Below are 144,179 nucleotides of genomic sequence, written 5' to 3'. Positions count from 1 at the left end.
GAAGGCACTGATGAGAAAGACCAACATGTTGATTGGTTTGTAGGTCAGCATATGCCAGATGAAGCATTGCTCAAAATTTGACACTGAGGATGTGGAGTTGACCTTGGGGAAAAGAAAGTTCGTTAGGATGTAGTGGGCCATCTTCTGATTCAGACCCATGAAAGTGCTAGCTATTTCCCCTACATGACCGGCGGGCTTGCAAAACTCAGTGGGATATTCGATTTTAGTGTGGTCATTGGTGGTTCTGAGTTTGGCTCCGCTAGTGGTCAGCTTGAGAAATTTGGCGAGATAGGGAGGATTGACAAAAATATCTTTCCCTTGGACCTTTATGAACATGTAGTCCCTGTCATCATCAGCGGCTCTCAGATTGGCATAGAATTCCTTTACCATTTCTGGGTAGGTGGCTTCTCGGATAGAAAATAGCTCGGTCCAGCCATTTTTAGAGATCCATTCGCAAAACGGTTTCTCGGCGTCTACAAATCCCTTAGAAAACCATCGGGAGTGATCAACCTTGTATCCTCTGACACTGTTGTAGACTAGAGAGTAAGTTCTTTCCATCGGTTTCTTCCCTTTATCCTTTTTCTGTTTCTTTTTCGACGAAGTTGCAAGGTCAGCATGGGGGTTCTTTCTCGGAGTTTGGTCATGCTGACCGTGTTCTTGAGACTTGGTGGGAGTCTCACTGTATTCATGCTGAGCAGGAGATTTAGGGTTTTGATCAGAGCGGTTGTCGTCGTAACCGGCACCGGAGATATTTTATGAATCGTTAGACATGATTCTTGAAGATTTTTGAGAGGTTTGGGATTTTAGATAGAGAGAGATTGATTTCCAGAAATCTCAGGTGTAAAGAGGTAGAAGTGGGAATTCATCCACTATTTATAGGGGTATCGAATTGATCTGGGTCGTTGAGGTGGCGGTTTGACCTCGAGATAATCAACCGATAATGATTATGGCATTTATGACACAATCGGCGCATGTGTCTTCTAATTATTATGATTATGTCACCCTAGGTTGCTATTTAATAGGCGTGCCAGCATTAATTGTGCAACGGATCTTTTACTCAGCGTTAAGAATTTTAAACGTTTGGAATTTTGAGTAGTCAGTTTTACGTAGGAGAATTATTCGTGTGCTTAGTAACTTAGCTTAAGACAATCACTCAGTATGTAAGTCTACTCAGTATGAAGTGATTTTATATTATGTTTAACTCAGCATGCAATAGTTACTAATTTGGTACAAATCACTCAGCATGGTAATCACTCAACTTTCAATTTAAACATAGAATTTTATTGAAGAGGATTAGACATACCGATTTCTTCCCTTAGTATGTTGAATTGCTCACGAGCCAAAGGCTTAGTAAAGATATCCGCAAGCTGTTCATCTGTTGGTACGTAGGTCAGCTTGATCTCACCCTTGAGTACATGATCTCTGATGAAGTGATGCCTTATACTGACATGCTTCATCCTGCTGTGTTGGATTGGATTCTTAGATAGGTCAATAGCGCTTTTGTTATCGCATTTGACTTCAATTGTTTCTGTTTAACTCCGTAATCCTCAAGCTGTTGCTTAATCCACATGACTTGGGCCACACAGCTTCCAGCAGCAATGTACTCAGCTTCAGTAGTAGACAGGGCCACTGACAATTGCTTCTTACTGAACCAAGATACTAGACAGCTTCCTAGGAAGTGACATCCTCCTGAAGTGCTTTTACGTTCTAGCTTACTCGTCCATAGTCAGCGTCAGTGAATCCAATGAGTGTGAAGTCATTTGTATTTAGATACCACAAACATGCATTAACTGAGCTCTACAAATATCTGAAAATTCTTTTTACAGCTATAAGATGAGATTCTCTGGGGTCAGCTTGATATCTTGCGCAATAACATACTGAGTACTGAATGTCAGGTCTACTAGCAGTAAGATAAAGTAGAGAGCCTATCATACCTCGATATAACTTGCTATCTACTGACTTACCTTTCTCGTCAGTGCAAAAGACAGTGTCAGTACCCATTGGGGTTGATATGGGCTTACATTCTTCCATATCAAATTTCTTTAACATTTCTTTGGCGTACTTGGACTGACTAATGAAGATGTCGTTCTTCCCTTGATTGAATTGTAAACCAAGGAAGAAGTTGAGTTCCCCCATCATGGACATCTCGAACTCAGTTTGCATCTGTTTACTAAATTCTTTGCACATAGATTCGTCAGTAGCACCAAAGATTATATCATCTACGTAAATTTGTGCCAGCAGGGTATTTTTATCCTTTTTCTTAATGAACAAGGTTGTTTCAGCTTTGCCTCTGACATAATTCCTGGTCAGCAGGAATTTGGTCAACCTCTCATACCAAGCTCTTGGAGCTTGTTTCAGCCCATATAGGGCCTTCTTGAGTTTATAGACGTGGTTTGGAAGTTTTGGATCTTCAAACCCTGGAGGCTGACTAACATAGACCTCTTCGTTTATAAATCCATTAAGAAAAGCACTTTTGACATCCATTTGATATAGTTTAAAGTTCATATAACTAGCATATGCACACAATATTCGTATAGCCTCTAACCTAGCAACGGGAGCAAAGGTCTCACCGTAGTCAATGCCTTCTTGCTGACTATAGCCTTGGGCTACAAGTCGGGCTTTGTTCCTGACCACATTGCCTTGCTCATCTAGTTTATTTCTAAAGACCCACTTAGTTCTTATGGTCTTTTGATTCCTAGGTTTTGGTACTAGATCTCATACCTCATTTCTTTTGAATAGATCAAGCTCCTCTTGCATAGCATTGATCCAATGTTCGTCATGCTCAGCTTCTGAGAAGTTCTTTGGCTCATGTACTGAGACGAATGCAACATTGCCGAGATACTTTCTAAGTTGATCTCTTATCATCAGCTTGTTGTCAGCGGCATCAAGAACGGACTTCTCCGAATGTCCTCTTGGAATTTTTATTTCTTTGGGTAATGTTGAGTTGTCTGGAATAGGTGTTTCTACAATATTTGCAGGAGTAGATTGGTCAGCATAGGTAATTTCGGTTTCGTTTTTACCTTTGGTCAGTCTTTGTACTGATGACTCAGCGGCTCCTATTTGGTCAGCGGAAGCTGAGCTTTGTTCATCTTTGGCGGACTGAGTTGTCTTTCCTGCAGGGTCAGTTTCATCGAACTCTATATGGACAGACTCTTCTACAACTTGAGTTCGTTTATTATACACCCTATATGCTTTACTGTTAGTTGAGTACCCCAAAAAGATCGCTTCGTCAGCTTTAGCATCAAATTTTGCAAGGTTATCTTTTGTATTGAGTATAAAACATTTACACCCAAAAGCACGAAAGTAGCCAATGTTGGGCTTTCATCCTTTCCAAAGTTCATATGGGGTTTTCTTGAGTATAGGTCTAACTAAGGAGATTGACTCAATGGTGGGGTTACCTCCGATAGTACCTGATCCTACTATCTTACCCTTCGTATTGTCTCCAAAGCTTTCGTTTCCACCTCGTTTAAGCTCAAGTGTGATGAACTGAGTTTCATCACCAGTCATGTGCCTTGATCATGCGCTATCAATATACCATAGTTTCGATTTTTCCACGCATCTCAGGCTCACCTGCATTTTAAATCATTCATCTTTAGGTACCCAATTCTTTTTGGGTCCTCGTGGGTTAGCATAGACAGGTGCAAAGTCATGTTTTAATTTGTGACGGCATACTTTGTAACATCCCTGGGTTACATACTTTTATGGAGTGGCCTTGTTTACCACAGAAGTCACAATGAGTTACCCTTTTAGGGTGACTTTGTTTCTGGTCAGCACCATTGTGCTGAGCATGCCAACATACCTTAGTGGTATGCCCTTTCGTTCTGCAAAAGCCACATTGGACAATCCGCTTGTTATACCAACATACATCTGTTGTGTGTCCCATTTTCCCACAACAGTCACACTGAGTGAACTGTCTACGCTGACCAGTACCTGAGTACTCAGCATGGGATTTGTTTGAACCTTTTATTTGGTTCTGTAGGTTTGTGACGTCCTTTCTCAGTTTCTTAGAATCTGATTGGACTTCCGAGACAAACTTGTGCATAATTTCCATATTGCTATGCAAAGTTGAGTTGTCTTGGAGAAGATATCGAAGGTCACTAAGTTTGACCTCTTCAATCTCGTCACAACGCCTGTTGAGTGCCCTTATTTTCTTATTACACTTTTTAGTCAGTGTATATAGATCACTCAGAGCGTTAACCATTTCATTTCTAAGCAAGTGTAAGGATGTTACCTCATTTGAGTATCCCTCCTGTTCAGATTCTTCAGAGAGGTCAGCTTGCTCAGATTGAGTGAGGTCAGCAGCATCATCGGCTATGAAGCATATGTTTGCTGACTCGTTTGCATCAGCTTCAGATGATGTTGACTCATCGTTGTCACTCCATGTGGCCACTATTGCCTTTTTGCTTCCCTTTTTTTCTTTCTTTAAGTTGGGACAGCTTGACTTAATGTGCCCAGTTTGATGACACTTGAAGCATGTGACAGGCTTGGAGCTGTCCTTTTTGTATTTATCACTGGACTCAACTTTGTACCTATTGCCTCTTCTGAATGGCCTCTTGCTGTTCTTTTCATTCTTTCTGAACAACTTCTTCATCTTTCTTGTGAACATGGCCATTTCCTCATCATCTGATGAGTCAGCTTCGGTTGAGTCAGCTTTCATGACAAGTGATTTTTGTTTATTGTCTTCTGACTTTTCTTTTGCTTCGAAGTTTTTCATAGAGATCTCATGAGTTAGCAGAGATCCGATCATCTCGTCATATTTGTATGTGGTCAAGTATTGAGCTTCCTCCACGGCCATTTTCTTAGCTTGCTAGCTCTTGGGTAAGCTTCTCAAGATTTTCTTCACCTGCTCTTCTTCAGTGAAGTTCTTGCTGAGTCTCTTTAGCTCATTTATGATGTTGGTGAATCTAGCATTCATTCCAGAGATGTCCTCATTGTCGTTCATCTCGAACAGCTCGTATAATCTCATATGTTGGTTTACCTTTGATTCCTTGACCTTGCTTGTACCTTCGTAGGTTACTTCAAGCTTTTTCCAAATCTCCTGTGCTGACTCGCAACCTGAAATCTTATTGTATTCTGCAGCGTCTAGCGCACAGTGAAGCATATTAATAGCCGAAGCATTATTTTGTAGTTTCTTAAGGTCATCTTCTGACCACTCAGTTTCACTCTTGACAATTTTCTCATTGTCAACAGTTTTATAAGGCACATATGGGCCTTGAAATAGTGCAAGCCATGCACTCATGTTTTTGGCTTGAATAAAGTTCTTCATCCTATTCTTCCAGAACGTATAATTAGATCCAAAGAATAGGGGAGGCTGACTAATTGATAATCCCTCAGGGAGTATCTGTGTTGCTTGGTTCCCTAGAAGGAAACAAGTGCTGTTCTCAGCCATTTATCGGGATCAGCTCAAGATAGTTATATCTTTGAGTAGTGAGCTATTAGGCTCGGATACCACTTGTTGGTCCCGTGTGATTAGTTCCAAGGGGGGGGGGGGGTTAGGAACTAATATAACTTTTTCGTTTTAATTACGCTGACTTACTTGAATTGTTTGAGTTTCACAACTCAACTTTGGTCAGCGCGGCCGAGTGAGGCGTAAGACGGTTTTAGTTAGGTACTGACTAAAACTGTTTTACTTGTGAGTTGAGAAATGACACTTTTGTGGTCAGCTTCCAACTCAGCACTCTGATTTACATAGTGCCAGTTCAAACAATTTATATACTGAGTAAATATAGCAGGCAACACATACAGATATATATTGAAAGAGAGTTAGAGATTACTCAGCACGACTTATCCTGGTTCGGCCTCTCCGCCTACGTCCAGTCCCCAGAATCCCTCCGGGCTTTTTAAATCCAATACTGAGCTCTTTAAAGGTAAAGCACAAACCGTTTACAAGGCAGTTGAATATGCAAGAGTACCGTCCTCTATTCGTCTACTCAACTCTTACTAAGTGCTATGACCGAACACCTAGATTTCTCTACCAGTGAGTACTTAAAACCGAGTACTCAGCACAACTCTCTCAATTCTACAATTGATACGAGATTGTTCCTTTTCAGACAAAGAACACTTTAGATGATTACAAAAATCACTCTAGCATTTACACAGAAATAGAAGTTTGGTGTAAGATCTTTCTCTTGTTTTGAAGTGCTTTGTATTTGTATTTTTCTCTTTGTAATTCGGCAATCGGCAAAAACTCCAAGAAGTATACTTGTCCTTTTATAGTTGTATTCTGAAGACTTGTTCATTTGAATTCTGGATTTGTCCGTTGAATCCAAACGGCTCCTTTTTGCGACAAGACTCTGGTCAGCTTCAGATTTGCAGGCCAATCCTGTCGTCTGAATTCCGCAGGCGTCAGGTTTGTCTTCTTCTCGCAGGTTTCGTCTTTTTGTGCCAGTTTTTCTTTGAGCAAAAGAACAGTTGACCCATGCATCTTGAAATTGGCTTTTGCGTAATTCCAAGGTTTCCATTATTGGTGCAGCATTTGTCGGATCTTGTCTTTTAGCAAACGGATCATTCGCGCTATCCTGAAGATCACTCAGCTTGTCTTTGATAGGCGTTGTCTTCGATTGTTGCTAATACAAATACTGAGTTCTCTTTTACTCAGCTTCCATGGTCAGCTTCGTTCTTCAAGACATAGTTCTCAAGAGGACTTCTCTACTTTTGATACTGAGTTGCGTTCCACTCAGCTTCGTTGATTAGCTTGATCTTCAAGCTTTTGTTCTGAAGATGACTTATCTTCTATCACGCTGAGTTATACTCCACTCAGCTTGTGCTGTGTTCTCATGCTGGCTTTGTCCTGTCTTACTTTTTGTTTCCATTTCCATTTATATTTATACTCAACATTGAACAAACATATTAGTACAATTAAATCAAAGCACTTAAATTTAATTGTTTCTTAATCATGGATTAACTTAAATAAATTTGTCAAATCAAAATCATGTGGAAAGCTGTTTCAACAAACTCCCCCATTTTGATGTTGGCAAAATATTTAGTTGATGGAACTCAGTATTGAGATTCCCCATGATTGAAATTCTTTTTATGCTTCTGAAATTACTCCCCGTAAGGGATGCATCTATTGACTTAAATTAACTCTAAACCTTCTAAGATTTAATCGAGTGAAATTAAGACATGCCTATACTGACTTAGTTCAATTCTTAGACCTTCCAAGATCTAATTCATATGCGCCTAGGTCAGCTTTCAGAAGATTTCAGTACATGTTTTACTTGGTTTTGATACATGGTCAGTTCAGTATCAGAGTTATGGGAAAACATTATCAGAGCAGATGTATCAAGTCTAATGTGTGTTGAGTATATTCCTTTTTGTTTGTTTGTTCAATTAAGACATATTAGCACAATACATAAGTAAGCATCACATAAGATTAGTCAATTTGAATAAGAGATGCAAGAGTTTATAGATAGTCAGCAAGACAAAATACACCAGAGAAAAAAAATTACAAGTCAAGAATAAAAACTAGCAAATCTAGCCAAATTATTTCTTCCTATTGACTTGGGCAGAATTAACTTTGCCTTTTCCCTTTTGTTGCTGTTGACTACCAGATGCTCCTCCTGTTTCCCTTGAGTGGTGCGGAGTTCCATCAGCTTGTTCTTTCTCCTCCGTTTTGCCAGCATCGGGCGGAGGAGGAACGAAGGTGTCATTGAGAGCAACACGAGTTAACCTCACGGAATATTCCTTAAGCCTTTTCGTGCTTTCGTTTAGACCATCAAAAATAGGAACACCATCGTCCAAGACAGAACCGCGAATTCTGATAGAGGCACTGAGCATACTCAAAATATATTCTTGGGATTTGCCTACCCAGGTGATAGTGTCAGTCAGCATGGCATAAGCTTGATGATACATCTTAAGCAAAGCCGAATCATAGAACTGGCATTGAGCATTCGTGTGACGCACATGTTTGAAGGATTGCAAAAGTTCGTTCGTCTTGAGTTGGTCAGTTTCCATTTCTTCCTTACTCAAGTTGAGTAGGCGGACTGCCTCACTTATTTGCTCAATGGAACACTGGGACGAAGAGGAGATTAACTCATGAGCTCTGGTTTGCTCAGCGTTTAGCTGGGTAAAGAGTTGATGAACCTCAACTGAGGTTGCATACATTAAGTTCACAGCTGATGAGTTGTTGAGTTGACCCTAGAGGGAGTTCATATGGTTTACCATTGTCAGCTGGAGTTTAGCCAACTTCACGATAGATTCCTGCTTGGGTTGTTGAGATTGGAGAGATGTCATACACTTAGAAGATCCTTGAGACCTTTGATTTCAGTCAAGAGCTGAGTGACAGAGGAAAGTTGAGTTCGCTCAACATGAATAGACCCAGTGGCTTCGGCATTGGATTGATGGATATCCTGAAGTAGGGCTTGAGCTGAGTCGATGATTCGGCGTCCAGACTCAGTAGGATGCAAGTATGCATAGGGTTCATCATTTGTGGCCCAGATGCCGGAATATGAGTAGCACCGGATGGAGGAGGTATTTGGTGCTGTTCAGAAGCAGATGTGCCAGCGAGGTCAGCGGCTGGACTTTTATTCAGATTACCATCAAGAACTGACTGTCTAGCTTTTGCGTTGAAGGATTTGGAAGAGAAGGATCGGCAAAGTTATTGACTGGCTCAGTGTCAACTGGAATTGGAGTTGAAGATTGAGGAATTTCAAAGTTGACGTGAGCATACTTTTCTTGCGCTGACTCAGTGGTTTGACCAGCAGGAACTTCAAGCACTTGCTTGGTAAAGATTGGATTTTCTGGAGTCTTGGGATCCGCTTGTTCCTCAGCTTGAGAAAAAGAGGCTTGCTTTTTCTGGAGTTTCCTTGGAGAAGACTTAGTGACATTGGAGAAGAATTTGAACTGCATTGTAGTGAGGTCAGTGATGGGATCCCGGAGAGGAGAATCACCCAGAAGGTCAATGACTGGAGATTTGTGAGCCTTTTTCTTGAGTCGTCTGAATTTCTTAGCCTTTGGAGGAGAGGGGTCAACTTGAATAGAGTCAAGAGATTCAGAAGATGAGTTTACTCCTAGGTCAGCGTGATCCTTCGCTGTTGGCTCAGTTTGTTCTTCAACCTGCTCAGTGTTAGTTGTCTATTCATGCTCAGCAGCCATTGTCTCCTCAACATTAAACTGACCTCCTAGATCACCCAACACTTCTTCATCTCGGTCAGTGGGGGTTTTCTCGAGATCAATCTCTTGGCTTCTCACAAAGTGTGAGTCTTCAGATATTACAGAGCCAATAGGGGGTGCATTTATAGGGTTCAACCCAGATGAAATATTCTTCTTCTTTCGTAGAGGCTGCTCGGGAGTGTCTTCTTTCTCTTCTTCCTCAGGCTCAATTTGCCTCTTTTGTTTTTCTGCTGACTTAGGTTCCTTCTGACCTTGCTCAGCATCAGCTTTCTTTCCTCTTGATACAATCCGAAGCTTTTTTGGGACAGCGTCAATGTCTTTGGAAGAGGTTTGAATAGCTTTCCTCTTTCTATCAGTACGAGCTTGCTTTATTTTCTTCCCTTCTCTGGTCAGCATGCCCTTTGTTTCCTTAACCGCGGCCCCCTTTCCTTTCTTGGGCACGATGGGCTGGTCGAAGGCCAAACCGAACAGTATTCCGGCTGTAATCTCCGTACCCCAGACGTTAATTTCCTCTACTAAGCTCACTTGGTAGTCTTTTAGGATTTTGGTAATTAGTGAGCCTAACCTGAGGGTTCCAGTACTCCGTTGGAAGGCACCGATGAGAAAGACCGGCATGTTGATTGGTTTGTAGGTCAGCATATGCCAGATGAAGCATTGCTCAAAATTTGACGATGAGGATGTGGAGTTGACCTTGGGGAAAAGAAAGTTCGTTAGGATGTAGTGGGCCATCTTCTGATTCTGACCCATGGAAGTGCTAGCTATTTCCCCTACATGACCGGCGGGCTTGCAAAACTCAGTGGGATATTCGATTTTAGTGTGGTCGTTGGTGGTTCTGAGTTTGGCTCCGCTATTGGTCAGCTTGAGAAATTTGGCGAGATAGGGAGGATTGACAAAAATATCTTTCCCTTGGACCTTTGTGACCATGTAGTCCCTGTCATCATCAGCGGCTCTCAGATTGGCATAGAATTCCTTTACTATTTCTGGGTAGGTGGCTTCTCGGATAGAAAATAGCTTGGTCCACCCATTTTTAGAGATCCATTCGCAGAACGGTTTCTCGGCGTCTACAAATCCCTTAGAAAACCATCGGGAGTGATCAACCTTGTATCCCCGGACACTGTTGTAGACTAGAGAGTAAGTTCTTTCCATCGGTTTCTTCCCTTTATCCTTTTTCTGTTTCTTTTTCGATGAAGTTGCAAGGTCAACGTGGGGGTTCTTTCTCGGAGTTTGGTCATGCTGACCGTGTTCTTGAGACTTGGTGGGAGTCTCGCTGTATTCCTGCTGAGCAGGAGATTTAGGGTTTTCATCGGAGCGGTTGTCGTCGTAACCGGCACCAGAGATATTTTGTGAATCATTAGACATGATTCTTGAAGATTTTTGAGAGGTTTGGGATTTTAGATAGAGAGAGATTGATTTCCAGAAATCTCAGGTGTAAAGAGGTAGAAGTAGGAATTCATCCACTATTTATAGGGGTATCGAATTGATCTGGGTCGTTGAGGTGGCGGTTTGACCTCGAGATAATCAACCGATAATGATTATGGCATTTATGACACAATCGGCGCATGTGTCTTCTAATTATTATGATTACGTCATCCTAGGTAGCTATTTAATACGCGTGCTAGCATTAATTGTGCAACGGATCTTTTACTCAGCGTTAAGAATTTTAAACGTTTGGAATTTTGAGTAGTCAGTTTTACGTAGGAGAATTATTCGTGTGCTTAGTAACTTAGCTTAAGACAATCACTCAGTATGTAAGTCTACTCAGTATGAAGTGATTTTATATTATGTTTGACTCAGCATGTAATAGTTACTAATTTGGCACAAATCACTCAGCATGGTAATCACTCAACTTTCAATTTAAACATAGAATTTTATTGAAGAGGATTACACATACCGATTTCTTCCCTTAGTATGTTGAATTGCTCACGAGCCAAAGGCTTAGTGAAGATATCCGCAAGCTGTTCATCTGTTGGTACATAGGTCAGCTTGATCTCACCCTTGAGTACATGATCTCTGATGAAGTGATGCCTTATGCTGACATGCTTCATCCTGTTGTGTTGGATTGGATTCTTAGATAGGTCAATAGCGCTTTTGTTATCGCATTTGACTTCAATTGTTTCTGTTTTAACTCTATAATCCTCAAGGTGTTGCTTAATCCACATGACTTGGGCCACACAACTTCCAGCAGCAATGTACTTAGCTTCAGTAGTAGACAGGGCCACTGACGATTGCTTCTTACTGAACCAAGATACTAGACAGCTTCCTAGGAAGTGACATCCTCCTGAAGTGCTTTTACGTTCTAGCTTATCTCATCCATAGTCAGCGTCAGTGAATCCAATGAGTGTGAAGTCATTTGTATTTAGATACCATAAACCTGCATTAACTGATCTCTGCAAATATCTGAAAATTCTTTTTACAGCTATAAGATGAGATTCTCTGGGGTCAGCTTGATATCTTGCGCAATAACATATTGAGTACTGAATGCCAGGTCTACTAGCAGTAAGATAAAGTAGAGAGCCTATCATACCTCGATATAGCTTGCTATCTACTGACTTACCTTTCTCGTCAGTGCAAAGGATAGTGTCAGTATCCATTGGGGTTGATATGGGCTTATATTCTTCCATATCAAATTTCTTTAACATTTCTTTGGCGTACTTGGATTGACTAATGAAGATGCCATTCTTCCCTTGCTTGATTTGTAAACCAAGGAAGAAGTTGAGTTCCCCCCATCATGGACATCTCGAACTCAGTTTGCATCTGTTTACTAAATTCTTTGCACATAGATTCGTCAGTAGCACCAAAGATTATATCATCTACGTAAATTTGTGCCACCAGGGTATTTTTACCCTTTTTCTTAATGAATAAGGTTGTGTCAGCTTTGCCTCTGACATAATTCCTGGTCAGCAGGAATTTGGTCGACCTCTCATACCAAGCTCTTGGAGCTTGTTTCAGCCCATATAGGGCCTTCTTGAGTTTATAGACGTGGTTTGAAAGTTTTGGATCTTCAAACCCTGGAGGCTGACTAACATAGACCTCTTCGTTTATAAATCCATTAAGAAAAGCACTTTTGACATCCATTTGATATAGTTTAAAGTTCATATAGCTAGCATATGCACACAATATTCGTATAGCCTCTAACCTAGCAACAGGAGCAAAGGTTTCACCGTAGTCAATACCTTCTTGCTGACTATAGCCTTGGGCTACAAGTCGGGCTTTGTTCCTGACCACATTGCCTTGCTCATCTAGTTTATTTCTAAAGACCCACTTAGTTCCTATGGTCTTTTGATTCCTAGGTTTTGGTACTAGATCCCATACCTCATTTCTTTTGAATTGATCAAGCTCCTCTTGCATAGCATTGATCCAATGTTCATCATGCTCAGCTTCTGAGAAGTTCTTTGGCTCATGTACTAAGACGAATGCAACATTGTCGAGATACTTTCTAAGCTGATCTCTTATCATCAGCTTGTTGTCAGCGGCATCAAGAATGGACTTCTCCGAATGTCCTGTTGGAATTTTTATTTCTTTGGGTAATGTTGAGTTGTCTGGAATAGGTGTTTCTACAATATCTGCAGGAGTAGATTGGTCAGCAAAGGTAATTTCGGTTTCGTTTTTACCTTTGGTCAGTCCTTGTACTGATGACTCAACGGCTCCTGTTTGGTCAGCGGAAGCTGAGCTCTGTTCATCTTTGGCGGACTGAGTTGTCTTTCCTGCAGGGTCAGTTTCATCGAACTCTATATGGACAGACTCTTCTACAACTTGAGTTCGTTTATTATACACCCTATATGCTTTACTGTTAGTTGAGTACCCCAAAAAGATCGCTTCGTCAGATTTAGCATCAAATTTTGCAAGGTTATCTTTTGTATTGAGTATAAAACATTTACACCCAAAAGCACGAAAGTAGCCAATGTTGGGCTTTCATCATTTCTAAAGTTCATATGGGGTTTTTCCTGAGTATAGGTCTAACTAAAGCCTTATTCAGTATGTAACATGCTGTGTGGACATCTTCACCCCAGAAATACTTTGGAAGCCTATTTTCGCTAAGCATTGTCCTGACAATTTCAACTATTGTTCTGTTCTTCCTTTTAACAACCCCATTTTGTTGAGGTGTCCTAGGAGCAAAAAAGTTATGGTCAATGCCACTGACTTCACAGAATTCATCAAACTGTTGGTTTTTGAATTCTCCACCATTGTCACTTCTAATATGAGCTACTCTTAGGTCTTTGTCATTTTCAAGCTTTTTAATCAACGTTGTGAACATCTCAAATGTTTCATCCTTGCTACTCAGCAATATGATCCAAGTATACCAAGCGAAATCATCTACAATAAGTAAGGAGAATTTCTTACCGCCCAAGCTGAGTGGCTGGACAGGTCCGAAAAGGTCCAAATGTAGTAATTCCAATGGTCTCTTGGTTGAGACAATGTTTTTACTTTGAAAAGACTTTTTCGTTTGTTTACCTTGCTGACAAGCATTACATAATTGATCTTTTTCAAATTTCAATTTGGGCAGTCCCTCAACTAGTTGCTTTCTAGCTAATTTGGCAAGGAGGTCCATGCTTACATGACCAAGTCTCCTATACCATAGCCAAGAGTTATCCTTTTTAGATACTAAGCATATATTTTTGGAAAACTGTTTTTCTAAACTCAACATATATACATTGTCAACACGAGGGGCAGTTAAAATCAAATTATTTGTTTTTCCCTCGAGTATCCGACACAGAGTAGCATCAAATATAACCTGTCTACCGCTATCACAAAGCTGAGCTACGCTCAACAGGTTATATTTGAGACCCTTAACTAAGGAGACTGACTCAATGGTGGGGTTACCTCCGATAGTACCTGATCCTACTATCTTACCCTTCGTATTGTCTCCAAAGCTTACGTTTCCACCTCGTTTAAGCTCAAGTGTGATGAACTGAGTTTCATCACCAGTCATGTTCCTTGAGCATGCGCTATCAATATACCATAGTTTCGATTTTTCCACGCATCTCAGGCTCACCTGCATTTTAAATCATTCATCTTTAGGTACCCAATTCTTTTTGGGTCCTCGTGGGTTAGCATAGACAGGTGCAAAGTCATGTTTTAATTTGTGACGGCATACTTTGTAACATCCCTGGGTTACATACTTTTATGGAGTGGCCTTGTTTACCACAGAAGTCACAATGAGTTACCCTTTTAAGGTGACTTTGTTTCTGGTCAGCACCATTGTGCTGAGCATGCCAACATACCTTAATGGTATGCCCTTTCTTTTCGCAAAAGTCACATTGGACAATCCGCTTGTTATACCAACATACATCTGTTGTGTGTCCCCTTTTCCCATAACAGTCACACTGAGTGAACTGTCTACGCTGACCAGTACCTGAGTACTCAGCATGGGATTTGTTTGAACCTTTTATTTGGTTCTGTAGGTTTGTGACGTCCTTTCTCAGTTTCTTAGAATCTGATTGGACTTCCGAGACAAACTTGTGCATAATTTCCATGTTGCTATGCAAAGTTGAGTTGTCTTGGAGAAGATATCGAAGGTCACTAAGTTTGACCTCTTCAATCTCGTCACAGCGCCTGCTGAGTGCCTTTATTTTCTTATTACACTTTTTAGTCAGTGTATATAGATCACCCAGAGCGTTAACCATTTCATTTCTAAGCAAGTGTAAGGATGTTACCTCATTTGAGTATCCCTCCTGTTCAGATTCTTCAGAGAGGTCAGCTTGCTCAGATTGAGTGAGGTCAGCAGCATCATCGGCTATGAAGCATATGTTTGCTGACTCGTTTGCATCAGCTTCAGATGATGTTGACTCATCGCTGTCACTGCATGTGGCCACCATTGCCTTTTTGCTTCCCTTCTTTTCTTTCTTTAAGATGGGATAGCTTGACTTAATGTGCCCAGTTTGGTGGCACTCGAAGCATGTGACAGGCTTGGAGCTGTCCTTTTTGTATTTATCACTGGACTCAGCTTTGTACCTATCGCCTCTTCTGAATGGCCTCTTGCTGTTCTTTTCATTCTTTCTGAACAACTTCTTCATCTTCTTTGTGAACATGGCCATTTCCTCATCATCTGATGAGTCAGAGTCGGTTGAGTCAGCCTTCATGACAAGTGATTTTTGTTTCGTGTCTTCTGACTTTTCTTTTGCTTTGAAGTTTTTCATAGAGATCTCATGAGTCAGCAGAGATCCGATCAGCTCGTCATATTTGTATGTGGTCAAGTCTTGAGCTTCCTCCACAACCGTTTTCTTAGCTTGCCAGCTCTTGGGTAAGCTTCTCAAGATTTTCTTCACCTGCTCTTCTTCAGTGAAGTTCTTACCGAGTCTCTTTAGCTCATTTATGATGTTGGTGAATCTAGCATTCATTCCAGAGATGTCCTCATTGTCGTTCATCTCGAACAGCTCGTATAATCTCATATGTTGGTTCACCTTTGATTCCTTGACCTTGCTTGTACATTCGTAGGTTACTTCAAGCTTTTTCCAAATCTCCTGTGCTGACTCGCAACCTGAAATCTTATTGTATTCTGCAGCGTCTAGCGCACAGTGAAGCATATTGATAGCCGAAGCATTATTTTGTAGTTTCTTAAGGTCATCTTCTGACCACTCAGTTTCACTCTTGACAATTTTCTCATTGTCAACAGCTTTATAAGGCACATATGGGCCTTGAACTATTGCAAGCCATGCACTCATGTTTGTGGCTTGAATAAAGTTCTTCATCCTATTCTTCCAGAACGTATAATTAGATCCAAAGAATAGGGGAGACCGACTAATTGATAATCCCTCAGGGAGTATCTGTGTTGTTTGGTTCCCTGGAAGGAAACGAGTGCTGTTCTCAGCCATTTATCGGGATCAGCTTAAGATAGTTATATTTTTGAGTAGTGAGCTATTAGGCTCTGATACCACTTGTTGGTCCCGTGTGATTAGTTCCAAGGGGGGGGGGGGGGTTAGGAACTAATATAACTTTTTCGTTTTAATTAGGCTGACTTAATTGAATTCTTTGAGTTTCACAACTCAACTTTGGTCAGCGCGGCCGAGTGAGGCGTAAGACGGTTTTAGTTAGGTACTGACTAAAACTGTTTTACTTGTGAGTTGAGAAATGACACTTTTGTGGTCAGCTTCCAACTCAGCACTCTGATTTACTCAGTGTCAGTTCAAACAATTTATATACTGAGTAAATATAGCAGGCAACACATACAGATATATATTGAAAGAGAGTTAGAGATTACTCAGCACGACTTATCCTGGTTCGGCCTCTCCGCATACGTCCAGTCCCCAGAATCTCTCCGGGCTTTTTAAATCCAATACTGAGCTCTTTAAAGGTAGAGCACAAACCATTTACAAGGCAGTTGAATATGCAAGAGTACCGTCCTCTATTCGTCTACTCAACTCCTACTAAGTGCTATGACCGAACACCTAGATTTCTCTACCACTGAGTACTTAAAACGGAGTACTCAGCACAACTTTCTCAATTCTACAATTGATACAAGATTGTTCCTTTTCAGACAAAGAACACTTTAGATGATTACAAAAATCACTCTAACATTTACACAGAAATAGAAGTTTGGTGTAAGATCTTTCTCTTGTTTTGAAGTGCTTTGTATTTGTATTTTTCTCTTTGTAATTCGGCAATCGGCAAAAACTCCAAGAAGTATACTTGTCCTTTTATAGTTGTATTCTGAAGACTTGTTCATTTGAATTCTGGATTTGTCCGTTGAATCCAAACGGCTCCTTTTTGCGACAAGACTCTGGCCAGCTTCAGATTTGCAGGCCAATCATGTCGTCTGAATTCCGCAGGCATCAGGTTTGTCTTCTTCTCGCAGGTTTCGTCTTTTTGTGCCAGTTTGTCTTTTAGCAAAAGAACAGTTGACCCATGCATCTTGAAATTGGATTTTGGGTAATTCCAAGGTTTCTATTATTGGTGCAGACATTTGTCGGATCTTGTCTTTTAGCAAACGGATCATTCACGTTGTCCTGAAGATCACTCAACTTGTCTTTGATCTCCGTTGTCTTCGATTGTTGCTAATATAAATACTGAGTTCTATTTTACTCAGCTTCCATGGTCAGCTTCGTTCTGCAAGACATAGTTCTCAAGAGGACTTCTCTACTTTTGATACTGAGTTGCGTTCCACTAAGCTTCATTGATTAGCTTGATCTTCAAGCTTTTGTTCTGAAGATGACTTATCTTCTATCACGCTGAGTTATACTCCACTCAGCTTGTGCTGTGTTCTCATGCTGGCTTCGTCCTGTCTTACATTTTATTTCCATTTCCATTTATATTTATACTCAACATTGAACAAACATATTAGTACAATTAAATCAAAGCACTTAAATTTAATTGTTCCTTAATCATGGATTAACTTAAATAAATTTGTCAAATCAAAATCATTTGGAAAGGTGTAACACTTTATCCTAGATTCCACATCACATTCATTATAATAACATTGATCTCTACCGTTCTTTTGTTTTTCACAAATATACGCATGTGCATAAGTGTTTGGACAGTGAAATATATAAATTCTTAAGATGTGAACTTAATGGATATCTTTCCCTTTTGTTTTATCGTTTCCATCATAGTCTAACTCGGTTATCCAGTCAGATTCTTTTTGGTTGGAATTATCAAATCAACCTAAAGATGATCTTTCCAAGATAGCCATACTAAATTATATTTCTAGAATAAGCTAAAGGTCTTTAAAGATAAGGAATGTTGAGAAATCTGATTTCACGATGTAAGCCTCACACTAGGAAAGGGCAAGATCATCTTCATATTCACGAATCAAAATAGAAAAAACACGAGATTTGTGGCTCTAATACCAATGAAGGGATTAATCCTAACAAATAATCCTAATACAAATACGGATTTAAGGCTTATCTCTTGTAAAGCAGGAACCATTGAGAAGATAAACAGCGGAAGAATAGAATTAACCACCATCTCATATCATCAGTCACGTATCACCCACGTAGTCACGAGGTGAGAATAGTGGATCCACAAACTAAATTGACGTTAAAGATAGAAAAAGAGGGTGACGCAGGAGGAGGAGGGGTCACATGAGAATTGTGTATTCTCTAGTATCAACTCTAATTACCCTTGTGATTAGGGTTATGTGATTATCTATTTATAGCCTAAGTTTAGCTTATAAAATCCTAACCCTAATCCTCCATCTTTTTGTATGGGATTGGTCTGATTCCATTTCGGGTGGGTTATTTATTCGGCCCATAACCCGAATAAATCCTAAAAAAAATACAATTAAAATTAAACATATTACATTAAAAATCAACACACTAAATTAAACATATTAAAAAAACTTTAATAATATTTGTTTTTTTAATCCTTTTACATGCTATATTTTCTTAATATAATTAAAAGTCAACTTAACCTATTTAAATTCAAATTCAACTAAGTACAAAAAGCATTATCATCCTCATTACATTTCACTTCATTGCAATGTAGCTAAAATTCCATAATCTCATTATCAAATTCTTCTATCTCCATTTATTCTTCTTCCATAACTGAAAAACAAACAAAAATTTATCAATAACTAATTAAAATATTATATCTCCATAAACAAAAGAGTTTTAAAAAAAATCACACCTTAAACTTCACGGGAAGCATAAAGCCAATCTTTAGAACATATCAGTGTCTCTACAATATCATGTTTTAATGCACTTCTAAATTGGTCGAGAACTCTTTCTCAGTTGCTAAATGCACACTCAGATGCTATAATTGTAATTGCAATAGTTAGAACATCACGGGCCAAACCTGCAATTTGAGGATATCTATATTGATTTTCTTTCCAATAAGATAATATGTCTAAGTTCATCTTTCTATCCATGATTGGCTCATCAAAATATAAATCCAATCCAGACTTTTGGTATGTAAGTTCATCGGTATCCAAATAATCAAATTCATACTTTTGTCACCTTTGGAATCTTTTGGCTGATAAACCGAACTTAGTCTTTCTTTGAGCAAAGGGTTCAGTTTGTGACTATCCCATTTGACGAAGTCTCTAGCTCTACGTATCAGATCTGGGAAGCTCTTCGGGTAGTTAATTATTTAGAAAAATCTTTGCTTCAGCAACTGCTTGCCATAACTTCCACTGCCCCATACATATTCAAATGTTTAATCTGAATGAATGATCTTTGAAAATTTTCAACCCATTCTTGTAGGGATCCACTAGGCTCTTGCACCAAATAGGCGAGATCTTGCATCATCTTGCTTTTGGGAATGGAAGTAATGAAATGATCTGCAAACTCCTTAGACATTTGTTTAAAAGATCTAATGGAACCTGGTAGAAGTTGATCGTACCAATAAGCAGTTGAATCTTTTAGTGTTGTTGAAAAAAAATGACATATGAGTGCATCCATTATTGTAGTGGTCTGAAGAGCTCGAAGAAAGTTCTTCACATGAAGAGTTACGTCTGTCATGCCATTATAGTCCTTAAGAAGAGGATATTTGAATCCCCTTGGCATTGGTTGGCTCATTATCTCCACACTCAAAGAAGTTTCAACATCAGTGGTTTCTGGCATCCTAGATTCCAAGCCTTCATCTTTCATCACATGTCAAAGATCGCTCTTGATAAGGTTATAAACTTCCTCATTGGGAGAAGACTCATTTTCCTTCGGCTTCAGCCGTTGACTTCGATCACAATAATAAGGAGATTTACAAACCTCCAATTTATTATTGTGAGCTTCATAGCGATGAATCAGGGATTCGATGGAATCATGACGAATGCCTCTACTCCGCTTCGGGGACCTGGACCCTTGTGGCTTTGGAAACGACTTGACAAACGAAGGTGACCGATGGCGCCTTCGGTACGAAGGGCTTACAGGCCTTTCCTTTGATCTCCCCCTAATTATTTCTGGTTCAGATTCTTCAGAAAACCCTCACTTCCTAGGACATGTTTGAACTATATGATGTCCAGTAGAACAAGCGACTAACCCCCTTCATTCTCCATACCTGCCAGCATCCATTGCCTCCTTCAATTCTAAACACATAACTTCTATCCGTGAAGCATGCTCAGCCCGAAGGATGTTCATAGATTCTTGAACAATCTAATATTGTAAATTAACTGCTTTGTTAAACTATCCATAAAAGTCTGGTACTTAGGATCCAATGAGTCTAAGCAAGCATCAATTCTTTGGTACAAAGATGGCGTAACAAACAATGGTGATATCAGATGATTACTAGAATCAACCAAGCCACGATTAGGTGCAGTTGATGTACTTGGCCTATCTTCAGCTCTTTGGTTGGGATGAATCACAGGTTGAACTGGAGACTAAATTATAGGTTGAATCATAGCTTGAACTACAAGATGAATGACTGAACTCTGAACATGAACCATTTTCTATAAAACGCGTCCACCTTCATTCGACCAAATGATGTTTCCTTTTTGAAATCCGCTCTCTAACCGTCTCCTATGACCTAAAATGATAGCAATAGTCAGAAAAGGGGCTCGAAGTTCCGGCAAACCCTATCCGATGCCTAAGTTAGATATGTACTAGAGGAAGTACGAAGTTAACTTGAAAGCATTTGAGTAAGAGAGAGAATATTAAGAATTGCGTACCTATAGCTCTTATTCCCAAGCTATTTACATGCAATCTACTTACATAAAGTTTGTCTATCTTGACACGTGACGACTTCTGATTGGGTTTCAGACCCTATCTTTCTGTTCCATGCTAAATGAGAGTTGGGGAGCGTGCCTTTAGGATTTGGGATGACTATTGGTCCACGTGTCCACTTAGGCAGCTCCCAAAGAGACTTTCTTTATCATTAAGTATCCGAATAAGCAAATATTCACGGGCTTGGGGAGCTTAGGCACAAATGTTGAAGTCAGGCTTAACCAATGCTTGAGCATTCAGGGCCCATTTATTTGTCACTATATTACCTATTATCCAAACAACTTAATCCACTAGTTAAAACAAAATTCCTCAACCCCAACCTCCACCTTCAGATCACCAACTTCAATACAGACAACATATCCTCTTGATAAACCTACCTTATCACAAAATAATGAATCAATTGATTATGATACACAAAATCATATACTAAACAAACTTACCAAAAACAACTCTTCTTGAACAAACTCAATCTCTCTTTAGTCAATCTTGCTTTTTATATAGGCCAAAACACCATTATCACTATCAATATTTATATTAAAATTTTAATATCTTGGGATTTGTGATCCCTAGTTTGATTAGTTCGGGATCATGGGATCCTTTTTTTTATCAGTGGCGGAGCGATCCAATCCAGTCTTTTACGATAAAGTGATAGATGGAACTGCCATTAAACAACTTATTAGCAAATTATAGATCATTTTGAAATGACGTATACATCACATATCCTGGATCAAGTAAAGACTCTAGATTTCTACTAAGCCACTACTACATCCATTTAATCAGAGACTTGACAAAAAAAATATACATCCCCAATCTGACAAAACAAACAACACAAAATAACAATTATGTTAAAATAGAATAACTTAAATAAACAAATTAAGCTATAAACAAAATGAATGAAACTCATTAAAATTCCATCATATAAAAAAGCAAATAATATATATCATGTGAAACATTAAATGTTTAATATATATATATATATCTATATATATATATCACTTCTAAACGAATTTCGCACAATTTCAACAAAATTTAAACTAATTTAAAAAAAATTCATATAATTTAATTTGACTTTATTATATTGAATTACATCTCATTTATTTTCTTTCAATTGCATTAAATTTCACCCGATTTCAACTCTTTCAAAATATGTAGAAATTCAATATAACACATAAAAACGCTTACTAATATGTAAAAACAAATTATTAAATTGACTAAATTCAAAATAAAACAAAAAGTTAACATACCTCCAATTCATATATTACATCAATTTCTTTCCTCTCGGATTTAATAGAAGACTTCACAAACTTCTTTGTTGATTTCTTTACTAACCTATTCACTCGCCTTTTGTCATCTATCTCGTAACATTCTTATCCTTCTCCATCTCCACAACATACTCAATAATCTTACCCACATTTTTTTTGAGAAAGATCTCTTCTCATCATCATGCAACTTCTTCACCAATTATTTGATCTAATTCTTAACAGAACCTTGCTCTTTAGAAGATTTTTTCTCTTATTACTAACACTACTAAAAGATCTAGAAATATCTAAATTGGCAATCATTTGTTACAAAAAAAATTATATTCAGAATCTTCAAAACTAGAAGTAATAGAAGTTTTTTCATCAATAAAAGAAAAGTCTAAACCCATATTGTTATTACCTTAACCATTGCGAAATCCCACAACAATAATACAAAAACAACCACAATAAAAAAAAACTGAGAACTAACACAGAAGAAACAATCAAATAAAAATACAAACCAAACAAGAATCAAATGGAAAGCAAGAAAAAGAGAGAACGACCTAGCGATACCCGTCTCCTTCGCATGATCGAAACCACGATCCCCCAGTCCGCCGGTGCCGCTGCCGAGGGCGACGACCTCGACTCTGCTATGGATACTTCGGAGAACCGCTCCTATCGTGATACTATCATTGGTTCAGAGAAGCCGGAACCCCAACACAAGCTACGTGACTTCCTTGCAGCAGGATGGTCACCGTCGACCAGGCCAATCCTTTGATACCGAAATTCACCATTGCACCTCAGTTACTCGATGATTGGGCAGCCAGATGGAGGGACGCCCTGATAGTTAAAATTCTAGGGAAGAACGTGGGCTATATCGCCCTTCAGAAGTGAGCTTTGGAGCTCTAGAAGCCTAAAGGCCAAGTAGATATCATGGACATTGGGTATGGATTTCATCTTGTCCAGTTCCGGGACTCAGCTGACAGAGAAAGAGTTATTAGCGACGGGCCTTGGATCATCCAGGGACATTATGTTACTGTTAGACAATGGTCTCCAGACTTTGTAGCAGCTTTGGCTACGATCTCTTCCACGCTCGTATGGGTACGCCTCCCAGACTTACCAATTCAGATGTATGATGCTGATTTCATCATGACAATAGCCAATCATATTGGGAAAGCTGTGAAAGTGGATGTGAACACCTTAAAAGCAACACGAGGCATATTTGCATGCGTCTGTGTGGAGATAGATTTATCAAAACCTCTTATTGCAGAGTTTGAGGTTAATGGTCACTCTTATCATCTGGAATATGAAGGTTTACATGTGGCTTACATGAAGTGCGGGAAGTATGGTCATTCTAAGAATTCATGTAACAATTCGAGCATATTGAGACCTGCTGAGGGACAGAAAACGTCGGATGTGGATATGAATAAAACAATGGATAAACCAACAGATAATGAGAACATTCAAAGGAATCAGGAAACTACTGTTCTGGAGGAAGGGGACTATGGACCTTGGATGTTGGTGCCAAAACGAACCTATACGCCCCGAGGAAAACCGCAAGGTACAACTGAAAAGCTGAATGTTGCAGATAGCTCTTTCTTGAATAATGCTGATAGGCCTCCGCTGATGCAAATACCTCAAGCTAGTATTGGCCTTCATGCCGGGGTCCCAACGTTTGCTTCTACGAGTAAATTATAGGGAACCACAAATAGACGGAACAAAGGTAAAAGTGCAATCTCCTCCCGAAAAGCTGTTGATACTGTCCAACCGCTCCGGGAGCTGGTATGTCACAATAACTTTGGAAGCTTGCAGGCGGAGACAACTGATCCTGAATACTCAGAGATAGGGGTAACTTTAAAAAGTGGATGTGCCAAACGTCTTCGTGCGGAACGATCAAAGGAAAATACTCCCCCTACTGTGATGAAATTTGGGGAAAATAGGAGCTACCATTCAGGAGAAAATGCCTCGGCAGATATGATCAAGTTTGGGATTGCAGGAATAACACAGCCGCCCGTTCCGCGTACCCTAGAAGCCACCACCTGGTCTGTAGGATAGAACTCCAATGAGAGCAAGAAAACAGGGCATCATCTGATGGCCCAATGAGAGTGCATCTAGATTTTGAGTCTCGTCTGTTTGATTATTTATTCTTTATGAAGATTATATCCTGGAACTGCTGTGGTGCAGGTAGCACTGGGTTTTACCGCGCTCTTCGGCACATGCTCTCTATTCATAATCCCGATATTCTGGTCCTGTTAGAACCGAAGCTTCTAGGATCCAGGGCTAGAGATCTTTGCACGAAACTCAACTTCAAAAAAGTTAGAATTGTGGAAGCCGATGGCTTTAGTGGAGGCATCTGGCTCTTTTGGAATGAATCCAAAGTTCTGGTCTCCGTTTGCTCTCAAGACCCTCAATTCATTCACACTCAAGTCTCGCTAGTAGGGGGCATCTGAATGGTACGTCCTTCTTGGTAACTTTTGCTTATGTTCGTCCTCATCAAAATTTCAAGCGTCAGTTTATGGATAAGCTGTTGAACCTGAGGACTCAAATTTCAAGGCCGTGGCTGGTGATTGGCGATTTCAACTGCATTAAATCTTTATCTGAAAAACAGGGAGGCTCTATGAATATTCTGAACATGTGTTCTTCTTTTGAAAATTGGATCGATTCGATGGGATTTGTTGACCTGGGATTCCAGGGTCCGGCTTATACTTGGTTCCGTGGGGTTACATCTATCAGACATCTGCCACGGAACAAATCAGATCATGTTCCCCTTCTCCTCAATCTTTTCGAGCCAATAGCTGGACCGAATCTGCGCCCTTTCCGGTTCCAAGCTGTTTGGATCCGCCACCCTCAGTTCAGCTCATTCATAGCTGAAAATTGGAATTTAAACTCGAATATCAAGGAGAGTATTACATCTATCACACCTCGGCTCAAGAGTTGGAATAGTAATGTGTTTGGGAATCTGAACTACAGAAAACAGCAAATTTTAAAGCGGCTCGAGGGAGTTCAAAAAGCTCTTTCAGTGCAGGTCCATAATGGGCTGTTGCGTCTCGAGTGGAAGTTACGAGAGGAGCTGAATGAAATCCTTTATCAGGAAGAGGTTTTTTGGTTCCAAAAGTCTCGCATCAATTGGTTACAATTTGGGGACCAGAATACTAATTTCTTCCATCTGACCACCCTTATTAGAAGAAGGAAAAATAAAGTAACTCGCCTCCGGGATGAAACTGGAATCTGGTGTTGGAAGACTAATCAGCTGAAGAATATGGTGGTAAATTTTTTTGGGAAGCTTTACTGTGAGGAAGTAGTGAATCAGATTCAGCTCAAGTCTTTCCACGGGTTCCCTGCTTTGTCCGACCAAGCATACAAAGCCTGACCAAGCCCTTTGATGATTCTGAAGTAAAGAAGGCTCTTTTTGGAATGGCTCCTTACAAGGCTCCTGGGCCTGATGGTTTTCAAGCAGTCTTCTTTCAAGCTCAATGGTCCGTACTGGGGAAACAAGTCTGCAATTATGTGATTGAAGCTCTGAACTCGGGCTGCATTGACAAGGATATTAATTCAACCCTGTTACCTTGAGTATCTAACACAGTTCAGGCCAATCAGCCTTTGTAACATCCTCTATAAAGTGATCACCAAGTGTATTGTCAATCGACTAAAGCCGATTCTTAATGACTCAATTGGACCCACACAAAGCAACTTTATTCCGGGTCGTCAGATCTCCGATAACGTTATCCTTGTACAAGAAGCTATTCATTCTCTAAAGCAGAGGAAAGGAGGGAAAGGAGGGATGGTTATCAAACTTGATATGGAAAAGGCGTATGACCGAATGAGTTGGCAATTTCTTCGAGAGACGCTCCAATTCTTCGGGCTCGATTCACATTGGGTTAATCTGATCATGAGCTGTGTAGCGGCATCTTCGATGCAGGTACTGTGGAAAGGTGAGAAGCTACCTGGTTTCGTCCCGTCCCGCGATCTTCGTCAAGGGGATCCCCTATCTCCGTATTTGTTTGTTCTTTGTCTCGAGCGGCTTAGCCATTTAATAGAAGATTCAGTTCAGGATGGGTCTTGGAAACCGATAGCCTGCTCCAGGGGAGGCCCAAAGATCTCGCATGCCTTTTTTTTGCAGATGACATTACTCTTATGGCAGAGGCAAGAGTTGATCAAGCTAATAATATTCGTCATATCCTAAATAATTTTTGCGAGTGCTCGGGCCAGCGAGTTAGCCTAACAAAATCAAGGCTGTTTTGCTCCCCAAATGTTTCAGAAATAACCAGTAGGGGTATATGTGATATTCTGGGAATTCAGAGGACACAAGATTTAGGAGTTTATCTGGGACTTCCCTTGTTTCACCAAAGGGCAAGCAAAGAACAATTCAATTTCTTATTTGACAGAGTCACTCAGCGCATGACGGGCTGGAAAGCAAAATGCCTCTCGTTCGCGGGACGTGCTACCCTGATCCGGCCAGTCACGACGGCCACTCCTACATATGTGATGCAATTCGTGAGACTCCCGACAAGCATTTGCAAAAAATTGGATACTTTAAAAAGAAATTTCCTTTGGGGGACGACAGAGGAGAAAAGGCGAATTCATCTCTTAAATTGGGAAAAAGTCTGCAAACCGAGGGAACATGGAGGGCTAGGCATTCGTGAAGCAGGGAAGTCAAATTTGGCCCTGTTGACAAAACTCAGCTGGAAGGTTCTGAATAATCACACTTCGACTTGGGTGGAAGTCTTACGCGCAAAGTATTGTGGAGTTAACATCGGGTTAGAGAGTTTTAAAAGGAAAAATCCAAGCTCGTTCATATGGAGGAGTATTGTTTATGGTGCGGATCTGTTAAAAGTGGGGCTAAGCTGGACAGTTTATACAGGAAATGATACTTCTTTTTGGAATGATGTTTGGTGCGGTGACCAAGCTCTGAACGAGAAAGTTGCTAGCCCCATCCCTGAAAATTGGAAGAATCTCCTGGTTAGCGACTTTTGGATATCAGGGAAAGGTTGGGATTGGCAACTTCTTAGTCCTCTCCTCCCGACTAATACCCTGTTCCAGCTTGCCTCTTTTGCTTTGAACCTAGTGGAACATCAATCGGATACATGGGCTTGGCGAGACTCAAAAACGGGTTCCTATACTGCTGCCTCGGGTTACTGTCGGCTGATGCGTGTAAACTACAGCAATCCGCATGACAAGATGTGGTCTCTTATTTGGAAAATTCCGGTTCCAGAAAGAGTCCGGGCTTTCATCTGGATGGCTAGACAGAACGTAATCCTAAGCAACGCGAATAGACACCATCGACATATTGCAGCAAGTCCGAACTGCTTTATCTGCGGCTCGGTTGAAACCTCCCTCCATGCGCTACGGGACTGCGATCAGGTTCAATGTGCGTGGAAGCAAGTTGTCCCGCGAGATTCCCAGGTTTCTTTCTTCCAACTCGATTGGTTAGAATGGATTGATTCAAACTTAAACAGTACTGATAAAAATGGAGGTGTGAGATGGTCTGTCACTTTTGCTATGGGTCTGTGGTGGTTTTGGAAATGGAGAAATCTCTGGATTTTCGAGAAGAAGAGACCGCCGACCAGGAGAAGCGAATTTATTCTGTATAAAGCTAAGGAGGCCCAAAATGCAATTGCCAGGGGAAATCTGAGCGAGGATCGGACAGAAATTGAGAGATGGATTTGTTGGAGAATGCCCGAGGAAGATTGGATTAAAGTTAATATTGACGGAGCAAGCAAAGGAAATCCTGGGTTTGCTTCAGCTGGAGGGATTGCCCGGGATCGGATGGGTAATTGGCTGGGAGGTTTTTGGATTAATTTGGGAATATGTACGGCTTTCCTTGCTGAACTATGGGGAATTTACTTCAGGCTCGACTTGGCTTGGAATAAAGGTTTTAAAAAAGTAATTATCGAAGCTGATTCATCCTCGGCTTTAGTGGTTCTTAATTCGAGGCTGGATGCTCATCACCCCCATGCCTGGTTAATCCTCAAATGCCAGGAGCTGAGGGATAGGAATTGGGAAGTCCGTTTTACACACACCTATCGGGATGGAAATAAAGCTGCTGATTGGATGGCGAATTTCGCAGGCGCTCTTAGTTTGGAACATCACGAGTGTGGTGCGCCTCCTGCAGGCCTCCAAGAATTAATCGAGAAGGATAGGATGGGCTTTGCTACGCTACGGATGGCACATTTCCTACCCCCTAATTTTAGTGTCTACTGGTTTGATCTGTTAGAGTAGGGTTTTTGTTTCCTGCTGTTTTCTTTTGTGCCTGGGCTCTTGCCTTCATATTCTACCAAAAAAAATCAAATGGAAAGCAAATAAAAATGACAGAAATCAAAAGAGAAAGAAAGTGATAGGAATATTTAAATAACAAACGATGAAAAACAACATGAAAAAAATACAAAAAGATATGATAAAAATGAAAATATAAAAAATGGTATTTATGAAATAAAAAATTTAAAATAAAGTCACGTGTATATAGTAGTAACATACCAGAATATAACCACGAAAAGTGGAATTTCACATAAATCCATCCACCCATGTATTACCTGAAATGGACGACAAACGTCTCTTAGTTGGGCCTAGATGCTTAGGATTCGGGATGTTTTAATTGGCCCAAGAATGCTAAAACGGGACGGGATGGATACCCATTCACCCATCGGAACACTTCTCCAGCTAAGCAACACTTCAGATCCATATCCAGTTATCCACTAACTTCCAAAGCAAACTCCCATAACCAATCACCTCTTCCCACGTCGCCCAACTAGTATCCTATTTTCCAACTCTACCCTTACCTGACTCTCTCGGATGACCAAAAAAAACCACACCATCTCTCTCCATTGTAAACGTTTATAATCATTTTTGTTCCACTCTCCACTCCAATCCCTTCTCACTCAGACCTCCGTAAACCAATTACAATGGCGTCAATCTCATCAATCCTCCGGAGAAAAATCCGCCCCAAGCCCTTCCTCATACAACTAAGACTATTTGCAGCGGAATCTCCTTCTTACACCACCGAAACGACACAGCGAATAGAGAAAATATTGGTAGCCAACAGAGGTGAAATTGCTTGCCGCATCATGAGGACCGCCAAGCGCCTAGGAATTAGAACCGTTGCTGTTTACAGCGATGCCGATAGAGATTCGCTTCATGTTAAATCAGCTGATGAAGCGATTCATATTGGTCCATCTCTGGCTCGTTTGAGTTATTTGAATGCTTCGTCCATTGTTGATGCTGCTATTCGTACCGGTGCTCAGGTGAGTAGTGTAACACTCTGTTAACTTCCGTGATAGTTTAAAATGAAAGAAAAACGGAGACTTATTTTTATTAGAATTTAGCTAAGATCGGAACTATGATCGAGTACTGTGGTCATTTCCTTTTACAAATCATTTGAAGTTCTGCTCAATAGATGGTCTTAAAGTTCCATAAGGTGTTTAATCGGTCATTATGCTCTAATGCCAGTACCCTATTACTAGTTGCGAATACATGTTTGATAGCATGGGCGTAGACGGGGGCCTGGGGCCGATTTTGCCACTGATTGATAGGTTGGGCCGATTTTGCGTGTTATAAACATAGGAATCCTAAACTTAATTCGCAATGCAGTATCACTCTGAAACTAGTAGGATTGCTTCATGTGTTCATTATTCTTGATTCTGTTAATAGCGTCACTCACTAGTAATTTCAGTTTTTTTGTGGTATTATTTTTGTTGTATTTGCAAGTACTGCATTTTGCCATTTAATCTTATAGATCTTTAATGCCTGCTGGGCATTAAGTTTTAAATAAATGATGCATGGTTTGTTATAATTGTGATCTAGCTTGCAAACATATGGTTTTCAGCACGGGTATCTTCTTTTGAATATTAGGCTATCCACCCAGGTTATGGTTTCCTTTCGGAGAGTTCTGAGTTTGCTAAACTTTGTGAAGATAAGGGTCTTACATTTATTGGCCCTCCTGCCTCAGCTATTCGGGACATGGGGGATAAAAGGTAAAATTTAATAGACTATATTTTTTCCCCTACTTACAAATTTTTACAACTCTGGTTAAATGCTTTTTATCCAGCCTGTTCCTGTTCCTTTGCAGTGTGCTCTTTCTTTTCTTTTGCTATACAAGGCAGAATTTTGAATGCAGGAGCATATATCACTATTCATTGTATTAATCATATGGCTATTGTGTCATTTATGCCTTATCTTATTATCATTTTCACAGTATTGTTATTTTGGTTAAATTTAATACTGTTGATGAAGACCCATCTCGTTTTTGTGAAGTTTAAAGACACAATAAAATAGTAATATAAGCATAAACCAGATTTTCCAGTAGCTATTATTGCAGGCTATTTAACCAAAATCAACCTTTTTGGTTGACCTTTTTTTTAATCTATTTGTTCTTTCTCCCTTTATATTTTCCACGGCCTAGGTTAGTAAGCTACATTTTTTTTCACGGATTATTTGGAGAACTGTTTAACAGTTGTTTTTGTGTGTGTGTTGATGTTTATTATATATCTGGTAGTGCATCCAAGAGGATAATGGGAGCTGCAGGGGTGCCACTAGTACCAGGATATCATGGAAGTGTGCAAGATATTGAACTCATGAAGTCAGAAGCCAATAAAATTGGATACCCTATCTTGATAAAGCCAACCCATGGAGGTGGAGGAAAGGTACATTATTTTCCTGTAACATTTATACTGTTATTATACCATTGGGAAGTGATGATATCATGTAAGATGTTTGATAACGTGCATCAGGCAACTACAACATCAATATGAATGATATCCTTTTGTGTTTTGGAATACTTTGATGGATTATCAAGTCTTTTATGACAAAATTTGTAGATCTGTTTGAAGAGACGAGAGACATGTATTTGACTTTTATTTTTGTGAAGTTAAATGATTGATTTCTTTTAGATGAAATTCTCACTCTGCAGCTTCTTGTTAGGGTATGAGGATAGTACAAAGTCCCAGTGAATTTGCTGACTCTTTCTTGGGAGCACAACGTGAGGCTGCTGCTTCTTTTGGCATAAATACAATTTTGCTTGAGAAATATATTACACAACCAAGACACATAGAAGTCCAGGTAAGATTATCTGGTTGTATGGATCTATGATTCAGTCTCAGATTATTGTTATCATATTTCACAATATCAATTCACATTCTTTCTTCTTGAACTTTTTGACATTTATGGTTCAACTTTAACCTGTGATGCATGCCCATTTTGTGAGTTGATTGTCTGTTTTTTCCATGTTAATCTCTAAATTCTGTGCTTATTTTATAGGTATTTGGAGACAAATTTGGAAATGTATTACATTTGTATGAAAGGGACTGTAGCATACAGAGAAGACATCAAAAGATAATTGAAGAAGCTCCAGCTGTAATGTTTGGTTCCTATAGCTTCACTTCAGGTTTATCACTGCATATCTACAATATTTGTAACTGGAACTTCCATTGATGCAGCCACATGTTGTGAATGACTTCCGTTCTCAGCTGGGTCAAGCTGCTGTATCTGCAGCCAAGGTAATGGTCATCTAATTAAACTTTAATCCAGTCATTTTACAAATTAATACTCTTAAGTTTGGAAAAGGAGGTCAAAGGAGGAGCTACGTAATGTAACTAGAATTGTTCCATTTCAAGTCCTTCTGACACGAGATTAAGTGTCTGTGAGAGATTAGGTGTAAAGGGATTTGATTAGCTGAAATTTTTATGATTAGCTGAATGTCTTTGAAAGTTGAACTACACAGATTCAAGCTTGTGCGTTTTACTATGATTAACAGCCAACTGTTCATGTAGTAGTTAGTCTGAAATTATAAATTGATCATAACAGCGATTATTTGTGATTGTTTAAGCTTTCTGGTGCCAGTGATTTATTGATATTCCAATCGCACTATATTCATCTTTTGTTATGAACACAGGTTTGGGATCTTGTTATGGGACCTTGTACCGTAAAATCCTCTACGAAAGAATGCTTAAAAGTCTTCCTTCCCTTACCTATCTTGTTGAAACGGTTAGGAGCTCGTTAAGAGAGAACCCCACGATCTCAGAATTGATAGGAGCTCGTTAAGAGAGAACTCCGCGATCTCTTTAAGGTTTTAATTGGATTTTCAACTGATGCCCTTTTATTAATAATCTCCTCTTTATATAGAAGAGACATAATTACAAATAGGAATAACGCTAGCTAGGCTGCATAGGCAGAAATTGATTAGGAATAGGAAACAAAAACTAATTAGGAATAGAGAATAACCACTAATTGCGGAAATCAAGACCAATCCTATATGGTAACTAACTATTGTGGAAATCAAATTAATGCATGAATCCTAAATAGACATAAACTACTCTAACTGAAACAAATCCTAGATGGAAACTAACTAATGCATGATTCCTAATTTAAATATTCCTAATAATACAAATAAAACTATTAAAGGAATAATTTAAAATAATAGACTATTAATTAGGACTAAAACATAATATTAGTTAGGACTCTAAAACAGCAACAGCTCGTTCATGACATGTTTCTTTAAGGTGCCTAAGAAATGGCGACCACTTTCTACTGAAGATGCCTTATCCAGCAAAATAGTTTTTACCATATTCTGCTCCATTTGATAATTTAAGCATTTTACCAAGTAATGCAGTTGCTCAAGGATTCATAACAAATTCGAAAATGTTTATACTTTTAGCTGTATTCGAGCAGAAACTTCATTCTACTTCTAATTGATATGATGATTATTAACTCTCATTGACTTATCTTTCTAGGCCCATTAATTTGTGATTACTTTACATTTAGAAGATAAAAGTCATGAGATCAAAGTAGAGTGCAGGAAAAGTTTTTTCATTAGCTCACTTGCAATTAGAGTGTTACCTGATATTGTGATGTTGACCAATTAGTAGTGCTATTTTCTCTTATATAACTCATCATATTTCAGAAGTTTAACATGATTTTTGTTCGAAGATTTGAACTTCATTAATAATATGTACTAATTTTTAGTCTCTCATGCCTATCAAAAGGCAGTTGGTTACTATAATGCTGGAACTGTGGAATTCATAGTTGACAGAGTCTCAGGCCAATTTTATTTCATGGAGATGAATACACGCCTTCAGGTGCTTTCTATGCTCTTGTTCTGTAATATGAATTTTTAACAATATATTAATGGGGAGTAACTTTTTTTTCTGTTTGTTTTTCTTTTCTTTTTTTAAATTTTTTTTCTCTTTCGGAGGTTGAGCATCCTGTGACAGAGATGATTGTTGATCAAGATCTTGTAGAATGGCAAATCCGTGTTGCAAATGGAGAACCCCTTCCAATTAGTCAGTCACAGGTGCCATTGTTGGGTAGGCCTGCTTCTGAATTATGAGCTTGGAAACATACTTATTTCAATTGTAGCCATTGGGTTTTTCCTGTCTTCCACACATGCAAAGCAGGCATGGTAAAAAGACTGTCGAATAAGGAAGGGATCAAACTAGCCTAAGAAATGATGTGACACAAACAATCGTGTAACCTTGTTAAACATATAGAAAAAGCATAATGATTTGTATGAGTTCATTGTTCTTTCCATTTTATTTGAATTCTCATGTTTAAAGATTTAGTAAAAGAAGTGGGCTAAGCTGATATAATAAGGCCAGTAAATTAGTGCTATTTTTCTTTTTTAGGCTCCATTTGGTACCTTTCCTTTTGCTAGTTTTAGAGGGAAAGAGCTAAAACAATAATGGAAAGAGAAAAATCATGTAAAAGCAAAAGGAAATTTTTTTTTATGGAAAACAATAGGTGTTTTTTTTTTTTTTTTAAATTCTTATCATTTTCCCTATTTGATTATGGAATTATTTACCAACTATACTTACTTTTTGCATTTGCTTTATGGAAATATCATTTGTAGTGTGCCAAGGTTGAAATGCAATGTTGGTTAGTCAAATGAATATGAAATCATCCCTTTTGTTTTTCATCTAAACTTGAATATCAATATAATCTATTTATCATGTTGAGCCACACTGCTCTTTTTTTTTTTTTTTTTTTGATAGGTCATGCATTTGAAGCACGGATATATGCTGAAAATGTTCCGAAGGGATTTCTTCCTGCAACTGGAACTCTTCATCATTATTGTCCTGTTCCAGTCTCTTCAACAGGTGTAATCTCCATGCAAAAATCCCATTACTTTCCATAATAAGAGTCGTTCATTCTGAGGAATTGTAGTTGCTGCACAACTGTTGGACATTTTAGTATTTTATATTTTGGAACTTTTTCTAGCCAAATTATTTCATGCTCATAACTTTCTTCAATCACATTTCCTGGCTTAATGAGCCAGCAATTTTTAGCTTAATAGAATGTGTTTGCCTGTGTCATAGCTAGTTGCCAAGTATACCATCTGTTTACAAGTGAACTAGCTTCACTTTAGTTTAATGACTTCGGTAATTGGTATGGTATATTTTTGGCTGATTTGAATTTTTAATCTGCAGTTCGGGTTGAGACTGGAGTAGAAGCTGGGGATGTTGTTAGCATGCACTATGATCCTATGATTGCAAAACTTGTAGTCTGGGGAGAAAACCGTGCTGCAGCATTAGTCAAACTGAAGCATTGCTTATCACAATTTCAGGTACACTGATTTTTATTATGTCAATTCAGCTGCTCATTATTACTATGGAACCTTCATTGAGATTGGTCTTTCACTAGATAGTTTCACTGCATAGGGGTGTAAATGAGTTGATGCTATTGGTCACCTCTAGTGAAACTTCCGTAGTACTTGAATTTGACTTGAAAAAATCGAGCTGAGTCGCATTTGAATAATGAATTGAGATAACTCTAGCATTAAAATGGTTGACTTGAGTAACTTCCGGATTTATTGGACTATCGGTTTTTATATTTAGGCAATACATTTAACATTATTCATTGCCTTTACATTTTACAAGTAAAATATGAATTTATTTTCATTCTACACGTATATGATAAAAATATAGATTTGAAGGTTGAACTTAAACTCGCTTGAGCTTATTCAAGTTTTGGAGATTAATATTTATTTGAACTAACATAATTACCAAGTTATCTTGTACTTGAGTATAACAAAAACTGGATTATCAAGTTCACTTGAAGGCTTATATAAAACTCAGATCCAATCAAGTTGAGTTTAGAATCTTTAACTTCTGACTCGAGTAAAGTTTGAACTTGGAACTGTGTTGATTTGACTTGGTTACACATCTAACTATGCATAAGTTTGAATTTAAATTGGTTCTACAAGCTTGTAGCACCTTGTTTGAAAGTTAATTGATGGTATCTTAACATGGCATGGATGGGTTCATATAATTTATTTAGGATAAGGAGACTCCTGAAATAGCGCTTTTACCTTATCCTGGTCCCAATAAGTGGGATCTTACAGACTGATAATTTAAAGCTAGTTGCTCTCCAGCATCTCTTTTGCATAATGTGGCTAGTCATGATACTTGCTCCCTTCATCTTGGTGATGGTAAATAAAGAACTCACCATTGCCCAAGGCATGGCTTGATATGAAACAATTATTTTAGGTGAAAGCTTCTGCTGTTACAGGTTAAAAATTTCAATAAACATTTACAGCCAAGTTGTCAAGTTAGATTTCTACTTCCATCTTTAAGGACTCATACTATCAATTTGTAACCAATTAATATGTACTGGTTTTGCAGGTAGCAGGAGTGCCGACCAATATCAACTTTCTCCAAAAACTTGCAAACAACAGGTTCTTCGAAGATGGTGATGTGGAAACACACTTTATTGATAACCATAAAGATGACCTCTTTATAGATCCCGACAATTCAATCTTAGCCATGGAAACTTATGAAAGTGCAAAATTCAGTGCAACCCTGGTAGCAGCATGCCTTTGTGAGGAAGGAAATTCTTCTTTGAAGGATAGACCCCATGGTAAGGTTTTGAAGCTCACTACTGTGCAATGTAAGTTCTTGTTTCAGTCTTCTTGATGTCAACATCCAAAATGTATCCAGGGGGCAGCAGCTTACATTCCATATGGTATTCTCATCCCCCTTTCAGAGTTCATCATCTTGCTAGTCGAACTATGGTATTTGAGTGGGAAAATGAATATGATAGCAATGGCTCAAAGCCTTTGACACTTTCCATTACTTACCAGTCAGATGGGAATTATATGATTGAGGTATGTATTATTAATGAAAGTGAATTGTTTGAATGAACATTTCCTGTATTTAAGGTGACAATCTTTCAACATACATATTGTATGGGCTCAGATGGGAGAAATTGGCTCCCGTGGTATAGAAGTCAAAGCAAAGCATTTGCATGGCCATGAGTTTATGGTTGAGGCTGATGGTGTAAGCATGAATGTTAGTCTGGTTGCTTATTCAAAGGTAATTGAATTCCTCTAAATTAATCTTTAAAGCAAGAGGAAAATAACTTATGCTCATTGTTAAATGCTTGAATGGAGGTTCAGAGTCTTCATGATTTCTCTATTTGGTGTTAATCTTAATTTTGGCCAGATTATTTTTAGTTGCCATGAAATTACCTTTTACCAGTGTTATTCATTCCATTTCTAGCACATGGTCTTGTCTGTTATGCTGATGGTATTGTCCACGGCGGAAGCATTAGGTGTCATTTTGTGTGGCATGGTTTTTTTCAACTTTTCAATGTGTAAATCATCCTACCAAGTTTTGAAACTACAGTCTAGCATTACACAGGGCCAGCATGACTAGGGCTTTTGTTGCACAATAGCACAAATAATATTGAATGAAGAAAAAACAGTTTGACTGAAGACTGGTGCTCAGATTAGAATTCATGCCCAGAGATCAGTGACAAAAGTCAAACAAAGAAAAACAGAGAAAATTTCTGCAAATTCTCAGAGGACTAACATCCCTTTCCCAGCTAAGGCCCATAATCAAAACTCTGCAAAAGCTACCTTTACCAGCTGAAAATATCAACAAATGACTACCCGATCTCTCTCTCCATCCCAATACATAACTAGCCCTATTCCTTGGCTTCATATGGGTCCCCTTGGTTCCATGGGAAAGCTGATCTAAAACTTGGCCCTTTGATTCATGATGTTTTCTATCAGTTGGTCCTATTCTTTTTTTTTTTTGGTATAATTATTTTTCTTGATCTTGTTACTTCTGCTCTTGGTGGAATGAGTTTTTTAGTTAATTAAAACTAGCATAGAACTTTAGTAAGTATACATATTCAAGCATGGATTTTTGCATGTATGTGTGGATGCATGCATGTTTGTCTACTTACATATGATATGCTTTGAGGTGGCAGCATGGTACAAAGCACATTCATATATGGCATGGGCCAAACCATCATCATTTTAGGCAAAAACTGGGGCTTGATTTATCTGATGATGATGAAACTCAACACAAGAGCAATTTTCAGACATCATCTTGCATGCCAGGAACTGTGGTAGCTCCCATGGCTGGTTTAGTGGTTAAGGTTCTTGTCAAAGATGGTTCTAAGGTGGATGACGGGCAGCCTGTGTTAGTGTTAGAAGCAATGAAGATGGAGGTTTGTTGTACTAACCGCTAAGTTCAAATTCAATTTTTTTCTTTGGAAATCATTAATGTTATTTTTCTACTTAAATAGCATATTGTGAAGGCTCCATCTGCTGGCTATGTTCATGGACTCCGAGTCACAGCTGGCCAACAGGTTTCAGATAGCAGTGTTCTCTTCAGCATCAAGGTTAGTTAATGTTATTTGTATGCACAGGTTAAGATTTTGAGTTAGTATAGTGCTATCTAGTATAAAATGTTAGCTGCATCAATTAATGTATGTGGTTCAACTGCAATGAGTAATCTGACCCATATTATTATGATTTGCATTTCAGCTTTAGTTTTTATTTCCATGACATATTAATTTTGTGTTTATATTTTTGTTAAATGGATTATTAACTAATACACTTGGCCAAGTTTGAATTTCTGGATACTAGATGAAATGCGTTCTATTAGAGCTAGAATGGATGTCGAAAGAATTTTAATTTTTCCAGTACCTAATAAACTTGGAGATAAGAAAAGCATCGGTTCATAATTTCATAGGATTTTTTCACATGTGAAAATCAGTTTTCTGTTGACAGTTGGCACTATTTCATTTCACTACTACTGCTTCTTATACAATACTGGCATTTTCTTAGTAAAGAGTGACAAGATGAGTTTTTTTTTTCCTATAACTTTGTGTTTTTTTCTTTATGCATAAATTTCTAGTTTTGGGCATCAGGCATTAGATTTACGTGCTTGACTAGAGGTTTCTCATTGTTAGTACATGAAAACATTAACATGCATTAACAATCATGGTTTGTTAAATTAAATGTAACAATGGTATGAAGATCACCATGTCAGTGTGGAAGTTCATATGGAATACATAGGCTTTATCTGTTCAGTGTTGCATACATTTAATTTGTTAAATCTAAAGTTATAAATTCATGAAGGAAATTTAAGTTTGCAACTTGCTTTACACTGAAGCATATAATTCCCTTTTTGGCCAGGCTGAATAGGTTCGACTCTGAAGGTCTTTTTTCTTACTGCTTCAGCAAAAGACAATTGCTTAAACAGAGTAGTTGAATTGCTCATAAAATTTCATGGTAAGAAAATCTGTACATTTATATCTAAGCTTCACCATATAGTGAGGCGTGTAACAGCTGAAAACTCTTGTAACCTACATGTTGGGTTGAGTAAATAGAATAACAAATTTCCTCATATTGCCTCTTCATTAAGTCATATATTACAATTGGTAATTCTATGTTTAGTTCTATTGCTCTCCCATTCTTTCTCTAGCACGCATAAACTTCTTGTAGAGGAAGCGTATTTGTCGTGTAACTACAGTCTACAGGCAAAGGAGAGGTCACGGCCGATTTCAGTTGTTGGGACCAGTAACTCATCAATTTAAACGAAAGGATTAGTCATTCCATCTTGCTCAAATTCTATTATCATGTGCCATGTTGCAAGAGTTAAAAAACAATGCAAACTCATGAGAAGTACTTCCATAAGATCCTCAGAAGTTCTGCTTTGACATAGGTAATTCTCTGATCAATGTTATTAATCTGATAGTGTTATCTAGAATAAAATTGTAAGTAATTAAAAGTAATACGGTGGCAGGTTGATATGGAATTTGCATTCTATGTTATCTCAAGTTCTTGATGTCCTGAAGAGATTTTTCAATATCTGTATTGTCAACTATCAATGAAGAGTATAGTTTCAGTAAATATGCCTTCGCCTAGACTAGACACTTGTATAATACAATTGGTAGATCAAACCCACATGTATAAGCATCCCATGGCATATCCATGAACAGCCATCGGTTGTGGCCGCGTTATAGCTAAAAAATATGCTTTATGTTTTTGAGTTAAAAAATGGTGCGTGGAGATAGAAGTCAAAGTTATTGTCTTCTGTCTGATGCTTAAAGTTATTGTTTGGTTAACTTTTTCGATTCGCTTATTTTCCAATTTCTCATACGAGATTCTGATTTCTGATGTCACGCTGCAGGTTTCACAAGCACAACACAACACAACAGAACACGCACCCTGAATTTTGTGGAGTAATACTAATATTTGGATGTTGGTATATTCTCTCTTCCTATTTGCAAGCTACAAATGCATTTTCTGGTATCATAAATAGAATTTCGTTTTTCTCCAAGATTCTTGATTAAGATAGAAACTAGGAATGGGCTTAAGATATGAATTGTTTTTAGCCATTTCCGGGAAAGGAATATGCCATGATCATATCAATACTTAGGAAGCATCGAAGAACCTGCCATGGCTTAATTCTACAAGGATAAGTTTAGGAAGCTGTTGCTTTCCGATTTTCATCTTTGCCTTTTTTATCGAACCAAAAGTCCTTTCCAATAAGTCAAAAACGAACTTAACAAAGCATGACATAAACAGCTAAGTACAGTTTTAGGTGCCTGATATTCTCTCGAAGAACTGCTCTCTCCAAGAACAACCACCGCCTCCTCCTCCTCTCTTTCTTCTTTTTTCTTCCAATTTTTGTCAAAGTCTTTTGTGGATCTATTGTTGAGGAGGAACAAGGAAGTTCCACTGTATTTTTCTTTGTTATATTTTCTTCTTAGTTGGTGTTATATATTTTATTGGATCTCTTTATCCGTTTGAATTGTACATGCTCTTTATTATTTTGTTGTTTATACTTTTTTCGGATTTAGCAAGACGATTTATTTTGTTTGTGGATTAATAGATCTACGTGGTTGCGACAAAAGAAAAGGCACAGATCCGAAAGTTCCAAAAGACCTAAATGATAGAAGAAGCAGGCAGAAGCGAAGGAAAAAAAACTTGCATGATAAAATGAAGGCTCTCTTTCAGTTTTCCACAGCAAAAGCATTGGATAGTAGAAGGGAAGGGAAAGTGAATTGCAGCAAGAGTTGAACACATATTTAGCTTTTTTTCATTCCTAAATTTTCTCATGAAACGAAATAGAGAAAGAATCAAAATTATAATTTATCCCTATAAGACATGCCGGAACACACATTTCGATTAGTCAATCATGAAAACTACTGAGCATGATAAGTTCATGGAGTGAGAAAACAGAAATTATAACCCTTTAAAAGAATCTGTTAGTGATGTCTAAAATTGGTCTAAGTTGTTGACCTTGCACTCTTAATTGTGCCGTTTTTAACGGCATCTTAATTAAAAACACAATAAAACTGATAATTATAACAAAAAATAAGAAAGAAAACAAAATTGAAAATTGCCAAACAAATATTTACAAAAGAGTTTAGAGAACGAAGGAAAAGTGAAACAACAGAAGGAAATAGTGAGCAAATGTAGGGTCGAACAACAAAACTCAATTGAAAAAAATTCCACTTACAAACCTTGAAAAATAGCTCAAGCCAACTTGGATTTTTCAATGTTTGCAGATTTAACTTGGAAAAAAAATCTGCAGTATTAAGAAACACAAAAAGTAGGTTATTAAAAATAATGAATAAAGAACACAAAGCATTAATAAAATCAAAAGTCACCAATATATTTTTAGAAAGAAAAAAATCAATCCAGGGAAAAGATAGTGAAGTCATGGTAGATCCAATGCATTGAGAACAAAGAAGAACCAATTCTATAGAGAAAAAGGAAAATAAAAAAATCCATAAGGACTGAAATAGCTTAGGGAGATTGTAATGGAAAAATTGTAGAAAACTGAACCCGTACAAATGCAAATATATACCTTTGAAACCATGGTAGATTGAACCCATTGCAGAAGGGATACATCAAACCCATGAAAGTTCCACTAATCTGAAAAATAGAGAATGCATATTCAAACCAAGATCGAACAAAAAATGAAAGCATACTGAGGAAATCTATGAATACTGCAATTTCAAAGTGCAGGTAAGCCAAACAGAAGTTGAGAAAGTACAGAATGTTGATTGAGAAATAGTTACTTCAGAAAATAGGAGATGGCAGAAACCATAATTTCAGAAATGCAAATTGGAAAGAGAAATGAAAAAGATGTGGATGAACGGCATAGTCCCATGGCGGAAGAAACAGTAACATGAACGGAAAGAACAAAGGAGTTGAAATAGGATTATGGAAAGTAGATTGTGGGATGAAACTGAAACCACGATTAGTCATCAAACGTGTGAAAACTAAGAGTGAAAAAAATCAATAAAAAATCAGAAAATGAAATTCAATAAAAGAAATTGTCAAAAAAATTCACAAAATGTCACATCAGCTAGATGTAAGCTGCTTTAAATATATTTATAGATTGATACGAGTATAAAAACTCAATCAATAAAACACAAAATGGATTTAGCTCGTATAAAATCCAAATCTGTGAAGGTGAACGTTTAAGAATAGGACAATAATACAGCGGATTGCTCCATGTCCGAGGCTTTCTTAAAGAAATAGGCATCAAATACTAGGTTGTTGAAGATTGCAAAACGCTGATTCATGTCAATTATACCTATAGATAGCAACTAGTTGTATACCTGTGCATATGCGGGTAAATTAAGTTCCTATCACTTTTTAGAATATATTTTTTATATATATAATATAGGATTAAAATTAAAAAAAAAAGAAATTTAAATTATAATAGTGATGAAAATAAAATGTTATAAAATTATATTTTAGTTTCATGTATTTTTAATTTTATATAATTTATATTGAAAGATGAAAGATGGAAAAAAAATGTCAAAATGAAAGTCAATAATATTTATAATACATTCTATAAATAATTTTATTGGTAGAATAGTGAACACTTCATTTTATCAATTTTTTCATTTTTTACATGTAAAATGCTATTGACTTTATATAAGATAAATTGAGGCATTCTTTGATAACCAAAAAAATCACTTAAAAATAAATATTTTCAATACTTATTAAATTTAAATGTGTTTGATAACGTATTCTGGTAAATTAAAATATATAATTTAAAATTTTAAGTTACAATGCTAATTATAAGAACTTAAAATCATAAATAAAGTACTTTATTTTTAAGATTTATCTTACAACATTTACTATTAGTTTCATCGTATTGAGAATATTTGCAATACCAAGAAGAAAAATATATCATTTCATGTTATAAGTCTTCCGATTACAAGTAGAAATTATAATTTACAAAATCCAAGCAATATTATATGCACATAAAAAAGTGGAAGCATCAAACTGTATAAATTGTAATTTTGTGCCACAAAAATTTCAATATTATCTTTCAGCATCCATTACTCCTCTGCTGTTTGACGTTGCTGATGATTTTTTCTCTCGTTGGCTTACTAAAATGGTAAGGGAGGGTACTTATTCTCATATGTATTATTCTGGTGGAAATTCCTTTCTCTCTCATCTTCTTTTTGCTGATGACATGCTCATTTTTGGAGTGGCATCTTTGAGCAATGTGCATGCTCTCAAGGATTTTTTCCTACTCTATGGACAGTTATCCGGTCAACAGGTTAGTTGGGATAAATCTGTTATCTTTTTTGGTTCTCAGGTGAGTCCTCCGAGGAGGGTTCGACTTGCTAACTGTCTTGGCATCCGTTTGGAGTCTCTCCCCTTCAGTTATTTAGGAGTCCCTCTATTTAAAGGTGCTCCTAGGGCCCGTCACCTCAGCTGCCTTACAGACAAATTTCTATCTCAATTTAGCAAATGGAAAGGTAGTTCTCTCTCCTTTGCAGGACGTTTAACTCTAATTAAGTCTGCTATTACTGGCTCTCTGGTTCATTCATTCTTGATCTATAAGTGGCCAATGAGTTTGTTGAAAAAGCTCAATAGAAGTGTTAGGAATTTCCTTTGGACGGGTTGTATTGATCAGAGGAAGTTAATCACGGTTCCCTAGCAAACTTGTTGTAAAAGTTTGGAGGGTGGTGGATTGAGCATTAAGGATTTCAAGATCTTTAACCAGGCTCTCTTGGGTAAGATGTGTTGGGATTTAATTCAAGGCAACAGTCTTGCTATTTCTCTGATGAAGTCTAGATTTATGGCTGTCTCTGGTTTGCCTAAAGCTACCATTGCTCCTTCCTCGATTTGGTCTTCCTGCAAGTTTGTTTATTCATCCATTTGGGACCAGACCTTTTGGTGGATTGGCCAGTCTTCAACGCTCAATTTCTGGACTGATAGGTGGATCATTCCATCGGTGGCGGACAGATTGGGTCTTAATCATCAGGATAAGCGTTCTCGCTTTAATTCTGTTGATGACTTTTTGGTCAATCCGGAATGGCTTGGCTTAGGCACTCTGTCTTCGGTTGTTCAAGACAGTATTCGATCTATTCACAGGGGTAGAGATGATTTTGATTTTTGCGCTTGGCAGCCCTCTATGAAGGGTATTTTCTCTGCCAAAGAGTACTATTCGATTATCAGCCCTCATTCCTACTCGATGGATTTGTATAAATTTGTTTGGAATGCTCACACTCCCCCTTCTCGCTCCTTCACATCCTGGAGAGTTTTGCATGGAAAGGTTCCGACTCATGGCCTCCTGCAGCATCTAGGCTTCTCTTTTGCCTCTCGTTGCGTTCTTTGTGGTAGGGATGCTGAGTCCATTAACCACTTATTCATTAGCTGTTCTTTTGCAGATTCTCTGTGGAGGGCCCTTGAGATCCATTTTGATTGCACTTTACCTCGTCATTCCCAATTCATCCACTTCTTCAGCACTCTTCGTAGAATTCATTTTGGCTCACAAGTGTCGATGATCTGGCGTGTTGCCGCGGTATCTTGCATCTGGTTAATCTGGCATTGCAGGAATGAAGCAACCTTTAAGGAGGTTTTTCCTTCTATTCAAAACTCAAAGATCACCCTATTTCGAATGATTCGGGAGTCCTTTGCCTCTTCTAAAGGTTTTTGCTCTTTGAGGAAAGATGCTGATATCTTATCCCATCTTCTGGAATCTCCAAGGCCACCTCCGGCTCCCAATATTATTCCGGTCCATTGGCTTAAACCTCCTCCGGGTTGGGTTAAAGTCAATGTGGATGGCTCTGCTTTTGGTAATCCTAGCGAGGCGGGAGCGGGCGGTATCTTTCGTAACTATCGCGGCTTTCCCAAAGGTTGTTTTGCTTTTTCTACCCCTCCTTGTTTTGCTTATCTAGCTGAATTGAGAGCCGCTATTTTCGCAATTGAACTTGCTTGGGAGAAAAATTGGCATCATCTTTGGGTTGAGTCAGACTCCATGTACGTAGTTAATCTGCTTCGACTTCGTTCCATGGATGTTCCTTGGAGTATTCGACAAGAGTGGTTGCACTGTCTCGACATTTGCTCTAGGATGAACATTATTTTTACTCACATCTTTAGGAAAGGAAATCGCGTTGCTGATGCTTTGGCAAAGTTTGGGGTCTCTTTCTCAGTGATCAATTGGTGGCATTCAGCTCCTGCTTTTTTATCAGAGGTTTATCAATGATGACATCTGTAATATTTTTCATTTGCGTTTTTCTTAACCTTTCCTATACTTTTCTCTTTCCCCCTTTTTCTTGTTTGTTCTCCTTCCTCTTCTCTTGTTCAAACACTCACCTTTTCTTTTATTAATATATGGCGAGTTTGACAGTTCTTGAGCCATGGGTGCTCTCCCTGCTCAAGATCTGTCTCGTCCCAATTTCTATCAAAAAAAAAAAAATCCATTAATTTTTGTCCCAATTTCTTCTAATCTTACTCTTATTCACACTTTTTTACAATTATGTCCCATCTAATACAATCCATTCATTTTCAATTTTACCCCTGTTTTCCTATCCATAACGATCAAGTAAAAAATAAAAGATCGAAAAAACAAACAGAACCTTATTAGAACCATAAATCTTTTTTTTTGTTACTTGTATAAAGAATTGCAACATTAAGAATACAATAATTAATTGAACTACAAAACTACAATCACTTAAATTTACTTAACTATAAAAAAATTAAGGCTATAATGTGACACTACTCTTTTTCTTTCGCTTTGTAAGTAATGGAGACGTGGGATTTCTAGGGTTGCTTTCTTGTCGAGTACTTCTCATGTGCTGTGATCGGTCTCTAGAAACACTCTGACGTCCAAAATAGTTGTGTAAACGGAAAAGAATGTAACTAGAGAGAGTGAGAGAGTATGTGAGAGAAGATCATGCCTTTTACTTGTGGAGTTACTTGCCTTATATATATGCCTTTGAGTGTGGGTCGGGTTTAGGCCGAACCTTTACTATGGATGTTGGGTTGTGCCTCATGTTTGGTGGGTTAGGTCTATATGCCTCATCAATTAGTCCCCTCCCTTTTGGTCGGGTGTTCCGAACCATTATACGTGAGGTTGGCTGATTGTAGACTGGGTGGGTTACTTGCGAAGTGATGAAGTAAAATTAAAGTGGTGACTCGGGAGACGTTTGTTGGTGGATGCCAGTTGTTTGGAAGTTGAGGGGTTATGTCTCGAGTTTTGAGCATAATGATCACCTAACCGACGTTTATTACGTTTGTGGGCTATGGCGGTTGTGCTGGAGACAAAGGTCGATCTAATGATCACTTTGTATTTTGGTTGCTTATAAATATGTTCTATTGATGAAGTTGTAGGAACTTTTGGAAAGATTAGTGGTTATTGTCAATGTGTCTTATTCTTTCTTTGTTGTCAAAGTCTATCGGTCTACTATCTTTCGTATTGGAGTCGAGGGCACTATTCGGGAACTGGAGGATATGGTGGTTATCATGTGGAAAGAGTGTGAGTGCAGAGGCTAGTCTTTCTACTGCTTGTGCTTAAATTTGTAGAGGTTTTAGTTTTCTTTTACTTTCTTTTGCTTGAGGCCTTCTTTCGGGGGAGAGAGAGACAGACGCCCTATAACTGAGTATGTCCGGAGAGTCAAGTCACCAGAAGGTAGCAAGTCTTATTCAGGTAAACTTCTGGGACTCGACGTTCGTGGATACGAGCCCTTTGAGGTAGAGAAAACATAAGGAAGTTGAGGGCAAAGTTGGTGGAGAGGAAGGGGTTCCAAGTGTTAGGAAACCGTGTGTGCGCCAGACACCAACGGTGAAATATGAACCATCTGCCAGTCATCCGGTCATGGGTGTGAGGCCAGGCATCATTGAAGTGTAGTGAAGGTGCCTTCCTACCTATTGAGCGACAGTTTGACCCTCGTAGATCTGTACAAGAGAATGCAGAAGAAGGTGTGGCCATATGGGGCAGGAGCGTATGGATCAGATGGTGTGAGATTTGATTTGGTCGAACTATGTAAAGCACCGAGGTCAAAATGTCTAAAAGAAGCTTGGACGATAATCGTCTATGAAGACTTGGGCGAGATATCAACGACTTACAAGATTGGGCAGCCGAATGAGCTATTAGTGTTATCGGGGGAGGTGAGGGCGAATGATCAGATATCGTCGAAAGAAATGATAGTGTATAAGGAGCAGTTTGAGGTGGGGATAAGGCTGCCGCTACTCCTATTTTTTGTCGAAGTATTACGGGAGTTTAACCTCTGCCCTAGGAAGATACAATCTAGCGACTGATGAATAATGGTGGGGTTCTACTCATTGTGTCGCACAACTAATCTCATGTTCCAGAAATTCTTCAAGTCATCAAAAGGATCAAAATCTCAACATGTAAGCTTTACTCACTCGAAGTTTAATGTCATCGGGGGCCTGTCAAACAAACTACTAGAGTGGAGGCACCATTTTTTCAAAGTGCATTGTGTGACCGTAAGTTCCCTTACAAGGTAAACTAGAATGTGGAGATCATGGATTCTGTTAACTGTCTCATGGAGCGAGCGATAATGCCAAAGGATTTGAATTTTATGAGTTAATTTGAGGCTCTACCTTTGGAGCCGAAACATGACATCGAGCGATCAATGGATCGAGAATTTTATGGTGTGCAAATGGCATATCTGGAATCAGTGGAGACTAGCGCACTTGGATGGACGCCTCAAACTTTTCAAAAGCGGATGGGGTCCCATGAGTTTACCATGAGAGACATGATTGAGCTTCAGTCCATAATAGTAGAACTGGCTATCCATGTTGAGTGTTTTTCAAAAGGGGGTCTTGCTGTGTTCTTTATGCGTTATTTTCATTTATCTTTCACTATTTATATTTTATTAATTTTGAGCTTTGATTTTACAGTGGCTATGAGTATGAAGTGCGATATGGATTGTGATAATCTCGAATTTGGTTATGATCTACAACCGTCAGAGCAAACTTATATCGCAACTTTTATGTCCCTTCCTTCGCTTGATTCCTTTGACGATGAAAATCAAGTTGTGCAGTATATTGTAGGGATATCGACCTCAATTGTGGAGATTACGGGAGCCAATATTGTGCCGGAAGGCATCCCAATGGTATTTTGAAGGGTCTTTATCCCTGGATGAAAGATCTAGAATGTATAGTCACTAGTCCCTACCACCGCCCAGCACAACCGCCTAGCGGATGTTTTACAATATACACTAGCTATATAGATAGCGGGTTTCAATATCTTGTGTCCAAAGTAATTGGAGATATTTTGCATGCATTTGAGATCACAATGGGCCAGGTTCATCCTAACAGTTGGAAGGATCTTCTTTGTGACTCTTATCTAGTGGGTAACCTGGGGATTCATTTAGGACCTAGGGTCTTTAGGGCATTACATTCTCTGACCCGTCGGAAGTGAAAGATCATGTTACCTTCCAGAAGAAAAAGGGATATGGCCCTTTCCACTCTAAGACTTCCAATATCCACAACTGGATGAAGGCTAACATTTCCCAAGTCCTGGAACTGGAATCCTAAGAACAATCAGCTTCTATCTCATATGCCCAATCCTAAACAGGCAAAAGCAATAAAGCTTCTCAAGTCAATTGAAAAGGAATTTTGGTCGTTTGATGAAGCACTAGAATTTATTAGGGCAGACGTGCCCTTAGTGGAGGTGCATGAAGAGATCCCGCACTATCGTAACTACCATATGTTGCTTGAAGGTAATCAATTTTCTTCTTTCTTCTAATATAATATTTTTTTATCCCCTGACATGTAGTTACTCTCTTTGTAGAGCGGAAGAAGGGAAAGTTGGCAAGAAGGCTCAGGAAAAACAAAAGAGTAAGTGTATCGCTCTAGAGGAGGAGGAGGAGGAGGCGTATGAGGCAGATCTCGTAAATAGGCCTAGGTCCAATACTTTGACCCTATGTGGCCAAGCGCCTGGCTGATCTGTTCCTTCCACTAGGTCCTTGGGTTCAGTTGGCGAAACTCACCATCCCACTCTTCCTCCTATACTCACGCCTTTGCCTGTTACGCTGGTGAGTATATTCATTCTCGTCCTTATTTTCCTTTTTTGATCCGCATTCCTTTGAACTTTGTTTATTTGCGCATCTGGTGAAGCCATCGCTTTGTGAGTACTAGCGAACAATGTATGGCCCAGACTGTGCACTGCTTAGTAATCTTGTTATGGAGGATATCGACCAGGCTATCAAAAAATCCAGAACACGAACGGATAATGATCCCCTTAATCTCCCATTCACTGAAGCTGGATATGTCAGCTCCCCACACGCAGATGCTCCAATTATAGTCATAACCATTGAGGGTCAGGACACAAAACGAGTAATGATCGACACTGGCAGCTCTTGTAATATGATCACCAGAGGAGCATTCGCCAAGTTGAAAATTGATCAGATTCGAGTAGAGATGACCTTCATGGATATATTGGCGTAACTTGACATACGATCCAAACCAAAGGTCAAGTCATACTGGAATATAATATAGAAGAAAGTGACCAAACATAGAGAAGTAACTTTGAATTCTCCATCATGGATGGATAATTGGCATATAACATCATCCCGGGAAGACCTTTCCTCTTAGAAGCAGCATCTTTAATCTCCATTCGACACTTGGCGATTTACATTCCCACAAATAAGGGCAGAGTTATGATCAAGGGGAACCAGAAAGTAGCTCAAGAAACGTACTCCGCCACATTAGCAATACAACCTCAAAAAAAAAGGATGAACCAATCATTACCGCTCTTAGAGAGATAGAACTGCTCCTGATAGCCATTGGGAAGAGAGTCAAAATCGTCAAAGGATTAAAACTCGAGATAAAAGAGGCAATCATTAAAGTCCTCACCGAATGTGAGGGTGTTTTTGAGTGGGAGAACGAGATTCTAACTGGAGTAAGTCCGGATGTCATAACTCACAAAGTTGAACATGGCCGAAGATGCAACACCGGTTAGATAAAAGAGGCGGAACCATGGACCTAAAAGACAGAAAGCCATCGAAGAAGAGATAATAAAGTTAAAAAACACGGATACCATTGTGGAGGTAATATGCACCCAATGGTTAGCTAATGTCGTCCTCATAAAGAAGGTAGTGTTGGGGTTTAGTGTCCTATAGACAATTGTTGCAGGATACAAACTTAATGTAAATGAATTGTTCTTTATATCATTTGTTTTAATGAGATATATGTTTTATAACTATATAAAGGCAATCCCTTTTAAGCACTAAATAAAGTCTAATAAAAGGAAATCCGTAAGTTTGTTTAAAGTGATTATAAAGTGTTCATACAAGCATGAAGTGAGACAAAACTTTATAATAAACTAATAAACTTAAAACCACCCCAAGTCAAGTGATATGTTTAGGATTGATATATCACTGTTGAGACTTGTATGTAACAATGTCTTCTGTCCGACAGAAAACTGATCTCACAAGCTTCATATATACAGATATCTGGACAGTTACATAGATCCGATGAAACGTCATTCATTAGGATTGGGGATCCGATTTGAGATAACAGGATGGGTAGATTCATCCTTGTCACCTGTTCATCTCATTGGTATTAATAGGTATAAGTAATCCTCAGACTCAAAGGAATGTTAATTGGTCATCCTGAATTACTGAATGTGAGACTTTGATCCTGTGGTCCCACGATCCTTAACAGAGATGACTCTGGGGTGTGAACTGCAAAGGTTGGGTGTCACAGGAAGTAATGTCAGGGTAGTTATACATTGGATTGAGCATTTGTCACTCCCGATTAATGGGAGATATATCCAAGGATCGCTTGTGGAAGACTCGACTCTAAATCCTTGCAAGGTGATAACTTAAGACTTGAAATACAGATTTCACTTAACCTATCTATTTGAGTTGACTTGGCCTGAACAAGTAAAATGAACGTCTCGCTATATGTGACTTGACATCACCCATAGTCATAAGATTCAGTTCAAGGATATAGTTGATAAAGGATCGAATTATACTGTAACTAATACGGAAGGGTTAACGACAGAATCAACCTATCTTCTTAACGGACTCTGGGGGAATGATTACAGACTTGCCAATAACATACTCAGTACATCATTCCGTTATGCAAGGATTAAATACAATTCTTGAAGAAATTAATTTGATAGTTGCATACGGCCAGAAGTAGTAAGAACCTAATGGATCACACATAAGACTTGGAACCAAAAGAGAGATGAATGTCATTAATAGATGGAAGCCCAAATGAGCCCAGTAAAGCCCATTTAATTAGGGGGGCCGAAATTTGTATATAATAAGTTAGGAATTATTTTAATTCCTTTAATCCTAATTTGATTAGGTTTGTGAATTAAATTAATTAAGAGAGATAATTAAATTAGGAGTTTTAATTAGATTAATATACTCCTATTATTATCCAATTAGGTTATTTATTATTATCCCAAATATATTAGATATATTATAAGATAATAATTAAGAATCATATTCCGAATTGAATTCCTATTAAGTAACCTATTCCTATCTAACTAGGGTTTAGATACAAGTTATTATATATACCCCCCTAATGTGTGAATTTCGACTAAGCCATACTACTCCCCTCTATGTGATTTTCGAAACCTACATTAAGAGAGAGAAAGTGAATTCGCATCCCCAAGTTCGTGGACAAGAATTCATACGGCTTTCGTCAATTGATTAATTTCATTCATCTCCTTTTCTCTTTGATCTTGTGTTGGTTAATTAGAGGCAATCTATTTTGGTTGCATCTCATAAGGGTTGATTCCATCTTAACCTCACCGTGTTATACTTCGTGGTTGGAATCTCGGAGAAGAATTGTGGGCGCTTCTTTAACAACGGTAGATTGTTCATCAAAAGGTATTCCTTCTTATCCCTCTTTATATGAAATAACGATTAACGGATCCTATGGTTAAAAGGAAGTAGGCTAAAATTTTTATATTTCCGCTGCTATACCTTAGCCTAATTTCCAACAGTGGTATCAGAGCCATCGTTAAATCCGTTATTTCATATATGAAAATTTAGAAGTTTTTCAATAGGATTTAATAAATATTTATGGTTAGGATTAATTAACAAATTGTTTGATTAATTAATTCTAAAGATAAATAAATTTTAGTTAATTGTTAATTAAAATTGATTATGCGTATGTTTCTAATTATTTCGGTTGATAATCATTGTAACAAAATCTATTTGTTTTATAGTTAGGTTAATAAAATTAGTTTTATTAATTCTAAAAGATAAAACGGAAATCTATTGTAGTTTTTCCTATTTCTGAAAATCGTTTTTAAAATCGTTTTAAATCTGATATATATATATATATATATATATTTATATTTAAAAAAATAAAATAAAATACGACAGCGTTTCGGATCGCGCCTCACGGCGCGACCAGCCGCTGTCGCGCGGCTGCTGCCTCACGGCAGCAGCCCAGTTTCGGGCCCCGGCCCGAATCCCACATGATTTTAATTGTTAAAATCAGCTTGTAAATAATTTATATATATATATATATATATATATATATATATATATATATATATGTTTCGGAAATCAATAGTTTCTGTTTTGATTATCGAATGAAAAATTCGTTTAAAAGTTTGTTTTTACCAAGTTGTAAATCAAAATGTTAAATGAATTGAAATCAAAATAATTGGAACATGCATAATCGACGTTTTATATGGTTATATTAATCTAAGGATTAATATAAAGATACGAAACGATAAGATGTAAAATTGGATGAAAGTTAATTTGACGAGTTAATGTGATTAACCTAAATATTACATAAAACGGTTATGTAATCAACCAATTAAATTTATTTAATTGAGTCTTTGCATGTTTGGAGTTATGGACATATTTGGACCCTCTTTTAGTCTTTTGGTATTTTTGATAGGGCCTGCGCGTCCTGTCTTTCTACAATCTATTGTAATTTCTCCTCTCATCTAATTCCCTTCAATTCAGTTGAAGTTTTCTTATAGTAGTATAGAAATTAATATGTAATTTCAAGGCGCCGTGGAGAAGACGGAGGACCTAAAGAGAAATATGTAATAGTTAGTATTTCCTTAGGTTTGGCCTTTTATTCCGTCTCTGGCTCGACGGAATAATTTAGATGATATGTCCATAACGCCAATGTATGTATGTATGTGTGTCTGATGTATGCTAAAGCAAATCAAGACTAAGTTAGATTATGAGACTTAAATAAAAATCCCTCATTAAAAAGTTAAGTAAATAAGCAAGTTATTAAAATCGGTTGCCCCTCGCTAATATTATAATTCAGCCGGCAGTACTGGGAGCCTTTGGGTTGTTGGGTAAACTCAAGCTCGGGGTCTTATGGTAACACCTGGATTATCGAAAATCGTTCTTTCATGAATATGGGGTAATACTTAAATTAGAGTATGATAATTGGATGGGCAAACTCATGTTGTCATAAACAAATGGGCAAGATGGTTGGGATTAATATGAATGACATATTAGTTACTAATGTGGTTAGTAACCCAATAACCTAGGAATCACATTCGAGATGTGATTGATTGCATGAATCTACCTAACAAATGGGACTAGCTTGTTGGCTAAAGTCAAGGCGAAATCTCAGGAGTTAGGATCCTAGCTCACTAAAGGATTTGTGAAATTCTTCGAATTAATATGGAGGGTTATTAATTTGGCAAAATAGTGGGAGCAATCTGAAATAAATTAAAAGGCCTATAATTTTAGATTGTTATACTTTAAAGCAAATGAATGACATAAGTTTACTCTTTCTCACTCTCAGGTTTAAATAAACGCACTCTTAAAATCATGACTAACACCAATCTGCGTTACATCCTTACCGATAACAAATTGAATGGTTCAAACTTCACCGACTGGTTTCGTAACCTCAAAATTGTTTTGAAGTTCGAAAGGAAATGGTATGTACTTGATACACCGATACCCCCTTACCCAATGGATGATGCTCCCTACCAAGAGGTTTATGCTTACTTGAAGCATAAAGCTGATGACGATCAAGTAGGGGACATCATACTTGCATCATTGACACCGGAGGTTAAAAGGCAACTACATTCAGATATGGATGCCTCTTCCATGGTCAAGCACCTTAAAGAGCTATTTGTGATAGAAACTTGGTGCGAGCGCTTCGAAATAACCAAGGAGTTATATAAAAGCAAGATGCAGGAGGGCACATCTGTGATGGTACATTGTGCCAAGATGATCAGCCTCATGACCAAGTTTTCTAGTATTGGAGATGCGATGGACCATGAACTAAGTGAAAACTTACTTCTACAGTCCCTCCCTGAGAGCTACTCACAGTTCATCATGAACTATCAGATGAGTGGCTTGCAAATCTCTCTTGTAGAGCTTGCACATATGCTCGAGTCAGTCGAGCCCATTATAAAAGAAAACGAGGAAATGTTGGCCCTTGCTATTGAAGGATCGAGAAAAAGGAAAGGGGTCGCTCCCAATCCAAACCATCTTGATAAATTCAAGGGGTTTGTGCTCACCGAAACGAAAGGAAAGGAACCAAAGAAGCCCAAAGGAAAGTGCTACTATTGTGGTGACTTAGGGCATTGGAAGAGGGATTGCATGGAGTACCTAATCTTCCACGAGAAGGAAAATAACGGTGCTTCAGCATCTGGTATGTTTTATATTGAAATAAATACAGTTTCACTGTCTGAATCTTGGGTACTTGATACCGGATGTGGATCTCATATTTGTACAAATATGCAGGAGCTAAAACAGACTAAGGAACTTAAGAAAGGAAGCATAAACTTGCGAGTTGGAAATGGAGCAAGAGTTGCCGCCCTCGCAATTGGAGATTATGTTTTACCTTTGCCCTCTGGGCTTGTAATAGAATTAAGGAATTGTTTATACGTTCCTGAGATGTCTCGTAATATTATTTCTATTAGCCGTCTTGTTGACGACGGTTTTCATATTTCAATAAAGAACAATAGTTGCAATTTTTATAAAGATTCGATCTTTTATTTTTCAGGAATATCACAAAATGGGATTTATGTGTTAGATGATAAAACTCCTGTTTTTGCAATTGATACCAAAAGACATAAGATAGATAATTCAACTTACTTGTGGCATTGTCGTTTAGGCCATATAAACAAGAGACGCATGCTAAAGCTACATTCAGATGGGCTTATAGATCCAATTGATTCCGAATCATTGGAAACATGCGAATCATGTTTAAAAGGTAAAATGACAAAGACACCCTTTAGCAATAAAGGTGAGCATGTATCAGACACTCTAGGACTCATTCATTCAGATGTATGTGGTCCTATGTCAGTCCAAGCAAGAGGAGGATTCAGATACTTCATTAGCTTCATAGATGATCATACTCGCTATGGTTATATCTACTTGATGAGGCACAAATCAGAAGCCTTTGACAAGTTCAAATGCTTCAAGAATGAAGTGGAAAATCAATTAGGAAAGAAAATAAAGACGCTTCGATCCGATCAAGGTGGCGAATATCTTTCAGATGATTTTCTGAATTATCTAACTGAATGTGGGATATACTCACAATGGACACCTCCCTATACACCACAACACAATGGTGTATCCGAGAGGAGAAACCGTACCCTATTAGATATGGTACGATCTATGATGAGCATGGCCTTACTTCTAAAGACGTTCTGAGGCTATGCCTTAGAAACTGCCCTCTTCACCCTGAACCGAGTACCAACTAAATCCGCTGTTTTCACACCATATGAATTGTTCGTTGGTAAGAAACCCGTGTTCTCATTCATGAGAGTATGGGGTTATTCAGCATATGTCAAACGCGTTGCGTCCGACAAATTAGATTCTAAATCTGATAAATGTTTCTTCATTGGATATCCCAGGGAAACCATAGGGTATTACTTCTATCATCCAGATGATCAGAAAGTAATAGTATCCAAACACGCAACCTTCTTAGAGAAAGAGTTTCTCGAAGAAACACAAAAGGGAAGCGTGATTGAACTCGACGAAGTTCAAGAGGAAGAAACAACGACTGAAACAATAGAAGCGGTTGAGGTACCCGAAGAAGTCCCATTAGATGAGACTCCAGTGGCACCTATTCGTAGATCACGAAGAGTTCGTGAACTCCCAGTTAGATATGGTTTTCTAGTGGGAGATGATGACGAGGTTCCCGTGTTAGACGACGAACCCAAAAACTACGAAGAGGCTCTTACTAGTCCAGATTCTAAAGCATGGCTTGAGGCCATAGATTCTGAAATGGATTCCATGTATACTAACCAAGTTTGGACTTTGGTTGATCCACCCGAAGGGATAAAACCCATTCGGTGCAGGTGGATCTTCAAAAAGAAGACTGACATGGATGGAAAGGTTAGCACCTACAAGGCTAGGTTAGTAGCGAAGGGATATCGTCAGAAACAAGGTGTTGATTATAACGAAACCTTCTCTCTTGTTGCTATGTCCAAATCAATCAGAATCATGCTTGCAATTGCCGCTCATTTTGATTATGAGATTTGGCAAATGGATGTGAAAACAGCTTTCCTAAATGGAAATCTGCTTGAGGATGTATACATGATGCAGCCTGAAGGTTTCATATCAAAGGATGCAAATAAAGTTTGCAAACTTCAGAGATCCATTTATGGACTCAAGCAAGCATCTAGAAGCTGGAACAAGCGTTTTGATGAAACCATAAAACAATTTGGTTTCGAACAAAATTGCGAAGAAGCTTGCATTTACAAGAAAGCAAGTGGGAGCTCTATAACATTTCTCATACTATATGTGGACGATATACTGTTAATGGGAAATGACATTGCTCTATTACAATCGGTGAAAGTTTGGTTATCTGGTAACTTCTCAATGAAAGACCTTGGTGAAGCAGCCTATATACTTGGTATAAAGATCTACAGAGATAGATCGCGTAGACTGTTTGGTCTTTCACAGGCTACATACATTGAAAAGGTGCTAAATCGGTTTAGCATGCTTGAATCAAAACGAGGTAACTTACCCATGGTACATGGAGTAAAGTTAAACAATCATCAATGTCCTAAAACTGATGATGACAAACGACGCATGGCTGTAGTCCCGTACGCCAGTGCGATCGGTTCGATTATGTATGCTATGCTATGCACTAGACCTGACGTAGCGTTCGCGTTATCTGTAACGAGTCGTTACCAAGGGAATTCGGGAGACGAGCATTGGATTGCCATCAAGAACATTCTTAAGTACTTGAGAAGGACTAAAGATATGTTCCTAGTGTACGGAAAAGGAGATCTGAAAATACAAGGATTTTCAAACGCTAGTCATCTCACAGATGAGAATGATTTTAAATCCCAATCAGGATACCTGTTTATCCTAAATGGGGGCGCGGTCAGTTGGAAAAGTTCCAAGCAGGGAAGCGTAGCTTTCTCTACGACCGAGTCAGAGTACATCGCTGCTGCGGAAGCGGCAAAGGAAGCAGTTTGGATTAGAAAGTTCATTATAGAACTAGGTGTGGTGCCTGACATTGTCAATCCCATTACTCTATACTGTGATAACAATGGAGCCATTGCGCAAGCAAAGGAACCACGGTCTCATAATGCATCCAAGCACTACCTAAACGATACCACATCATAAGAGAGATTGTGGCTAGAGGAGATGTGAGAATAGAAAGAGTACCTACAGAGGACAACGTTGTAGATCCGTTGACAAAGCCTTTAACCCAGAAAGTACATGATCGTCATTTAACTTCTACTGGGATAAGTTTTAGAAACAATTGGCTTTAGTCCAAGTGGGAGTATGTTGGGGTTTAGTGTCCTATAGACAATTATTGCAGGATACAAACTTAATGTAAATGAATTGTTCTTTATATCATTTGTTTTAATGAGATATATGTTTTATAACTATATAAAGGCAATCCCTTTTAAGCACTAAATAAAGTCTAATAAAAGGAAATCCGTAAGTTTGTTTAAAGTGATTATAAAGTGTTCATACAAGCATGAAGTGAGACAAAACTTTATAATAAACTAATAAACTTAAAACCACCCCAAGTCAAGTGATATGTTTAGGATTGATATATCACTGTTGAGACTTGTATGTAACAATGTCTTCTGTCCGACAGAAAGCTGATCTCACAAGCTTCATATATATAGATATCTGGACAGTTACATAGATCCGATGAAACGTCGTTCATTAGGATTGGGGATCCGATTTGAGATAACAGGATGGGTAGATTCATCCTTGTCACCTGTTCATGTCATTGGTATTAATAGGTATAAGTAATCCTCAGACTCAAAGGAATGTTAATTGGTCATCCTGAATTACTAAATGTGAGACTTTGATCCTGTGGTCCCACGATCCTTAACAGAGATGACTCTGGGGTGTGAACTACAAAGGTTGGGTGTCACAGGAAATAATGTCAGGGTAGTTATACATTGGATTGAGCATTTGTCACTCCCGATTAATGGGAGATATATCCAAGGATCGCTTGTGGAAGACTCGACTCTAAATCCTTGCAAGGTGATAGCTTAAGACTTGAAATACAGATTTCACTTAACCTATCTATTTGAGTTGACTCGGCCTGAACAAGTAAAAGGAACGTCTCGCTATATGTGACTTGACATCACCCATAGTCATAAGATTCAGTTCAAGGATATAGTTGATAAAGGATCGAATTATACTGTAACTAATACGGAAGGGTTAACGACAGAATCAACCTGTCTTCTTAACGGACTCTGGGGGAATGATTACAGACTTGCCAATAACATACTCAGTACATCATTCCGTTATGCAAGGATTAAATATAATTCTTGAAGAAATTAATTTGATAGTTGCATACGGCCAGAAGTAGTAAGAACCTAATGGATCACACATAAGACTTGGAACCAAAAGAGAGATGGATGTCATTAATAGATGGAAGCCCAAATGAGCCCAGTAAAGCCCATTTAATTAGGGAGGCCGAAATTTGTATATAATAAGTTAGGAATTATTTTAATTCCCTTAATCCTAATTTGATTAGGTTTGTGAATTAAATTAATTAAGAGAGATAATTAAATTAGGAGTTTTAATTAGATTAATATACTCCTATTATTATCCAATTAGGTTATTTATTATTATCCCAAATATATTAGATATATTATAAGATAATAATTAGGAATCCTATTCCGAATTGAATTCCTATTAAGTAACCTATTCCTATCTAACTAGGGTTTAGATACAAGTTATTATATATACCCCCCTAATGTGTGAATTTCGACTAAGCCATACTACTCCCCTCTATGTGATTTTCGAAACCTACATTAAGAGAGAGAAAGTGAATTCGCATCCCCAAGTTCGTGGACAAGAATTCATACGGCTTCCGTCAATTGATTAATTTCATTCATCTCCTTTTCTCTTTGATCTTGTGTTGGTTAATTAGAGGCAATCTATTTTGGTTGCATCTCATAAGGGTTGATTCCATCTTAACCTCACCGTGTTATACTTCGTGGTTGGAATCTCGGAGAAGAATTGTGGGCGCTTCTTTAACAACGGTAGATTGTTCATCAAAAGGTATTCCTTCTTATCCCTCTTTATATGAAATAACGATTAACGGATCCTATGGTTAAAAGGAAGTAGGCTAAAATTTTTATATTTCTGCTGCTATACCTTAGCCTAATTTCCAACAGGTAGGTGGTTCATATCGAATTAATGTGCGTCGATTTCACCGATCTCAATAAAGCCTGCCCAAAAGATAACTATCTGTTGTCCTATATTGACATATTGTAGATAGAACCGCTAGATATGAAGTGTATTAAACTCCAGCTACCACTAGATAAGGATGGAGCCAAAAGATCATATCAAAACTTCCTTTGTCACTGATCAGGCCACATACTGTTTTAAAGTCATGCCTTTTGGATTAAAAAATGCAGGAGCGACGTATTAATGAATGATGAACAAAATCTTCGAAAGGAAGAAATGAGACAATTTCTCATTATATGTTGATGGCATGATCATTAAAAGCCCTTTTATGGAATGACACGCCAAAGATATTAAAGAGATCCTCTAGGTTCTTCAACAATACAATGTAAAGCTTAATCCTGAGAAATACACGTTTAGAGCCACCTCAGGGAAGTTCCTACATCATTAGCTAGAAAGGGGTGGGCCCAAATCCTGATAAAATAAAAAGGTAGTGTTATAGACAAAAGCTCCACAGAATGTCAGAGAAGTACAAAGGCTGAATGAGCGGATCATTTCCCTAGGGTGGTTCATATCATGTTTGGCCAGAAGATGTTTACCTTTCTATGAGATAATCAAGAAGTAGAAAACATTCGAGTGGACACCAGATTGTCAACAAGCTTTTAAGGGCATAAAACAATTCTTGGCTGAAGCCCCCTTAATGAGCAGACCTGTATTGGGAGAAGATTTATATCTATACATCTCTGTCACGGATAAAGCCATCTGCACAGTGGTTATCTGAGAAGAAGAAGGCTAATGATTCCCCATTTATTATATCAGCAAAGTGTTAAAAGATGCTGAGACCCGATATTCAAAGATGGACAAGATGACTCTTACAGTCGTAACTACCTCCATCCGTCTCTGACCTTATTTTCGGTCTCATACTATGATCATACAAACTGGCATCCTAATGCAAAAAATATTACAGACCCGGAAACATCAGGTAGATTGATTGAGTGGTCCATACGACTAGACGAGTTCGACATTCGATATGAGGGTAGATCCTCCCTCAAAAGTCAGGTATTAGCAGATTTCATCAATGAATTTACAGAGGAAATTCAATATTCGCCCAAAGCAAAAGAAGATGAGTGGACAATGTACATGGATGACACATCATATGTTGAAGGGGCGGGAATTCGTGTGGCTATCAAAGGACCATAATACATCAAAATTCATTACGCGGCAAAGCTCGCTTTCCTCGCCACCAACAATGCGGAAGAATATGAAGCAATGATACTAGGTATACATTTGCTAAAAAAATAACTCCAGAATGGATCATATAATTTATAGTGATTCACAGTTAATGGTAAATCAAATCACTAAAAATTAGGCAGTCAAAGATGAAACCCTACATCGGTATGTTAGAGAGGTTTGTCGTCTTATTTTCATTATAGAAGAAAAGGAAATGAAATAGGAAATGGTGCATGTACATCTCGGATCCAACACAGAGGCGGATCATTTGGCCAAAGCAGCCTCCACTTTAGATTAATGGAAGACCCTCACATGTCCATTCGAGGTAAGAAGGTAATAACACCCACAATGGAAGATTGGTTAACCTCCCTCCTCTAATATTTAGAAAAGGAGTCTTACTCGAAGACAAAGAAGAAGCAAGGAGACTAGTTGAGAAGGAAGTCCATTATGATGTTATAAATGAGTAATTGCACCGAAAATCATTCAGGCAACCTTGGTTGAAATGTATAACAATGGAAGAAGTTCATTACATGTTATATGAATTACATGAGGGCGTATGTGGAGTCCATGAAGCATCCGCCACCATCTTCAGAAAGGTCACACTATTGGGATATTATTGGCCAAATACGGAACACGATGCTTGAAAGATTATCGAAATCTGTTATAACTGCCAAATTCACGCTAATGACAGCCATAGACCTAAAGCCCTTCAACGGCCCATCCTAAAGGGATGGCCATTTTCAACCTGGGCGATTGATATAGTAGGGCCATTCCCAATAACCACAAAACACCGGAAGTTCGTGGTTGTTGATATAGATCATTTTACAAAATGGGTTGAAGCAGAAGTCGTATCTACTACTACTGCCCAGCAGATCATTGATTTCGTAATGGCGAGTATTATATCGCGATTTGGGATTCCGCACACTATCATCACTAACAATGGTACCCATTTTGATTGTGCTGAGTTCAAGAACTTCTGCGAAGGATGTGGCATTAAAAATAAATTGACATCTGTCTATTACCCCTAATCTAATGGGATGGCAAAAGTTACCAATCGGACCATAATTAAGGGAATAAAAAAGAGACTGGGTGATCAAAAGATAAATTGGGCGGACCAATTCAGCCATATCTTATGGGCCTATTTAACCTCCTCTAGAACTGCGACAGGAGAAACACCATTCGCCCTAAGCTGTCATCCATGTAGAGATCGGAGCACCCAATGATCGGATCTTGTACTACTATGAGGAACAAAATGAAACAAACCTATGACATAGGTTGGATAACTTGGAAGAAAGAAGAGAATGGCCCTACGTTCGCATGGCCGCATATAAGCAGCGGATCACCGCATATCATGATAAACCCGCCAAACAAATGGATCTAAATGAAGGAGATATGGTGTTGCAGAAAGTTGACAAAATATAGTTACCATAGGGAAAAGGCAAGCTAGGGGTCACGTGGGTAGACTCTTATTATATCCACCTGAAGATTGGACCCGCCACTTTTAAATTAGTTGAATTGGAGGGAAATAAGGTACCTCATACCGGGAACATTTAGAATCTCTGTAAATAGTGTCAGAAATAAAAATGTAAGAAGCCTGGAGCACTCTTTTTCCTTGGATAGGGTTTTTCCCACTAAGGTTTTAATAAGACTCCCGTGGAACATCTTCAATGTATCTGGATAATTATGTTGAATAAAGATTTCTTATGTTCTTTTATCAAAGTCATTGATTGTCAAAATATGAATATTTTGAACCTCTTTTAAAGGGGGAACTCCACTACTATTATCCGCGCAGTGGCCAATGGATTTCTCCCTCAAAGATAGGAAAAAATAAAAAAGCCTTAGATGGAGAATGAATGTTCTCCTCCAAGATAGGAAGAAATAAAAAGGCTTGAATGGCGAATGAACGTTTTCCTCAAAGATAGGAAAATTAAAAGCCTTGAATTGTGAATGAACGTTTTCCTCAAAGATAGGAAAACTAAAAGCCTGTTAAGGCAAACATTCTCAAAAGCATATTCAATAATGGGGATATAAGGCTGGCCACCTAAAACATATATCTCTCTATAAAAAAGCATACATTCGAAAAAGGAAAATGCAAAGTTAAAATTAAAAATATACATTCAACTTGAACAAAAATTGTTTACAAATATAACAAATTGTTCACAAGGGAAAAAGAAAACACTCCTATTCAGCAGGAGGAATTATGGTTGGTCTTCGACATGCACCAAATCGTACAATCGTCTATATGCCACTATTAGAGGAATGCATCCAACGAACTTTGCACATACATGGGTTAATTGTTACCATTCGTCAATCGATCCTAGAGAAATGGACTGGAACCAATCAAATGTTGGCCCTTTGAGAGTTGTTGAGAAGATTCTACATATGATTCATTCTTTGGTGTCACAAAAATCTATTAATTCTTTATATTGACGCGCATAGGCCTCTAGATTGCCCTCTCCTTTATATTGAGGTAGAGTATGGGCTTTGAATCATCGGCCTCTTTCATAACTTAAGACCTGTAGTGTGAAGGGTGAATCCCTATGCGAATGAGCTTGATTATTTTATGAGTACCCATATCTTGCCAAAGTGTCCAACACTCGCCTATCTACTTCCTTCTACATTCCTCTCATGGTAGCTGGCTGTGGATTAAAATAGTCGGATGTCCTATTCTCAAACCCACCAATAGGTTGTGTTCTAATTGTAAGGTTGTGTGATGGCGGATCCCTATTCTTGGATAATCGCAGTCTTGTGATTGGATCGAATTGCCATAACTCTCTTGGGTTCCCAAGAGTTCCCTTCAAAGGGGCCTTTCAGCAATCCTGGACTGATTAATCATTGATTCAACATTTTGAGATAATAAAGTATTCTCTATTCCTGGTGGCATAAACGAAGAAAAGTATGTTAGAGGATCCGAGAATCGCCCCCCTTTGAAGGATGGTAGGAGCACTGATGGTGAGATCCAAGGAACACATCTCCAAGTTGCATCGTTGTCGAAGGACGATTGTGTGTTGGGGCGGGTGCTATAACCCTTGCAACTAGATCCCCAAGGATGGCGATTATACAATCCCCCGATTCCTAGCTCATATGAGTCGCTACGACTGTTCCAACTTTGTGCATGAATGTACGCAGAGAGGCATCATGTAAGTTCTCTATCATGATGGGATCAGTAGCGTGAAATGGGGAAGGCATCCTATTTTGGGTAGTTGATACGATGGAACTCCCAGTGATGGGGATGGTTGAGATCCCAGTAGTAAGGATGGTTGAGGTTCCTCTAGTGATTGTATCAGTAATCCTAGTAGTAGGAAGAATTGGAAATCCATAAGATGTCACTTTTGTTCGTGGTGAAACTCTATAAAATTTAGAGCTCCACGCTCACCATACCAGCTGATACTTATGGAAGATAGCCTCGACCAGAGTTTGCCCTATGAGGTTCCATTAGGATCGGTATAAGAAACTCCGATGCCAAAATCAGTAATTTAGTTGGAGAATAATAAGAATGATAATAAGGATTCTTATAAGAGTAAGTGAACATACCTAGAATACCTCAGGATGGGGTATTTATATAGATTTTAGTAACCTTTTAAGCATTGATGAAGTAGTATTCGAACAGTCATGTCATTAATACTTCTTAATAGGAGGCGAGCCTTGGCGCAACGGTAAACGTTGTTGTCGTGTGACCAAGAGGTCACGGGTTCGAGTCTTAGGAGCGGCCTCTTGCCAAATAAATTGGCAGGGGAAGGCTTGCCCCTAGTACACCCTTGTGGTGGGACCCCTCCCCGGACCCTCGCTCAGCGGGGACGCGTACTCTTTAGCCGACTCTATATGGTGTCCTTGCACAACAATGAAAAACACACTCCATCCAGAATCGATTTTATATTTTTTTTTTTCTGAGAAATGACTTCATGATTTTTCAAATTTTTTTTTTGAAATATTCATGATCTTTCAATTAGCAAGATCTATATGACGATAGACAAAATTCTTCTGTTTTCCATAAAAGAAAATATGATACCACTCATGTAGGGAGATAAACCACAACTACTTATAAAGAAAGAAATAACAATAAACTAAAAATAAAGAAGAAACTACGAAATCTATTATAGTAAATAAATCAAAAAAAAATTTATTGAACTAACAAAAAAAATGAACTTATATTCTAACTAAAAACCGAAAGAAAACCAAAAAACGGATAGATTGAGCACATCATCCAATGTTACTATGTTAGCAACTAATATTATTAGTGAAAGGGATTCCATAGTGGCAATTAATAATTTTATACGTTGTATAGATCCTTGTATTGAAATTAACTTCAAATTCTTGAGATTATTAGTAAAAATTTGACTTGATCGATATGTGTTGACATTGAAAACTCCATTTTAAAGCATTTTAATGAGATTCGGAAAACCGAATACATGCGATATGATTGGAAGAAAAACAATGCAGAACACAGGGAAAGAAAACAGAAAAAAGACCGGTAAGTCCGTTAGAAGGTACAGCTATGAAACAGCGTGCGTGTTGAAACTTGTTTCATTTTGAAACAGTCACGTACCTATTATAGGCCACATTCCTCTCTCTCTCTTTTTCTTTTAATTCTTCAATCTAATCCTTCATTTCTTTTTTTCCCCTTTTCTTTTTCAATCTAAACCCTACCTTCTATATTCCTCTCTTTCTTCTTCTCTTCGGCCTTGGGGTTTTGATATTTCTTTTGTTACCCCTAGAGATAACTGATTAAAAAGCATAACTTTTTCTGGTTTCAACTTCTAAATCCTGTAAGTTGTTAAGTTTTGAAAAAAAACTAAGAAAATGGAATCAAGCAATGGTAAGGAAGCTGAAGGGGGTCTGGAAGCTACAGAAGGCAGTATCCATGAAGTAAGTTCAATCTCTGATGCCAAAGAAAAGAACTCGATTTCAAAGTTGAAGGAAGGAGGTAGTAATAGCAGTAGACAAATATATTTTAGAGCAGATATGGTTGATTTCAAAAGTTGGGATATCCAGCTAGAGAAACACTTGAGCCGTGCTTGGTCAAGGGACAGAGATGTACAGACAAGAAGAGAAGAATGGGAGATTGATTTGAGCAAACTAGATTTAAGATATCTGATAGCTCAGGGTACTTATGGGACTGTGTATAGAGGCAATTATGATAGCCAAGACGTTGCTGGTATGCATTTCTTTTAAATTATTTGCTCAACTCAATGTGTGAAATTGCAAATTCTTCTGTTGTTCAATCTATTTCATTTATGCATATTTAAAAGGATGCCCTTGAAGAGATACTTCAAGGGCTTTTATGGTGTTACTGTGGAGGAATTTAATGGAGTAATTAAAGAGTCATGTTTAAAAATCCTTTGAATCTGTGTACACATGTGCAAAAGCTTGTTCAGATACTTTACCATCTATTCTGTTGTAATCCCCCAAAAGCTTGTACAGATACTTTACCATCTATTCTGTTGTAATCCCCAAAAAACATCATATTGCTGGGTAGTACTGAATAATAGTTATTCTTCTTGATGATTCCTCAGTTCATATTGTTTTTTTTTAACATTTTAGTGAAGATATTTAACTGGGGAGAAGATGGTATTGCCACTGCTGCTGAAATTGTTTCTGTGCGGGCTTCGTTTCAACAAGAGGTTGCTGTTTGGCATAAGCTTGCCCATCCCAATGTTACCAAGGTACTGCTTCATCTATGCTTTATGCAGTTATTGACGATCATTCATGATTTATCTTCAACCTATTATTTATCAGACTTTAAGTTACAAGCTTTGTCAGCATATTTCAATGATATCTTAATATGTGGATAGTAATTGAAATCGTCTATTACAGTTCGTTGGAGCTTCAATGGGAACTTCCAATCTTAAAATGCCTTCGGACACTACAAAGGAAAATTATGATTCTCATCCTTCCAAGGCGTGCTGTGTTGTTCTTGAGTACCTTCCAGGTGGCACCCTAAAGAAATTTCTAATCAGAAATAGGAGAAAGAAAGTTGCCTTAAAGACTGTGATTCAACTTGCTTTGGACCTTGCAAGGGGGTATGTACAGATTTTCAGTTAACATATAGGTTCTGTGAATCTATCTTTATTAATAGTTTTTGTTTTGTTTGAATCACTTTTGCAGTTTGAGCTACCTTCATTCTAAAAAGATTGTACATCGTGATGTTAAGACAGAAAATATGTTGTTAGATGCTAATAGAACTTTGAAAATAGCTGATTTTGGAGTCGCTCGAGTTGAGGCTCAGAATCCAAGAGACATGACAGGGGAAACTGGTACTCTTGGATACATGGCCCCGGAGGTATCCCTTTGTTATTCTCCCTTTTTAGCTACAATTTCTCTGTTTGTCCAAATGATGGATAATAAAATTAACTGAATAACTTTTGTAGGTCCTTAATGGAAAGCCTTACAATAGGAAATGTGATGTGTACAGCTTTGGTATATGCTTATGGGAAATTTATTGCTGTGACATGCCTTATCCTGATCTTAGTTTTGCTGAAGTTTCATCTCAAGTTGTTCGACAGGTTTGTCTTTCCATATATTTGATCTCCATTATCCATTGCTTGTTTTACTGTGTGTACAATTTGAAACAATCTACATTGTAGTTCTTATTTTGTTTCTTGAGTCTTATATTGGGGTAGTCTTGAACTAAATTGAACCATTCTACAACGGCTCTTTAAGGTTGCAACAATTTGCTGCATATATTCTAGAGCCAAGGATTTGAAATGGTTAAAACCAAAGACTAAAAATCAAAATGGTGTCTTTAGGAAGTGAAGTTTGTTTCGCTTTAATGTTTTTGACATGTTTTTTCACAGAACCAGTGGCCGGGCGGGTACTAGTGTTTACATGGTTTGTGCAGGATTTAATCTATATACTGTAATCAAAGAACTTTTCTTTATCTTTGAAATTGCATTCTTCAATTATAGTTTCATTACTTGGCATCATTCCTATATTCCACAGGACATGCTTATCCATGTCCAGCCCTAACATAGTGGTATGTTGCCGATGAGAATCATATGAAAATGAGCATGTATTTTGACAGAATTTGCGGCCTGAAATTCCTAGATGTTGCCCGAATGCATTGGCGAACATCATGCGGAAATGTTGGGATGCAAATCCCGAAAAACGCCCTGAGATGGATGAGGTGGTGAGGCTGCTAGAAGCAATAGATACAAGCAAAGGAGGTGGCATGATACCTGAAGGCCAATCAACTGGCTGCTTCTGTTTCAGTTCAGTCCGTGGTCCTTAATGCTTTTAACTCTACTAAAGCAGTTCATTGCTAGAATTCAGTAGAGTAGATCATGATCACAGAACTGTGGCGCGTGCTGACTGACGAAGAAGATAATTTGGTTGCCGCGCCATTACTCTGAAATTGGAAAATTGCAGCATCCGTAGTTAATGATATAACATTGCTTGAGATTGTTTCAGCTCAATTTAGTAGCTGGTATTTGTAGAAAACAAAGTAAATTCAATTTGAGTATAAAGAGTGGAATGTATAATAGATGTATACTCACAATGGTTTTTCTGTTCTTTTTGAAAACCTCTGCAGAAGAGGGTGTGAATGTATAATAGATGTATACTCACAATGGTTTTTCTGTTCTTTTTGAAAACCTCTGCAGAAGAGGGTGTATATAAATTACAATATATTTATATGGTTTTGGGTTGTAACTTGGAAGAGTTGGGTTGTAACTTGGAAGAGTTGCTGTTACTTTGTCAAAGTGCAATTTCAAACTCAAATGTCACAAAATGTCAAAATGGTTTAAGGTGCAACATTATAAATACTGAACATATTAGGTGAAAATAAGTAATGAAATTAAAAAATTAGTTGATAATCTTAAAAAAATTTAAGTAAATATTATCAAATACATTTAAATTAAATAAATGCATAATATATGAATTTAAGTGATCTTTTTGTTATCACCTTATGTTTTTCCTAATGCCTATATTTTTTCACCAAATTCCAAATTTTAAATCATTTGACACCATTCACCGAGATCGGTTCGGTCCAATTTGAAAATCTGAAAATATTCAGAATTGTATCTAATGAGATTCAACAGTACAATTCGGTTCGATTCTAAAAAGAAAAGTCAAAAGTTTAATCCGCTTTTGGAATTTTTTATTCGGGTATTCAGCAAAGTTTAAGAATCTCCAATATATTTACTCAGTAACAGTGGAAATTTGAAAATTTAAGTCAACAGTATAATTCGGTTTGATCCTAAAGAAAAAGCTAACCGTTCAACTCAATTTTTGATATTTTTATTCGAATATTCAACCCTACCATTAGTACCAAATAATGACTAATTAAACTCAATCGGTACCGAATGAACTGTACCCTGGTTTTCTCATTAGAGATTACAGGGTGAATGTATCACAGTGAGTCATGGAGCACTATGCGAACTGTTTGATCTCAGCCTATCTGAGACTCTTACAATTCAGAAAGCCCTTTACTGGTTGAAGAATTCCTTTAGAGAACCTATGGAGATTCAATCTAACTTATTAAATCACCATGTGCATATTTTTTTGAGGTCATTTTGTTTTGTGTTAGTATCTTAAAAGAGCCGGACAATTGTTCAGTCTCTTATGTAAAACGTTCAGTGAATTCGACACCTCATCTCTTAATTAAGGCGGTCAATTCTCAGTCTATTCGTGGTGTTTGGGCATGTCCATCACCATATCTCAATGTTGTTCTTTCTTCTAATTCTAATAATTAAGAAGTGTTATATTAAAAAAAAATCAGTTGGTACCCACAACTTTCTTTTTAGTAGATAACGAATTATTTTTGGATTGAATTAAAGTTGATTTGCTAACTTAAAATGACAAAAAAAAAATTTAAAATTATTATAATATTCTCTTATACATTTCAACTTAATTAATAAAATTACAATTATTAATCTCTCATATTTTTATATGATAAAAACTTTTCTTTGGTTACAATGGAGGGGCTAACCCCAAGAAAACACCAAAAACAGACCGATCCTTAAAGACGGGTCATTCTGGGAAGCCCAGACCCATAAAAATCTCAAAAAAGAATGTCCTGGATGCTTACAGGAGGCACATCACACTCGTGAAGACCTAAACTCAAACTCCATGCGTAGTTTGCCATCCAATCAGCTATCATCTTTCCCTTCCCGTAGGATATGAACGAGCCGCACCTCCCAATCTCTGTCATATAGATCACGACACGCCATAATAAGTCAAGAAAAACGATGTCGTTGAACCACCTTATGACTAACAAGCCGAATTACTACCAAAAAGTCCATTTCGAATATTACCTTGCGGTAATGCCTAGCCCATACGTACTTGAAGTCAAAATACAAACTCCATAGTTCCAAGTGCTGCAGTGCAAAAACCAAAATTCACCGCCACACCTCCTAACCACTGACCATGCTCATGATTAATCCCTTGATTCAAAAATGATTTAACAATTATTTTGTTTTGAAAAAAAAAAATTGAACTAAATTGGATAAAACATCAGATAATTATCATGAAGTTGACTTTTATCTAAATTAGATTTTGGAAAATTCTGATTCAGGCAATCCAACTCTCATCAATCTCAACTCATGTCTCACCTATAAGTGTGACTTTTAATATTTTGAGAGGAAAAGGATTGAATTATTTAATCATATTTTAGGTCACTACTGCTATTTCCCGAAAGTTATAGGGTCAATCTTTAATTTCCATAATCTTTGTCCTGCTATAAATCGCAGTGTCCTTGTGATCTTGCCTGCTGCAGAAAACTGTAGATGTTGCAGTGCGATCCCACTGCGCTTATCCGCCGGCACTGAACTACCAAACAAATTATATACACTAAAATTAACTACACCAAATCAACTTCCAAATGGGACATTACGAAGCCGATAAGTCCACATTGATGACTGATTTCCTCAGTCACTCCGGCGGTGTTGCCATCATCGACGGTGGTCTAGCTACGGAGCTCGAACGACACGGCGCTGACCTTAACGATCCGCTTTGGAGTGCCAAGTGTCTCCTCATTTCTCCTCACCTCATCCGTACGGTACTACCTCTCTTTCTACTCGCCCATTTATGTGTATTATTGCATATTTGATTCTTTATTTGTGCTAATTTATTAGGTTTTCGCCGTAAATTGTTTTAGAAAGCGTGTGTTTAGACTTTGGATCTTCTTTTTTTTTTTTTTTTTTTTTTTGTTTGTTTGAAGATCAACATGTTAAAAAATGGTCAATGGAATATTATATTTGGAATATTAGATTGTTTTAGATTTTTTAACACTTAATATTGAGAGATATGATGAGCGATAGATGGTAAGGTAGAGAGCTCTTCTGATCATTTTTAGAAGAAACTCAGTTTCATCCAAAAGAATTGAGCAGGGTGACTTACGATCGTGCCGATATGGACCACCATGTCATTCAATATTGTGGTCCTGCCTTTTGCACGGGCATGGGGTTTGTGTATTTTGAATAACTTGTAAATATTTGTTTGCATTATGATGTCATACACTTAAGATAATACCAATATAATAACATAACTCCAGTAAAAGTCAAATGAATAGGATTCTCCCCATATCCTTGTGGATAGGAGTTTTTTTTTTATAGTGATTATGCTTGCATTTCTTGAATCAAGAATTATGTTCTTGAGTTAATAAGCGATTTCCATAGATGACATCTGAGTTCGTATTAATTCATTTTGTGCACATGGAATATTTAATTAATGGTTTATGGAGGGTATTTTAGGTAATCCCTCCTTTCCCCTATATATGCCTTTCCCTTTTTCTCATTTTCCTTTTATTTGCATTCCTTTTATTAATTGGAGCATAGATGATTTCAAACTCTATGCTAAGCCCTAGCCTTTATGTGTAGGTATATAGGCCCATGCATAAAACGTAGGTTGTTTCAATTATTTAATACATATAGTTTCATCACTATACCGAAAGAGATGTATCAAAATATTGAATAAATCAAAGCATAAATCGAAGCATGTTAATTTTGGCAGTGATTATAGAAGCATTTCAAAATTGAACTTGGACAAACTTGCAATTCTTATTGTTGGTGTAGAAATATTACATAAGGAATCATATCTAGGTTCTTTTTCCTGTCCTCGTTGGAGGGGATGAGATAGCACATCAATGTAATCAGTGAATATAATATACTGAGCTCGCACCAATTCACACATTTGTATTGAGTATGTTCCTCAAGTTGTTGGATGATTATATTATTTAGTATTAATATTGTAAATCAGGTTCAATAATTATATTTGTTCTTTCAGTAAGAGTTCTTGTTAGCTGAGTTACATAATTTCACAGGTTCACCTTGACTATCTAGAAGCTGGTGCTGATGTTATTATCACAGCATCTTATCAGGTACTAACAATGATCTTGCTCTCTTTCTATATATATGTGTGTGTGAAACCGACACCCAGCTTACCTGAATTTGGACAGGCCACCATTCAGGGGTTTGAGGCAAAGGGATTCTCTAGCAAAGAAAGTGAGGCGCTGCTTAAAAAAAGTGTCGAAATTGCCTGTGAAGCTAGGGATATTTATTATGGAAGATGTCAAACAGGAGCTTGTGATGATGATAGTGATGGTAGGGTTCTCAAATCCCGCAAAATTTTGGTTGCAGCTTCTGTTGGTAGCTATGGGGCTTATTTGGCTGATGGATCTGAGTACAGGTGAGTTAACCTGTAGCCCGTGACATTGTATAAGCCGCACTGTTATTTATATAACTAGAATGAACCACCATTTAAGTGTCATGCAGTTATATGCAGATATTTTATTCTACACGTTCTTTGGTTGATATATAATTGTTGCCCTTTATGTTCCTTACAAATCGATGGCATATTATTGCCAGGAAATTTTGTTTCTTTGCTTACTGTGTTGGCATTTTAACTGAGTTATGTACCATGATCTGAGGAGACAGCCTGAGTTAAGCTTGATTGTGGCAGACTGCTTGTTGGATATACCCTAGACATCTGTACTTATGGAATTTATATCTTTTTTTTTTCTTTTTTTCTTCTCAGTGGGGTCTATGGTGATGAAATTACCCTGGAAACCTTGAAAGATTTCCATCGCCGAAGGGTTCAAGTATTGGCAGAATCTGGTGCTGATCTTATAGCATTTGAAACTATTCCGAATAAGGTTGAAGCTCAGGTATTATTTCACTCCTTTTGATATTATATTGACTTATGTTGGACAGTCCTGCATTGTTTGGGTGAAAACTGAGAATTATAGGTGAAAGAAAGGGAAGGGAGAACAAACATGGGGACAAAAACTATGAAAAAAATGTGTTTCCTTATTCTTGTTTAGATAAGGTGAAAATGGGAGGAAGAGAAGGTGAGGAGAGCATAACTTTCTCTTAATTGACCCAATTGGAGTTGGTAGGTAAAAGAAAAATAAATTGTAGAAAAATAAAAGCTGCACTGTTTTTGGTGTATATAGAAACAACTAATATGACTCAGATTAGCATTTTGTAGGAATAATGTGTGTGGATATCTCCAGGAGAGTAAATTTTTTGGTTCTTAGGCTTAATGAAAGGACCTATTCATAACAAGCAAAATCATTTTGGTACAATATGCTGAAAGCAAGATGATTTTTTTCCTTCTATTCTCCCTCATTAGAGAGATTGGGTTTCATCGCCTGACCAGGATCACATCTATGTACTGCATTTTGTTCCATATTCGATATTGTCATAGCGCAAGGATCTTCATACCTTTAACCAATAATGGAAATCCATCATCATGGTTTGTACTTCACAAAAAATTAATTTTCCTCTCATTTTCACTCCTTCCCAGATGCCCCCTTCCAGGCTTCACTAACACTGGTTTGACTTATATTCACTTGGTACATTATCTTATGCACAGCCTGAAATCATCCAACATAGAAGGAAAAAGCATCTTGAGGCCCCTGATCGTTCTGGTTTTGGTGGATTGGGCCATATTTCAATACATCATATCCCTGATCATTTATTTTTTGTCACATTAAGCCCATGCTTGCCAGTTAGTTGTCAGTTAAAAATACTCATTTCATGGTTTCTGAAATTGTAATTCTATGAAGCACCGATACTTCTAAGAGGTTAACATACACGTATCGGATACTCCGGGGATATGGATACGCCAGGGATATGCGGGGATACGGCAAAACAAGTATCCCCTTTTTCTTTTTTCTTTTAATTATGGGGATACGTAGGGATACTTCGTGGATACGTTTCAGAATTAATTAGGTAAAATTTAGGTTTTTTTTTTTTTAAATAACTTACAAAAATACGGGTTAATATAAAAAAAAAATATCAAACCAGCCCGAACCCACCCTTTTATTTGCAAATAAATAAATGAATAACTAAAAGTTAATCATTATTAAATGTTTGTAGATGAAGATCGTGAAAATGTCTTAGAATAGTCTTTAGACTTGGTAGTTTAAATAGTTTGAAGTATTAAATGCTCTTTTTTATGAATGAATGACTTATTAGTTATTACGAGTGTTATTTATGGCTTTTATGATGCCTTGTGAATGTGATTTATGGTTTTGTATTTTATATATATATATATATATATATATTTGCGTATCCTCGCCGTACCCATGTTTCATATTTTAAAAAATGCCATTTGCCATACCCGTACCTGTGTCGGTGCTTCATAGTGTATTTTTTACCATTCGAAATAAGGTTTTAAAAGTTTCTCTCTAGCCACATCACACACAAAAAAATTGCTTTTGAACTGTTAAAACTTTAAATTTCTAATGCAAATGAAATAAATAGCACTAAGTTTTATGTTCAATGCTGACTTTTCTGATCATCAAGGGCTTAATGTAACAAAACATAAAATAAAAGACATGGGCTTAATGTGTTCTTAAATGAAATATCAGGGGCTCAATCCACCAAAATCAGAATGAGGAGGGTCTCAACATGTTGTTTGCCAATGTAGAATTCAATTCTTTGATCATGGAAATGGAGTTGACATCATAAGAAGTTTTTGAAATAGAAATAAGTGGCTTTTGGTGTTGCAATGGTGGTAATTTCTTTTAGTTCTTATTTCTCACCTGAGTATCGTGTTCGTATAGGCTTATGTTGAACTCTTAGAGGAGGAAAACATAAAGATTCCAGCTTGGTTCTCCTTCAACTCAAAGGATGGTGTCAATGTGGTTAGTGGCGACTCCTTACACGAGTGCACCTCAATTGCTGAATCATGCAGGAAAGTGATTGCTGTTGGAATCAACTGCACGCCTCCTAGATTTATTCATGGATTAATATTATCTATGAAGAAGGTTCGGTTTCATTCCTTGTTTAGATGGTACTTGTAATTTGTGGGTTATATACTTCTTATCGTTGAATAGTTTCAACTTCCAAGTGGATGAAAAAATTGGGAGCAATCATATATGCATGTTTGATGAAACTGTCAATAAATGTTTTTGTTAATGCAATTACACATCACTTCATTGTTGCATTGCAAATTTTAAACTATTTTCTGCAAAACCAAGTCGCAGGAAGTCTTTCTTGGTCAAAGTATTACCAGTCATGTATATGTTACAAATATATAGTGCCAAAATTTGTCAGATTATTCAATATAGACTAGAAACTGTAGATCTTTGGATCAATTGTTTTAGGAATTAAAAAAGATGACTACTTCACCATGCATGAAGCCTGGTAATGCTTATATCTTGGATTACAACATGATTTTATGCTTTGTGTGGAGACATGATATGCTAGATGACTTGGGGACTCTTCTTTTTCGGTTATCAATTGCAATTATACAGCCACAGGATGTTGCCCTTTTGGTAATACTGTAAAGTTGTGATTTATTTTTGTTGATAACTTCAGTTGCATGTTTTGGAAGAATCAGTATGCTTCAGATATTCTACTTCCTGAGAAACTTACTAATTTTCTTGAATAATCTCACAGGTGACTACCAAACCGATACTTATATATCCAAACAGCGGTGAGAGTTATGATGGTGATCGAAAGGAGTGGGTGGTGAGTTGATTTTGTTTGGTTATTAGGGAAATAAGTAGAAAATGTTAACAACTTTATGTTTTGATCTTCAAACAAATTGCTAAAACGAAAAACAATATTCATTTGCCTGGCCATTGAGTATTTACTTGCATTTTCTTTCTTTTCACATCAATGCAGCCTCACAACTTGACAATGACAAGTGCCTTCTTTTTTATGGTATTGATGGTCAAATGTTCTACTTTTTGTGACAGCAAACTAATAATGATTCCTTTTGCAGCAAAATACTGGGGTATCAGATGATAATTTTGTTTCTTATGTAAGCAAATGGTGCGAGGATGGGGCTTCTCTTGTTGGAGGGTGTTGTAGAACAACTCCGAATACTATCAAAGCTATATACAATACTCTCTCCAATAGATCTCCTGTCCCAAATTTGTAGGGAACTTCCCATGGTTTTGCATGGAGAGAGCAGAATGTAACAATTCAAAAGAGGTGGCTCAAAGGCATAGTGGTCTAGATGGTCTGTTTTTTGTACTTATGATACCAAATGCAGAGCCTGCAATAGCCTTCAGTGTCTGAGTTGATGTTTTATTCAGTTGGGTTAGTTTCTTTCCTAAGCAGCTCTTTGGGAGGATCTTCACTGGCTTACAGATGATGGATATGGTGGCAAGATAGGTGTTAGGAGTTCAAGGTCACATTTGCGAGCCGCAAGGGCTGCTCGTTCCTTTTGCTGTTACCTTGTGCTGAAAATATGAGTTCCAAGTCAACGAACTTGCTTATTTACTATCTAACAATTGCTTAGAACCTGTTTTTTTTTTATCTCAAAATTTACATTTGCAATCCAAGATCATTCATTATCCATTGTTGCTATTTTATTTATTAATTCAGGAAGTAGTAAATTTGCCTATTACAGCAATAACTGGAAGGTGAGTAATTAAAATCTCTTTGACATGCATATGGAAGAAGAGCAGGAATAAGCAAACTTGAATAAAGATTGTAATGTAAAAACTCATATTTCTCCCAATTATTACATGATATGGCTTTGAGTAGTTATCATGTATCAAAGCTGGAGTAGATACCACTTTCTCTGAGCAGACGTTTCTCTTCTTCAACATAATTCTTCCCCCTACTCGCCTGACCAAGATCTCGCTTCCTCTTCTCCTTCTGCGAGAAAGATGCACTTTTCTTCTCTTTGGCAGTTTGCACATTTGCAAGCAGTTCTCCATCCAATAATGCAGCTTTGGTTTTTTGTCGGTCTTGGTAAGTTTCTTCAACCTCTTTCACCTCCCGATGATCTTTGCCACTAGACCATGTCCAATCTTCTTTTACCTCCTCTTTTGGTTGCGGAACACTCAGAACCGACAACCCGCCTCTATAGCCATGTCGCTTTAATGCATCAAAGTCCACAGCACTCTTCCGCTTCCCAACCTTGCCTATAACATACACAGATATATGAAAAAAGAAAACAGTAACTAAAGCTAATGCACCACATGAAAAAAACTCAAAAAGATGTATATACTGTCTCGATTGATTGCGTTTTACTCACCTAATTCAATCAGTAAATCAAACAGTTTCAAAGCTCCCTAACAGGCAATAACGTAACTACTGCATTTATTTGTACATTGTATACTGATAACAAAATCAACAGAATACCTTCAGATTTTTTTCCTTTGGTTTTCTGGCTAGCTTTCGACTCACCTCCTTTCGTCTTATCCGCATCAGTATCCGAATGAGATAAAGAAGATTCATCAGAGGATGAATCATCATCTTCATCGCTCCACGAAATTGGCCTCTTCATGGCTAAAATTAATAACTCTGAAGCTATCAAAAGCACTCAATTAGCTATTAGGATTAACAACCACAAACCAGAAAGACACACAGACAGAGCAAGAAGAACCAGGGTTTTCTATTTGGAAAGGAATGGCCGAACGGAGGCCCCTGCAATCGATAGGTTGAAGATGAGCATTTAATATTTTATTTTATTTTTTATTTTTTTAGTGAAACGGCGTCATTTCAGAAAATGAAACGGGCCGTTTCACTTGTTTTTTTTGGGGAAAAATGCATAAAAGAGAATTTTATACCCAAATCCCCTTTCTCCCATTAACCTAGCTAACCAACTTGAATTCAAGTTGCATTTTCAATTGAGCACAGCAGGCCAGCAGACCATCCCCGCTCTCCGCAACTTCTCTTTGCACTTCGCCGCACATCGCCGCAGCAGGTCAGTTAGTTACTTAGTTTTCTTTTGAACCAATCATGTTAAAAGTTTATGCATGAAATTGTTGATTTAATTTGATATCTGTTTTCTTTTATGGTTTAGTCTTCCTGGTCTTTGTTTGGCGAAAAAAGTACAATTTGGTTTAGTCTGCTGCTTAAATTACTTAAAAAAACTTGGAATTTTCAGTTGAATAACCTAATGGATTTATTCTGAATTCTGAACTAGTAAAACTCTTGGTTACGCTATTTGGTAAGAAGTGTATGAAATCTGAATTGAGTATTTCATATGCTTTCATGGATTTGTATGTTAAACTTGCTAATTAGGTGAGAAAGCTGATTTTTTATTGATCAATTGGATTGTTCATCCATATGGATCCAAAACATGATTTGATTGAATGCTCAATTTTAACACTTTCAGTAAATTACTCAAGACTAATAATTTCAAGGAAGATTGAGACACGAAATGAAAGTTCAAAACAACTGTGTGCATTCTGTTAACGGCTAAACATACATACTTTAGATTTTAGAATGTCTAATAACATAATTCATTCACAATTATATAGGGTGCATGTCCAGCACTATAAAATAAACAATCATGAAGTATTTGACTTGTCTTAAATATAATCTTTTATTGTTGCAGAATTGGTTTAGTTTAAATATAATATTTCTTTTTCAGTATGATTGTTGAATTTGAGTATGATTGTTGAATTTGCTTGTTGGCTTTGTTGCTATAAGAATGGACAAATTCTTGACTTAAAGGTCAAAGACATCCACAAATATATGTAGATGCTACCTTGGATTCACAGGCCAATGTAGATCCAAATGCTTCTCTTTTGGAAACACTTATTGACAAAAGATCTTATTTCGAGTTCAATCCAGAAGATATTATTTCAGATCCGAGGCTTTGAACTCCAATTGAAAAATACCATGTCAATATTAGAGATCAAGTTGGGTGTATCTCACCAAGGATCCTTATAACCTTCTGATTGTAACTTCCCAAAGACGCAATTATACTTTTGGATTCAATTATTTTTTATTGATGTTATAAATTTTTTATTATTAAATATTTGAGCTCCGGGTCATCTGGGGTCCTGGTTCTGCCATTGGGTACTTTGGTTAACTGTTTTTCTTACTTGGTGATTTCACCAGATAATAGTTGCGGGAGAGGAACTTTGGTGTATAAATAATATACAACTGTATGGAGATTGATTCAAATGTCAAAAATGGCTCCCTTGTTTTGATAAAGCAAGGCGCTGAAGCTGTGAGTTTTGTTATAACTTATAATTGTTACTTGCATGACCATTTTTGGGAATTTTTATCCAATTTTTAGCTTTCAATTTGTCCTTCCTACCTAAATGGAAAAATTCTTGTTCTTATATGAATTTCTTCTTTGGCCATAGAGTTACGGATCATCGGTTCATCTTTGGAATTGACACTACATAAAAGATTAATTTACATGTTGAAGATGGTTTTCAGACTGCCTCATTTTGCCCTATTTTTTTAGCTGTTTCATAAGCTTATTTTGAATGATTCATCTGCATAAAAGGTTCATGTTTTAGATTTTACTAGAAATTCCAGCTTGCAATTTCTTGTGCTGATATGTTCTCTTTCAGAGAGTTTTCGAGTCAAATTTTGTTGGAAGGAGGTCTATCATCAAGGAACGCTTCTCGAAGAAGTATAGGCATCCATCATTAGATTCTAAACTTACACTCAAGCGCTTAAATGCAGTGAGTTATTTATCATACCTGTTTTCGTTGCTTTTCTCTACAAATTTATGAAGTTAGTTCTGTTTTTCGGGTAAATTACATACGTGGTGTACAACCTTTACCCCAAATCACACTTTGGTGTACAACCAAAATTTTATCACACTAAACTGTACAAGCTTTAGGTGACTTCCCACTAAAGTGTACAGCCGGTTTTTTTGACCGGTCAATGCTGGTCAACTATGCCATATCAGCATTTTTCATTGTAGAATTAAAAAAAGTGGAACCACTCTTTATGAAATGACTAATATATCCTCATTCCTCATAAAATTACTAAAATATCCTCATTTCTTCCTTCAACCCCTCTCCCCCATTTCTCTCTCAACATCTTCTCTCACTCTTCTCTCTACCATTTATCTCTTACTCCTCTCTCTCTCTACCATTTCAAAAGCCATGTCCGTCTGAGGTGGGTTACAAAAAGGTAAATAAATAAATAAATAAACAAACAAAGTAAAAGAACAGAGGAGGAGTGGTTAACAGGCTTGGGTAGAAGAGTGAGGGGACTCAACTCCTTCCCCTTCAACGCCTCATCTTCTACTCTTCGCCCCACCACTACATCGTTTGTCAATCCCTTTGCCTGCATCAATTTTTCATCCCGTCAAACCCACGTCTTAATTAATTTAAACCATGTTTGGCTATCACCAACCAAATACAACAATCCTCGATTCCTTATTGCTAAGTGACAATTCGTTGAATTGCTAAGTGACAATTCGTTAAAAACAAACGAAACATTGCTTACTGTTAGTGATGGAAAATCTACATTGATTTTACTAGATTGTTGATTTTAATTTAAAGCTTTTGTTCCTCAATTTCCAATTTCAATCCTTCTTTTCACGTTTGGATCGTCGTTTGTTGTTGACGGTTTCCATTCCAATTTCAATTCGATTTCCGATTATGTTTTTGTTGTTGACGGTTTCGGATCGTCATCATGGCTCCACCTCTGTCTTCATCGTCGCAACTCGTCCGCCGCCGTTCATCTTGTAGCCGCTCCGACCTGAGTTGAGATCTGAATTGAATCCATTATAAATGGCTGGCTTAAGCTGTAGGAACTAGCAAACTTACAGTAGATGGAGAATGATAAAGGAAAATGCAAATGGAAAGAGGGAAAATATAGAGGGGTAAGGCGGCGGCCATGGGGAAATACGCGTAGGAGGAAGAGAGAAGATAGGGGAGGGATAGGAGAGAGAAAAGAATTAACATAAAAGAAAAATAAAAAATAAAAATATAATTAAGGGTAAATTAGTCATTTAGTATTAGGTGGGATCCACTTTTATTTGTTAGGAGGTTAAAAGTGATGAGGTGGCGCGTTGACCAGACGTTGACCGGTTAAAATTACCTGCTGTACACTTTAGTGGAAGGTCACTAAAAGGTTGTACAGTTTAGTGTGACAAAATTTTGGTTGTACATCAAAGTGTGATTATAGGTAAAGGTTGTACACCACGTATGTAATTTATCCTCTGTTTTTCTGTGGTACCTTTTTCACCATTAACCATTTGGAGCAGGAGGCTAGGTGCATGACAAAAGCAAGACGACTTGGAGTTTCTACTCCAGTGCTCTATGCTGTGGACCCTTTGCTGCATACCCTCACATTTGAATATGTGGAGGGTCCTTCTGTGAAAGATGTCTTTCTTGAATTTGGGTTACATGGTGTTGTGGAAGAACGATTGGATGATATTGCAATGCAGATTGGTCATGCGATCGGTAAACTACATGATGGTGGCCTCATTCATGGTGACTTGACCACATCAAACATGCTAATCCGAAGTAGTACCAATCAACTGGTAAGTTACCCTTTTGTATGGGAGGGTGGAGTGAATTGTCTTCTCTTCCAATTCGTGTTCTTGTTATTTTATGTGGCATCACGACTAAAAATTATATTTTCTCAGGTCCTTATTGATTTTGGTCTGAGCTTCACTTCAACCCTTCCTGAAGACAAGGCAGTCGATTTATATGTACTAGAGCGAGCCTTGCTTTCAATGCATTCTTCATGTGGGAATGTGGTAAGTCAAGAAAGTCAAATTCTGATCATTCAACGCAATATTAGTATAATATGACAATTGATACAGCTGGAAAGAATTTGATGACATCATTTAGAATATGATCAGAAGAATTGTTAGAAGATATAGTGAACCAGAAGTTGGCTCCTGAGCTGATGACCTGTATTGTTGTATAGATGGATAGAATACTTGCTGCATATAGGAAATCCTCGAAGCAGTGGTCATCCACTATGAACAAGCTAGCACAAGGTATATCTCTATTCACCAAATTGGTTCATTTGAATATTTCTGTTATGTCTTATATCTAATACTACTGCATTTCAGTTCGCCAAAGGGGTCGAAAGCGCACCATGGTTGGATGAGCCTTTTAAGTAAGCAGAATAAGAAGAGACATTCATTGAACTAATTACTGTTGTTTGATGCGCTATTGAGTTGTAAAAAAATGATTTGTTTGTTACTCTTATCTGCTTATTGTACCTGCAATTTTAAGCATATGCTTATAGGGCTGTCGGTTTTTAACACGACATTATAAATTACATGATGAGACCACCCGACTGGTATGATCTATTTGTCACAATTATCATAGTAAAGACACAAGATAGCAACTATAATGGTTGGCAACAAGGGTTATAGCTTGGATTGCCACATTAACTTTCCAACAAGCTACGCCCTTTCTAACTGCAAACTTCCTCAACGATGAGCTGCAAGCCTTCTAGCTTGGATGAATCAATTTTTCATCTTATTTATTTTTATTCAGTTAACACTTTTTGTATTAACAAAATAATTTGCTTTAGTTGAATAATTATTAATTGAATAAATAAATAATAATTGTTTAAGTATTTAATTTTTGTTTTGAATTGTTTATCAAAAAAGAATATCCGTTAGAAATTGGAGAAAAACAATGGAAATCACGTGAGAGCGATAAACCAATGATTAAATCCAAAAAAAATTCAACAATCTAAACTCAGACCTCGATATTAGAAAAGTATTCGCGGAATCATCATTCTTAACCTAATCGATTCTCTATCTAGAATGAATTTCCTCTTACATCAAACCATGATCACCATGTTCTGAAGATCTCCATTATCCCAGTACTAAGTTACCATCTTTCTAAGCAACTAGTGGAGATCTTCATTATCCCAGTACTAAGTTACCATCTTTCTAAGCAACTAGTGGATGATTTCAAGAAGAGACGACAATGCCCTTCACACATATATACATGCTTACATATACACATGTGTACATGTATTCATGTATATATGTATCCATATGTGTGGCCAATTGTGGAAAATAGTATCATATGTGCATTTAGATTCTAGATGTCATTGTCTCTCTAACTACAGCTGGCACCAATCACAATGGTTACGGTAGTTATCCATACGACGTTCTGAGTTCCACCGAGTCGCGATTTCATCATAGAAATGAAGTTTGCGAAGGCAATCGATTTTGATGGGGTTAGAAGTCCCGTAATTCTTCTCAAAAGTTGTTCGCATGACTCATTGGTAGGAGGAACATAAGATGTCCATGCAATAGTAGGAGGAACTTAGGATGGAGGAAGAATGATGAAAACGTTGGTTACTACTACACTAGTAACGACTCCAATCACTCCAGAACCAGTATATGTCAAACTCATGAGGAAATATAAAGTATATGCTCACTACATTTATGGTAAAATATGTGAAAAATATCACCCAAGTATAGGGTAGTCTTCCTAGAAAACCCAGTACAACATTTCTCCAATGTTTCTGCGGGACAGAGATTAGCTGGATCTCACCGAAGGACTATCCAATGCTCAAGCAAGTTCTAGTAGGGCAATAACAACAGTAATAAGAAATATTGCACAAGAGAGTAATGTATACAAGATGTGCCTTTTTGAGGGATTGGGATTTTTTTAGATAGGACTGAAAAGTCCTATTCTGAACAAGAATAAACCGACTCTAATATGTATAAGAAAGAATCTCCGAGATGTGATTTTGGGATCGTATTTTGTTAAAATAAGTTATTGTCATTACTCGATGCATTTGATCCTTGAGATTGTGTTTTGTTAAAATAAATTTTATTCCACATCGTTTTAACATTCAAAGAAAACCCAACAAAATCGAGGAAGAATTGAAATTACAGAATTTAAAGCCAGAAGAAAGAAAACTAAGAAGTCATGTGAAGACGATCCATAAATAAGAAAGTATTCGTATCAGGCCTCTTTTTGTAGAGTACACATGTTAGATGGAGAAACGAAGCCTTTAATGGAGATCCCTAGAAACAAAGCTTCTTGGAACTTGGAAAGCCTCTTACCTACTCATAAGTAGCATGGCCTAAACACGTGTGGCGTCTTATATGGATACATGAAATGGTGGGAAAGGACGCCTACAAAAGAACTTTGAATCTGATATCGTTGACGTCAATCTTAGGAAATGTATTGAGACGTCTCACCTGTCAGGGGAAAGGATTAGGTACTACGGGAGAACATAATATCGTGTTGGTGGAAGCGTCTAGTTTTATTTTGGCTACTGTCGAACCATTTTCAAAAGTTTTCAATTCCTCAGCCTCTTAAATGGATGAAGCCCTAAAGAACTTTAGAAGCTGGAGAGGGTATAAGGACTTATAAACGTGCCTTCATCTAGGAGCATTGAGATGCGTGATGCAAGGAGAACTTTCAGGTCAAACCACGCCAAAACGAATATCCGCCAAGACACATGGATCAATAAAGAATACTATGAAAGGATCTTAAAGACAGGTCCTTGATCTTACGTCGCGAATCAAAGAAGAAAATTTTCCTACACAACAAATTGTCCTTGCAACAACGGACATCCATCACTCAGAGTTAACACATGTCCACAATAAAAATTAAGGCGTACATTCTAACCAACTATCAGAATTACCCTTAACACCTTATATATATAAGACAATCTCTCACAGAGCATTTTCTACGATTCATAATCAATTGCTATGTATACAACCTTCTACATTGCTAACTTTAGCATCAGAGTGAGGTTGTCGATCGTCGACCCTCTTTGATCTGCTTTTTTGTCTTACCTCGGGTACGAAGAAGAACTCCAGTTGACATTAAAGAATCACAGCCACATTTACTCGTATCAATTACAATTGTATGAAATTTCTAATTAGAATAAGACTAGAATACCCTAATCTGGAAGGATCATCTCGTGTTTCTAGAAGGACAATCCTTGAATCTAGTCTTAGTGAGAAGTATTTGGTTAGTAGTCATCTAAGCAGAATCTCTATGTATTAATCCAAATTTCAAATATTTACTCTCATCATTGGTAAGGAAATTTATTGAAGTTACAAAACAAATAAGTTGAAGTGTGTAATAGGTTCATCATAAAATTTAAGGTGCCAAACAACAAAAAATTAATAAGTTGATGTGTTAGATTATGTATTACGCCAAAAATATTTGTAATGCAATAGCAGCGGCCAACTTTCCCGCCAAATATATAAATTCGCAGTCCAAAAACATGAATCAGAAATCAAAATCGCTAATCAATCAGCAATGGACCGAACACTCTATAACACATACGTAAAACTACTGGCCTTCGATCTCCTCTCTCTTGCACAAACCCCTTCACGCTCCTCCTCAGACCCTATTTCCTTCTCTCGCCATGGCAAACCCCTCTCCCGTGTTGAAATTCTCGGGATTGTTGCCTCCCGCGACTACAAACCCAACAAATTCCTCAAATTCATCATCGACGACGGCACCGGCTGCGTTAGCTGCATTCTCTGGCTCAACCAACGCACTTCTCCTTACTTCTCTCGCCGCAGCCCTCCAGATGTTCGATTAATTGCTGACATGGCCGACCACTTTGCTTCCCTGATTCGGATCGGTAATGTGGCTAGGGTTCGCGGGAGGATCACGAGCTATAGAGGTATGGTGCAGATTACTGTGTCTGATGTTGTGATCGAAAGAGATCCCAATGTAGAGATCCTCCATTTGTTGCAGTGTATTAAGCTTGCGCGTAATTGCTATGATTTCACTTCTCCATGTAAGTAAAGTTTATGATTGCAAATCAAGCTTTTTGCTGTTTTTTAATCTTCTGGTAAAAATGGTAGATTATAGGATTTTACTTAGTACAGTTAACTATTTGTTATAGTTTAGAGGAAAGACTGAATGTTTGGCATATAATCACCCTCTTGGACTTAAAAATTTGTGGTTAATGGACCCATTGATAGCGAAGTCTAGTGCTGAAACATGTTACTGATGCAGAGAATTGGTTAATGCAAGTTGATTCTAACCTACCATTATGGAGTTATTTGTTATATATTTAAGAAGTTGAGAGCTACAAAAGCATATGATGGTGATATTAAGAATTAAAGATTTGCCATGTGAAGGTGTCAAAACGACAGAATGTCTTCCTCTTTTATTGCCCATCCAAACATTTATACATTTAGGACTAACCATTTGAAAGTTACTTGTTTGTCACTGATTGCTCAATATGTCGAACTCAACCCACTATCGAAATTGACTTACAGTCATACTCTGAGGCTGATCTTCTAACCCACTTATTCCAGAGTTTTATGATTAGCAAATTATTGGAAGGTTTAGAAAGTGATTTAGTTTGTTTCTTTTAAGGGATAGGTAACAAACTAGCCTGAAGGTTTTTTAGGAGAGCTAATTTAGCCCCAATGTATAAAACAATACAATTTTAGTCCCAACATTGTGAAATGGTGCAATTAAAGGCTTCAAACATCATATGATTGTACCCTTAACCCCTCTACATCTAGGCGCCACGTCATGCTTCCACCCTAATCCACGGGTGTAGAGGAGTTAACAGCACAATCATCATGTGTCAATTTTTGTTTGTAAAACCTTTAATCGCGCCATTTCACAAACGTTGAAACTGAAATTGTGAAGTTTTGTATGTGGGGGCTAAATTATGAAACTATCCATACCCATGAGAAAAAAGAGCACCCTGTTGAACTGTGAGAGTCTTTAATGCATCTCAATCATGTTTCGAGATGAAAATATTATGGTAATTTTTTCATTTTTCTTTTAGCATGGAATTCCCAATTTCAATTTTGTATGTCGGTCCTTTTGGCTAGCTGATTTATATGATCCTGATCTCCTGATTCGGAAGAGAGAGTGTGATATCTTTTTTTTTTTTTTTTTTTTTTGCTCAACTTGATATAAAACCTTTTTGCTTTGTTAGTTCACAGTAAAGGACGTATTAATTGGTAGACATTTCAAAGCAATAATGCCAGAGCAAACTGTTTTGGTTAGAGGATTATTTTGTGATTGCTTCCTGGAATTTGACAATTTTGGTACACTATAACTCCTCTGTTGCTGTTGTTGAAATTGTGGCTCTACTTTAACTTATATTAGTAGCTTAAGTGATCATTTTTACTGATAGACTTCAATCTCTGTTGAAGTTGGGTGGATGTCAAAACCAATAAAAAAATGTCGGTATATTTGATTGTAGAAGAGTATAGGGGTAAAAATGTATCTTGTAGGGAGATGTCAACAATTTGATGGCTGTTTATGGACTATTGATGGCTGGAGTTGCAATAACTTGATCAATTAGTAGCAAGATAGAATAAGGTGGTGTTGTGATTGAATACTACATGATTTGATTGGGATGGTGAGCGATAGGAAAGTGAGAAGAGCTAGTAAACAGGTGACAAGATATTTGCCCAGGTCAGTGAAAAACTGAAATTATAATGGATTTAGGTGAATGTGAGTGATTTTCAAATTTTCTACCCCAAGTAAAAAGCTTCACATCAATATTACTAAGAACAAGTCAATGCCTTTGAATTGAAAGTGTTAGCGTACAGTTTGATTAAGTAGCTTCAATCGGGAATGGGTCATTTATCTATGGTGATATTATGCAATTCCATATCGACAAATGGATGGAGGGCATGTTACAACTTTAATGGAGAAGGAGATACGTGGAAAGTTGAACTGAGGAAGAAAGACAAGTACATATATTATTCATCTTTCCAGGCCTGGTGGAAGATCAAGTAGACTAGTCTAACTCATAGTTTTGTTGGCCCTCAGCAGAACCTCTTTTAACTGATAGAATAGAAGAGGTCCATAGGGCTTTGGCACTCAACTGTCAATAATATAATTTGGCCATATACAAAACAAAACAGAAAATTCTCAATTTTTGAGTTATTTTTATGTTTCCTTTTTCTTTTCAGTTGATTACTTCGATGAACAAACATTTAGATAGAATCGATGTAGTTATTATTGCCTGAATGAAATTCCGCAAATTAGAAGGCAGAGTAAATGAAAAAAAGAGACCCTATCTATATAGTGAAGAGAAGTACTCCTAATTTGGGTTATGAAATCTATGAGAAAGGATGGGTTGGGGAAGAGGAGATTTTAAAAGCTGAAAAAGCAAAAGAAACATAAAGAAAATAGAATTCCCCTCTCCTAATTTGGGGTTGAAGGTACTTTGCCTAAAGTATAAATCAAACATCATCCTTTGACTGCCTTGTTAATCTATTTTTCACACTTAATTTTGAATAAAACTTGCAAAAAAGAAAAGAAAAAGAGAGAGAGAACTAGTTTTGAATTGAAAATATGGATTCTCTTATACAAAAATGATTAGCATATCTGATTTGGTATTCTTATAAGCACATTATTATTAGTTTTTCAAATCATAGTATTAAGGGAAGAAATTTTCTTAGATATAAGAATATACTTACTCCTGCGGACCATAGTTCCATTATTGGAGAAGCATAATTAAACATAAACCTGATGGAGGCATGTGAAGAGAGATAGAAAATTATATAAGTGTTGTGCTTTAATTATTATGAACTTGGTTATAATGGTTTAGATCCAATTTTGGGAATAATCTAAGGGCTGCAATTTCACATTATCCCCCATGGCAATTTGGTATTTGCAAGCAATAAAAAGCGACATGAGGGAATCATAAATTCATGATATCTTTATTGAATCCCAAGTATATAAATGTTGTCCTTTTAGATACCATACCATTCTAATGATAATAATTGATACATATATAAATAATAATAAAAAAAAAGCACTTTTTCCCTTCATCTAACAAAATGAAATATCACCAATTAATGTTGGTTTTAGCAGTTAATAGCTTCATATCATTTAAATTAAGTGCTAATGTATATAAAAAATTTTAATTGGAAGAGATTCTTTAACAGAATAATAATTTATATATATATAAGATGTGGGGAGAATCCCTCTTTCCCTCAAACATAAAGCATTAAGCAAAAGGGGCCCAATGGCCATTGGTCTTTAATATTTGGTACAATACAAGCCTCTCCTCCTCTACTATTTGTATCCTACAGAGAAATGGAGAGAGCATGACCCTTCATATTTAATTTTCCTAAAACAGTCACCTATTTTTCATGCACACCTATCCTAATATATCTATATATGAACACCACTGATCCACTTAATCAATCTATATATGTTTCAATCACTTCTTGTATTTATTTGCTCAAATTTCAAAAAATGTTTGTGTTTATACCTTAATCTATAATTTGGTAATATTTGTATTACAATTTATCAAAATTAGTAAAATATAAATCAATTTGTATACAACTATCACAAAAATAAAAACATTAACCGTGAAATTGAGTTTTTAATTGTACACAATGGAACTGAAATTTATAAAACAAATGGTAAAACATGTGTATTCTATGTATTACACATTTGAATTTTATTTGCCACCTATTTTGTAAATTATTACTATATATTTAGATTTTATTTATTATAATTTTCAATTCTACCATGTACGCTTAAAAGTTCAATTTCACTCTCATTGATAATTTTGTCCAAATTTAATTCACACAAGAAGTTGGTTTTGTTCGGATCGGAAGATCACAATTTGAAGGTGAAAGGATGATAGAGGAGGTGGGAATTAGAGCGGTATAAGGGAATAGGTAGACAGAAGATTATGAAGGGGACCCTATGGGGAAATCATAAAAACTAAAATAGCCCTGTAATACGGTGCCGTTTTGGTGCTAGCTGTAAGCAACCTTAATGCATTTGAAGGAAATGATGAATTACATAAATGACCCTCAAAAACATGGTGAAAAGACATAGTAGGACAACAAAAATTGAAAGAAATAAGAGAAATGAGGGGTGTGATTGGAAATTTTTGACAAAAGTTGACAATTTTACTGTTTGGACTCTTCACTTTTAAAGTCTTTAAATAGATTTATGGATTTTGATAAGTCGGGTAAATGTTACCAAACCATAAAATTATGGTGTAAATACCAAAAAGTTTTATAGGTTAAGGGTAAAATAATATTTTAAGTCTATAAATTACTTCAACACATTAAAATAGTTTCAATCCATAGTGTATATATGTTTGGGAAAATTACAAATAAAACCCTTATGGTTTTATTGATTTGTAAATAGATAAATGTTGTACTTTTTTTTTTTTGTAAAAAAACATGTGCTTTATAAAGTTAGAAAATAAAATAATATGACTAACATAATTTGTCATGTCATCGTATCAACATGACACATCATCAAATGATAACACCATTAATCAAATTCATTTTTTTGCCAACTTTGTAAATCACGTATCCTTTCTTACAAGAAAAATTACCATGGTCCTCTATTTGTAAATCAATGAAAACATGAGGGTTTTATTTGTATCTTTCTCTATATATTTTAATCACTTAAATAGAGTAATAATTGTTGGATTAAAATCACAATATGGACTTTACATGTATAATATAGTAAATTATGAACTATTATATGCTACCGTTAAGTGATCTAATTTGGTTTATGGACTTAAGATATACTAATCGAAAGTCCACACATTGCGTGGATTATATAATATAGTTAATTATTTTGATAATTGGTTATTTGTTAGTATATAATAATAATAATTATTATTATTATTATGTCTGTATTATTATAAAAAACATTATATTTTTTTTAAACTATTTTCAATATAAAATATAAAGAGTACAAGTCAAAAAATAAATAAATATGTAATAAAATAAATATATTTATAACAATAAAACAATAATAAAACAATAATAAAACACTCATATTTTAAATTAAAAAAAATTATAACATTTATCACGTTTATTCATTTAAACGAATACTACTATGAATAGATTTTTTATAATATCAATATGTTTGAATTAACGATATATCAACTGAGCAAGAATGCAGTGAATGCAACTGCATTCTTGTAAAACCCAATATCAAACGAACAACAAGTATGATTTTTATCGGGAGAAGTATCAAATTCATGAATAAAAAATTAAAACGAATGATTATAATTTGATTCTAAGTGTAGTATGAGATTTCATATGCACACACACGCATCAATCTCAATCTACTTAAAAAGTTATATCAAGATACAATAAATGAAAGGGATAAGAAGACTCGATTAAATAATTTTTATTTGAAAAAAATAAAAATTACAATTAATAAATTTTAAGAATTGAAGATAGAAGTGAATATATGAAGATGTTAAAATTTAACTTATTATCATTTATGGTACACATAAAACTGTTATAAAAATATAATTACTAAACCACTAATTTACTAATATAGGAATGTCTTTTTGTTCTCATTCAAAAAAATATCAACTTGATATATTGGTTCTTAAAGAAATTTCTTACATAAAGATAATTAATAAAAACTCTTGAAATACTAACAATTTCGTACAAACCATAATATAATTATTAATAAACTATAAAAGTCAGTGTTACAAAAGCAAATGTCTCAATATCTCATAATTAATGTACATTTTAGGATTTTGAGCATAAAAAATTATTTTTATTTACCTTCATTTTGAGTTCATATCTACCATAATCCAAACTGCTTCAAGAATAAATATTTTGCCAAATGTATTGGACGTTTACAATCTCTCCGTCTAAAGGATTAAACAAAAAAACTTAACCTCTTGATTTTTTTTAGTGAAAGCTAGACTAATAGGCGGAGGGAGCCCCAGACACCCCGACTAGGTCGGCGTCCCCGGAGGAACCCCACAAACCTACGAGACTAAAAGAATTATTATTAAAAAATCAAACAAAGAATTAAAGTCTTAATATAACCCTGAAGGCAATAAAACAAAGTGAAAGTTCTCCACCCTATTGAGATCATTACAAACAAAGTGATAACAAAAAAAGGTGTGTAATCCCACCATCAAAAACTAAAAGCAGAAACGCCAAAAGAAGCTAACGTGTCTGCTATTTGGTTACCTTCACTATAAATATAGGAGATAGTAAAAGTAATCGAAGAGGGTTGTTGAAGACATAGAAGCCAGTCTTGACGAACTTCCTAAGGCATATAAGAGCTACGAGAAGAGAAAAGATTTGCCACATAAATGGAGTCACTTTCAATCCATAATTTATGCCAACCTCGAGTCCAGGCTTGGAGAATGGCGTGAATGGCAACTTTTAGTTCATCCAGGAAAGCACAAGAAGACAAGATAGGGAAGGCGAATGCGCCAAGAACAGCTCCATTGGAATCATGAAAAAAACCCACTGGAACCAGTCATACCTGGGCAGCCAAGAGAGGAGCCGTCGGTGTTGCACTTCAACCAGACAGCTTGCGGAGGAGACCAACATACTAGAATGATACGTGGAGCGCGACCCACTCATCCAGGAACACCAAGGTGTCGAAAAACATGAAAATCCTGCATAAAATTAGACATAATGCCCTTAACCAACAAATTTGATTCCCGCAGCGAGCTCCATAATTTCTGCAAAACGAATCAACAACTCTCTTACACTTATATTAAGTACATCCACTAATAACTCTATTATGTCTAATTCACTTTGTGCTACTTGTTCTCGTAATCCAATTTTTAACTCTTACAAGGTTTTGGTATCCACCACCGAGGGGAAATCAATTGTAATGTATTATTGGGGATAATGGTCAAGCCGCAATAGTAGGGTTAATTTCTCGAGACTCCACAAGAAGTGTTTTAGCCATAACTGATATTCTCGTTGCTAGTTGATATTCAGTTGAAGTTGTTGAGTTACAAGATATTTTAGAAGGCGTTCGCTTTGCTAAGGTTTGTTTCTTTTATGATATTTTTGTTCAATCTAATGCAAAAATTGCGGTGAATGCTCTGAATAATGGAAGTTGCCCCAATCATATTGTGTTCTGTTTATGAAGAACATTGTTTTTTTAGCTAAGCCGAAGGAAATAAAAATCTGTATAGTGATGCTGATGGTGTAGAAAACTTTTTTTTTATAGAAAGATGGTCGCGATTGTTTAACTGCGGGCAACCCAGACCCGATAGAGGATTGTCAGATTTGGAGTTTAGTTTGTAATGATTTGATTGGAACTTTTTTAGGATAAATAATTTATTAGTTCCCTCTTTTTTAGCTAACACAATGTCTAGTCCCTCTATTTTGAAAAACACATTATAAGATCCATATCTTTTGTCACTATTAACCCTTTGGTCATTCTGTCTATTTTTTTTAGACTTTTAACCATTATATTTGGCATAAACAGAAAGACATAAAATAACAGAGTAACATGATCATTTTGTATCGTACTGTGGATATCCTGAAAGCTACGATATGTTGGGCAAAAAAATAGACAAAAAGACTAAAGAGTTAATATTGACAAAAGATATAGACCTTATAATGTGTTTTTTTAAATATGGAGACTAAACAGTGTGTTACGTAAAAAGATAGAGACTAATAAATTATTTACTTTTTTTATTATATTAAAAATATAATATAAAAAATGATATATTTGATAAAAAAGAATCAATTAATATATAAACATATCATTTATTAAACCAAAAAAAGATCTTCGAAAAATATAGTATATAGTGTATATATAATATATTTGAAGTCGAGGGAGTAGAAAATAAGAGGATTATAGTGTGCATGATCTCTTAAAGTGTTATTCTCTTCTCTAAAATATATCATCCGTTAATAAACTCTTTGTATGAAATTATTCCTTGGACATATTTATAGGGAAACCAAACAAGAACATGTTAATAACAAGGTGACCACCACCTAATAATCACACATATTTAATGCTTAATTTACGCACTTATACTATACTAGTATATGTTATGATGAACAACAAAGATGGAAGATCTCCTTATGGTTGCCATGTTGGTAAAGAAACCTTAGCTTAGCTGGACTTGTTAACTTATTCAATGTTAATTGGGACAATTTAGATTAACTTCAAATTAATTAATGTCTTAATAGTGGAAGATTCAGTAGGGATATAGGGGTAACAATTGGAGATTAAATTAAATTAGGATAGTCTTGGATTGTTTTGCCGTCAAGTTGAACAAAAATGTAATTGGTTGGTTGATGGCCTTGAATTAATCAAAATTTGAAGAGTAATCAAGTTTAAGGGAACCAAGACACGGTCTCCCACATGTAGCATGTGTATTAAAGATTAGTCAATTAAGAAAATGAAGCTAATCAAGAAAATTAGCATGTTATTATTCTCTTAAACACATAACCCAATGACCCTATACATGGCGTCGTGGGCTGTGAAGAGGAGCTTTGGGCTACTACCCTAGCAAGATCCTACATCCATGTAAACAAATCAGGGACATCACTCAAACCACTTCTCCTATCAATTTACCAATTTTATACTTTCCACATAAGTGATTTGACAAACTTTAAATAGTATGTAACATTTTCTTTTAATATAAAGGCTGTCAATTCCTCAAATAATGGTACCTCACTTCCAAAATTAACAAATTTATACGTGTAATATATCCAAATTGATAAGTTCATCTGCATTTTTTTTCCTTTCTTCTTTAACAAAAAGCATCTTAAGACCTCTTATTTATTCCGATTTTGATGAATTGAGTAATTGACTTTTTTATTCTAACATATTAAACTTCGATTATTTAATTTTTTTTTGTCATATTAAATCTTGAAGTTATAAAATTAATTAGCTATGAACATTTAATTTAGTTAAAAATAAGATTCATATAAACACTGTTGAAGATTCACAATAGTCCCTTAAAATTAAGAGACATTATCAATTTAGTTCAAATTGAAATTTAAAACCTCTCCAACAGCCTCTTAAATTGGCTCTTAAGTTAAAATTTGAGGAGGTATAGTTAAAAATCATCTCCAACAGCTTCTTAATGGCTCCTCAAATTACTAAGAGCCTCTTCATTCTCTCTATTAATAGAGAGTCTCTCTCCACCTCTTAGTGCCTCCTAACTTCATTTTTTATTAATAATTTATTATTGAAGTGTCTCTCTCCTCACACTATTGGTAAATATAACAATAAATAATAATCTTAATAATAAAATAATAAATAAGGAGTTGATATAAGGAGTATGGTTGAAGATGATATATCTTAGTGACTCTTAAATCACTAAGAGTTAATTATTTATATTATTTATAGAGAGTGATCTAAGAGTCTCTTGGAGATGCTCTTAGATATCAGCTCGGTTTTAAAGTTGACAATATTTAATAAATTAGTCTAAATATAATATGTTTCACTACCTAGTTTTTTTTTATCAAAATTGAACCAATCTATAAAATATTTTTTTTAAAATTGAATTAATACCTAAACATAGATTCACACTAACTTTAAATCCCATTTTAAGTCTTAATTCATATTATTCGGGGGTTTGCTTGAATCTATATGCATGAAAACAAGCTAATACTTTAGAAGACATAAATCTAGTTGAAATAGAAAAACCTAATGTTTTGCCAAAAAAAAAAAAAAATGGCATGTTTCATTTGGACACTAGTCTAGATTGGGTCAAAATGAGTGCTCAAAATTGCGTAGCAAACCGGCACATGGACATACTACTAAAAAGCAACAAAGAAGGTTTTGAGGGGATGACTCCACTTTTCATTTTCTTAACTTCTCAATCTTTTTTAATATATATATATATCTTCTCTTCAACTCAGAAAATATATGCATAGATTAGAGAAAGGAATTATTCATCCAAAAATCCCCTTTATCAGAAACCTATATGCTATACACTAATCTACAAACAAACATGTCTCTATTTCTAGTTTTAAAAAAAACACTTATAGATTATGTCTCAAATCAAAGCCCAAAAACCCACATTTAAGGGACACTTGACAATTATTTTTATTTAAATTAAACAAAGTACATCCATCCATAGTAAGTAGTAAATTGAGGTACATTTTGGCTCTTTCTCTTCAATTCCCAAACCAAGAACCTAAGATTGGAAAAGCCTACAAGATTTGGGCTTCGATTTTGAGGAGTTAAAAAGATTGAATTTTTATTTTTAATTTTAAAAAATTGGGTGTGCGTGGGGAAACTCTTTCACTCGTTGCACTTGCAATTGCACTTTATTCCCTTGTTCAAATTGGATACTTTGGTGTGTGTCGAGAGAGCAGAACAGAACAGAACAGAACGAGGTTTTTTTTTTTTTTTTTTTTTTATATATTTAACGTTATTAGAAGAGGGAGTTTTATCTATGCTATGCAATGCTTCTCTTTTAAATGTCTCCTACATTGTCTTGTTTTACTCTCAGAATCTCATAGTCTTACTTCCACGCATCACTTCTCTCTCCTCTCTCTCTGTCTCTTTCTGTTTTAATTGCTTCTCTTTCCTTTCTTTCAGTTTTTCCTTTTCATCTTTTCCTCGTTTCCTCTCTACTCTACTCTACTCTACTCCACTCTCAACCAAACAGATTCAGAGGGGAACAACGCCTTTTTCTGGGCAACTCCTCCTCCTCCTTTTTTTGGATTTCAATCTCTCTATAAAATGCTGAGAAACTCTGGTTTTCTTTGCTGCCTTTGATTGTCTGAGCATTACCCATTTCTTGTTTTCTTCTCTCTCCTTAAATCATTCACTTTTCTTATTTCAATTCGTTGTTGATTTTAGCACAAAACAGAAGTTTAAGATTCTTCTTAGGAAAACTTTGTTATCAGGATATCAATCCTCCAATTGCTCCATAAATAGGAACTCTAATTTACTAGTATAGCCATAAGTTTCCAAGCCTATATGACTCTGAAACAATGATAGATGGGAACTCGAAGAAAAGCAAGGTACTTTTGATACCACAAAACAAAATGTTTAATTTGATTTATTTAGGTATTTTCTGAATGTATAGATATCCCATTCCCAATAGTTTGTTGAATTTGTTTGTTGTTTTGTTGAAGCTTTCATGGCCCAAGACACTGGTCAAGAAGTGGTTTAATATCAAGAGCAAAGCCGAAGAATTTCAAGCAGACGATGTCGTTTATGAAGGTGATTATTGGTCTTTATCATCTTCTGGTTTTGGGGATCTTGGTCAATTTTTCTCAATAAAAATGGGATATTTTTCAACTTGATAACTCAGTTGGTTTTGGATGCTTTTGAATTATACATCCTAATCAAGCACAGATAAAAATGTGTGGACTGCTACCCCTATATGCTGCTAGGCATGTATTAATTTGTTCTTTTGCACTTCTGAATTTCAATCATTTGAATTTTCCTCTTTGCCAAAAGTGTATTCTTTTTGGTGTTTGGATACATTTATGTATTACATTGATTCATTGACTGTGAAAAGCACATAGCTAGCTTTAACCACTTTATTTTGTTTCTTTTTCAGGTGTTGATGAAGACTGGAGGAGCAACTTATCAGAGAGAGAGGCAGCATGCACCATCAAGAAAAGCAAAACAGGTTCAGTATAGGAGTCCCCATGTATTGCTTTGGACCACTCCCTTCCTTTAACACTTGAAATTCTTTGATAAAATGAATATGCATCATTGCTATGTATTTCACTTTTTATTGTTTTCTTGGGCTCTGTGATTTTACTCAACTCCTAATTCAATTTACAGAGAGATTAAACAAGAGGAATTATGTACGCAGAAGTAAGCTTGATGCTGATGCTGCCCCAGCTACTGATGTTAACAATTATAGGTGTGTTCATTGTTTCCAGCTCAGAATTGTATTCTTAGTTGCGTTCTCTAACTTGATTTATGATGCAGAATTTTTGTAGCAACATGGAACGTTGCTGGAAAATCTCCTCCGAGTTATTTGAATCTTGAAGAGTGGCTTCATACCTCTCCTCCTGCAGACATTTATGTTCTTGGGTATGCTAAGCTAATCACAATCTTTTTTCCTTTTTTTATTATTGTATTAGTTGTTTGGTAATGATAAGTTAATTCCAATTGATGTTATTGACTTCAGGTTTCAAGAAATTGTCCCTCTAAATGCTGGCAATGTCTTGGGTACAGAAGATAATGGCCCAGCCAAAAAATGGTTAGCTCTTATCAGGAGAACTCTAAATAGTCTTCCTGGTACAAGCGGTGGTTTCCATACTCCTTCCCCTATCCCTGATCCAATTGTAGAATTGGATGCAGACTTTGAGGGGTCAACAAGGCAAAACACCTCATCTTTCTTTCATCGTCGCTCTTTTCAATCGAGTCGCAGCATGAGAATGGATAACGACATGACAATGCCACAACCTAGACTTGATCGACGCTTCAGTGTTTGTGATCGGGCTATCTTTGGTCATAGATCAAGTGATTATGACCCTAATTTTAGATGGGGTTCTTCTGATGATGAGAATGGAAATGGGGATTCGCCTGGTACTAATTATTCACCGGTTGATTACAGCGGATCCTTCTCAATGGAGGATAGAGATAGGCAAATGGGACAGTCAAGATACTGTTTGGTTGCCAGTAAGCAAATGGTTGGGATATTTCTTACAGTTTGGGTTAAAAGCGATCTTAGAGATGATGTCCACAACATGAAAGTGTCTTGTGTAGGCAGAGGTTTGATGGGCTATCTTGGAAACAAGGTACATTTTGGTTAAATGGAATTTTTCTTGAATCATAGAGCAAACCTTTGACGAAGTTTTGGAAATAAAGTAGCATTCTTATTCTCTTGTGTTTTCCAGGGTTCAATATCAATTAGCATGTCATTGCACAGAACAAGCTTTTGCTTCATCTGTAGTCATTTGACATCCGGGCAGAAGGAAGGAGATGAACTCCGAAGAAACTCCGATGTAATGGAAATCCTTAGAAAGACAAGGTTTCCAAGAGTTAATGGTATGGGAGATGAGAAGTCCCCTCAAACAATTTTGGAGCATGAGTAAGGCCTTATTCATAATCTCTTTTGAGTTGTTCCTAGATGGTCTTACAGCCCCTAAAACCTTCTTTTATTGATGCAGTCGAATTATATGGCTTGGAGATTTAAATTATCGGATTGCCTTGTCATATCGTACTGCAAAGGCTCTTGTAGAGATGCGTAACTGGAGGGCATTGTTGGAAAATGACCAGGCATGTTGCTTATTATCTTGGCTGCTATTCTAATTTATAATCCAAGTTTTTCTTTGCAATTTGCTGTTGGCTTTTACATCTTTTCTCTAGAAGAAATGCTTAATCTAACATCTCCTATGATTGTTGCTTTCAGCTACGAATAGAACAGAGACATGGGCGTGTTTTCGAGGATTGGACTGAAGGGACCATTTATTTCCCACCCACATACAAGTACTCTAACAACTCAGACCGATATGCTGGGGATGACAGGCTCCCAAAGGGAAAGCGAAGAACACCAGCCTGGTAAATTACCTTTTCTTATTATTTGTTACTTCAAAAAGATAATGGCAATTTTCTTGCAGTGTATAAAGTCATTTGGTTGCTCTTGTTTGTGGTGCTATGTTACAGTAGAATGTTTAATTTTTTAACGACAAAAGTAACCAGTCAAGACACATACATGCAGGTGCGATCGCATATTATGGTATGGAAGAGGCCTCAATCAGTTATCTTATGTGCGTGGAGAATCAAGGTTCTCAGATCATAGGCCGGTTTATAGCATATTCATGGCTGAGGTTGAGTCCATTAACCGAAACCGTATTAGAAAAAGCATGAGTCGTTCTAGAATTGAGGTGGAAGAGCTTCTTCCTCACACACTCGGATACACAGGGCTAAATTTCTTCTAAGAAATTGAAGTTTTCGTCATGTGCACAGCCTGTTATATGCTCTAGAGAATTGAAACAGGATAGATGATTTTGCACTATAGCCAAGGTAACAACTATAACATGCTGCATCATGTTGACATGAAATCAACGACTTGTTAGTTTCTAACATATGTGATCCTGTTTTAATGTTCCGTGTGCAGAATGTACTCAAGTACATACTTCATTTTGTATGTACAGGGCGCAATTGCTCGAATTTCGTATCATGCTTTGGGTTGTTGAATCAGTTGATCAGGTAAATTCCCATTATATTTACTCAAATGGTTTTCATATAGGCATCTCATTAAAAAATTAAAATAAAAAGCAGCTGAACTACATGGAACATGTCCAAATGTACCTTTCAAAGCTATACATGTTGGTATCTTTAGGCTGAATGAATGCAAAAGTTTTTTCATTGTCTATATATATAAATATAGATTGAAAAGTAGATGATATGGTGAAGCACATATTCATAAAGTATTATTGTAAATCCAATTGTTTGGTCCCCTATTTTTGCAGATGGAGAACCTCTGCCTGATAAAGACATTTTATTGCCTAAAATCCAATAAAGGTTGGGCCTCCACATTTTTCTGTTTGGCTGGATGGGGTTGCTGTTCTTACTTCATATTCTAATTTCTGACCATATATACCTTTTTCCTCATCAAATAGATATAATAAGCAACTCTGCACTTTTTTCTCAACACAAAGTGCAAAATAATTGATCCTAGTAGATGTGGACATGAGCAATAAGGTAACAGAAGAAGATAGTACTAGTTTTTTTTTTATCTACATTATGAATTTTGCAGCATACAAATTTTGTTTCAATTGCTTAACGAGTGTTTGTTTTGTTAATCTGCTGACACAATTGAATTTGAAAAGGAAGAATTGTTGTTGGTGATAGAAACATGTTAGACAGGATAATCATAGAAAAAAAAGCTGGGAACGTGTATGAAGGTTCTTTTTTCTGTTGCTGCTGAAAAAGAATAATGAGGAGTTGCTTTGATCATATCTCTGAATTTTTCATTTTAACTTTCTTCCACCAGAACATCAAAAGAATAACAACTGTACTTTTCTTATAATGTTGTTGTTTTGTTTTGAATTTTATTTTATGTTTTGGTTGGGTATTAAGCAAATAAAATAAGTAGTAATTTTCAAAGTTAAAACTACAGATGCCAATGTCAGAAACAGCAAGGAAATTTATGAAAATGATGTCAAAAAAATAAAAATGAAAAATTAGCTTCCCTTCCCCATAACAAACTTCACATCAATGGCTATGCCCATTTACTTGGTCAATGACAAAACCATCTTAACAGTGACACCACACCACCATAACCCATTCCACAGTTTTATTTTATTTTTTAATACTAATTATTAAGTCAACCGAATCAATATTTTCTTTTTTAATTTTATTCTTAGCTGGATTCTCCATTTTTATCCCAAAATTTAACAAATACAGTCACAAAAGAGTTAGTTCAACAACTCCCATCTTTCACTTCTACTAATTAATTGGATTTTATTTACCTATCCAGTAATTAATTACTATATCAAAATATTTCGTTTTTTTATAGTATTATTATGTTTTTTGAAAATAAAATAAAAAAGAGGGGGGAAGATATTTAAAACTAGAATAAATATAATTTTGGCAGGTATTATCATAAAGCTTTTAAACTTCTGTCTTTGTGGTCTTTTTACGTTACATTTATGCAGATTTCTGACAGCCTACATACCAAATCTCTAATTCTTCCTTTAACAAAAAAAACAAAAACAAAAAAGGGGCGAGTAAATAAGGTAAAAATGAACAGTGAAAAACGGTAAGAAAAGAGTGTTATTTTTAGTGGTGGCTACTAGTTTAACAGCAAACGGCCCTATGGTGTTTTACCGTATTATTTCTTTAAATGTCACCATTCTAGTTTTCCGTGCCACGTACATATGCCTTTCGTTTTCCACTTAATTTTTTATACTGCCATGGTGGCGCGTGAAACCACCTCCTAGCCCATTATATTTATCGTGACATAAACGCGCATTGGGTTTGGCGTTTCAGACCATCTGATGGTTTAACGGGCAGATGAATAGTAAAAGGTCGTTTCTTGTCGCAGCTTACGTTACACGTAGCATATGGTATCTTGAATTAATTAGCTAAGAAATTCCCATTACAGGACGAATTTCTATAACAATTTCTGCATATTATTTTTGTTTTCTTATAAACAGAATAGAATAGATAAATGAAAATAATTACTCACCTGTTTTCTTTACTCCAAACTTGTTTATTTCATGCTTATTTTTAATCTACCATTGGTCATTTCCACTGACTATTAATAAGTAATTTCGTTATTATTTATATTATCTATCGCTCCAGTTTTCAAATCGGGTGTGTTTATCGTGACCGTTTTTTGTTTGGATTTTGTGCGGAAGTTAAGAGCTTTTACAAGCTCTTTCAGAATTTAAGGATCTAGTAACCGTTGTGTCCTCTTAGCAACAAATTCTATTTTGTTATTTTTTGTTTTTTATTACAATTTTTATATAGAATATTTTTTAAAATTTTGTATGTTGTTTATAGATTTGTATTTATTTTTTTCTATACTTTATATATATATATTTAATAACCTTATATATTTTTTTTCCAATTGCATTTAATAATCCCAAAACTACAACTACCCGGTGAACTTTTAAAAGTTCTTAATTATTTATCTATTTGGCATTTTCTTTTTGACACGTGACAAGAACTTTGATATGTGGCGTAGCGTGTCTCCCAATTTCTGAATCTAATAAATTATATTAAGAAATATGAGGTTGTTGAATCCATTTGGACAAGAAAATGGAGGATCATTTGGAACTTTTAAAAGTTGGGGTAGTTTAAGTTTTGGACCAAGTACAAGAGCAATAATGTATTAGATAGTGGGTTAACATAGGAGTAAGTAATAACTTGAAAGCACTTAGCAATAGATTGTGAATAATGAATATACCTAGAGCTTAGTTTCCAAAGCTATTTATAGATAATTATATATCTAAAGTGTAATGTATTTTACACATGTCAGCTTTTAATTGGATTTCGACCAAGCACCTTTCCACGTGTAGACCGTTGATTGGCTTCAGACTTCTTTCTCTTTATGTTATTTCGTAATATCTAGCATGATCTAGGGATTAGGAGTGTGACTTTGAGGTCTGGAACTCCCATTGGTCCACGTGTGAAACTAGGTACCTTCTTGTTGAAGCTTTATACTTAATCATTCCAACTAGCTCCTTCAGTTTATTTTAATATAGGCCTTTGATTAAGGCCCATTAAGTTGATTTGGCTGGACCATTGCTCCAACCTTAATTATTTTTATCCTATATCAGATGTCTCCCTTAAGCTTTTAAAAAGCTCTTCGGGGCTTAGCTTTTTGATATAATGATGTCATCTTTGAAATGTCTCCCAACGATGACACTTTATTGCTTCAACATGCGAGCCATCATTTCGCATTCCCTTATTATTATCTTAGGCTTTGGTACAAACGAAAAGCCTAATATGATAATGATAGAAAATCTTTCATTTCTCCTTTTCCATATAAATTAGTGAAGATCTCAGAAAATCCACTCTGCTTATTTGCATTTGCTTCTACAATTTGACTTGTAAGTTTCTTTATCTTTCCACTTTGTTGTTTTTTCTTTATTCTTTTCTCCATGGCTCTCAAATTCCAAAAGAATGGCTCAAAAAAAGTTCGTCTTCCAAAAAGTACTCATCCTTCCACCTTGTAAAACCCAACAAAGGAAGCTCTTACAAAACCCAACAAAGTTAATCCGAAGGTTTCTGCACAACCTTCTGTAATGACGCCGGAGCTAGTTAATATAGCTGAAGAACAATTTCCTTTGAGACAGATGATTATTACCACCCCCTAGGAACACGAACGAGCAAACAACCCCCCATTCTGGAAATTGGGCATTTTCACTCAATACCTAGATTGGGAGATGACATTTTTGAAGCCCAGGGGTGTAGTAGCTATTTTAAACAAATTCAATCTTAGTCCATACCAATTACACCCAATTCATGGCTTGAATTCCTTATGTTTGATAAGGTTTGCGATGATTTGAATTATATTTAATCGGATCATTATTTCGACATTTCTGGCATCCTACAAAAAAAAAGGAGACGAAGACATTTTAAAAAATAATGGTTAATGGTTACGGTTACGGTTACGGTTTCTTTAGTCCAAAAACAGCGGTTAACCGAAACCGATAGAATCTTAATTAAATATAAAAAAAATTATTTATATGGGTAAACCATTATTTAGTCCCTATGATTTTTCATAACTCAATAATCAATCCACTATTTAATTATAAGATCTCTAAATTTTTTCACTTGTAATGGTTTAGTCCTTCTATCAAATATTAACATCAAATGAGATGAAAATATGTAAATAACTCTCAGTTAATTTGTTACTGTCTCTCTAATTTCAGTTTATGCATGTTTTTTCTTTTATGTTTCTCGATGCAGAAACAATGATAAAAAATGTATTACTTGTTTTTCAAAACTTTAAAGCCAAAAGTTTTATTAGGGGTATTTTACTTTTTTTTATCCGTTTAATTGTTCTTTAACACATTTTTAGACGGAGATTTGATATAGGGGCTAAACAATTTAACGGAATTCAAACTAAAGAATCATAATGCACGTACATCTCCCTCTTCGCAGTTAATCTCTTCAACTCGCCATTGACCCACCACCTCCCTCACAATAAAAATTAGAATTCTTTTATTATTTTTATTTTTATTTACTAATGGTTAGAAACCGAAATAAAAGATTAACCGACCGAAATAATTGGCTAACCGATTAGTGGTTAACCGAATTTAATGGACTAATGTATGGTTAGTGTTTTTAAAAAAACTGATTAAATGGTTAACCGACCGAATTAACCTTAATAGACTAGCTAACCGACCACGTGAGCCCCTATACTGGACTTTGCACTCATTTTGATGTTCCTTTCTAAAAGAGAAAATGCAAAGTGTGAAAGTTTTCAAGCCGGGGTGGTTCTGGATACCCCTGAATGGTGTGGATCCCAATAATACTTATGTTTGTTGTTGAAACACCTTTCCACATGATTTTGATTTGACAAAATTATTTAAGTAAATTGATAAAAAATATTCTAACACATTAAATTTAAATGCTTTGATTTATTTATACTAATGTGTTTGTTCAATGTTGAGTTTATTTATCTATAAGACATTAAGATATAAAGTCTAAAAGCCCATGAGTGGAAGTCAAGCCTAAGTCAACATAATCAAGACCTCACGGCCCAAGAAGACGAAACGAAGTCGTTTCAAGCAAAACGACGACTCAGCATGAAGAAGGATCGAGAAGCCTTCTAGCAAAAACTTCAAGAGGAAGCTGCTGAGTTAAGTGACAAGCAGTCAGGACAGCAGTAGACAAGAACCAACTTATAGACAAAGTATTTCTATTTTGGGTAAAGTTCAGAAGGCGCAGGAAGCTGTCTGGAAGACTTTGCCAAAAATGTCGAAACATTCTGTTTGCCAGACAAAAAGCTGCCGAGCACTGCCGTGGACAGAAGATGCAAGAATCTCATTGGCCAACGACACTGAGCGCATACTGAGTGACAACGACAGGAAGCCGTTTCCCTCCAACGGTTATTTTGAAATTCGAAATTACCGGTGCCTCAAGTGTCACTATAAATAGGCCTCTCATTTGCTTCATTCGATGCAGATCTTCAATTAGCCGAAACGTTGTCCAAATTCATACTCGAAGTTCTGTGAGAAAAGCAAAGCAAAAACCTTATACCAATTTCCATATTATTGTGTAAAAGTCTAGAGTGATTTCAATCATCTAAAGTGTCTTAGCAATTGTTGTTTAGGAGAAACACTTTATCATTTCTAGAAGAATAGAAAGGAGAGGCTGAGTACTCGGTTATAGTACTCAGCGGTAGATATAGGAGTGAGTAGAGGTATAGAGGAAGGTACTCTTGTATACTCAGCTTCTATTGTAAAAGGTTTGGTGCTCTACCTTTAAAGAGCTCAGTAGTGAATTCAAAAAGCTCAGAACGAGTTCCGGGGACTGGACATAGGCGGAGAGGCCGAACCAGGATAAGTCTGCTCAGTAACTTATTTCTAACCTTAAACTCCTTTACATATATTGCTTGCTATAAAACTGACTAAGTAACAAACTCACGCTGAGTTGAGTGCACTAAGAAGCTGAGTTCAGGAATAGACTCTAAGTGCTATCTCCTGACTCAAGTAAAGAAGCAGACTTAGTCACAAGTTGACTAAGCTTGTGTCTTAGAATTACTTAGCGCCGCTGTGTAAACCTTTTCTTAAGAAAAGAAGTCAGCCTTAACGGACAAAATTTTAAATAGTTCCTATCCCCCCCTTGGAACTAAACTTGTCACGTTATAAGGGATCAACAAGTGGTATCAGAGCTTAACAGCTCACTGAGCAAGATATAACTATCTTGAGCTGATCCCCACTATAGCTGAGAACAGCACTCGTTTCCTCCCAGGAAATCACACAACTCAGATTTTACTTGAGGGACTGTCCATTACTCGGCCTCCTCTGTTCTTCGGGTCTAACTATACCTTTTGGAAGAACAGAATGAAAAATTTCATTCAGGCAACAAATATGAGTGGCTTTCTATAGTCCAAGGCCCATTTGTTCCTGTTGAAACTATTGACGGCCAAACGGTTGTTAAAGCTGAGACTAAATGGACAGAGGATGATCTCAAGAAGCTACAAAATCATGCTTCACTATGCGTTAGATGCTGCAGAGTACAACAAAATTTCAGGTTGTGAGTCAGCGCAGGAGATCTGGAAGAAACTGGAGGTCACCTACGAAGGAACCAACAAAGTGAAGGAGTCCAAGGTGAACCAGCACATGAGGTTGTACGAGCTCTTTGAAATGAATGATGATGAAGGAATCTCTGAGATGAACGCAAGGTTCACAAACATTATCAACGAGCTCAAGAGACTTGGCAAGATCTTTACTGAGGAAGAGCAAGTCAATAAGATACTGAGGAGTCTTCCTAAAAGCTGGCAAGCCAAGAAAACTGCTGTTGAGGAAGCTCAAGACTTAACCACCTACAAGTATGATGAACTCATTGGCTCGTTGCTGACCCATGAGATCTCAATGAAGAATTTCGAGGTGAAGGAAAAGTCTGAAGACAAGAAGCAAAAGTCTCTTGTCATGAAAGCTGACTCCACTGATGGGAGCTCAACAGATGATGAAGAAAAATGGCAATGTTCACTAGAAAGATGAAAAGGCTGTTAAGAAAGAATGATAAATATTCCAAGAATCCTTACAAGAAGTTTGATAAGTACAAAGTTGAGTCAAGCGACAGCAAGTACAAGAAGGAAAACTCAAAGCCCATTACATGCTTTGAATGTCATCAAACTGGCCATATCAAATCAAGCTGTCCTACCTTGAGGAAGGAAAGGAAGAACGGCAAGAAGGCAATGGTGGCAACCTGGAGTGATAGTGATGAGTCATCATCATCAGGAGACGATGCCACTGAGTCAGCAAAGATCTGCTTCATAGCAGATGAGCTTGCTGAGCCTTGTGTTTCTGAGCATGCTGACCCCTCCATTACATCTGACAATGAGGAACACTCAACTGAGGTAAGCCTGAAGTGTGCTGAGAAGTCAAAGATGTGGTACATTGACAGCGCATGCTCGAGGCATATGACTGGTGATGAAACTCAGTTCATCAAATTTGTGCGTAAACGAGGTGGAAGTGTAAGTTTTGGAGACAACAAAAAGGGTAAGATAGTAGGGTCAGGAACCGTTGGTGGTAATCCTACTATTGAGTCAGTCTCCCTAGTCAGCGGACTCAAATATAACTTACTCAGCGTAGCTTAGCTATATGACAATGGGAGAAAAGTTATATTTGATAACGCTGGATGTAAAATATTCGAGGATAAAACAAATGAGTTGATTTTAACTGCCCCTCGTATTGATAATGTCTTTATGCTGAACTTAGAAAAGAAGTTTTCAAAAACTGTATGCTTAGTGTCAAAGGAAGAAAATTCCTGGCTATGGCACATGAGACTTGGTCATGTAAGCATGGACCTCCTGGCCAAATTAGCAAGAAAGCAATTAGTTGAGGGACTGCCAGAACTTAAGTTTGAAAAAGATCAACTATGCCACGCTTGTCAAGCTGGAAAACAAACCAAACAATCTTTTCATAGTAAAAACATTGTCTCAACTAAGCGTCCATTAGAGTTGCTACACTTGGATCTCTTCGGACCAGTCCAGCCGCTGAGCTTGGGTGGAAGAAGATTTTCCTTGGTCATTGTAGATGACTTTTCTCGGTACACTTGGATCATCTTGCTGAGTAGCAAGGATGAAACCTTTGAGACGTTTTCAAATTTAATATGAAAACTTGAAAATGATAAAGACCTTAAGTTAGCTCACATACGTAGTGATAATGGTGGAGAATTCAAGAACCAACAGTTTGTTGAATTTTGTGAAGCCAACGACATTGACCATAATTTTTCTGCTCCTAGAACGCCTCAACAAAATGGGGTTGTTGAAAGGAAAAACAGAACCTTGGTTGAAATAGCCAGGACAATGCTGAGTGAGCATAGGCTTCCAAAGTACTTTTGGGGAGAAGCTGTCAACACAGCGTGCTACATACTTAATAGGGCTCTAGTTAGACCCATATTAAAGAAGACTCCCTACGAACTTTGGAAAGGACGAAAGTCCAACATTGGATACTTCCGTGCCTTTGGTTGTAAATGTTTTATTCTAAATACCAAAGACAGGCTAGCTAAGTTTGACTCAAAAGCTGATGAAACTATCTTTTTAGGCTACTCAACAAACATCAAAACATACAGAGTTTTCAATAAACGAACTCAGGTCTTAGAAGAGTCAGTACACATTGAGTTTGATGAAACTAACCCTGCAGGAAGAGACATGCATCTGACTGAGGATGATCCCCACTCAGCTCCCGCTGACCAAGAAACAGCCGCTGAGTCATTGCCTCAAGGGCTGACCAAAGGTAAAAGCGAAACTCAAATTGTTTTCACTGACCAATCTACACCTACAGAGATTGTTGAAACACAACCAGCACAAGATATCAATCTACCAAAAGAGATCAAAATACCAAGAGGACACTCAAAGAGTGCCATTCTTGATGCCGCTGAGAACACCCTGATGACAAGGAATCAACTCAGGAGATACCTCAGCAACGTAGCATTCGTCTCAATCCAGGAACCAAAGAATTTCGCTGAAGCTGAGTATGATGAATTCTGGATGAATGCAATGCAAGAAGAACTTGATCAGTTCAGAAGAAATGAAGTATGGGACTTAGTGCCAAAACCAAGAAGTCAGAAGACCATAGGAACAAGATGGGTCTTCCGCAAGAAGCTGGATGAACAAGGGAGCGTGGTAAGAAACAAAGCAAGACTTGTAGCTCAGGGCTACAGTCAGCAAGCAGGTATTGACTACGGTGAGACCTTTGCCCCAGTGGAAAGGCTAGAGGCTATTAGAATTTTATGTGCATATGCAAGTTATATGAACTTTAAATTGTTTCAAATGGATGTTAAGAGTGAATTCCTTAATGGAGTTATAAACGAGGAAGTCTATGTTAATGAGCCTCCAGGGTTTGAGGATCCTAAGTTCCCAAACCACGTTTATAAGCTCAAAAAGGCTCTGTATGGTCTCAAGCAAGCACCACGTGCTTGGTATGAGAGGCTGACCAGTTTTCTGCTGACTAGAAATTATGTCAGAGGTAAATCTGATACAACCTTATTCATTAAGAGAAAGGGTAAAGATACCCTATTGGCTCAGATATATGTTGAAGACATTATTTTTGGTGCCACTAACGAGTCAATGTGCAAGGAATTTAGTAAGCAGATGCAGACTGAGTTTGAAATGTCAATGATGGGAGAACTCACCTTCTTCCTTGGACTTCAAATCAAACAAGGGAAAAATGGCATCTTCATCAGTCAAACTAAGTATGCTAAGGAGATATTGAAGAAGTATGAACTTGAGAATTGCAAGTCAATATCTACCCCTATGGGCACTGACATTGTCCGTTGCGCTGATGAAAATGGTAAGTCAGTAGACAGTAGATTGTACCGAGGTATGATTGGTTCTCTACTCTACTTAAATACTAGTAGGCCGGACATTCAGTTCTCAGTATGTTATTGTGCTAGATATCAATCTAACCCTAAGGAATCTCACTACATAGCTGTAAAAAGAATCCTTAGATATTTGCAAGGCTCAGTGAATGCAGGTTTATGGTATCCCAATACTCACGATTTCACACTCATTGGATACACTGAGGCTGACTACGGACGAGACAAGCTTGAACGAAAAAGCACCTTGGGAGGATGCCACTTCCTTGGAAGCTATCTTGTGTCCTGGTTCAGCAAGAAGCAGGCGTCAGTAGCTCTGTCAACCACTGAAGCTGAGTACATTGCTACTGGAAACTGTGTTGCTCAAGTCCTATGGATTAAGCAACAGCTTGAAGATTATGGCGTTCGGACTAAAACAATTGAAGTCAAATGTGACAACAAGAGTGCCATTGACTTATCAAAGAACCCAATCCAGCACAGTAGGATGAAGCATGTCAGCATAAGACATCACTTCATCAGAGATCATGTACTCAAGAAAGAGATCAAGCTGACCTATGTCCCAACGGATGAGCAGCTTGCTGATATCTTCACAAAGCCACTGGCTCGTGAGCAATTCAACATACTTAGAGAAGCCATTGGTATGTTTAACCCTCTTCAATAAATTCCAAGTACAATATGTGATATATACATGCTGAGTTGATTACCATGCTGAGTGAATCATGCCAAATTAGTAACCATCACATGCTAGGTAAATATACATGCTGAGTGTTTATCTTAAACTGAGTGATTAAACACACGAATTATCCCTTGCGCAACACTGACTAATCAAAACCTTAAACGTTTGGAATTCTTAACACTGAGTAAACATCCGTTGCAAAACTTAATGCAAAACACGCGAATTAAATAGCCACCTAGGATAACGTAAGCGCAATAATTAGAAAATACATGCACCGAATGTGTCATAAATGCCAGAATATTTGTCGATTGAGTATCTCGAGGTCAAACGGCCACCTCAACACGTAGGATCAATTCGACACCTCTATAAATAGTGGATGATTTCCCACTTTTATCTCTTTACGCTTAGAAATTTCCGGTATTCTCATATTCGCCCTAAAATCTCCTAAACTTCTCAAACTTCTCTAAGAATCATGACGAAAGATTCTCAGAATGTCTCCGATGCCGTTAATCGCTCCGATGAAATTCCTTCATCTCTTGCCCAGCGTGACCACTCTAAGGTCACTACGTCGAGCAAGCAAACCAAAGCTGACCAAGCTGCCTCCTCAAAAGGAAAACAACAGAAGGATAAGGCAAAGATGCATGTGGAACGCACCTACACTCCTGTCTACGAGAGTGTGAGGGGGTATAAGGTTGACCACTCTAGATGGTTTTCAAAGGGTTTTTGGAAGCTGAGCAACCCTTCTGTGAGTGGATCAAGAACAACGGCTGGACCGAGCTGTTCTCAGTTCGCGAACATACCTATCCTGAGTTAGTGAAGGAATTCTACGCTAACCTAAAGGTTGCGAATGATAATCGGGACTACATGGTCACCCAGGTTCGAGGGAAGGATATCTTCATCAACCCCGCTTATCTTGCCTCACTACTCAAGCTGAAAAACGAAGGAGCAATACTTCGTAAGTCTGGTGACCAAGATAAAACCAACTACTCCGCTGAGTTCTGTAAACCTCCTGGTCATGTAGGAGAAATTTTGAGTACCTCCATGGGTCGGAATCAAAAGATGGCCCACTACATACTGACCAATTTTCTCTACCCCAAAATCAACTGCACCAACTCAGCGACAAATTTTGAGCAGTGCTTCATTTGGCACATGCTGACCTACACGCCGATAAACATGCCTGTCTTCATAATCGGTGGGTTTCAAAGAAGCACTGGAACCCTTAGGTTAGGCTCCATAATCACCAGAATCCTTAAAGACCACAAGGTGAGCTTAGTTGAGGAAATCCACACAATAGGCACTGAGATAACTGTAGCTGCACTGTTTGGTCTATTCTACAATCAACCTATTGTGCCTAAGAAAGGGATAGGGGCCGCTGTCCAGGAAGCTGAGGGGATGGTGACTCGAAAAGGAAGGACGGAAAGAAAGAGGAAAGCTGTTCAAAGCACCTCTAAAGAAGCTGTCTCTGCACCAAAGAAGCTTGTATCCAGAGGAACTAAGCCTCAACCTCAACAAGGTCAGGATGGACCTAGGTCAAAAGACCAAGGCAAGCTGAGCCTGAGGTAGAAGAAAGAGAGGATATTGATGAGCAACCGTTAAGAAATAAGAAGAAGATCTCTTCTGAATTAAGTCCTATTGATGCCCTTCCAACTGACGTTGTCATTCCTCCTAACTCACATTATGTACAGAGTCAATACACTGACACTGAACAACAGTCAGAAGAAGAGGAAGAACAAGACCAATTGGGTGGTCAGTTTGAAGAAGAGGAAGAACAAGACCAATTGGGTGGTCAGTTTGAAGAAGAGAAAGAACAAGACCAATTGGGTGGTCAGTTCGAAGAAGAAGAAGAACTGGGTGGTCAGTTCGATGATGAGGTAATAATGGAGGATGAGTATGATGAGCCATCAGACGTTGACCAACATGGCACAATCTAAACTGAGGAGATTGAAGAAGAAGACGCTAAGCCAACGGCAAATCATCCCGCTGTTCAAAGGGAAACTTCACCTACTGACTCTATTGAGTCCATTCCTGTTGACCCTACTCCTCCAAAGCTAAAGAGACTAAGAAGACTTAAGAAGAAGAAGTCATATCGTGTTGGAAATTAGGCTAAGGTATAGCAGCGGAAATATAAAAATTTTAACCTATTTCCATTTAACCCTAGGATCCGTTAATCGTTATTTCATATAAAGAAGGATAAGAAGAATTACCTTTTGATGATCAATCTACCGTTGTTAATGAAGTGCCCACAACTCTTCTCCGAGTTCCCAAACACGAAATAAAACATGGGAAGATTAATTTAGAATCAACCGTTGAATAGTAACCAAAGTAGATTGCCTCTAACTAATCAACACAAGATCAAGGATAAAAGAAATAGATGAAATCAATTGATCAAAGGAAGCCGTAGAGAAATCTCGTCCTCGAACTAGGGGTGTCGAATTTTCTTTCTCTTGCACTAGGGATTTCGAAAATCACTCTAGGGTTTGCACTAGTTGGATTTCGAAAATCCTAGGGGGGGTATTTATAATCTCTTGTATCTAATCCCTAGTTAGATAGAATTAGGTTACTGAATAGGAATTCAATTCGGAATAGAATTCCTAATTATTATCTCATTATATATCTAATATATTAAGGATAATAATAATAACCTTATTGGATAATAATAGGAGTATTATAATCTAATTAAAACTCCTAACTTATTTATCTCTTAATTAATTTAATTCATAATCCTAATCTAATTAGGATTAACAAAATCAAATTAATTATTCATGTATTTAACTACATTAATTTCGACCCCCCTTGGTCCATGGGCCTTATTGGGCTAAATTGGGCTTCCATCAATTAATTAACATCTATCTCTCTTTTAGGTTCCAAGTCTTATGTGTGACCCATTAGGTTCTTATTGCTTCTAGCCGTATGCAACGTTATCAAATAATTTTCAAAGAATTATATTTAATCTTTGCATAACGGAATGATGTATAGAGTATGTGATTAGCAAGTCCGTAATCATTCCCCCAGAGCTATAAGAAGACAGGTTGATTCTGTCGTTAACCTTTCCGTATTAGTTACAGTATAATTCAATCCTTTAGCAACTACATCCTTGAACTGAATCTTATGACTATGGATGATGTCAAGTCACATATAGCGAGACGTTCGTTTTACTTGTACAGGCTGAGTCAACTCAAATAGATAGGTTAAGTGAAATCTGTATTTCAAGTCTTAAGCTATCACCTTGCAAGGATTTAGAGTCGAGTCTTCCACAAGCGATCCTTGGATGTATCTCCCGTTTATCGGGAGTGATAAATGCTCAATCCAATATATAATGATCCCGCAATCACTTCCTGTGATACCCAACATCTACTGTTCACACCCCAGAGTCATCTCTATTAAGGATCATGTTACACCAGAGTCAAAGCGTCACATTCCGTAATCCAGAATACCAATTAATATTCCTTTGAGTCTGAGGATTAGTTATACCTATTAATACCAATGAGATGAACAGGTGACAAGGATGAATCTACCCATCCTGTTATCTCAAATCGGATCCCCAATCCTAATGAACAACTTTTCATCGGATCTATGTAACTGTCCAGATATCTGTATATATGAAGCTTGTGAGATCAGCTTTCTGTCGGACAGAAGACATTGTTACATACAAGTCTCAACAGTGATATATCAATCCCAAACATATCACTTGACTTGGGGTGGTTTTAAGTTTATCAGTTTATTATAAAGTTTTGTCTCACTTCATGCTTGTATGAACACTTTATAATCACTTTAAATAAACTTACGGATTTCCTTTTATTAGACTTTATTTAGTGCTTAAAAGGGATTGCCTTTATATAGTTATAAAACATATATCTCATTAAAACAAATGATATAAAGAACAATTCATTTACATTAAGTTTGTATCCTAGAACAATTGTCTATAGGACACTAAACCCCAACATATCGAGCCCCCGTCATGTTGAGTGCTGCAGATATCAGGATTCCACGAGCTATTTTGGATGATGGTGTTCCCATTTTTTACGGCATAAATACCAGCACACGAAAGCTAAAGGCATTCTCTAAACGCCTAACTCTAGCTGCCATTGAAGACACTTTCATTCCTCCTCCTGCTGATGGTGGCAAAACGAGGGAGAAAGTACAAGCTCAAAGAACCCAACATTCAGAAGAAGCTTCAGGTAGTCAGCAAAAACAAAAGGGAAAGGGTAAAGCTAAAGAGCATGAAGCCCAACTCAACTACAATAAGAAATAGTTTGACTAGGATTGTCTAGATTTCATTTTGTTAAAACTTGTAGTCTTTCCCTTATGTATTTTTGTTGTGCTGACCCTGAATACAAAACTTTGCATGCATCTATCCTTTAATTTAACCAATCTTATGCGATGCTTACTTATGTTTTGTATTGAATAGTTAAATGCATCTTCACTAAATCAACTATGTTATTTGTCTACATTGCTTTATGAATGTATGCTGTGTTGATCAAGATAATGACCTCTTTTACATGTCTTCTTAAACACATTGAACAAAGAAATAATCAGCGCTCTCTGATATCTAAACCTTCCGCATAAACTGAGTTAAAAAGAATATGACTTATAAGCTGACCTATTTCTGAAAACTGACCTTAGACTTACTTGATTAAACCTTGAAATGTTTAAAGTAAAACTAAGTCAGTGGCTCAACCCTTACGGGGGAGTATACTGAGTAATATAAGGTCAACTATCATGGGAGAGCTCAACACTGAGTTTTTCAACTGAATATTTTTGCCAACATCAAAATGGGGGAGTTTGTTGAAACACCTTTCCACATGATTTTGATTTGACAAAATTATTTAAGTAAATTGATAAAAAATATTCTAACACATTAAATTTAAATGCTTTGATTTATTTATACTAATGTGTTTGTTCAATGTTGAGTTTATTTATCTATAAGACATTAAGATATAAAGTCTAAAAGCCCATGAGTGGAAGTCAAGCCCAAGTCAACATAATCAAGACCTCACGGCCCAAGAAGACGAAACGAAGTCGTTTCAAGTAAAACGACGACTCAGCATGAAGAAGGATCGAGAAGCCTTCTAGCAAAAGCTTCAAGAGGAAGCTGCTGAGTTAAGCGACAAGCAGTCAGGACAGCGGCAGACAAGAACCAAATTGTAGACAAAGTATTTCTACTTTGGGTAAAGTTCAGAAGGCGCAGGAAGCTGTCTGGAAGACTTTGCCAAAAATGTCGAAACATTTTGTTTGCCAGACGAAAAGCTGCCGAGCACTACCGTGGACAGAAGATGCAAGAATCTTATTGGCCAACGACACTGAGCGCGTACTGAGTGACAATGATAGGAAGCCGTTTCTCTCCAACGGTTATTTCGAAATTCAAAATTACCGGTGCCTTAAGTGTCACTATAAATAGGCCTCTCATTTGCTTCATTCGATTCAGATCTTCAATTAGCCGAAACGTTGTCCAAATTCATACTCGAAGTTCTGTGAGAAAAGCAAAGCAAAAACCTTACACCAATTTCCATATTATTGTGTAAAAGTCTAGAGTGATTTCAATCATCTAAAATGTCTTAGCAATTGTTGTTTAGGACAAACACTTTATCATTTCTAGAAGAATAGAAAGGAGAGGCTGAGTACTCGGTTATAGTACTCAATGGTAGATATAAGAGTGAGTAGAGGTATAGAGGAAGGTACTCTTGTATACTCAGCTTCTATTGTAAAAGGTTTGGCGCTCTACCTTTAAAGAGCTCAGTAGAGAATTCAAAAAGCTCGGAACCAGTTCCGGGGACTGGACATAGGCGGAGAGGCCGAACCAGGATAAGTCTGCTCAGTAACTTATTTCTAACCTTAAACTCCTTCACATATATTGCTTGCTATAAAACTGACTAAGTAACAAACTCACACTGAGTTGAGTCCACTAAGAAGCTGAGTTCAGGAATAGACTCTAAGTGCTATCTCCTGACTCAAGTAAAGAAGCAGACTTAGTCACAAGTTGACTAAGCTTGTGTCTTAGAATTACTTAACGCCGCTGTGTAAACCTTTTCTTAAGAAAAGAAGTCAGCCTTAACGGACAAAATTTTAAATAGTTCATATCCCCCCCTTGGAACTAAACTTGTCACGTTATAAGGGACCAACATTCGTGGGTTTCCTTTTGCCACAAAGTGGAACAAAACACCCACGAGTCCTGCCTCTTAGAACCCCGCAACACCTTATGCTCCAAAGAGAAAGAAGATGTCGAATGGATCGAAGCTTATAGTTTTAGGTGGACATATCCTGACATGTTGAAGTTGATCTGTACTAATAGCTACACCTACTTCTTGATCAAGAGCGGGAAATTTGTGTGTCCAGACTCAAAAAAGTTCAAAAAACTAGAAGGTGAATTTATTTCTTCATTTTTTATTTGTGATTTTTGTTTAATGCAGGTATTCTAACACAATGTCTCTTCGTGCAGAAATCGCAGAATGGATCAAAAAATTGAACGCTGCTAAAAAAACCACCTTCTTCCGCAGCCACTTCGGCCGATCCTGCTATCACAGAAGAGACAAATTTCAAAACCAAAGCCGACCTAACCATAATGAATTCTATTTCACTATCTCTTCTTGAGGTTCAGATTGGCCAAACTCTACTACTGCGGAAGAGCAGCTTGAAGCTGAAAACGAAGATCTTCCTTCTGCCATTGTTGAAGTGGTTGAACATGGAACTAGAATTGATGCCTTACTCACTTTTGTCACTACTGCTCCATCCTTACTCACTAAAAGATTTGAAAGATCAGATGAACCAAACCTTAACTACCATTACCGAAGAGGCTAAGGCCTTGGGACTTAGTCGTGCTTTAAAGTTTAAGGTAGTATTCCTATGCACCCTAAAACGAATCTATCCTGATACTGATTTTCAATTTTGGGTTGAGTTACTCCCCCTGAAGACATGAAAGATGTTCCTGAAATTCCTTTGCAGGGAGAATATTTTGATCCTTTATTGTAATTTTCCTGTTTTTTTTAGTGAATTGCTCAATACCGTTCCCAAATTACCTCTTACCACCCCATTTGGACTTTTTTGCCCTACTCGTAATTTTGATAAAAAAAACTAAAAATTCTTTCTCTAAAATCACAAAATCGAACAATAATAATTGAAATTATGAAAATAATTGATATGCGACAATCTGAATCCCGAAAATGGATGATTATGAGTCGGAAACAATAAAATTTATATTTTTTTCTCAAAAAAATCATGAACATAATGCATATTTTTATGTGACGATTAGCATGTTTCGTCACAAAAAATTTGAGAATTTTGTATTTTTCGTCGCTAAAAAGTCTACGATTGTGCCTAACGCCAATTTAGGTCTAGATGGGTGCCAGATCCGCCCAGCCAATGGGCTGGGCGGATCCAGCACCCGTCCCACCACTGGGATGGGCGGATCCAGAATCCGCCCATCCAATGGCTTAGGCGGATATACCACCCGCCTAAGACATTAGCTGGGCGGATGATGGATCCGCCCGGCCCAGTGGTGGGATGGGTGCTGGATCCACCCAGACCATTAGCTGGGCGGATCTAGCACCCACCTAGACCTAAATTGGCATTTTTTTCTTCCAAATGGGTAAAATTGTCCAAATGGGAGCGGTAAGAGGTAATTTAGGGGTGGTAAGTAGCAACACCCTTTTTTTATGTTCATGACCAAATATGTGTAAGTGACTTCGTTTGAAATCTATTAAAATTTCTCTTACTTTCGGTTTACATAAATGTTAGAAAAATTCAGTATCTTTTTCAGAATGCATCAATTTATTGATTGTGATTAGAATCTGTATAGTATGCATAAGATTAACCTTTAATATAATAAAAAAGGATTTTAAGATTTTGAATAAAGGAAACTGTATTGTATTGTGTTCGACTATAGAATGACATGATTTACAACATATGATTCATATATTACCGAATGGTAGGTTTGTAACAATGTTTATTGATAAAACTTTCGTAATGATACTGCATTCCAAGTTCGTGGAATTGCTCTACCTGAGAGTTCCCGAAGTCGATATGTGTGTGTATTAACACATTCATCAATCTGGAATTACCCATCCTTATTGCAACCTAACTTCCCCTTATCTTCTTTAGACTAGGAGGCTTCAGTATTTCTTAAAAGAAGATCTCCTTACAAAATTATCGAGGCCGAACTTGTTGGGGTTTATGTCATATAGACAATAGTTTTAGGATATAAATATTAATGAATAAATTGTTTATTTAAATTATTTGTTTTAATAAGATATAGTATGATTAAAACTATATATGAAAAGGCATTAATCTTTTGTAAGTAAAAGTAATCTCAAGTTTATTTAAGTAGTTATAATGTGTTCATACAAGCATGAAGTGAGACTATACTTTATAATAGACCATTAAACTTAAATTCAATCCAAGTCAAGTAATGTGTTATAGAGGTTGGCATATTACTGTTGCGACTTGCATGTAACAGTGTTTTCTGTCGAGACAGAGAGATGATCCCACAAGCTTTAGATATGGAGATATCTAGACAATTACATGGATTCGGTGAATGAGTTCATTAGGATTGGGACCCGACTTGAGATAACATTATGGATAGATTTATCCGAGTGTCAACTGTACATCTCATTGGTATTATTAGGTATAAGTAATCCTCAGACTCAAACAATCATTAATTAGTAATTCTGGATTATGGAGTGTGATGCTTTGATTCTGTGCGAGCACGATCCACTACAGGGGAGGCCCTATGGTGTGTGAGAGTAGGGTTGGGTATCACATAAAGTAATTACATGATAGTTAATGTTAGATTGAGCATTCGTCACTCCTGATAAATAAGAGATATATCCAAAGGGCCACTTGTGGTGAATTGACTAAAATCCTTGCAAGGTGATAAAGTTAAGAGTAGAAATAGAGATTTCACTTAACTTATATTTCAGAGTAAATTCAACCTGGACAAGTATAAACAGACTCTTCATTATATGTAACATTGACACATTCCATTGTTATAAGAATTATCTAAAGGATATAGTTGATGAAGGATCGAATTATACTGCACCTAATGTGGAAAGGTAAACGTTAGTATTCAACCTGGCTTCTTATTTGCACCAGGGGAATGTCTTAGGTTATGCCAGTAACAGCTCGCAAAGTCATTTCATTATATATAAGTTGAAATTAATCAGGGTGAATTAATTCCAAAGGATATATACGGCTAGTAGCCATAAGAACCTAACGGATCGCACATGGGACTTGGAATTAGAGGACGAAATTTTGATTTAGTGGGCCATATAGCATGGGCCGAAATTTGTATTAAAATTAGGAATAAATAGTTTAATTAATAATTATAGATTATAATTGTTAATTAAATTATAGGATTATCTGATAATATTAATTAAAGATTTTAATGTGATTATAACTCTAATTAATTATCCCTAACTTAAATTAATAACTAATTGGATTAGAGTTATTATCTAAATATATTTAGATATTATTAAGATAATAATAAGTATTTATTTAATTATCTAATTAGTAATTCTATTCCGAATAGGATTCTAATTAATTAATTAACTAAATAGACCCCTCTCCCTGTAAATTTCGGCCAAGACAAATACTGGAGGCTAGGAATTGTTCCAAAATCATCCCGGCTAAATTACTCTCTTCTTTACTCTCTCTTTGATCTCGTGTTGATTCCAAGACAATCAATTTAGATTGATATTCATTGGTTGATTACAGATTAAGAGTTATGGACACTTCGTTTGCAACTGTAGATAGTTCGTCAGAAAAAGTATTTTTTTTCTATCGCTCTTTGTATGAAATAACAATTAACATATCTTGGAAAAGAAAAATAGATAAAAATAGATAAAATTTTATTATTTCGTTGTTCCTAGGCTTGTTTATTTTCCTTCATAACTCTTCTATCATGAGTTGTCTTGATGTTTTGTTTGTATGCAACCATTTTTATTAAAGCGTGTTCTCTTTTTTTCCTCCAAGAAATCCAGCTTTTGGCGTATGCCTTCTTCATTACCCTTTTCAAAATAGTACGTTTCTCTAGGACTGGGTACCCCAATTTCCACTGGAATGAAGGTTTCAGCTTCGTATTTTAGAGAAAATGGTGTTTCTTTCATAGCTGCCCTTGGTGTAGTTCTATATGCCCATAGAATATGTTGAAGTTGATCCACTCAAAAGCCTTTTTCCTTGCCCGCTGCTTCTTTAAACCATCAAAAATTGTCATGTTTGTTACTTCAATCATCCCATTTGTTTATGGATGAGCGATCGAAGTAAAACGAAGCTTGATATGCAGGTTTTCAAAATATGACCGAAATGCTTTGCAATCAAATTGCTTGCTGTTATCAGTAATGATTGTATGAGGAACTCCAAATCTGCACATAATCATTTTGTCTACGAATGCAATGATTTGCGATGAAGTAATCATTGCTACTGCTTCTGCTTTTACCCATTTAGAAAAATGATCAATAGCTACAATTAAGAACTTTTTTGGCCTTTGGCTGTTGGAAAGGCTCTAACGATGTCAATGCCCTGTTTTTCGAAAGGCCAAGTCGGATGAATTACCCTAATGGCTGTTGCTGGAGATTTTACAATTGGTGCAAAATGTTGGCAAATTGGGCATTTTTGGACTAGCTCTATTGCGTCTTTAGCCATTTTGGGCCAGTAGAATCCCTGCAGTTGTTCTTTTAGCCAAAACATCTTTTCCTTCATATGCACCACATAAGCCATCATGAATTTCCTGCATAATATACTTGCTTTCTTCGAACCCTACACATCTCAACCATGCCCGATCGAAATATTTTTGCTATAGGATGCCATTAATGACCAAATATCTTTTCGCTTTTTCGAAGAACTTTCATCTATTCGTTCTTATCTTCTGGAAGAGCCCCTGTAGTAAGATAAAAAAAAAATTAGTGTAAACCATTCCTTATCACTATCTATTATCAAGACCTCTTCCCGATTAATCCTTGTAGTGAGAATTCTTTCAATTCGGTATGTATAAAGGCGAGACCTGTTAAGGGTTGAAGCTAGTTTTTCTAAATGATCTGCTTCATCATTTTCTTCCCTTGGAATTCTCTGTACTTCCAGACTTCGACCTTCTACTTTGCCTTCTTACAATAACTTCCTTACTATCAACAAGTATTTCTTCATGATATCATCCATGGCTTCGTAGTTCTCTGAGTTGGCAAACTATGAGTTTGTAATCACTTTTCAGAATAGCCTTGTCTCGTTTGATTATATTGAGGATCTGAAGACCCTGTAACAATGTTTCATATTGTGCCGCGTTATTAAATGCTATAAAATCTAAAGCGGATGCATACTTGTGCTTTAACCCGTGAGGGCCTTGGACGAAGACCCATATTCCAGCATCATCTTTATTTGAACTTCCATCTATAAATATTTCCCATATTTCGGAAACCTTCGGAAGCTTGCTATCCTCCTCTGGAATTTCTACTAGAAACCTTTGATGCTTTGTAATTTCTCAGTAATAAAGAACTTTCGATGAGAGTCCATCATCTAGTAAGACACATCACTCATCGAATTCTTCATTGTTATCTAGCAAGACTGAAACAAATGTTTTCTTAGAGTAATTTCGAGATCCTCATAGACTTTGGGGAAGTCCAACAGTTCAAGCCAAGCATTGGGAGAAATCTGGCAAGAACATAGTTTGAACTTTTTCAGATTGTTCACCAACCCATTTGAAAGAGGAAATATCAATCCGCACTTCATCAATAGTGTAAACACCCTTAACTGACCATCATGACAAGAATCACCCTAGTGTTCTTCGGCCACCAAACTCGTTTCCATAAAGTTAAGCTCGGAAAAAGTTACCACCATATCTATGAGCTTCTCGTTAGTCATAGTGGGCGGTTTATCCCAAATTTGAGTATTTAGTTGTTTTTGAGTGGTTGTCTTTTCAACATCTGTCTTTGTTATTTTATTTTTGGGAGGCCTAGTCATATTGCAAATGTTAAGAAATGGAGTAGATTCTTCAAAAGTCTTAGCGAGAGGGGATTTCTTAGGATTCTTATGGTGCAACGCTTCCATACAATGAAAGAAATCAAAAGGAAAAAAAAGAAATATGAAGGCAATAAGAATTTACAAAATTCTAGAGCAAGAGTTTGAAGAAGACTTGAGAAAAGAAAGCAGTCTAGGAAAAAAATTATTCAAGTCCTCCCTCATTTCATAGGCTCAGAAAAGGAGGTGTTGAAGCGGAAAAACTGAGAAGCAGTTAATAATCATCATGTCATTTCAAAAAAGACTCCAAAGTCGAAACGACGGTTGAAACATCTCATTAATTGCAATGATTAAAGAGAAAAGGTACGCCAATGGACATATGGCAGGAATTCAGAACGAGATCCATCAAAATAGCAAGGTGACATCAATGCCCTCACATGGCGTGTCAATACATAAAAAATCATCCATTCACGTCTCCATCATTTACCATGCATAGTTTAAATTAGAAGTAAACCACACGCGCTGATACAATCATCAAAATAAAAAAGATGACTCAATAGGAGGATTACTTCATCTCATGCATTTCCAATGCATAGATCGGAGCTCGACATGAAAATCTATCCTTCGATCATTCACACTAACGACTCCTGAAGCACTCTGACTCATCGACTTTGAGGGGGGAGCATTTGATATCACGATATAATACACGCTAGACGTGGTCCAATAAATATAACCTTAGCACATACATTCAATCCCACTCTTGCGTCTTGAATTGCAGACAATAGTCACTGCTAGTGCAATCGTTCCAGGTTGACAACAGACATTTTCATTAAGCAGCTGACATTTGGAATTCAGTTTATCATTCTCTAAATAGAAATGAAAGCAGCGCAAGAAAAGTAATATTTTCTTTGCATATTCAAATTATATACAGTAAAACTTTTATATAAGAATACTCTATATAAGAATAACCTCTATTTTGTTATAAAAAAAACTCGGTCTCAACTTGGTAATAACCTCTATTACCAAACTCTATTTAGTAATAACCTCCCAATTATTATACAAATAGCCCGATCCCAAATGTATTCATATATAAAGGTTTTAATGTAGTATCATTTCTTTTTCTTTTTCCTTTAGTTTTGCTGATGTAAGTATCATAGCGAGATGTTATCATTTTCATGTCTTAAGTACTAGAAGGATTCCAAATAGATCGTATCATTTTATTACATATTAAATACTACTCTACGAGTCTCTCTTGTTCCGCCTGAAACTTTGAAGTCGTCACCGCCTGTCCCTGAGTTAAGGCCGCCGACCGTATTTCTGGTGCCGGTGAGAGTGTCCTTCCGCCGGAGTGAAGGTTAGTCTCAATAATTAATTTGAGTGAACGTTGGTTTATGTGTTCGTTTTCTGTTTCTTCCTGCTTGAAAGTAGTTCTTGGGTTTTTCTGGTTTTGGGAGTGAAGAACTGGTCCTGTTTTGCTTCGCCTCTGTTAAATTGATTTTGGTTGTTCATTTTATTTGGACCAAATTGTTGTTTATTCCTGCGTGATTTTTGTGCCTGTGTTTTTCTGGTTTTGGGGAGTGTAGATCTTCTGTCCTTGTGCTTTGCCTATGTTGAAATTGGTTTGGGTAGTTTTGTTAACTCTGGACCAAAGTGTTGTTCTTCTTGCGTGAACTTAGTTCCTGTTTTTTTTTCTGGTTTTGGTATTGAAGACCCCCTGTTCTTGTTTTGCTTCGCCTAAGTTGAAATTGATTTGGATAGTTGTTTTCTCTGGACCAAATTGAGTTTATGCCTACTTCACTCTCTGATATCGCAATACTGATATAGATTAGGGACGTTTGCGTTGGGCTAAAATTTGGTCGTGTGTGCTAATTTCGTGTGCCGCTAGTGTGTCTGAAATGGAAAGGGAAATGGAAGGTCTGAGAATTGAGGGAGATGAGGAGGGGCATCTCGAGTTGGAGTTGCCGCCTACTGTAGAATTGCTGGTGGATTCGAGACTACGTTTCTTGGGTCGATTCATGGCTGATAGGCCGCTCAATTTTCAGAGTATGAGGAACCGTTTGGCTGTACTGTGGAGACCGGGCAGGGGAGTTGAAATCCAAGAGGTTAGCTCTAATCTTTATTCCTTTGAGTTCTTCCACCCAATTGATAGAGATAGGGTGATTGCTGGAGGACCCTGGTCCTTTGATAACTATGTGTTGATTATGAACAAATGGAACTTAGGGGTTAATGCGGATGATGTGCCTTTGTCAAACTATTCAATATGGGTTCAAATTTATGGCTTACCAATGGGGACTATGTCTGAGATAGTGGGAAAACAATTAGGGAATTTCTTGGGAGAATTTGAGGAGTATGATGAAAATAATAACATTAGCATACATAGGCAATTTATGCGTATTAGAGTCAGCCTAAACAGTAGAATGTCGTTGAAAAGATTTAAGAAACGAAAAAGTGCTGGAAATATCTGGTCGTTGGCTACTTTCAAATATGAACGCTTGGGAATTTTCTGCTATATTTGTGGCTTGTTGGGACACACGGAACGATTTTGTGAAAAATTGTTTGACCTGTAGGGGGTGGAAATTCAGAGAGAGTGGGGAGATTGGCTTAAGGCCCCAATGAGAAGGGGGGGTGATCAGAGTGGGGCGAAGTGGTTGAGGGAGAGTAATGGAAGCGGTATGTCAGGAGGAGGTCAGAGAGGGTGTGGGAATTTCAGGGGTGGCTGGGCGGGAGCCCCGAGGGATGCTACTAGCTTGGGAAGCGGGAGAGGGGAGAGAGTGCCACCTAAACAACTAGGGGGAAGGGAGAGGGAAGTGATGATATGCCCCTATTCAGGGCCTTTTTTTAAGACATCAGTAGAAACTAAGGGAGAAGTGAAAGGGGGAGAGGAAGGGGGAGATAAGGGGGTCCTAGAGGACACTGAGATGGAATTAACTGAAGCAAGGAAGAGGAGAAGGGAGGGGCAGGGGAGAGAGAGGGGTGGGGAGAATGTGCAAGGAGAAGAAGTCTCTGTTCTTGGAAAGGATAAGGGGATTTCTACAAACAAAGATTCGGCGAGCCCTAGTGCACAGTGCCGCCCGGGGGAATGAGTTGTTTAAGTTGGAACTGTCGTGGTCTGGGAAATCACCGGGCAGTTCGTTCCTTAAAGGAGTTAGTTTCGTCCCAAAAGTTCTGCAAGTTCTGCAAGCAAGAAGCAAAGCAAAATTCTTACACTACATTTTCATATCTGTGTAAAAGTCTAGAGTGATTGTAAATCGTCTAAAGTGTCTTAGCACATCTTTGTATTAGGACAAAAACACTTATCATTTCTAGAGATAGAAAGGAGAGGCTGAGTACTCGGTTTTAAGTACTCAGCGGAGAGATTAGGTTTGAGTAGAAGTATAGAGGAAGGTACTCTTGTCATACTCAATTGCTGATATTGTAAAAGGTTTGAGGCTCTACCTTTAAAGAGCTCAGTAGAGGATTCGAAATCTCGGACGTGTTCCGGGGACAGGACGTAGGCTTAGAAGAAGCCGAACCTGGATAAATCTGCTGAGTGAAGTATTTCTAAATCTTTGACTCCTTATTTATATTGCTTGCTTAAACAATCAAAACTGACCAAGTCAAGAGGTCAAGTTGAGTTGTGCGCATTAAAACGTAAGAGCTCAGGAGTAGACTCTAAGTGCTATCTTCTGACTCAAGCTAAGAAACTGACCTAGTCACCTGTTGACTAAGCCAGTATCTTGCTGTTTACTCAGCGCCGCTGTTCAAACCTTTTCTTTAGTAAAAGAAGTCTGCCTAAATTGCGAAAAAGTTTAAATAGTTCCTAACCCCCCCCCCCCTTGGAACTATACTTGCAACTAAATAAGGGACCAACAAGTGGTATCAGAGCTCTAAAAGCTCACTTTAAAAGGTCTAACAACCTTGAGCTGATCCCTACCATGGGCGAAAACAGCACTTGGTTTCTCCCTGGAAACCAAACAACTCAAATACTGCCTGAGGGGCTGTCTATTACTAGGCCTCCCCTATTCCTCGGGTCAAACTATACCTTCTGGAAGAATAGGATGAAAAACTTCATTCAGGCTACAAACATGAGTGCCTGGCTATCTATAGTCCAAGGGCCGTTTGTACCTGTTGAGGTTGTGGCTGGCCAAACAGTTATAAAAGCTGAGGCCAAATGGACAGAGGATGATCTTAAGAAGCTTCAAAACCATGCTTCGGCTATCAATATGCTTCACTGTGCGCTCGATGCTGCAGAATACAAAAAAATCTCAGGTTGTGAGTCGGCACAAGAGATCTGGAAGAAGCTGGAAGTCACCTATGAGGGAACAAACAAAGTAAAAGAATCCAAGGTGAATCAGCAGATGAGACTGTACGAGCTGTTCGAGATGAACAATGATGAGGGCATTTCAGATATGAACGCAAGGTTCACCAACATCATTAATGAGCTCAAGAGACTTGGGAAAATCTTCACTGAGGAAGAACAAGTCAAAAAGATACTCAGGAGTCTTCCAAAAGACTGGCAAGCAAAGAAGACAGCAGTTGAGGAAGCTCAGGATTTAACCACCTACAAATATGACGAACTCATCGGTTCATTGCTGACCCATGAGATATCCATGAAAAACTTTGAGGTGAAGGAAAAATCTGATGACAAGAAGCAGAAGTCACTTGTCATGAAGGCTGACTCTACTGACGGGAGTTCAACTGATGATGAGGAGATGGCCATGTTCACAAGAAAGATGAAGAGGCTGTTCAGGAAGAACGACAAATATTCTAAAAAGCCTTACAAAAAGTTTGATAAGTATAAGGCTGACTCAAGCGACAGCAAATACAGAAAGGACAGCTCAAAGCCCATTACATGCTTTGAGTGCCATCAAGCTGGCCATATTAAGTCAAACTGCCCCACGCTGAGGAAAGACAAGAAGAGTGGGAAGAAGGAAATGGTGGCTACTTGGAGTGACAGTGATGAATCTTCATCAACAGAAACTGAGGCCACCGAGTCAGCGAAGATATGCTTTATGGCTGACGAACTTGCTGAGCCATGCGTCTCTGAGCATGCTGACCCATCCATCGCATCAGATGATGAAGAGCAATCAAATGAGGTAATTTCTCTTCCCCAGCTCAGAAACGATATGGTTAATGCCCTGAGTGATCTCTATACACTTGTTAAGAAGTGTAATAAAAAGGTTAGAGCACTCAGCAGGCGCTGTGACGAAGTGGAAGAGGTCAAACTGAGTGACCTCAGATACCTTCTTCAGGACAATTCGACTCTGCATGATAACATGAAGATCATGCATGAGTATGTCTCTGAAGTCCAGTCAGTTTCAAAGAAACTGAGGAAGGACGTCACAACCATCCAGAACCAACTAAAGGTTCCAAATAAAAATAACATTCCTCTAAGAACTCAGTACCAAGGTACTCGGCAGAGATGGAATCCCCAGCGAAAAGTCCAGTGTGACTTTTATGGGAAGTTAGGACACACCACTAAGGTGTGCTGGCACGCTCAGCACTGGGGTGCTGACAAGTCAGTAAAAAATCCTAAACAGAAGGTCAGTTGTGACTTTTGTGGAAAGAATGGCCATACTGTCCATGTATGCCGCCATAAAATAAAGTATGATGCTATACCTGTTGCACCTAACAAGTCAGGACCCAAAAAGAATTGGGTACCTAAAAGTAACTAGTTACAATGCAGGTAAGCCTGAGATGTGCTGAGAAGTCAAAGATGTGGTATATTGACAGCGCATGCTCAAGGCATATGACGGGTGATGAAACTCAGTTCATCACGTTTGAACTTAAATGAGGAGGGAGCGTAAGTTTTGGAGACAACAAGAAGGGTAAGATAGTAGGCTCAGGAACCATCGGAGGTAATCCTACTATTGAATCTGTCTCCCTAGTCAGCGGACTCAAATATAACTTACTTAGCGTAGCTCAGCTATGTGACAATGGGAGAAAAGTTATATTTGATGCTACTGGATGTAAAATATACGAGGGTAAAACAAATGAGTTAATTTTAACTGCCCCTCGGATAGATAATGCCTTTATGCTAGACTTAGAGAAAAAGTTTTCAAAAACTGTGTGCTTAGTAACAAAGGAAGAAAATTCCTGGCTATGGCACAGGAGACTTGGTCATGTAAGCATGGACCTCCTGGCCAAACTAGCAAGAAAGCAATTGGTTGAGGGACTGCCCGAACTTAAATTTCAAAAAGATCAATTATGCCACGCTTGCCAAGCTGGAAAACAAACCAAACAATCTTTTCACAGTAAAAACATTGTCTCAACTAAACATCCGTTAGAATTACTACACTTGGATCTCTTTGGTCCAGTCCAGCCGCTGAGTCTGGGTGGAAGAAGATTTTCCTTGGTCATTGTAGATGACTTCTCTCGGTATACGTGGGTTATCTTGCTGACCAGTAAGGATGAGACCTTTGAGACATTTTCAAATTTGGTTAGAAAAATTGAAAATGAAAAAGACATAAAATTAGCTCATATCCGTATTGATAACGGTGGAGAATTCAAAAACCAAAAGTTTGTTGAATTCTGTGAAGCCAGCGGCATTGACCACAATTTTTCTGCTCCTAGAACACCTCAGCAAAATGGGGTTGTGGAAAGGAAGAACAGAACTCTGGTTGAAATAGCCAGGACAATGCTAGATGAGCATAGGCTTCCAAAGTATTTTTGGGGAGAGGCTATTAACACAGCATGCTATATTCTTAATAGGGCTCTAGTTAGACCTATATTAAAGAAAACCCCCTATGAACTTTGGAAAGGACGAAAGCCCAATATTGGATACTTTCGTGCCTTCGGCTGTAGATGTTTTATTTTAAATACCAAAAATAGCTTAGCAAAGTTTGATTCAAAAGCTGATGAGGCTATCTTTTTGGGCTACTCAACAAACAGCAAAGCATACAGAGTTTTTAATAAGCGAACTCAAGTGTTAGAAGAGTCAATACATGTAGAGTTCGATGAAACTGACCCTGCAGGTAGATACCAGCCGCTGACCGAAGATGATTCAAACTCAGTAACCATCACTGACTCAGAACCAGCTACTGAGTCATTCACGAAAAGGCTGACCAAGAGTAAGAGTGAACCTAAGATTACTTTTACTGACCCATCTACTTCTGTAGAGATTGTTGAAACAGGAACATCACAAGACATAAATCTACCCAAAGAAATAAGGATTCCAATAGGGCACTCCGAAAGTGCAATCCTTGATTCTGCTGGGAATACCCTGATGACGAGGAATCAACTCAGGAAGTACCTCAGTAATGTTGCTTTCGTCTCAGTACAAGAACCGAAGAATTTCGCTGAAGCTGAGTACGATGAGTTCTGGATGAACGCAATGCAAGAGGAGCTCGATCAATTTCGAAGAAATGATGTATGGGAGTTAGTGCCTCATCCAAAGAGTCAAAAGACCATCGGAACAAGATGGGTCTTCAGGAACAAGATGGACGAACAAGGAAACGTAGTCAGGAACAAAGCAAGGCTTGTAGCTCAGGGCTACAGTCAGCAAGAAGGTATAGACTACGGTGAGACCTTTGCCCCAGTGGCAAGGCTAGAGGCAATTAGAATATTATGTGCATATGCATCTTACATGAATTTTAAACTATTCCAAATGGATGTCAAAAGTGCATTTCTTAATGGAGTTATAAACGAGGAGGTGTATGTAAATCAACCTCCAGGTTTTGAGGACCCTAAGTTCCCAAACCATGTTTACAAACTCAAAAAGGCTCTGTACGGCCTCAAGCAAGCACCACGTGCTTGGTATGAGAGGCTGACCAATTTCCTGCTGACTAGAAATTACGTCAGGGGTAAAGCTGATACAACCTTATTCATTAAGAAAAAGGGTAAAGATACCCTGCTGGCCCAAATTTATGTTGATGATATAATATTTGGTGCAACTAACGAATCAATGTGCAAGGAGTTTAGCAAACAAATGCAGACTGAGTTTGAAATGTCCATGATGGGAGAACTCAACTTCTTCCTCGGTCTTCAAATTAAACAAGGAAAGAATGGCATCTTCATCAGTCAAGCAAAATATGCCAAGGAGATCTTAAAGAAATATGACTTGGAAAATTGCAAGCCAATATCCACTCCTATGGGCACTGACACTGTCCTCTGTGCTGATGAGAATGGTAAGTCAGTAGACAGTAAGTTATATCGAGGTATGATAGGCTCTCTGTTGGTCCCTTGTTTAGTTGCAAGTATAGTTCCAAGGGGGGGTTAGGAACTATTTAAACTTTTTTTGCAATTTAGGCAGACTTCTTTCTCTAAAGAAAAAGGTTTGAACAGCGGCGCTGAGTAAATAGCAAGATACTGGCTTAGTCAACAGGTGACTAGGTCAGTTCCTCAGCTTGAGTCAGGAGATAGCACTTGGAGTCTATTCCTGAACTTAGACGTTCAACACGCACAACTCAACTTGACCTCTTTACTTGGTCAGTTTTGATTATTTAAAGCAAGCAATATAAATTAGGAGTTAAGGTTTAGAAATACTTCACTCAGCAGATTTATCCAGGTTCGGCTTCTTCTAAGCCTACGTCCTGTCCCCGGAACACTTCCGAGATTTCGAATCCTCTACTGAGCTCTTTAAAGGTAGAGCCTCAAACCTTTTACAATATCAGCAATTGAGTATGACAAGAGTACCTTCCTCTATACTTCTACTCAATCCTAATCTCTCCGCTGAGTACTTAAAACCGAGTACTCAGCCTCTCCTTTCTATTTCTAGAAATGATAAGTGTTTTTGTCCTAATACAAAGATGTGCTAAGACACTTTAGACGATTTACAATCACTCTAGACTTTTACACAAATATGAAAATGTAGTGTAAGAAATTTGCTTTGCTTCTTGCTTGCAGAACTTGTAGAGATTTGGTCAACGTAATGGCTTGATCAAGTTCTGTGTGTTGTGAAGCTTGTGATGGCACTATTTATAGAGACGTCTGGTCATTCGGTCATTTCGAATTTCGAAATAACCGTTGGAGGGAAGAGGCTATATGTCGTTGTCATCCTGACTTGCACAGAGCTCTCGGCCAATCATAATCGTGTATCTTCTGTCCTCGGTCAGCACAGCAGATGGTCTCTCCTTTTATGGTAAAGTCAACTGGACAGCATACTGTGTCGTCTGAACTTTGCCAAAAGAGGAAACACTTTATGTGGAAGTTTTCCTTTGCCAGCTGCTGTCTTGTACGCTTTGTTGAGACTACTCAGCAGCTTCATCTTGAAGTTGTTCCCGAAGGTCTTCTAGATCCTTCCGATTGCTGAGTTGCATTTTGAACAAAAACGGCAGCGTCTTGACATACCCAGGCCGAGTGTACTGAGTTATTTGACTTGGGCCTTGGTTTCCGTATTGGGCTTGGGCCTTCCAATCCTTATGACTTATAACATTTATACTCAACATTGAACAAACACATTAGTAGAATAAATCAAAGCATTTAAACTTAGTGTGTTTAGGATATGTGTTATAATTTATATTTAAACAATTTTGTCAAATCAAAATTATGTGGAAAGGTATTTCAACAAACTCCCACATTTTGATGTTGGCAAAACTATTCAGCAAGGCACTCAGTATGAGCTCTCCCATGATAGTTGACCTTATATCATTTAGCAAACTCCCCCGTAAGGGTTGCACTACTGACTTAGTTTTAATTGCATCATTTAAGAATTTAAATGAGTGAGTCTAAGGTCAGTTTTTAGGTGTAGGTCAGCTATATTACATATTCTATTTACTCAGTGTTAAGCGGAAGTTTTAGATATACAGAGCGCGCTGAGCAAATTATTGTTCAATGAGTTCTTTATCAGAATGTTTCATAAGATCATAGTATGATGTCAAACATGTTATCAAAATATCATTTAGTCAATAAATATTATAAGTGTTAAGTATGGCTGATGAAGATACAAAGTAACTCAGTACTATAAAAGCATATATCATAACTCAGTATTGAAATCAGGAAATAAAGTATGATATATATATTGAGAGAAGTCAGCAAGTACATAGACAAAAGAAGTAAACTAGACAAAATGGGTTACACCGATGTGGCTTAAGCATGCTAGTCTATCTATTTCTTTTTCTTGCCCTGTGACTGACTTCGCTCGTACTGACGTCGCTCATGCTGAGCTCTGGCAGCTTGCGCTTTCTCCCCCATTTTGTCAACTTCAGGGAGCTTGAACGCATCGGTTAAGACAGCACGAGAAAGTTCTTGTGAAAGCTCTTTTAGTTTGTCAGCACTTTCGTTCACGCCATCAAAAATGGCAACCCCATCAGCTGAGACTTCTACTGGTATATGAAGATCAGCAGCACTGAGCATATTTACACTGAAGGCTTGAGCTTTGGCTTGCCAGATGAGAGCTTCAGAGAGGCCAACGAAGACTTGGTGGAATGTCTTCAGAAGTGCTGAGTCATAGTGATGTCGTTGAATATTATTATGACGGATATGGTTGAAGGATTGTTGTGCGAGGGACAGCAATTCATTCTGCTTCAACGCGTCAGTATCCATTTCTTGCTTGTTCAGGTTAAGTAGCCTGACAGCCTCACTGATTTGCTCAACTGAGCACTAACTATAGGACACCATTTGCTCATTTGTCTTGAGTTGCTCAGTATGCAGCTGAGCAAAAAGCATCTTCAGTTCTGAGGAAGTGGCGTAGTTAGTGTTCACAGCAGATAACTTCTGGACTTGCTGATGTAGCGAGTTCAGATGTTGAATTGTGGACAGTTGAATCTCTGCCAACTTGGCAAGTGAGTCTTGCTTTGCTTGCTGGGCTTGAAATGATAAGATGACATTCAGTAGGTCCTTGAGTCCCTTGACTTCGTTGAGAAGTAGAGTGACTTGGGAGAGCTGAGTTGTCTCTGGGAATGAGGATCCAGCAGCAGGTGAAGCAGACTGTTGAAGATCTTGGATGAGAGCTTGCACTGAGTCGATGAGCTTCTTGCCGGACTCAGTGGCATCCCTATGTACATCCGTATGACCAGAAGAGAATGGTGTGAAGGGAGTACCCTGGTCAGTGACAGGATGAGTTTGCTCAATCTGCACTTGAGATGGAGGAATTGTTGTGTGATCGGCAGAGAGATTGGTTGTAGAGGTGTTAACTCGAACACTGTCTGTGCTGACGGCAGAAGGATGGGGAGTCAGCACCATGCTTGAGGAGACAGCATGAGCAGTGGTCGGTTCAACCTGACTGGTTGAAGTAGTGGAAGTATGATGCTCGGTATGTTCCTGTTGAGAAGAAACAGAGGCTTGTTTTTCCAACGGCGTTGTAGTAGAGGAAGTTGAGGGCCGTTTGAAAAATTTTAATTGGACGGTAGAAGGATCCTTTGTTGTCTTGGAGAGAACAAGTTCAGGAATAGATGGTGATTGCAAAGGGGGTTCACTGACCATTTTCTCACTGGTCTTAACCAGCTTTCGCCTTCTACGTGGTGGAGAGGTATGATGAGCAGGTTCTTTTGAGTGAGTAGGTTCTTTTTCCTCAGTATGGGTCTGGTCAGCTTGAGCCACTTGCTCAACTCCAGCAGCTAACTCAGTGTCAGTCTGCACAGCTCCACCAGCTAACCCAGTGTTAGCGTCCTCAGCTTCAATTTCGCTGTCATACTCTTCAGACTCCTCAGCGTCATCCTGACCGCTGGTTTCATCGTCTTCTTCTTCTTCCTCAGTATTATCTCCATCAAGTTCTTCCTCAACTTGGGAGATGAAGTGGTCATCTAACTGGACCTCAGGTTCCTCAGCATCAGTACCTTGGCATTGAGTGAAATGAGAATCACCCGGTACAATAAAATCTGTCGGCATGACGTCGAGAGGTGCCAGTGTTGAAGACTTCTGCTTCTTCTGAGGTAGCCCAGCAGCTTCCTTAGTGTCAGGCTCATCTTGCCTGCTTCTCTTCTCAGTTGACTTTCCAGCTGACCTCTGCCTCTTTGCTGGAGACACAGCATTAGGTGCCTCAGCAGGTTTTCTCTTGGCCAGAGGTTCTTCGCCCTTTCTTAGGCTCAGCAATAGTCTCCTCAGTCTGATCAGCTTGGCCAGCAGCAGCAGCAGCTTTTCCTTTCTTCAAGGGCTGTCCAAATTTAAGTGCCCTTAGCGAGGCAGCTGTGATTTCGGTTCCTCTGAAAGATTCCTCACCTTCGAGGTCAATCTTGTGGTCGATGAGGATCCTGGTGATGATTGATCCCAACCTCATTGTACCCATGCTGCGCAGGAACGCAGCAACTAAGAAAACTGGCATGTTGATGGGGGTGTACGTCAGCATGTGCCATATGAAGCACTGTTCAAAGTTGGTTGCTGATGTAGTGCAGTTGATCTTTGGGTAAATGAAATAGCTCAGCAGGTAGTGAGCCATCTTCTGATGCTGTCCCATCGAAGATACTGAGATCTCTCCTGAGTGACCCTCAGGTTTGCAGAAGGTATGGACGTAGTCGGTCTTGTCCTGATCTCCTGACTTTCTCAGCCTTACTCCCTCAGTTTTGAGCTGGAGGAGATTTCCTATGTACAGAGGGTTGATGAAGATGGTTTTCCCTTTTACTTCAGTGCTCAGGTAGTCGGCGGAGTCACTGGCAACCTTGAGGTTGTGGTAAAATTCCCTCACTAGGTCAGGATATGTCTCATCCCTGACCGAGAACAGCCCAGTCTATTCATTCTTGGAAATCCACTCAGCAAATGGCTGTTCGTTCTGTACAAAGTGCTCTGAAACCCATCTGGAGGGTTCTACCTTCCATTCTCGTACATTGTCGAAGACCTTTGAGTAGGTCCTGATCTTAACAGCTTTCCCTTGGCCAGAGGTTTGGCCAGTTTTACCCTTGCTCGGTGTAGAAGGGTTTCGTGAAGGTTCATCAGAGCTGGACTTTTGGTGGCCGGCACCGGAGACGTTGAAGGATAGCTTAGTCATTCTTTTAAGATGGAGAGAATAGAGGTATTTGAGAGAGAGAAATTTGAGTAATTTCTTAGCCTTAAGAATTTGTTAAGCGTAAAGAGTAAAAAATGGGGAAATGCCCATAATTTATAGACAAGTTGAACGGTGTGGATCTTAACAAAATCCATGTGTCAGTTTTGCCTTGGGATCATGTACCGACAAGGATCCTGGCATTTATGACACATTACGGCGAATACGTCATCCTAGGTTATACGCATGCTTGGCATTTATGCTGACGGATTAATCACTCAGTATTTAGAATGTCACGCGTTTGATATTCTGAGTGGTTAGTGCATTATTTAAGGATGATTTTAAGTTCAAGTTCTAAACTAATTTACTCAGTGTGCAAGTTTACTCAGTATTGTATATTCAGTCAGTTTCAATGAGATACTCAGCAAACAATAAATCATTCAGCATGTAATTCACTCAGCATTCAATATTCATTTAGCACAAGAATTTACTGAAGAGGATTAAACATACCAATTGCTTCTCTCAGTATGCTGAACTGCTCACGTGCCAGTGGCTTCGTGAAGATATCCGCAAGCTGTTCGTCCATTGGGACAAAGGTCAGCTTAATCTCACCCTTGAGTACATGGTCTCTAATGAAGTGATGTCGGATGCTGACATGCTTCATTCTGCTGTGTTGTATTGGGTTTTTGGACAGATCAATTGCACTTTTGTTGTCACATTTGACCTCAATTGTCTTCGTTTGAACACCATAATCTTCAAGTTGTTGCTTGATCCACAGGACTTGAGCAACACAGTGACCAGCAGCAATGTACTCAGCTTCAGTGGTGGACAAGGCTACTGACGCCTGCTTTTTGCTGAACCAGGATACAAGACAGCTTCCTAAAAAGTGGCATCCTCCAGAGGTGCTTTTACGTTCCAGCTTATCTCGTCCATAGTCAGCGTCAGTGTATCCGATAAGTGTAAAATCATGAGTATTTGGATACCACAAACCTGCGTTCACTGAGCTTTGCAAATATCTAAGGATTCTTTTTACAGCAATGTAATGCGATTCCTTAGGGTTAGATTGATATCTAGCACAGTAGCATACTGAAAACTGAATGTCCGGTCTACTGGCTGTTAAGTAAAGTAGAGAGCCTATCATACCTCGATATAACTTGCTGTCTACTGACTTACCATTCTCATCAGCGCAGAGGACAGTGTCAGTGCCCATAGGAGTGGATATTGGCTTGCAATTTTCCAAGTCATATTTCTTTAAGATCTCATTGGCATATTTTGCTTGACTGATGAAGATGCCATTGTTTCCTTGTTTAATTTGAAGACCGAGGAAGAAGTTGAGTTCTCCCATCATAGACATTTCAAACTCAGTCTGCATTTGTTTGCTAAACTCCTTGCACATTGATTCGTTAGTTGCACCAAATATTATATCATCAACATAAATTTGGGCCAGCAGGGTATCTTTACCCTTTTTCTTAATGAATAAGGTTGTATCAGCTTTGCCTCTGACGTAATTTCTAGTCAGCAGGAAACTGGTCAGCCTCTCGTACCAAGCACGTGGTGCTTTCTTGAGGCCGTATAGAGCCTTTTTGAGTTTGTAAACATGGTTTGGGAACTTAGGGTCCTCAAAACCTGGAGGTTGATTTACATAAACCTCCTCGTTTATAACTCCATTAAGAAATGCACTTTTGACATCCATTTGGAATAATTTAAAATTCATGTAAGATGCATATGCACATAATATTCTAATTGCCTCCAGCCTTTCCACTGGGGCAAAGGTCTTACCGTAGTCTATACCTTCTTACTGACTGTAGCCCTGAGCTACAAGCCTTGCTTTGTTCCTGACTACGTTTCCTTGTTCGTCCATCTTGTTCCTGAAGACCCATCTTGTTCCGATGGTCTTTTGACTCTTTGGATGAGGCACTAACTCCCATACATCATTTCTTCGAAATTGATCGAGCTCCTCTTGCATTGCGTACATCCAGAATTCATCGTACTCAGCTTCAGCGAAATTCTTCGGTTCTTGTACTGAGACGAAAGCAACATTGCTGAGGTACTTCCTGAGTTGATTCCTCGTCATCATGGTATTCCCAGCAGAATCAAGGATTGCACTTTCGGAGTGCCCTCTAGGAATCCTTATTTCTTTGGGTAGATTCATGTCTTGTTCTGTTCCTGTTTCAACAATCTCTGCAGAAGTAGATGGGTCAGTAAAAGTAATCTTAGGTTCACTCTTACTCTTAGTCAGCCTTTTCATGAATGACTCAGTAGCTGGTTCTGAGTCAGCGATGGTTACTGAGTTTGGATCATCTTCGGTCAGCGGCTGGTATCTACCTGCAGGGTCAGTTTCATCGAACTCTACATGTATTGACTCTTCTAAAATTTGAGTTCGCTTATTAAAAACTCTATATGCTTTGCTGTTTGTTGAGTAGCCCAGAAAGATAGCTTCATCAGCTTTTGAATCAAACTTTGCTAAGCTATCTTTGGTATTTAAAATAAAACATCTACAGCCAAAGGCACGAAAGTATCCAATATTGGGCTTTCGTCCTTTCCAAAGTTCATAGGGGGTTTTCTTGAGTATAGGTATAACTAGAGCCCTATTAAGAATGTAGCATGCTGTGTTAACAGCCTCTCCCCAAAAATACTTTGGAAGCCTATGCTCATCCAGCATTGTCCTGGCTATTTCAACCAGAGTTCTGTTCTTCCTTTCTACAACCCCATTTTGCTGAGGTGTTCTAGGAGCAGAAAAATTGTGGTCAATGCCGCTGGCTTCACAGAATTCAACAAACTTTTGGTTTTTGAATTCTCCACCGTTATCACTACGGATATGAGCTAATTTTAGGTCTTTTTCATTTTCAATTTTTCTAACCAAATTTGAAAATGTCTCAAAGGTCTCATCCTTGCTGGTCAGCAAGATAACCCACGTATACCGAGAGAAATCATCTACAATGACCAAGGAAAATCTTCTTCCATCCAGACTCAGCGGCTGGACTGGACCAAAGAGATCCAAGTGTAGTAATTCTAACGGACGTTTAGTTGAGACAATGTTTTTACTGTGAAAAGATTGTTTGGTTTGTTTTCCAGCTTGGCAAGCGTGGCATAATTGATCTTTTTGGAATTTAAGTTCGGGCAGTCCCTCAACCAATTACTTTCTTGCTAGTTTGGCCAGGAGGTCCATGCTTACATGACCAAGTCTCCTGTGCCATAGCCAGGAATTTTCTTCCTTTGTTACTAAGCACACAGTTTTTGAAAACTTTTTCTCTAAGTCTAGCATAAAGACATTATCTATCCGAGGGGCAGTTAAAATTAACTCATTTGTTTTACCCTCGTATATTTTACATCCAGTAGCATCAAATATAACTTTTCTCCCATTGTCACATAGCTGAGCTACGCTGAGTAAGTTATATTTGAGTCCGTTGAATAGGGAGACAGATTCAATAGTAGGATTACCTCCGATGGTTCCTGAGCCTACTATCTTACCCTTCTTGTTGTCTCCAAAACTTACACTCCCTCCTCGTTTTCGTTCAAACGTGATGAACTGAGTTTCATCACCCGTCAAATGCCTTGAGCATGCGCTGTCAATATACCACATCTTTGACTTCTCGGCACATCTCAGGCTTACCTGCATTGTAACTAGTTACTTTTAGGTACCCAATTCTTTTTGGATCCTGACTTGTTAGGTGCAACATGTATAGCATCATATTTTATTTTATGGCGACATACATGGACAGTATGGCCATTCTTTCCACAGAAGTCACAACTGACCTTCTGTTTAGGGTTTTTTACTGACTTGTCAGCACCCCAGTGCTGAGCGTGCCAGCACACTTTAGTAGTGTGTCCTAACTTCCCACAAAATTCACACTGGACTTTTCGCTGGGGATTCCATCTCTACTGAGTACCTTGGTACTGAGTTCTCAGAGGAATGTTATTTTTCTTAGGAACCTTTAGTTGGTTCTGGATGGTTGTGACGTCCTTCCTCAGTTTCTTTGAAACTGTCTGGACTTCAGACACATACTCATGCATGATCTTCATGTTATCATGCAGAGTCGAGTTGTCCTGAAGAAGGTATCTGAGGTCACTCAGTTTGACCTCTTCCACTTCGTCACAGCGCCTGCTGAGTGCTCTAACCTTTTTATTACACTTCTTAACAAGTGTATAGAGATCACTCAGGGCATTAACCATATCGTTTCTGAGCTGGGGAAGAGAAATTACCTCATTTGATTGCTCTTCATCATCTGATACGATGGATGGGTCAGCATGCTCAGAGACGCATGGCTCAGCAAGTTCGTCAGCCATAAAGCATATCTTCGCTGACTCGGTGGCCTCAGTTTCTGTTGACGAAGATTCATCACTGTCACTCCAAGTAGCCACCATTGCCTTCTTCCCACTCTTCTTGTCTTTCCTCAGCGTGGGGCAGTTTGACTTAATATGGCCAGCTTGATGGCACTCAAAGCATGTAATGGGCTTTGAGCTGTCCTTTCTGTATTTGCTGTCGCTTGAGTCAGCCTTATACTTATCAAACTTTTTGTAAGGCTTTTTAGAATACTTGTCGTTCTTCCTGAACAACCTCTTCATCTTTCTTGTGAACATGGCCATCTCCTCATCATCAGTTGAACTCCCATCAGTGGAGTCAGCCTTCATGACAAGTGACTTCTGCTTCTTGTCATCAGATTTTTCCTTCACCTCAAAGTTTATTCTACTAATGTGTTTATTCAATGTTGAGTTAAAACTGTTATAAGATATAAGGATAAAAAGGCCCAAGCCCAATACGGAAGCCAAGGCCCAAGTCAAACAACTCAGTACACTCGGCCCGCGTATGTCAAGACGTTGCCGTTTTGAACAAAACGCAACTCAGCAAACGGAAGGATCTAGAAGACCTTCGGGAACAACTTCAAGATGAAGCTGCTGAGTGAAACGTTGCCGTTTTGAACAAAACGCAACTCAGCAAACGGAAGGATCTAGAAGACCTTCGGGAACAACTTCAAGATGAAGCTGCTGAGTAGTCTCGACAAACGTACAAGACAGCAGCTGACGAAGGAAAACTTCCAGACAAAGTGTTTCCTCTTTTGGCAAAGTTCAGACGACACAATATGCTGTCCAGTTGACCTTACCATAAAAAGAGAGACCATTTGCTGAGCTGACCGAGGACAGAAGATACACGATTGTGATTGGCCGAGAGCTCTGAGCAAGTCAGGATGACAACGACATATAGCCGTTTCCCTCCAATGATTATTTCGAAATTCGAAATGACCAAATGACCAGACGTCTCTATAAATAGTGCCATCACAAGCTTCACAACACACAGAACTTTATCAAGCCATTACGCTGACCAAATCTCCACAAGTTCTGCAAGCAAGAAGCAAAGCAAAATTCTTACACTACATTTTCATATCTGTGTAAAAGTCTAGAGTGATTGTAAATCGTCTAAAGTGTCTTAGCACATTTTTGTATTAGGACAAAAACACTTATCATTTCTAGAGATAGAAAGGAGAGGCTGAGTACTCGGTTTTAAGTACTCAGCGGAGAGATTAGGATTGAGTAGAAGTATAGAGGAAGGTACTCTTGTCATACTCAATTGCTGATATTGTAAAAGGTTTGAGGCTCTACCTTTAAAGAGCTCAGTAGAGGATTCGAAATCTCGGACGTGTTCCGGGGACAGGACGTAGGCTTAGAAGAAGCCGAACCTGGATAAATCTGCTGAGTGAAGTATTTCTAAACCTTTGACTCCTTATTTATATTGCTTGCTTAAACAATCAAAACTGACCAAGTCAAGAGGTCAAGTTGAGTTGTGCGCATTAAAACGTAAGAGCTCAGGAATAGACTCTAAGTGCTATCTCCTGACTCAAGCTAAGAAACTGACCTAGTCACCTGTTGACTAAGCCAGTATCTTGCTGTTTACTCAGCGCCGATGTTCAAACCTTTTCTTTAGTAAAAGAAGTCTGCCTAAATTGCGAAAAAGTTTAAATAGTTCCTAACCCCCCCTTGGAACTATACTTGCAACTAAATAAGGGACCAACAATTGACACAATGATTGATTCAGCAACAAATGATGCTCTCACGGCACCTTTTGAGATGGAGGAGTTTAAACAGGCCCTATTTTCTATGAGTCCGAACAAATCTCCTGGCCCTGATGGGCTAAACCCAGGATTTTTTCAAACCTTTTGGGATACAATGGGTGTGGAATTAGGAGCGGCTTATGCAAAATGGCTTAAAGATGGGGAATTTCCTAATGGGGTCAATGATACGACAATTGTCCTTATTCCTAAAATTGACAACCCTAGAATGTTGAAGGATTTTCGTCCTATCTCCCTGTGCAATGTAATCTATAAGATAATTGCCAAGGCACTAGCAAATCGATTGAAGGGGGTCCTCCCTCAGATAATTGGAGAAACACAATCTGCTTTTGTCCCTGGAAGATCTATAATTGACAATGTACAAGTGGCCTTTGAGAATATCCACTTCATGAAAAGGCTGAACAGAGGAAAGGATGGACAGACTGCCCTTAAGATTGACATCAGCAAGGCCTATGACATGGTGGATTGGGATTTCTTGAAACTGGTAATGATTCACATGGGATTTCATGAGACATGGATTAGTTGGATGATGTTATGCATTACGACAGTGAAGTATAGGGTGGCTGTGAATGGAGATTGCACCGAGCAAATTGTCCCAGGCAGGGGGCTTAGACAGGGAGACCCGTTATCCCCTTACCTGTTTATTTTATGTGCAGAAGTCTTATCCAAGTTAATAAGAAAAGCAGAAGGTGAGGGACTTATATCAGGTTGCCGTATTTGCCGCAGGGCTCCGGCCATTACACATCTTTTCTTTGCCGATGATAGTTTTTTGTTCTTTGGAGCAACGACAGATGAAGCTAGAAAGGTGATGAGCATTTTGACCGAGTATGAGGTCGCTTTGGGACAGGTTGTGAATTTGAATAAATCTGGCATATTTTTTAGTGCAAATGTGACTAAGGAGGTGAAAATTGAGATTCAAGGGTTGTTGGGGGTTAGCATTCCTCTAGACACGGGCCGATATCTGGGACTGCCTTCACTAATTGGACGATGTAAACGTCGGATATTCACTTTCCTGGTTGATAGGCTGAGAAAGAAGTTTGGTGCTTGGGGTCTGAAATTCTTATCCCAGGCTGGGAAGGAGGTGTTGCTTAAGTCAGTGGCTCAGGCTCTGCCTACCTTCTGCATGAGTACGTTTCTTTTACCCTTATCTATATGTGATGAGCTGCAAAAGCTAATGAATTCTTTTTGGTGGGGTATGAAACCTGGGGGGAAAAGAAATATTCATTGGTTTGATTGGGGAAAATTCTGCATGCCAAAAGACCTAGGAGGAATGGGGTTCAAAGACTTACACATGTTTAATTTGGCAATGCTTGGAAAGCAGGGGTGGAAACTTATAAAATACCCAAATACTATAGTAAGTAGAATGTTCAAAGTGAAATATTTTCCTAAGGAAGACTTACTTTTCTCTAAATTAGGCAATAATCCTAGTATGGTTTGGAGAAGTATCTGGGGAGGCATTAGCATACTTAGAAAAGGGCTAAGATGGAAGGTAGGGAATGGAAGGTCTATTAGAGTTTGGGAGGATGCATGGGTACCTAATCTAGATGATTTTTGTATAAACTCTTTTATGGTCCCTAGAATGGAGAATTTAACGGTTGCTGATTTGTTGCTTGAGAATGGTAGAGGGTGGGACTTGGATAGACTAAAGGGGTGCTTTAGTGAAGCTGAAGTGCATGCCATTAGTGATATTATCCTACCATTCAATGTTGGGGAGGATATGAGAATCTGGCACTGGTCCAAAGATGGGTTCTATAATGTGTGTTCGGGTTACCTAGCGGGAATGGGGATTGAAGAGGGAAGCAGAGTGCAAGAGGGATGGAGAAGTCTATGGAAACTGTTGATTCCCCCGAAGCTTAAACAATTTATTTGGCGGGTCTGTTCGGGATGTTTACCAACTCGAGCTAGGTTGGCCCAAAGAAGAGTCCCTATCACAGTTGAATGCCCAGTGTGTGTCGAGCAGGATGAAACAGATAACCATTTATTTGCAGAATGTTGTTTTGCATGTGATATTTGGCGAATAGCTGGAATTTCAGCTCCACAAGTGGGCGATCTGAACTTTGCTGATTGGCTATTAAAAGAGATTTGTGGTTCGAATCAGGATACCATTGTCCGGATTTGCTGCGCGCTAAAGACAATTTGGGATCACAGAAACAGAGTGCTGTGGCAAATGATTTGGTGGCCGACGGACACTAGTTGGCGGATAGGATTGGATGAGGTTCGTGACTGGAGGGCCTATCACCAAGGTATGCAGCCAAGAGACGGCAGACAACCGGATCAGCAAACCCGTGACACCATTACTAGGATGCAACTTGATGACGGATCCCAGCAACCGGTTCAGGAAGGCCTTGTTGAACCCGCGGTGTCCTTACCTTGCAGCAATTTCGAGCGACGGCAGCAGCAACATCATAACGGCGGAACGACAACACCAGATCCCGGAACATCGTCGGCAAGTGCAATGAACGACGCAGAACAGCAGCGCTAGATCCCGAAACACCGTCGACCCCGGCCGAACAGCAGCAACATATCCCACATGGCAGCACCCCCCTACAACAGTCTCCCGGTACGTACATTGGCTAATCAGAAATGGAAGCCACCTGATTCCGGTTCTGTTAAGTGTAATATTGACGGAGCCATCTTCAAGGAATTGGGGAGCAGCGGTATGGGAGCTGTAATTAGAGATGAAGTGGGAACATTCCTATTTTGCAGTAGCAACTTTATCCCAGGTTCAAAAACGCCACGAGTAATCGAGGCACTGGCTATTCAGCATGATTTGGCTCGCTACTATGAGATATAGGAATGTTGAATTCGAATCTGATGCTAAGATGGTTGTTGATGCAATTCATTCTGAAAAGCAGGATATCTCTGAGTTTGGGTCGCTTATTCATGATTGTCGAGCTATTTTACGATCCAACTCTTCTTTTAAATTGTCTTTTATTCCTCGTTTAGCGAACAGGGCGACACACTTGGTAGCTAGGCAATCCTGTTCCAATGCTAGCGATTTTTTGTCAACTGTGATACCAAATTGGTTATCAAACGTTATTGTTGAGGATGTCAATCCGAGTTATATATGAAATTCTTTCTTCAGGTTAAAAAAAAAATACTACTCTTTTTAATAAACCCTCAATTTATGAAGTGGTAAGTGAATGAGGTATTTAATTGGTCCTAAATTTAGTTATTTCAACCATAACAAATAAAAAGGGTGGGTTATGGAGTAGAGTTAGATAGTAGAGAGGTATATATTAAATATTTTAGGTTATATTTAAGGAGCAGTCAAGTCAAGCGGGGGCAGTAAAGTTTACACACCTATCACTGCCTTGTCAAAAATCATGGTCAAAGTTGATTGGGTTAGGTTTGGAATTGGGTTAGGATGTACTACAAACCAAATTATATATCTATATTTTATTATATCCTACTCTTCTTCTTCATCTCGTTTTCTTAGGGTAAATTACACTCATGGCCGCTGAGCTTTACTCATTTAACATTATGACCACTGAACTTCAATTTTTAAAAGTATGGCCACTGAATTTTACACTTTTTTAACACCGGTGGCCACTCAACGCCCGTTGACAGTCTAAAAATAAAAAAATCCAAAGCGTAATGATATTCTAAGGAACTTTAATTCTTGAAAATTTTCGTTTTGAGATCATTTAGGTGTTGTTTTG

At 37.7% G+C, this 144,179-nt stretch overlaps 7 protein-coding genes and 1 long non-coding RNA gene across 11 annotated transcripts; 6 read left to right on the top strand and 2 right to left on the bottom strand.

Annotated features, from left to right (window-relative positions):
• The first annotated feature begins 28,746 nt into the window (after positions 1-28,746).
• Positions 28,747-40,079, top strand: LOC136218243 (methylcrotonoyl-CoA carboxylase subunit alpha, mitochondrial). Of its 3 annotated transcripts, none has more exons than XR_010683712.1 (19): positions 28,747-29,175; positions 29,783-29,904; positions 30,426-30,573; positions 30,851-30,988; positions 31,187-31,282; positions 31,366-31,425; positions 32,911-33,003; positions 33,120-33,231; positions 33,916-34,020; positions 34,351-34,487; positions 35,545-35,779; positions 35,860-36,026; positions 36,118-36,234; positions 37,136-37,378; positions 37,457-37,552; positions 38,352-38,447; positions 38,696-38,880; positions 39,349-39,423; positions 40,054-40,079. XR_010683712.1 is itself a non-coding variant. In XM_066005033.1 (16 exons), exons 1-16 carry the CDS (start codon positions 28,837-28,839, stop codon positions 38,358-38,360), a joined length of 2,217 nt encoding a protein of 738 aa, XP_065861105.1. In that variant the 5' UTR covers positions 28,747-28,836; the 3' UTR covers positions 38,361-38,562. The 3 variants fall into 3 exon arrangements, 1 of the variants encoding a protein (XP_065861105.1); XR_010683711.1 differs by having other exon boundaries at positions 38,613-38,880; XM_066005033.1 differs by lacking the exons at positions 38,696-38,880; positions 39,349-39,423; positions 40,054-40,079 and having other exon boundaries at positions 38,352-38,562.
• Positions 40,080-40,257: 178 nt separating this feature from the next.
• On the bottom strand, positions 40,258-41,652 carry LOC136218248 (uncharacterized). The gene is made up of 3 exons (XR_010683713.1): positions 41,249-41,652; positions 41,035-41,102; positions 40,258-40,752 (listed from the first exon to the last, which is right to left on the bottom strand). It is a non-coding gene; the product is annotated as an uncharacterized lncRNA (long non-coding RNA).
• A 23,150-nt stretch (positions 41,653-64,802) lies between these two features.
• On the top strand, positions 64,803-67,830 carry LOC136218244 (serine/threonine-protein kinase 52-like). Its single transcript, XM_066005034.1, has 6 exons — positions 64,803-65,411; positions 65,798-65,919; positions 66,071-66,276; positions 66,362-66,536; positions 66,625-66,759; positions 67,278-67,830. Exons 1-6 carry the CDS (start codon positions 65,057-65,059, stop codon positions 67,482-67,484), a joined length of 1,200 nt encoding a protein of 399 aa, XP_065861106.1. The 5' UTR covers positions 64,803-65,056; the 3' UTR covers positions 67,485-67,830.
• Positions 67,831-69,812: 1,982 nt separating this feature from the next.
• LOC136218245 (homocysteine S-methyltransferase 2) lies at positions 69,813-76,006 on the top strand. Its single transcript, XM_066005035.1, has 7 exons — positions 69,813-70,250; positions 71,514-71,570; positions 71,649-71,878; positions 72,227-72,356; positions 74,262-74,465; positions 75,100-75,171; positions 75,428-76,006. The coding sequence occupies exons 1-7, from the start codon at positions 70,074-70,076 to the stop codon at positions 75,584-75,586; spliced, it is 1,029 nt and encodes a 342-aa protein (XP_065861107.1). The 5' UTR covers positions 69,813-70,073; the 3' UTR covers positions 75,587-76,006.
• Positions 75,998-77,080, bottom strand: LOC136218247 (uncharacterized). The gene is made up of 2 exons (XM_066005037.1): positions 76,801-77,080; positions 75,998-76,580 (listed from the first exon to the last, which is right to left on the bottom strand). Exons 1-2 carry the CDS (start codon positions 76,943-76,945, stop codon positions 76,201-76,203), a joined length of 525 nt encoding a protein of 174 aa, XP_065861109.1. The 5' UTR covers positions 76,946-77,080; the 3' UTR covers positions 75,998-76,200.
• A 152-nt stretch (positions 77,081-77,232) lies between these two features.
• LOC136218246 (uncharacterized) lies at positions 77,233-81,681 on the top strand. Its single transcript, XM_066005036.1, has 7 exons — positions 77,233-77,365; positions 78,511-78,622; positions 78,975-79,088; positions 80,627-80,905; positions 81,011-81,124; positions 81,298-81,370; positions 81,446-81,681. The coding sequence occupies exons 2-7, from the start codon at positions 78,560-78,562 to the stop codon at positions 81,481-81,483; spliced, it is 681 nt and encodes a 226-aa protein (XP_065861108.1). The 5' UTR covers positions 77,233-77,365; positions 78,511-78,559; the 3' UTR covers positions 81,484-81,681.
• Positions 81,682-84,550: 2,869 nt separating this feature from the next.
• Positions 84,551-86,153, top strand: LOC136220456 (CST complex subunit STN1). Its single transcript, XM_066008269.1, has one exon. The coding sequence runs from the start codon at positions 84,627-84,629 to the stop codon at positions 85,122-85,124; it is 498 nt and encodes a 165-aa protein (XP_065864341.1). The 5' UTR covers positions 84,551-84,626; the 3' UTR covers positions 85,125-86,153.
• A 9,375-nt stretch (positions 86,154-95,528) lies between these two features.
• On the top strand, positions 95,529-99,959 carry LOC136218242 (type I inositol polyphosphate 5-phosphatase 4-like). 2 transcript variants are annotated; one of them, XM_066005032.1, is made up of 13 exons: positions 95,529-96,055; positions 96,170-96,257; positions 96,601-96,672; positions 96,831-96,912; positions 96,981-97,085; positions 97,183-97,795; positions 97,895-98,088; positions 98,168-98,276; positions 98,410-98,558; positions 98,719-99,023; positions 99,118-99,209; positions 99,473-99,524; positions 99,623-99,959. In XM_066005032.1, the coding sequence occupies exons 1-10, from the start codon at positions 96,026-96,028 to the stop codon at positions 98,936-98,938; spliced, it is 1,662 nt and encodes a 553-aa protein (XP_065861104.1). In that variant the 5' UTR covers positions 95,529-96,025; the 3' UTR covers positions 98,939-99,023; positions 99,118-99,209; positions 99,473-99,524; positions 99,623-99,959. The 2 variants fall into 2 exon arrangements, with proteins under 2 accessions (XP_065861104.1, XP_065861103.1); XM_066005031.1 differs by having other exon boundaries at positions 99,473-99,959.
• Positions 99,960-144,179: the final 44,220 nt, after the last annotated feature.

Source organism: Euphorbia lathyris, chromosome 2, assembly GCF_963576675.1.
Source record: "Euphorbia lathyris chromosome 2, ddEupLath1.1, whole genome shotgun sequence".
Taxonomy (NCBI): Eukaryota; Viridiplantae; Streptophyta; class Magnoliopsida; order Malpighiales; family Euphorbiaceae; genus Euphorbia; species Euphorbia lathyris.
This window is presented reverse-complemented; position numbering and strand designations above follow the sequence as displayed.

Bases quoted from the DNA above. Each gene is read 5' to 3' on its own strand.
- LOC136218243 (XM_066005033.1), top strand. From the start codon at position 28,837: ATGGCGTCAATCTCATCAATCCTCCGGAGAAAAATCCGCCCCAAGCCC. The intron at 31,426-32,910 runs GTAATGGTCATC...GCCTATCAAAAG, and splicing joins CTGCTGTATCTGCAGCCAAG to GCAGTTGGTTACTATAATGC. The intron at 33,004-33,119 runs GTGCTTTCTATG...TCTCTTTCGGAG, and splicing joins AGATGAATACACGCCTTCAG to GTTGAGCATCCTGTGACAGA.
- LOC136218244 (XM_066005034.1), top strand. From the start codon at position 65,057: ATGGAATCAAGCAATGGTAAGGAAGCTGAAGGGGGTCTGGAAGCTACA. The intron at 65,920-66,070 runs GTACTGCTTCAT...CGTCTATTACAG, and splicing joins CCCATCCCAATGTTACCAAG to TTCGTTGGAGCTTCAATGGG. The intron at 66,760-67,277 runs GTTTGTCTTTCC...GTATTTTGACAG, and splicing joins CATCTCAAGTTGTTCGACAG to AATTTGCGGCCTGAAATTCC.
- LOC136218245 (XM_066005035.1), top strand. From the start codon at position 70,074: ATGGGACATTACGAAGCCGATAAGTCCACATTGATGACTGATTTCCTC. The intron at 71,879-72,226 runs GTGAGTTAACCT...TTTTCTTCTCAG, and splicing joins GCTGATGGATCTGAGTACAG to TGGGGTCTATGGTGATGAAA. The intron at 72,357-74,261 runs GTATTATTTCAC...GTGTTCGTATAG, and splicing joins CGAATAAGGTTGAAGCTCAG to GCTTATGTTGAACTCTTAGA.
- LOC136218247 (XM_066005037.1), bottom strand. From the start codon at position 76,945: ATGAAGAGGCCAATTTCGTGGAGCGATGAAGATGATGATTCATCCTCT. The intron at 76,581-76,800 runs GTATTCTGTTGA...TGTATGTTATAG, and splicing joins CAAAGGAAAAAAATCTGAAG to GCAAGGTTGGGAAGCGGAAG.
- LOC136218246 (XM_066005036.1), top strand. From the start codon at position 78,560: ATGGAGATTGATTCAAATGTCAAAAATGGCTCCCTTGTTTTGATAAAG. The intron at 80,906-81,010 runs GTAAGTTACCCT...ATATTTTCTCAG, and splicing joins GAAGTAGTACCAATCAACTG to GTCCTTATTGATTTTGGTCT. The intron at 81,125-81,297 runs GTAAGTCAAGAA...ATTGTTGTATAG, and splicing joins ATTCTTCATGTGGGAATGTG to ATGGATAGAATACTTGCTGC.
- LOC136220456 (XM_066008269.1), top strand. From the start codon at position 84,627: ATGGACCGAACACTCTATAACACATACGTAAAACTACTGGCCTTCGAT.
- LOC136218242 (XM_066005032.1), top strand. From the start codon at position 96,026: ATGATAGATGGGAACTCGAAGAAAAGCAAG. The intron at 96,056-96,169 runs GTACTTTTGATA...GTTTTGTTGAAG, and splicing joins GGAACTCGAAGAAAAGCAAG to CTTTCATGGCCCAAGACACT. The intron at 96,913-96,980 runs GTGTGTTCATTG...TTTATGATGCAG, and splicing joins ACTGATGTTAACAATTATAG to AATTTTTGTAGCAACATGGA.